This window comes from Phocoena phocoena, chromosome 11, assembly GCF_963924675.1.
Source record: "Phocoena phocoena chromosome 11, mPhoPho1.1, whole genome shotgun sequence".
In the NCBI taxonomy this organism is placed as follows: Eukaryota; Metazoa; Chordata; class Mammalia; order Artiodactyla; family Phocoenidae; genus Phocoena; species Phocoena phocoena.
This window is the reverse complement of record NC_089229.1, coordinates 59,621,536-59,724,981: the sequence shown is the minus strand read 5'-3', so window position 1 is coordinate 59,724,981 and position 103,446 is coordinate 59,621,536. Positions and strand designations below refer to the sequence as shown.

At 53.2% G+C, this 103,446-nt stretch overlaps 4 protein-coding genes across 6 annotated transcripts; 1 reads left to right on the top strand and 3 right to left on the bottom strand.

Moving 5' to 3' along the window:
- The first annotated feature begins 6,916 nt into the window (after nucleotides 1–6,916).
- COPZ1 (COPI coat complex subunit zeta 1) lies at nucleotides 6,917–26,154 on the top strand. Its single transcript, XM_065887168.1, has 9 exons — nucleotides 6,917–6,953; nucleotides 18,475–18,543; nucleotides 19,834–19,915; nucleotides 20,543–20,634; nucleotides 21,816–21,871; nucleotides 23,387–23,464; nucleotides 23,621–23,672; nucleotides 25,141–25,179; nucleotides 25,992–26,154. The coding sequence occupies exons 1-9, from the start codon at nucleotides 6,936–6,938 to the stop codon at nucleotides 26,037–26,039; spliced, it is 534 nt and encodes a 177-aa protein (XP_065743240.1). The 5' UTR covers nucleotides 6,917–6,935; the 3' UTR covers nucleotides 26,040–26,154.
- An 11,564-nt stretch (nucleotides 26,155–37,718) lies between these two features.
- Nucleotides 37,719–40,116, bottom strand: GPR84 (G protein-coupled receptor 84). Its single transcript, XM_065887562.1, has 2 exons — nucleotides 40,029–40,116; nucleotides 37,719–39,123 (listed from the first exon to the last, which is right to left on the bottom strand). Exon 2 carries the CDS (start codon nucleotides 39,113–39,115, stop codon nucleotides 37,925–37,927), a length of 1,191 nt encoding a protein of 396 aa, XP_065743634.1. The 5' UTR covers nucleotides 39,116–39,123; nucleotides 40,029–40,116; the 3' UTR covers nucleotides 37,719–37,924.
- Nucleotides 40,117–44,553: 4,437 nt separating this feature from the next.
- Nucleotides 44,554–63,845, bottom strand: ZNF385A (zinc finger protein 385A). 3 transcript variants are annotated; one of them, XM_065887525.1, is made up of 8 exons: nucleotides 63,794–63,845; nucleotides 57,267–57,403; nucleotides 49,863–49,973; nucleotides 48,058–48,220; nucleotides 45,921–46,163; nucleotides 45,386–45,555; nucleotides 45,082–45,177; nucleotides 44,554–44,939 (listed from the first exon to the last, which is right to left on the bottom strand). In XM_065887525.1, exons 1-8 carry the CDS (start codon nucleotides 63,801–63,803, stop codon nucleotides 44,709–44,711), a joined length of 1,161 nt encoding a protein of 386 aa, XP_065743597.1. In that variant the 5' UTR covers nucleotides 63,804–63,845; the 3' UTR covers nucleotides 44,554–44,708. The 3 variants fall into 3 exon arrangements, with proteins under 3 accessions (XP_065743597.1, XP_065743598.1, XP_065743599.1); XM_065887526.1 differs by lacking the exon at nucleotides 63,794–63,845 and adding an exon at nucleotides 58,455–58,542 and having other exon boundaries at nucleotides 44,709–44,939; XM_065887527.1 differs by lacking the exons at nucleotides 45,921–46,163; nucleotides 63,794–63,845 and having other exon boundaries at nucleotides 44,709–44,939; nucleotides 57,267–57,401.
- Nucleotides 63,846–67,508: 3,663 nt separating this feature from the next.
- On the bottom strand, nucleotides 67,509–88,534 carry ITGA5 (integrin subunit alpha 5). Its single transcript, XM_065887948.1, has 30 exons — nucleotides 88,072–88,534; nucleotides 81,504–81,634; nucleotides 80,047–80,162; nucleotides 79,791–79,911; nucleotides 79,522–79,583; nucleotides 79,387–79,432; nucleotides 78,998–79,123; nucleotides 78,715–78,759; nucleotides 78,529–78,572; nucleotides 76,754–76,810; nucleotides 76,524–76,576; nucleotides 76,038–76,246; nucleotides 75,565–75,756; nucleotides 75,298–75,343; nucleotides 75,025–75,126; nucleotides 74,771–74,826; nucleotides 74,481–74,635; nucleotides 74,040–74,177; nucleotides 73,841–73,908; nucleotides 73,342–73,492; nucleotides 73,167–73,259; nucleotides 72,942–73,021; nucleotides 72,723–72,803; nucleotides 72,505–72,610; nucleotides 71,817–71,969; nucleotides 70,822–70,908; nucleotides 70,598–70,711; nucleotides 69,900–70,001; nucleotides 69,224–69,346; nucleotides 67,509–68,596 (listed from the first exon to the last, which is right to left on the bottom strand). Exons 1-30 carry the CDS (start codon nucleotides 88,437–88,439, stop codon nucleotides 68,513–68,515), a joined length of 3,309 nt encoding a protein of 1,102 aa, XP_065744020.1. The 5' UTR covers nucleotides 88,440–88,534; the 3' UTR covers nucleotides 67,509–68,512.
- Between the last annotated feature and the right edge of the window lie 14,912 nt (nucleotides 88,535–103,446).

Below are 103,446 nucleotides of genomic sequence, written 5' to 3'. Positions count from 1 at the left end.
TAATTTATTTATTTTTGGCTGAATTGGGTCTTCATTGCTGCGCGCGGGCTTTCTCTAGTTGCAGCGAGTGGGAGCTACTCTTCGCTGCGGTGCGCGGGCTTCTCACTGCGGTGGCTTCTTTTGTTGTGGAGCACAGGCTCTAGGCGCACAGGCTTCAGTAGTTGTGACTCGCGGACTCAGTAGTTGTGGCGCACGGGCTTAGTTGCTCCGCGGCATGTGGGATCTTCCCAGACCAGGGATCGAACCCGTGTCCCCTGCACTGGCAGGCGGATTCTTAACCACTGCGCCACCAAGAAAGCCGAGGAGGGGAATTCTATGCAGACTATCTCCTTCTATGAAGACAAAGTATAATTCAAATGATTAGGTTTCAGCTTCAGTTAATCTTGTGAACTGCGTATGGCCCTAGGCAATTTGAGTCACTTTTCTGAGTCTCTGGTTCCATTCTAGAATGGAAAAACAGAACAACAAAAACTCCTCTCACTATCTCTCTCTGAGGACATGAAATATGGCTCCTTCCACACTTAGGTTTATGTTAGAGTGGCAAGAGATAGAAACATAGTTGTTTTTTGTTTTTGTTTTTTTCTTTAAGTGAATCCAAACCTCAGCGTGAACTCCCAGAAGCTGATTTTGGTCAATTAATTCATCTTGGGAGAGCCCACTTATGATGACTAAACTTAAAAGAGCATGATATATAAGCCATACAGTTCATTTACATAGTTCGACATAAAACTTACAGTAGCCTAGGCAATTCTATTGACTGATTGAAATAGTTGGCAATTTTGGAAGTCAAATATTATAATTAGAAGGTTGTTTAGTGAATAAGTGATTCAAATTAGCTGGATAATTTTAATGTCTAATAGAACTGCATCCCTCACCTTTGTAAATATATAAGATATTCACTTGGCCAAACGGAATGCTCTTCCCTAAACATCGCAGGAGACATAGTGACAAAAAAAAAATTTTTTTTTTTTGGTTGGAGAGGGAGAATTCTATGCAGATTATCTCTCCCATCTATGAAGACAAGGTACAATTCAATTGATTGGGTTTCAGCTCCAGCCAAGTTAATATAACTGATTCTGTTTGTGTTCACTTCAGCCATTTTATTATAATTGATCGGGTTAGAGTCTGATTGTGTTAGGGCTTCAGCCATTTTACTTTAAGTGATTAGGCTGCTAGAGCTTTAGATATGTTGATAGTATTATGCTTTCCTGGCCTTCCGTGGTGGTGCAGTGGTTAAGAATCCGCCTGCCAATGCAGGGAACACGGGTTCGAGCCCTGGTCCAGGAAGATCCCACATGCCGCGAGCAGCTGGGCCCATGTGCCACAATTACTGAGGCCCAGGCACCTAGAGCCCATGCTCCGCAACAAGAGAAGCCACCACAGTGAGAAGCTTGCGCACCACAACGAAGAGTAGCCCCTGCTCACTGCAGCTAGAGGAAGCCTGATGCAGGAACGAAGACCCAAAGCAGCCAAAAATAAATAAATTAAATAAATTAAAAAAAAAAAAAAAGGGCTTCCCTGGTGGCGCAGTGGTTGAGAGTCCGCCTGCCGATGCAGGGGACACGGCTTCGTGCCCCGGTCCGGGAGGATCCCACATGCCGCGGAGCGGCTGGGCCCGTGAGCCATGGCCGCTGAGCCTGCGCGTCTGGAGCCTGTGCTCCGCAAAGGGAGAGGCCGCAGCAGTGAGAGGACCGCGTACCCCCCCCAAAAAAACAAAAAAGTGAGGGCACTTCTCCACAATGTGAGTGGTAGCACTCCAAATTGTGCAACATAGTGGAATTGCCCCCAGCCTCCTTTTCAGTTTTCATTTTCTCCATGACACCCATCACTACCTAACCTTCTATAGAGTTTACTTATTTCTTTGGTTATTGTCTGCTTCTGCTACTCAACTAGAATGCAAATTTCACGATACTTGTTTGTTTTGTATCCCAGAATGAAAGGCTGGCCCACTGACCGCATTCAATAAATATTTGTTGAATGAATAGAAAGAAACATTTACTCATGATTAGAGTCTTACTTTTTTAATGAATAAAATGGAATCATACCACATAAATTCCTCTGCAACTTTTCTTTTTCTTTTTCTTTTTTTTTTTGACTCACTGCTAGGCATGTGGGATCCCCCAACCAGGGATTGAATCTGTGCCCCCTGTAGTGGAAGGGCAGGGTCTTAATCACTGGACCACCAGGGAAGTTCCCCTCTGCAACTTATTTTTGTCATTTAGAATGCCATTGCCATTTCTCCAGGTAAATGCAACAGCTCTAACATACATTTTTTATAAACTGCATATTATTCTACAGTCCGGGTGTACAATAATTTATTCAGCTATTCCCCTATTGATAGACAATAATTTTTTTTTTACCATTATAAACAATGTTGCAATATGTGTTCTTATGTATGTATCATTATGTGCTGGCTGTGTTTTTAATTCTCTAGGAGAGGATGTGTCCACGTTTAATTTTACAGGATATTGCCATAATACTTCCCAAGAGAGCATAACAGTTCCAACTCCCACAATCATCTGGTCCCACTACCGCAGCTACCTAAGTTTGCATTCAAGGTGTTTCACAATCTGGCTACCTTTCCAGTTTCCTCTCCAGCTTCTTTCCCATTTCTTTATTTGAATCCTCTGTCCCATGAAATCAATCCCTCAAAGATTTACACAACCATGAAGACATTATATTAAGTGAAATAAGCCGGACACACAAGGACAAATATTATATGATTTCACTTACGTAAGGTACTAGAATAGTCAAATTCGTAGAGACAGAAGTAGAATAGTGGTCACCAAAGTCTGGGGAAGGGGAGGGAGAATGAAGGGTCATTGCTTATGGGTTCAGAGCTTCAGTTTGTGATAATAAAAAGTTCTGGAGGGCTTCCCTGGTGGCGCAGTGGTTGAGAGTCCGCCTGCCGATGCAGGGGACACGGGTTCGTGCCCCGGTCCGGGAAGATCCCACATGCCGCGGAGCGGCTGGGTCCGTGAGCCATGGGCGCTGAGCCTGTGCGTCCGGAGCCTGTGCTCCGCAACGGGAGAGGCCACAAGAGTGAGAGGCCCGCGTACCACAAAAAAAAAAAAAAAAAAAAAAAAGTTCTGGAGATGGAGAGTGGTGATGGTTGTGTAACAATATGAATATACTTAATGCCACTGAACTTTACACTTAAAAATGGTTAAAATGGCAAATTTTATGTTATTAATAAAAAATAAATGAAAATATTTTAATTAATTTTACAATTTAAAAAGTGAAAAAAAATGTCTTACACATCCCAGCCTCTATCCCTTTGTTCATACCAAACCCTACCTATCATTCCATCAATGCGTGGATGAATCAAGTCCTAACTCAACACCTCCTTTTCTCCTGAACTTTGACATCTCCACCCCCAGATCCCCAGGGATCACTTCCTTCTCAATATCTGTGCCCCTTATCTGGCATTTAATCCTAAACTCCCCTTTGATTTGCTCATTCTTCTTTATATTTTGCATTTTCACAAATATTCATTCCATTCAGTAAACACTGTTTGAGTATTTACGAATTGAGGGCTAGGTGCTAAGGAAATAAAATGAATGGGACAAAGCACTGCCCCAGATGGCAAGTCTGATGACTTAGATTGATGTATTACAACATGACTATGACCAGAGCCATGGATGGCAGCAAGGAGGAAGTGTCCAACTCCACCTGGGGATATCATGGAAGGCTTCATGGGAGAGGATATTGATTGATTTTATCCTTTAAAAAAATAGCTTATTTTTCTCCTTTTGAAATAGCACCCACACATTTTTTTTTTTGCGGTACGCGGGCCTCTCACTGTTGTGGCCTCTCCCGTTGCGGGGCACAGGCTCCGGACGCACAGGCTCAGCAGCCATGGCTCACGGGCCCAGCCACTCCGCGGCATGTGCGATCTTCCCGGACCGGGGCACGAACCCGTGTCCCCTACATTGGCAGGCGGACGCTCAATCACTGCGCCACCAGGGAAGCCCTACCCACACATTTAAAAAATTTTATCTATTTATGTATTTATTTTTTGCTGCATTGGATCTTCATTGCTGCGCGCAGGCTTTCTCTAGTTGCGTCGAGCGGGGGCTGATCTTCATTGTGGTGCGAGGGCTTCCAGGGAATCCCCCAGCATCCACACATTTTAGGACACCTGTAAAACATGGAAACAGGCTCTCCTGGTGGCGCAGTGGTTAAGAATCTGCCTGCCAATGCAAGGGACATGGGTTCGAGTCCTGGTCCGGGAAGATCCCACATGCCACAGAGCAGCTAAGCCCGTGCACCACAACTACTGAGGCTGCGCTCTAGAGCCTGTGAGCCACAACTACTGAGCCCACACGCCACAACTACTGAAGCCCGTGAGCCTAGACCCAGTGCTCCGCAACAAGAGAAGCCACCAAAATGAGAAGCCCTTGCACCGCAACGAAGAGCAGCCCCCGCTTGCCGCAACTAGAGAAAGCCACTCACGGCAATGAAGAAATAAATAAATTAATTAATTAAAAAAAAAGAAAATATGGAAACATTGAAAAAAGTCCTAGCACTTCAAAACAGCCACTGGTTACATTTTGGTGTATTTACTTCCAGTCTTCTCCTCCACATATTTTTAATAAACTGCTTGTAACCATATATACATGATTTTATCCTATGTGGGTATATAGAGACAGTAGGGGGAGGGCAACATGCATTTTCCATTTGATTGGTTCTTAAAGGTTTTCCAGGTGAAGAGGAGAGGGAAGCAGGAACAGCAATGACCGTAGAGCTTTAACGCTAGGTAGGACCCGAAAAAACTGTCGTTTGGGGTTTCCCTGGTGGTGCAGTGGTTGAGAGTCCGTCTGCCGGTGCAGGGGACACGGGTTTGTGCCCCGGACTGGGAAGATCCCACATGCCGCGGAGCGGCTGGGCCCGTGAGCCATGGCTGCTGAGCACACGCGTCCGGAGCCTGTGCTCCGCAAGGGGAGAGGCCACAACAGTGAGAGGCCTGTGTACTGCAAAAAAATAACAAAAAAAAAAAAAAAAAAAAAAAAAACTCTGGTCTGAGCCTCTCCATTTTCCAAAAGTGGCAGCTGTAGTCCAGAGAGGGTACAAGGACTTTATTAAGGCAAAGTCACAACAAGAACTAATGTCTCTTATCCAGCCAGTTGTCTTCCCTCCACAGCACATTTACTCAAGAGGCTGGAGAGCTAAGAATCAGCCATCTTCTGGAACAATGTCTGACTGTTAAAATTTGTCAGTTACTCCACAAAGAAAGAGGAGCCAACCCCCTCCCCCAAACAAACCACATTACATATTTTTCCTCCTCGTGGTCCCTATAGAACATCTGGCACTGGTATAGGGTATTTAAGGTAGGACTGGGATACAGGGAGGCTGCATTACAGGTCAGAGGAGTGGATTGTGGGTTAGAGCATGGTTTTAGAACCAGACCTCCTATGCCCAAATGTATAGCTGTCAATTAATAGTTGTATGGCCTAAGTAAATTATTTAACTGCTCTGAGCTCCACTTTTCTCATTTGTAAAATGGGAGTAATAACCATCTACTTCATACGTTTTTAAAAAAATATATTAAATAATGTATTCAAAGATTTAGCATGTGCCTGGTACATAGTAAGTGGTCAATAAATGTTGGTATTATCATTAAACTGCCAAGCCAAGGACTATCTTGTGATTCCAGGCACAATGCTAAATGTTTGAATGACTCCACATGGGAATAGATAAAGGATATACCCTTGCTTGTTCCAGATTTGGGGCTTGTCACCTGGAACTTTACCAGAAAATCATATATCTTCCTTCATAGCGTATGTTAGCTCTGTAGTTTGTTTTGTATTGTTCTATACTTTTCTCTTAGGCACTCTGACTCTGCTCTGAAATTATTAGAAAGACTCCTGGGTTTGGATGCTCTTCTTGGAGAGTTCCTAAAGACATAATTTTTAGAGATGGAAGAAAAAAAAACCCACAAAAACCTTTGGGGGACAATATAACGCAATAGAAGGTGTCGCTGACCTAAGCGGGGGTCAGAGGCCAAAGAACTGAGGGGTGGGGGAAAGCTAAACTTCATCAAAATTCTTCCCTATTGTGAAATCTCTGCATTCAGTAAACTTCTCTTTTCTCATTTTGCAACGGTTTGTCCCTACTGGAAAACCGCAGGCCTTGTTCCCTATACCCTTCCTTATCCTGGACTCTTTATCCCTTTGTCCTTCCTACTCTCCCCTCTCTAGTCTCCAAGGCTCTAACATCCCGTTTCACGTCCGGCCAAAGAAAATCTGCTTTTAGAAACTCCCTGGGTCAAGCAAAGTCTAGGCCTCCACCTCAGGAAGATTGTTACTGTTAGCAATCAACCTCTAGAGGCCTTGGTTTATCTAAATAACACGCTGGGCATCTTGTGCCTTTACTCTATGGCTGTGCAGACTTTCTGCGAGTATGCTGAAGGGACCTGAGCGAGTCTGAAGGAAGAGCTAGCAGTGTTTCCCAAAGCAACCGTGGACATCAGGGACCTAATGGAGGCTCTGGAATGGGGATTAGGGTAGGATTCCGTCGAGAGCTGCCTGTGTTAAGGGCTAAAGAGACACAGCGCTCCCTAAAGGAAGTGCGAATTAAAGTTGCTAAATCCGGCCGACGATATCATGTGCCCTCAGCCCGGCCAATTGAAAATTAATAATCGCTTCCTCTGTTCCCCATGGAAACAACCCCGCCCCACTGACCCTCCCGCCCCATTTATTAGTGAGGTTTTGTTGTTTTATTGAGTGTTTAAACTGACAATCAAATATCTGCACCTTCTGGCTGGACACCTTGCTTCCGCTAAGTAAGCTAGTACACTGATTGGTTAATACAGTAATAGCTGACACCTGGGAGCCCAATAACCCTCATTGTGGGCGGGATCTAATGAGGATTTAGGGCCAATCAGCGGCGGCGTTGTCTCTGCGGCTCCACGTCGGCACCAGCTGCGGGGCAAGATGGAGGCGCTGATTTTGGTAGGAGCTGGAGGGGTGGCCGAGATGCTGCGAGTCCAGAGGGGCCGGGAGTCGGGGTTCAGCCTGAGTGGAAGGGGGGTAGAAGGGGAGTTCCGGGTAATCCTCGGGGTCCGAACGTTCTGCCGGTCCCTGGAATAAGCCTGTGGCCTAGTGCAGGAGCTAAAGCCTCGGTTTAGAGTAGGAAGCTCTGCCGGGGAGAGGGCCGAGTCAGTGGAAAGTTGAAGGGAGCACATGGAGTCCTTAGGACACATAGGATCATGAGCGTACTGGATTGGGGTCCTTCAGATTCCCTCTGATTATGATCATTGTGGATGATATCCTGATTTGAGTTCCCCCCAAACTCCAAACTCGCCTCAAATTGTCAGAGTAGGGTGCAGGTGTTTGTCATCACAGGCTCCTCCTGGCAGTTGTCACAGTGTGACTCTCCGTTGATAATTCCCTGTCATATTCCTTCAAAAAACACGATTTTCTTCTTCGGCTTCCTACTATGTAGATTTGGCATCATGAGGAATCAGTATTCCATCAGAGTTCTGGAATACCTGGTAGAGTCAGCATGGATTGTGGAATATTTTTCCTTATTCTCGACTCCTTATTCTGTTCTCCTTTCTCTCTTCATTTAAACTTTGGGAATTCTTATTGTAGGATCTGGGATGCCCACTATTCCTCTGGTTATATAAGAATTTTGGGGGCTAAAGGGCGCCTTTTCGCTCCCCTGTCCATGTGACCCTTTTCTCTTGTTCAAAAAAATAAAATACTATTACCCTTTCTTTAGAACTGAACCAGAGCGTTTCTCTCAAAACTGCGCCCCCCCCCCCCGCTTTTTCAATTTGGGGATTTTAACATATATATATGTGGGTGTAGGAGTTTTGCTCCCAGCTCCTTCCTTAATTGAGTTGAACTCTAGGCCTTTTTTTTTTTCCTTCAGCTCTTCACATGTACACACCCAGATCCTCATCAGGTAAAAGAGAATAACAGGTTTCAATTCCCCTCTTTCAAAATGGCAAAGATAGGGATAATTCCTTCCCATCATATGGGTTGGTTAAGTCTAGGTAGAAAGCTTTAAAATCTTATTAAAGACATTTTCTGTACCAAGCGGTTAACCAGTATTCTTTTTTTTTTTGCACATGAATATTTATAGTAGCTTTATCACAATAGCTAAGCAGTGGAAACAACTCAAATGTCCATCTCCTTCTGAATGGATAAACAAAGTGTGGCATATCCATACAATGGAATACAATTTGGCAATAAAAAGAAATAAAGCTCTGATACACGCTGCAACATGGATAACCTTGAAAACATGCTAAGTGAAAGAAGCCAGTTACAAAAGACCACACAGTATATGATTTCATTTATATCAAATGTCTAGAATAGGCAAATGTGTAGAGACAGAAAACAGATTAGTAATTGCCTAGCGCTAATGGGAGGAGAAGAGTGATGGGGAGTGATTGCTAGTGGGTATGGGGTTTCCTTGGGGTGATAAAAATGTTCTAAACTTAGATTATGGTGAGAGTTGCATAACTTTATGAATATACTAAATACAGTTGAATTGTACATTTTAATGAGTAAATGGTATGTGAATTATATCTTTTTTTAATTTTTGAATTTGATTTATTTTTTTATACAGCAGGTTCTTATTAGTTATCTATTTCATACATATTAGTGTATATATGTCAATCCCAGTCTCCCAATTCATCCCACCACCCCCCACACCCCCCTCCCCCGCCATTAACCAGTATTCTTTTTTTTTTTTTTTTTTTTTTTTTTTTTTTTGCTGTACGTGGGCCTCTCACTGTTGTGGCCTCTCCCATTGCGGAGCACAGGCTCCGGACAGGCAGGCTCAGCGGCCATGGCTCACAGGCCCAGCTGCTCCGTGGCATGTGGGATCTTCCTGGACCGGGGCATGAACCCATGTCCCCTGCATCAGCAGGCGGACTCTCAACCACTGCACCACCGGGGAAGCCCAACCAGTATTCTTAACCAGTTAACAGACTGGGATAAATTCTAGGGAATTAGTTTCTTTGGAAGTTTAAGAAATTTTTAGACTGCCCCCTAGATCTGTTTAGAAGGGAGCCTGCCTAGAGGTAAAGGAGTGAGGGCGATATTACTTGAGGAGCCCTTTTAAAAAGGGATTTGTGTGTAGTGCTGAACCGAGGGAGTTACATGTGAAAGTCTCTCTCACATTTTCTCTTACCTCAATTCTTGTCTCTGCTTCCTCAGCGAAGTCTGTTTCAACCTGCTTCTTCCTTATATCCATTTTAATCTATACCTAAGATGCTGCATTTACAGATCCTTGCTGACCTGGTCAGGTACCTCTGAAGTTTGCTCTAGAAACCTTACTGATTCTTTGTCATGAGGAACCTGTTCGATGGGGTAAGGGGAAACGAAGGTTTAGGGCAAAGGGCTTCCTCAAGGAAGCACAATCAAGACTAGGATTAGTTTTCGACTCCTAAGCCTCCCAGACCAAGTGTCTCTCTGATGTTATCTCATCATGGGCTTTCCACGTCTTCAATATGCCAAATTGTACTTTCAGCTATCAGTTATATAAAGCTTTTGTTGGGGACAAAGTACCAATAGGTATCATTTCTTGTGCTGGTCACCAGAGTTCTTAGGATATTAAATTAGTATTTTCCTTCCTCTGTGTCAGCCCTTCCCAACGTGTGTGTGTGTGTGTGTGTGTGTGTGCTGTTTACTATTTTCAGTATATTTTAGGCCCCCAATTAAGAATTTATGTACCTTTCTCACCATTCCAGCCCTTCTCAACTGGAGTTCCTGGGGAGAATTAAGCCCTAATGCCCTAAGGCATCATTGTATGTAATGGATCAGCTTCTCTGTTTACACAGTGACACTAGTTTTGTACTATCCTTGGGAGAAGTGACAAAATAGTATTTAAATAATTTTCAGTATTCAGTGGTTCAGATGAGGAACCGTGGTTGAGAATCAGGTGGTATTTCCTAAATTTTTATTTCTCTTCTCACTACTCTCACCTACTGGCCCACGAAATTTAGCTCCATCTGGTTCACAATCACCCTTCCTTACTGTTCCTTTTTTTTTTTTTTTTTTTTTTGCGGTACGTGGGCCTTTCACTGTTGTGGCCTCTCCCGTTGCGGAGCACAGGCTCCAGACGTGCAGGCTCAGCGGTCATGGCTCGCGGGCCCAGCCGTTCCGCGGCATGTGGGATCTTCCCGGACCGGGGCACGAACCCCTGTCCCCTGCATCGGCAGGCGGACTCTCAACCACTGCGCCACCAGGGAAGCCCCTTACTGTTCCTTTTTATCTCATCCGCTCTGTGTGCTCAGCGGCATCCCCTAATTCTTAGGTCTCCATCTTTGTTATGAAAAGTATAACGAATTCCCTGGATTTTACCTTAGCTCTCCGCTGAGCTAAAGAGTTTACTGTGCCTGGATAGTATTTAACAAAACACTCCTTAGAGAGGGCAGATACCTTCTAAAGTTCCTTTAGGCTTCCTCCTCTCACATTTCTGTTTCCTGGTTTGGCTGGCCCTCTGGGGAAACCTGATCAAAGCATGTTCTTGTCTCCTCACCTCTACAAGACACGTAGCCACAGGATGTTTAGAAGAAGGGAAGAGTAAGCTAGAGGGGGGCAAGAAGAGCCATCATTTGAAATTTGATCTGATTATGGGAATTTCTAAATGCCAATAGGTTCCCTTCATTTAGGTACTTTACAGTGGGTGGTGTTTCTTGCTTGAATTAGGTAATCCAGCCCTACCTTTCAAGCAGATTTGTCTGATCTTTCTCAGGTCTCTTTTCATCTCCTTCCATTCCCAGTGCTTGATAATAATGCCCCCAGCCCGCATCTTTGGACTCAGCTTTCCTGCTGTCTTCGTACTCTCTTAGTTGTGAATAGAGAGGGATCTCTGCAGGTCACATTCTCCATTAATAACCTATGGAATCTTAAAGATAATGACTTATCCCCTTCCTCCTTCCCCTCTTTACGCTTTTTTTCCTCAAAACTGAATTACTCTAGCAGTCTAGATCCTTACATCTTTCCTCATAGGTTTCACTTTTCCTAATCCTCTCTGGATTCACTTTCTGAGTGCTTTTCCAGTGCTTTCCGGACTAGACTTCTTAATTTTATTCTTACTCTCCCCTTAATAAATTTCTATCCTAAAACAATGACCAGATCCTGAATTCTAAGCCTCATTCAAAAATCAGGGCATCCAGAGTGCACAAGAGTATGTGTATGTATGGAGGAAGAAACTGCAGAATACATCAATGACTCTTAAAGGTTCGTATTGCTCTGTGGCCTTTGCTTCCTGAATCATCTTAATGGGGCTTTTGTTAAATTCTTTTGGCACTAACAGTAGAGGTACTTGGCCTAACTGCCCCCTCCCCCTGCTCTGGGCAAAGGTATCAATTACATTAAGCCCCCAAAGCACTCCCATCTCGTTCCTGGCAGTCCCCTGTGCCCCTCTCCCAGCTGCGTCCTTGCCGGTGCCTGGCCCGTCCATTTCGTTAGGAGAAGCAATCTCCTCGTTCCTGCACTGTGGAGATATATTTCTCAGCTAGGGCGCGAGCAGTGCCAGCACTGCCCCCGGTGAGGTCCCTGGCAACCATAAAAATTTTTATTGTGATTATGTTGGTGTCGGGGTGTCCATCTGGGTTATTGCACACCTAGTTTAATTGATTGAAGTTTAATTTATTGACACTTCAAATTAAATGATCAGAATAAACTGTGCTGTTACTCTGGCCGGCTTGTTTTAATGGTTGATTGCTGGAAGCAGACCTCGGCTTGAACTAAAACCCCTAAAGAGCAATTGACGCTGCTTCTAACTCTCCCCATGTTCTGCCCTCCAAGAAGACCTCGTTATAGATTTCCGACGTATTTATATATATTTTTTCCCTCTCCTTCACAGTGGTGGGAAAGAGTTGGTCCCCGGCAAGGTATAAATTATATCAGAGGTCTGGGGGAGCTGTCACACAGTCAAAAGAGGAGGAGGGGGCCTCCATGTGAAGAAAGCCAGACCCTTGAGAAGCCAGGTCTTCGCTGGGAGGCAGAGGATGAATGCAATTATCCAGATATTTGAGGGAGCCTAGCGGCAGATTTAGGGTCTTTTTCAGCTAGATACTTGCTACTGTTTTGTTTTTTTTTTTTTTGCGTTACGCGGGCCTCTCACTGCTGTGACCTCTCCCGTTGCGGAGCACGGGCTCCGGACGCGCAGGCTCAGCGGCCATGGCTCACGGGCCCAGCCGCTCCGCAGCATATGGGATCCTCCCGGACCGGGGCACGAACCCGTGTCCCCTGCATCGGCAGGCGGACTCTCAACCACTGCACCACCAGGGAAGCCCTACTGTTTTTTACTTTAGTCCATCACTGTGCCTTGGTTAGAGTCAGGATACTGACAAGAAAACTGGTTATGGAAAGGGGAGCTAGAGAAGCAAGTAAAGGTTGGAATGGGTAAAGAATTAGTGCCTACCTACCCACTTCTGCTAGAGTAATTAGGAAGATGGAAGGCAGAGCGCCCATGGGCATCTGATGAAGCTGGATGAGGAGGTTGGGTCCATGCACATTGTAAGAGATCCGTACTGGCAAGGGCCCTCTCACATTCTGCCTCAGCTGATTCTGCACAGAATAGGCTTTTCCTCAGATCAGATTATTAGAGGAGTTCTCCTGTCCTTAGATTCCCTGGCCTGTGTCACCTCTTCCGGTGTTTGACTACCCTCACCTCTTCAGGAAGTCTTTCCTGTTGTGTAACCTAAGTCTTACATGCTGCAGATGAAGCCTGCATCTCCTGTTTTGGCTTTTTAGTATTCCCACTATTAAGGCAGATATCCCCATCCACAGCCAGTTGGCCTGGACAGCTCTGTCTACCAATTTTCTCCAACTCCTTTTCTACTATTTGTGTAGTTTTTAGAGGGAGGCTGAAACTAGGGGAGAGGAGAGCAGTTCTGTCTCGGGGGTTGATTTGGGGGAGCAAGTAGACTGAAAGATGAACACAGAGGCTGTCAATTCAGTCTTTCAGAGACTACCTTTTTGTTTTCAGAAGCAGATGGAGGTTGGGGTGGGGAGTAAATTATGATACAGATCACGAGCAAGGACTCATCAGAAATAGATCTAGCCCCATTTGATTTTTCCCTTTGCTGCATGATATTTAAATGAGAGCTCTTGGATTATCGAACTGGGCGGGCAGGAAGTTCTAATGTTGCTCTCAGGCCTCAGGTGTGGAGTACTGTGATTTCCGCTTGTTCAGTTCATCTCTTCCCAGCAGTGCTCCTCGCTTTGTCCCCTCATTTTTGTAATTCTCTCATTTCCAGAATAGTTGAAGAATTAGGGACTGTGTGACCCCCTGGGCAAAAAATTCTCTAGCAGACAAGCTTTTGGAATTTTAAGAAAGGACCTGAGACTTTGCATTCCTGAAGAGCTTGGGGCCTGGTTATCTTTGTCCTGCCTATCCCACGGCCGCGAAATTTAATAGTGAAAGCTGGAGGGGTGTGGTGCTGACCTTAGCTCCCCCTGCTGGCTGTGTTAGTTTTCTCAATCATTTATTAATTTATGAAGGCCACACACATACTTCTTGAAGTCATTATTTGGTGCCTGGCAGAGGAGAGGGGGTGATTTACAAAAGTATCACTCATTTCCCCCTTTTCTCCTCCCCTCCCTGCACTGTGTTTTTGTCTTCAGAGAGAATCTCATTTAATTCTAAACCTAGGTCTATGAACTCCTTGAAATCATAAAAATTTGTGAATGTGTATTTTTTCTGGTAACAAGGTCCATAGATTTCGTCAGCTTATCAAAGGGGGTCTGCTGTAACTCAGAAAAGCTATTAACTTATCTAGCTCAGGCCTCTCATTTCACTGATGAGAAAGCTGAGTCCCAGAGAAAGGTGGAACTTGAGTTAATGGCTGATGCAGACTATAATACAGGATTTTAGGAATTTAGAGACATTTTTTCCTGTAGTGGCAGACTTCTGGTGACCGTGCTTTCATGGTTTGTATCTGTGTCAGATAGGAAGATTCTTTCTAGGTGGCTCTTCCTGCCAACAGTTCTTCCTTCCTAAGACTTGTGTTCAGTTTCCTCTTGACCAATATTTGGTCTCAGGTCAGATGGGTAATGTTCTGTGGTACCTGTGGCTCCTGTTCTTTCCTGAGCTGTGCTGCCTCAATCTAAGCAAACCCCTGGGTAGTATGTGAAAACTGTCCTCCTCTGGCGAAACCTTTGCCTAATTCTTCTTTTCTTTTCATCTGAAGTCCCCAGGCTTGTGGCTGGCAAATTGGAGCCCTCAATCGCAGAGGAGCTTTTCATTTTAAAGAAATTGGCACAGAATCAGGGAGCAAAATACCTGCTTAGCCATGTGGGGCTGGGAGTGGTATCTAGAAATTTCTCTTGGTTTTGGTTTTGTCTTGGTTTTACTTTATAAATCGGGTTGAGGGAAGAGCATCTTGTTTCTAGTTGATGGAGACCCATTGCCAAGCCAGGGTACTACTTTTTGGCATGGCCATAAAGATTTCTTTACAAGTGGGGAATGAACTTTCTAGGAATCTCAACCAGATTCTTACTTGTGTCCTTTCAGCTTTGTGGATAGCATCCTCTAACTCCACAAAGACTTTTTGGCTCCCTCCCTCCTCCTCCTCCATCCCCCACAAAGGATCAAATAAAATAATTAATCATAGGCCTCAAATATCCTGTCTACCTGCTCCAAACACTACCCTAGTCCTCTTCTGGTGGCGTATCATGATCTTACCCCAGAGTGTCCTCTTACTATATACATTGTGGATAGACTTAATTCAGTGCTTCTTCAGGGCCCATCTCTCCTAGATTGACTTACAAGACACACAAATAGAGAGCTTTTCTCCAGAGCTGCCTTTTTAATGTTTTTGCTAATGACTATAATCCTGAGGAAGCTGCAGGTCATCCGAAGGCCCACAGGGGGCAGCACGAGGAATGACTCTTCCCTTCTAGTCCTCTGTGTGCTGGGGTAGGGGATGCTGGGAGATGTTGATGTTTTTCACCAGGCTTCAGAAGCCCGTGATTGAGATAAAAGACTTGTTTGCAGCAGGCTCGTTGCTCATTCGGTGTTGTTTCAGCTCTCCTGAGGAGTCCAGTCTAGTTTTCTTGATAATAAAAATGGACATGAAAATCTATCCGAGCCACCCACCGTCCCAAACACCAGTCTGCCTGCACATCATTTCCAGGCACCATTAGCATTTGAGGTGAAGTTCTGTTATACACTCAGGCTGTGGCTCTCTGAAAGTCAGTGCATCACAGAACTTTGTCTCGAAAGCTTTCTAGCAGCTACCCATTTGGGAATGGGAGGGAAGAACAGACCTTTTAAATCCTTTGAACATGGTCCTGAGCTTGTGGTGTCTTTCTCAATAATCAGCATTTAATGTGTTACAAGGTTAAGCCTAGTCCATTGTCCAGGAAGCCCATTTCTCAAGAGCTGGGAGTTATTTATAAACTTGCCCTTTGTGAAAAACTTAAAATGAAATTACATTATCAGTAATGGCTTCTCGGCCCTTTAAACTGGCTGGTTATGATATGAGAGGAACTCCAGGCCCTCCCCACTCCTGAGAGGTAAAGGCCCCAGGCTGAAGTGGAACCAGCTGCAGTCAGGAGGTGGCAGGAGAAGTAAAGGAGAAGCTGCCAGTTCTGGCTGTAGCAGAGTGGAGAATTAAAGCAGCATTTAAGCTCTTGCCTAAGTTCTCAGCTTTATTTAGTGTGGTCATTTCTTTGGAAGTTTGAAATGACCAGCCTTTTCTCTAGTGCCATCTTACCCTTTTCATACTTACGGTCCCTTCTGGTCTTCTCCTTGCCTGCCTTTGCCTGTATTTTGTCCTTCCCAGGAAGATCCAGGTTTCTATTTTGGGGGTTTCCTTGATTGCGTCTTCTAGGAAGCCAGTGAAAAGAGCCAGGAGCAGGACCTAGGAATCTGTCTCTCTCTTTGCTGGCTGTTTTAGGCACTCTCTCACCCTGTTGGCCACAGAGGACTGTCTGACTGTCCTAGTTGGCTGGCGGCCATGAGGTTTTTTTTTTTTTTTTTAATTTTTTGGCTGTGTTGGGTCTTCATTGCTGCGCGCGGGCTTTCTCTAGTTGCAGTGAGCAGGGGCTACTCTTTGTTGCAGTACGCGTGCTTCTCATTGCGGTGGCTTCTTTTGTTGCAGAGCATGGGCTCTGGGCGCACGGGCTTCAGCAGTTGTGGCACACGGGCTCAGTAGTTGTGGCTCGCGGGCTCTGGAGCACAGGCTCAGTAGTTGTGGCGCACAGGCTTAGTTGCTCCGTGGCATGTGGGATCTTCCTGGACCAGGGCTCGAACCCATGTCCCCTGCATTGGCAGGTGGATTCTTAACCACTGCACCACCAGGGAAGTCCTGCCATAAGGGTTTTTCTTTGCTCTGGGATCCCATCCTTTCTAGAGATGCCAGACTTTGTGGCTGCAGGCACGAGTTACCTGCGCCAGATCAATGCCCGGCTTCAACCATTGGGAAGCTCTCTAAGGTTGCTGTGAATGCGGATAGCGAAACAGAGCCAAAGATTTCTAGGGAAAATGTTGTGGGAAAAATGATTTCTTCTAAATTTCCTTCCTTATGGACTGCTTTTCCTCTATTAAGAAAATTCATTCCCATGACTGTCTCCCTGTTGGTGAATCGAGGATCCAAGTTGCTATAGAACTGAGCCTGCTTTATGGGAAGATCTTTCTGTGGCGAATTAGGAGTTAGGAAAGCTGCTTTATTTGTGACTTTTCAGATGAGACTCTAGAGGACGTGCTTCTGCTAGACAGAGTCCCTTAGTTTGAGAGAGTGTTCCATAGAGGAATGCGTGTAGCATGGGCATCTTTAAGGAATGCCTGTCAGAGGATGACGACTTGGTAGTAATATCACCCAAAATGGCCACACCAAAAAACCTGCCTGTACGTGGATGTCTAATTATAAGAGAATCCCCTGCATGCTTACTGCATCAATAAATTTCTACTTTACTCTCAAACTTCATTTATTCTCATAATCATTCAATAAATATTGAGAGTTTAGTATATGTCAGGCATTGTTCTGGACGCTTGTAATAAATCAGTGAAAGAAACAAAAATTTCTGTCCTCAAGAATCCAAGTGGGGAAAGCTTACCTGCTTTATCACCCTGTTCTCAAAAGACTGGGTTCCCTTTACTCTCATTCTTAACTCCTTGAGCTAAGGTTGGTTCTTTGCATGGAACCATAAAGCTCCTGGAGCCTTATGGGTTAGTTTACCTTTGTAGAGGCTGCAGATCCTTGGCAGTGAATCTTTCCTGATCACCTTTGGGTCTTCGTTAAACATACGCTCGGAGAATATGTTTGGCCCTGTGAAGGCTGTGGGTTTCCTAAGTAGGGCCAGGAAACGGAGGTAGCAAAGCAACACTCTTGTCTCAAAGCACGGGAGAAGGATATCCACGGTAAGTAACGCTGATGAGAAAGTCAAGGGATGTGAGCCTGCAGACACCTTCCGTACACATCCCACGGGCTCCCTTCCCTCCCTCTTCTTCCTTTCCTGTTAGCTGGTTCCCTGGAAGTTGCCGGAGTGAAGGAGCTTTTGCAAAGTGATATGCTTTGAGTCTTAGTGTAACTGTTAAGGCTGAGACTCTGATTTCTTTTTCTTTTCTTTTTCTTTTTTTTTGTGGCTATGCCACACAGCATGCAGAGTCTTATTTCCCCGACCAAGGATCAAACCCGTGCCCCCTGCAGTGGAGGCACGGAGTCTTAACCACTGGACCGCCAGGGAAGCCCCTGATTTCTTTATGGAGCCAGTTTCCTCAAAGGTTGCTTTTTGGTTGTGAAAGAACACTCCACCCCTGCTTCCTTATCTCCAGGCTCCAGAGTGTTTCTTAGACGGAGCCTCTTCTTACTGCTTCTTAACTACCACAAATTCAGATTGCTTTTTGTCTTGGCAAGTTACGTGGTGGTCGTCAGGGTATAGTAGAGGAGTTGAGCTCCTAGGGGAAGTCTTGGAAGATGGATGTCTCGCTGGGCTGCATTCAGAACTGGTGTGTCTGTGTGTGAGTGTGTGCGTGCACGCGTGCTTGTTTCCTTCTGCTCAGTGTGTGGGTGGTTTAGGGAAGGCTTTCTTTATACCTCTGCATTGCTACTGCATCGGGACTGCAGGAACTTCCAAGTACACTAGGGCAGTCAACGCTATTTTCAAAAAGTCTCGTGCAGTGCCTATTAATTAATCTGGTTACATTCCACATTCCATACCCACCTGTGCCTGGGAGACCAGGGAGGGAGAGTAATTTGGAAAATAACTGTAGCATAATATTTGGAAATAACAAATATTAAGCCCTCTGTGAGTCTGGCTCATAGAAATTGTTTCTCTGGTGCTGCTTTGGGTCCTTTGTTGAAATGTCCCCTCCCTCAATTCAGTTCATTTACCACTTGGTCATTCTCAGCGGGAAATGTCTAACTCTAACCAGGTTGGGATAGGGGACCTACAGAGGCACCTCTGTATCCCCTTGCAGCCCCAGTGGGGCCAGGGGAAGGTATCTGGTTTGCTAATGGTGGCAAGAGCCTTCAGGACTGAAGGTATGTTCATATCTCTTCAGGAACCCTCCCTGTATACTGTCAAAGCCATCCTGATTCTGGACAATGACGGAGATCGACTTTTTGCCAAGGTGAGATTCCCTTTCAGATTAGTTTAGGAGCAAAGACAGACTTTTTCTGAGCTTTGGATCTTGGGACTGGCCCAATTAACTCATATTCACCCACACATAATTTTGAGAATTCTTCCATCTACCTCTGACTACTCCAGATAAAACCTAAACTGCTCCTGTCTCTTAGTTGCCCTGCTTCCCTACTTGCCATCCTTAGACTTTGTCATCAACATCAGAACAGGAAAAAACTTTGGAACCTTGGTTTCTGAACAAAGCAGTGTCTAGATGTGAGAAGCAGCCTGCCCATGCCCATCACTCCTGTCCCTTTCTCTTCTACCTCATCATCCTGCCTGGGTTTTTCCAGGGAATTCTCTTGCAGCTCCAGGGTTCCAGTCCTAGGTCTCCAGTCACCACCAAGCTTGTTACCTGCTGAGTTCCCCAGTGGGATGTTCCTAACTTTGGATCTATTGAAAGAGAGGAGAAAGGACACCCGTCTCCTCTCCCTCCATATTCTCCCCCTCCTGGAGAAATATTTTCTGTCCCTGGTGGATTAACTCCGGGCGAGCATAGCATAAATCAATCAGCAGGTAGAGATTAGTTCAGAATTCACCAGCTGTTCCTCCCTGTAATTGGATGTAACTATGCAGGACACCTTTTGAAACAGTTATCCAGTTACTAAATGCCAGGCCTGTTATAGGTCTTCAGCTGACTGCAGCGGATTAGCCCCTAAAGAGCAGAGCAAGTTAGCAGCCTGCATCTCCACCCCCTTGCCAGGGAGAGCTTGCGAGTGGGCTCCACAGTGTGTTAGCTTGCCTCCCACTTCTTTCAGTTTACTGGAAAGGAAGCTAAGATACAGGAGATCAGAGAGCACAGGCAGGGCTTGCCCTTCTTTAGAGGAGGCTTTTGCAGGCCTTCCCCATTCCTCAGCTCTGCACAGTGAGGGCCTGGTGCCTTTTGTGTTCTCTAGCAGTGTTCCCTGACCTGGGGTGGCACCTGGGAATGGCCTCGGGGTTGCTGCCCTAGAATGTAGATGGGGCAGAGCCTCATCACAGGGCTTCTAGGCCTCTTGCCCTTACAGTCTGAGAACCGTGAGGCGGGGTGGCTTGTAGCAGGGTCCTTAAAAACCTTGTTTTGTATCCGATTACTCACGGCCCATTCCCTGCCTCTGTAGTTCTCCCTTCTTCGTGTCAGTATTTCTCCCTCACCCCACGCCTTGAAGGAGAGAAATCCAAGATCCAGGGCAAAACAGTCGCTAGTCATTCTGGGCTCCCAGCTCTAATGACCCAACCCATCTCCTTTCCCTCTGACCAGTACTATGACGACACCTACCCCAGTGTCAAGGAGCAAAAGGCCTTTGAGAAGAACATTTTCAACAAGACCCACCGGACTGACAGTAGGTCGTCTTCCTTTCACTACTCCCTGCAGTGGGAGAGCCACAGCGGGAAGGGGGCGGCGGCGGGCGGCGGAGAAAGGGCGAAATGACTCTGCCTCTTCCTTCTCTTTCTTCCTCCTCCCCTCATGTAATAAACTCTTCAGAAATGTAATGGGGAGGTGAGCGTACCCCACGCGGGAATACCGTGCTAGAAGGTTGGCTGTTAGCTACCTGTCTAGTCCCCGGATTTATGAGCCTCACTTGACAAATTTAACTGCAGCTCTGCTTGTTGTACCGCGTCCATTAGGGCAGGGAAATGGAAGTCTGTAAAGGTGACCGCTCTGCATCTCCTCCTCCGAAGGATTGACTAGTATCCTGTCTCGTACACGAGGAGGGAAATAAGGCTACTGGTGGCTGGGGGGCAGGAGCAGTTAGAGGAGAAGATACTTAGACTCCCCCAAGTGTACCCTTGCCGCACTCTGCTACCACCCAAAAAGAAAAAGCAGGTCCGCTTCAGTCTTTGGGGGTCATTAAGACCTGCCTCACCTCAGCCCCACACAGCTGGGTACCAGGAGTTCATGGTAACGCCCTCTTTCCTACTTCTTTGTCTCAGGCCACCCACCGTTTCCACCTTTGTCCCCCCAACAGGTGAGATTGCCCTCTTGGAAGGCCTGACAGTGGTATACAAAAGCAGCATCGATCTCTATTTCTATGTGATCGGCAGCTCCTATGAAAATGAGGTGAGAATCCCCACCCCTCTTTGCTGTCTCTGCTCTCCCTTCCTGAACCTCCGGCAGGACCTCCTGACTGGTTCTGGGCCCTAGGACTGCCGCGTCCCTGTGTCCCTCTGGCGTCGACTGGCTAACGCAGTTGTCGGAGATCCCTGTCAGCCTCACAGACACGGCTGAGCACCGGAATCAACCTAGAGTGGAAGCTTTCCCAGATTCCTGTGTCCATGTAGGACACACCGTCTGTGTTTTGATCCATACTAACGTATAACGTCAGTGGCCTTCCCCGGATAGGGTTTTTGAGATGGATTTCTGAGGTGTGGTCAGGGCTCAGGGGATGCTTGCTCCTGCTGTGAAGGGTCCACACCTGACTGAGTTTGGGTCAGTTAGGCAACATTGTGGGTCACGTCAAAGCCATACGTTCTGAGTGGCTCTCTGAAGACTGTGGGTGTAGTCCTAACCTGCTTCCTAAACTCAGGAAAAGCTATTTACCTCAGGTCACAACTTCTAGGAGAGTAGATAGGTAAAAATAAGCCCCTGCATGATTGGAGGCAAAAGTCAAAGTTGGCGAGAACCAACTTCTCCTGAGTTCTTACTGCTGTCAGTGCTTCGTAGAATACATTACAGCACTTCTGTGAGTTTGGGGCATTAGTGCCCTTGTTTTATAGGTGAGGAAACTAAACCTTGAGGAACCATATGAAATTACTTACATCTGACCACTGTTGGACTACAAAAGTGGCAGTTTCATGTGGTTCAAACTGACAGCTTTCCCAGGGTCACACATCTAGAAATGGCTCGGCTGGGATTTAAGCCCAGATCTGCCTGACTCCAAAGTCCATTCTCTTTTGACAGCAGTCTGACCTCAGCTATTGCTTGGTTAATGATTTTTCTACCAAAGACATAGGGTAACACATATACAGTTGGTTAAGACATGAAGAAGACTGCGACAGGAAAGTTCTGTTTGAACAGTCTGGTCAGAGAGAGACCTAAAATTATGGGGTCATGAAGCAGAATTTACTTCTGTGGGAAGCCACGGGTCGTGTTCCTGTGTTGCTGTCACTTCCACCTTATGCTGTTGGTCCTTCGTGAAGGCCTGTGTCTTTTGATGCTTAATGAGTTCGAGGGCTTTGTTTTCAGGTAGCAGCTTTCAGGGCCTTAAACCTTATCCTCCTGCTTCTTCTGTCTCCAAACAGCTGATGCTCATGGCTGTTCTGAATTGCCTCTTCGACTCACTGAGCCAGATGCTGAGGTGAGCAGGCCGTTCTTGACATCTGTTTGCGACAGACAGTCACTGTTCTTCAGGTCCAGGGATTTGTGGGGGATGAGCAGAGGCTCTGGGGAGTTGATTTACCTTGAGAAGTCGGGCTTATTATTTCAGAGTAATTTGCACTGATGGGGAGGACTGGATGGGAGAGTGTATTACTCCTGTAGAATAGTTCTCCTGAGAAAAGGGACTGGGAGGGAGCAGAATCTTTGCCTCTGTGTCTACTCTCGCATCCCCCAGTGGCTCTGTCGGAGTTCCAAGCACGCTCAAGGTGCCTTCCCGGGCTTCATTCTTTACATTCGAGGTAGAGAAAGGGCAAGCATTGGGAAATGTCCCAGATGCAACACCAGCACCCTGGGAACGGAGGCAGCACTCACAGTTTTTCACGTCCGGCCCTTAGTTTTTCCTTCTAGAGAGCAGGAAGAATGTGCCTTTTACCGTCTCCTCCCCGTCCACCTCCCCTCCAGCCCTCTGTTCCCCATGCAGGTGGGCAATAGAAGAGAGACGAGATACTTTTCCTGAAAACATCCAGGGCTCCCAAGTGAACCCAGTACGGACAGCCATCCGGACAGAGCAGAACAGCAGGCACTCCCAGCCCCACAGAATCAGCAGGGTGAATGGCTCAGATTTCCTCAGGAAGGGGATGATTTATTTCTTAGCCAGGTGATAGAATAGACTTCATTTTGGTGATCTAGTGAAAGAGTCAAACTGACGGATGTGACTGGCCATATGCACCAACCACCAGATCTGAGGCTGGTGGATGCCGGGCCCTGGCAGTTCCCAGCCCCCTAGCTGGGCTTCTTTTCAAGGCCTGAGCAGAGCTGGGGGAGCTGGTGGTAGGAGCAGAGAGAAGCTTGGAAGGCTTATCAGAGCTTGAGTGCAAACAGTTTGCACTCAGCCCCTCCTCACCTCCCGCCACCTCCAGATTGAGTTTTAGCTCTGTGTGTTCCCTCTTTTCCACCCACTGATGTCAGTGTTCATGAGCAATGTCGTGAGCAGCGTCCTGGCAGGTAGGAAAGAAACAATAGCTCTGGAAATCAGCCCTTGAATAGTCAGAAGTTGACTGTATGTATATTTTGAATCTCTTTCCTGGCATCCCTGATCGTTACTCAGCAAATAAGAGTAGGAAGGGGGGATCTTCCCTGGTGGCGCAGTGGTTGAGAGTCCGCCTGCCGATGCAGGGGACACGGGTTCGTGCCCCGGTCCGGGAAGGTCCCACATGCCGCGGAGCGGCTGGGCCCGTGAGCCGTGGCCGCTGAGCCTGCGTGTCCGGAGCCTGTGCTCCGCAACGGGAGAGGCCACAACAGTGAGAGGCCCGCGTACTGCAAAAAAAAAAAGAGTAGAAAGGGAGTTAGAATGGGTTAGTCAGAAAGTGCTTATTTACTTCTTTGTGTGGTTCGTGGAGACACATGTTGGTCTAATTTAGGCTCCCCAGCTCAGACAATGTCCTAGGATCCCTTTCACACTCAGGCTGGGTTTTCTCTTCTCTCGGGGACTCAGGAAAAATGTAGAAAAGCGAGCTCTGCTGGAGAACATGGAGGGGCTCTTCTTGGCTGTGGATGAAATCGTAGACGGAGGGTGAGTGCTCTGACCTCCCTGGACCTCCCTGGATCTGGGATGAGGGGTGGGGCCCCTGCCCCTGTCCGAAGGCAAGGGGGCCGAGTGACCAGTTTCCCCACACTAAGTTGGTTCTTCAGGACAGAGTGAACAATGGTCTCTTCTTTGTCTTTTCAGGGTGATTCTGGAGAGCGATCCCCAGCAAGTGGTACACCGGGTGGCGTTAAGGGTAAGCAGGACTGTCTCCCCCCTACATCCCCCATCTACTCACCCTCCAGGGCCAGACCTGCTAAATGATCTAAGGGTTGGGGCTTGTAGAATACATACTTGTGGAATACTGTCTCCTTCCCTTTCAAATTCTCATTGTCTCAAAGAAGGGAAGCAGGAGGAATATATTTCTGCCCCTCGCCTGGTACCTAGCATCTCATACAGTCTGCACAGAGTGGACATTTAATACATACTTATTAAATCAAAGATGAAATAAAGGGAACTTTAATATTGATGGTTCTGAAACGATAAAGGAATTTGAGGTTGGCTTCTTCTTCCTGTGGGGATGAACCCCAATTATCTGAGGCAGAGGAATGTCTTCCTTGTCTTTTAAAGTCTTTTAGGACTGAGAACAGTACCTCTCCATCAGGAAGTACTTATTTGCCAGAACCTCTGTCCTCTTTGGTGCTAGTGATAGCAGAAAGAGGCCTCTGAGTTAACCAGAGAAAGTGGTTAACCAAGTCAGCTGGGTGCAGAGAGAGCCTGCCAGCAAATTGTAGGGGTGCAGAGATGCCTGAGCAAAGCCAGTCTCTCCATTCACAGAACGTCTCGGCTCTGACCTCCACAGAGTGAAGGCTGACAGTGCCGGGTAATGGGAAATCTTCTCCCTTAACTGCCGTGGGCTCCATTTGCATAGTTTAATCTTCTCCTCTAACATACGTCTCTATGTGGCAAGAGAGAAGGTTCCCCCCCCCCACCCCACCCCCGCCTTCACCAACTCCCTCCTTCCTCTTCTCAGGCTGCTGTTGCAGCAGTTTATTTCTTCAAATTAACATGCTGTCGTTACCCATCAGGCCTTGCGGGATCCATTAAACTACCCTGGGCTCCCCCTTATCCTCTCCCTAGCGATATTGATACTCGGGGAAGGTCTTCTCTGACTAGGGAATCTGGTCTCCCATCCCCAAGTTGAGGATCAGACAACCTGCTGATTACCTGGAATGGAAGAAATCTTTTAAGAAGTCCTCCTGCCTTAAAACAGAAGATGGATGAAATGACCCTTTTTTGCTCAACAGTCCCTCTGGCCAAGTAAAACTGTGGCTGTACTAACTAGTCCCTAGGAGGGACTGAGAAGGTTAGGGCATGTGCCCTTTGCTTCAGTTTAAAGGACCACCTCTGGGCTTCCCTGGTGGTGCAGTGGTTGAGAGTCTGCCTGCCGATGCAGGGGACACGTGTTTGTGCCCCGGTCCGGGAAGATCCCACATGCCGCGGAGCGGCTGGGCCCGTGAGCCATGGCCGCTGAGCCTGCGCGTCCGGAGCCTGTGCTCTGCAATGGGAGAGGCCACAACAGTGAGAGGCCTGCGTACCGCAAAAAATACGTAAATAAATAAAATGACATTAAAGGACCACCTCTTCCTTCTCCATTGTCCCACCTCAGTCAGGTCTTACTCCAGCTTTCTTCCACGCTGAATGCTTGTCTCTCTGTGCCGTAGGGAGAAGATGTCCCCCTTACGGAGCAGACCGTGTCTCAGGTATGACTTTCTTCCTTTGTCCTCTCCAGATGGACTGGGTCACTAAAGAGGCTAGCGTAGTATTCCACCCCAACCCACCAAGCCTGAATTCAGGAGACTAGAGACTGAAGACATATCTTCTCGGGCTCCCTCCTAGTCCAGAAAACTGGGGCTCATATAGCCCGCCGCTCCCTACCCCACTCCAACTCCTATCCATTTCCTGTGAGCAGTAGGCTGTCAGCCTTGCTCTGTGCCCTTCAAACCCTCCCTGCCTGATGCCTCATTCAGTGATTTATTCCCCAGCAGAGGCTTGCCTTAAGCAGACGATCTGTGTGCGTGCACACACACTCTCTGTCTTTCTCTTATTATTCAAATGAGGGCTAAGCTGGAAGTGCACATTCTAGAACATGCAGCTTTTGCAGATCGATCTTGCTACTTTGCAGAGAGATTGTCTACCTGATGCGGAGGGGGGCCAGGGAGGGATTCTGTTTTCTACCCACTTGGAATTCTTACCAAGAGGTCCATCTGGATGTGGTAAAACTCTCCCCCTACTACCCCGCTTCAGCATATGTCCGGTAACCCCCAGTTTTTTTTCTCTCCTCCCAGGTATACCTCTTCTCTCTTCATCCCCCCAGTGGACTTGAATTTTTTTGGAATTTCCCAAACTGATAGTCCTCTAGGGCCTTAGAGAGCTTCTTCCCATCCCTCTACCCTTGGGGATTTTCTATTTGCCAGTCTTCTAAGGACAGGGAAGGCAAGTGAGGGGAAGGAGAGCCCCGTCCCCCCACCCCCACCCCCCAGCAAGCCCCTCAATGCCACCCTTGTCCCTGCAGGTGCTGCAGTCAGCCAAAGAACAGATCAAGTGGTCACTCCTTCGGTGAAGACCCCACTGTTCCTGGCTCCTCACCCCCTCAAAAACTCCACATGTCTGCTGTGACTTCTCATCCAGCCCCCCAACTGATGCTCTCAGGGTCATCTCGGGGATAACAGGGATCCTTAAATCTCCATCCTGTCTGTGGTTGCCCCCTCGCAAACCCGTATACGCTTCCTGTTCCTTCTCACTCCTTTTTGCAGTCCTGGGAGTAAAGCTCTCAGCAGATTTGGACACAGGGCAGGGGGAGCACCCTCTTCCTTGCTCGACTGGATTATGCTCCCATGCTCTCCTATCCCCCATATTTTCTCCTCTGCTTCTGTGCCCTTTGCTGCAGCTACACTTCAGATCAAAGCAGGAGAAAGAATGTGCTGAGTGTTTTCCTCCCTTTGCCTTTACCCGGCCTTCATCCCAACAGTCCATATGTCCAGCAAGGGGAGGGAGAGAGAATTCTTTTCTATAGAAGGAGTGCGGGTGGGGAGAGGCAGATTAAGTCTCAGCCACAGCCCCGCTTGCTGGATTCGGTATTTTCTCCCATTCCTTCTTACTGCCCAGGCCCCCAGCCTTGGAAAAAAGATTGGGAACAGCTCGTAGTCAGGGGACAGAGTGGAAGGAGCAGTGATTAAATTTTATTGGACAGGGCTTATAAAATTCTGTATTTCAGACACAGCTGCATTTTTTACCCTGATCCTGGCTTATAGCTTCAAAACTGCTGTGGTCTGTGAGTGTTCGGTGTGGGAGTGTCTGTCTCTCAGTTTGATACCTTAACTTTCCACCTTCACTACCCCTGCGAGCTCTGCCTGGCTTGCCCTGTGTGTGCCCTGGAGCAAAGCCAGTCCGTGATCTAAAACGCCATTCCAGTCTTGGGAAGAAGAGTTTCTGCTCAGAACTGGGGACAGGGTGGAATTTATGACTTGGGCCTCTGGGCTCTCGCAGCCCCCTTCTCTCTCCCACGTGCACCTCACTCCTCTGCCTCAGCCTTACATCCGGGCAGCAGGTCTGGGCGCCTCCCTTCCCTAGGTCGCCGAGAGAGGTGCCTTTCTTCAGAAGACCTTTGGGATTTGGCTTTCCCCAGGAAGACGGAGGATGGGACACCCACTGTTGGGTCATCTCTCCCCTTGACCCAAAACTTCCCACAAAAATGTCTCAAGAAACCTTCCTGAGACTTAGCGTCCTGCCCGCACCCACTAAGTGCCCGTTCTCCAAGTGGGCGGGTAACTGGGCATCCTGGACCTGGAGGGGGCATTTTTGTGTAAGAGATGTGCGGAGTCAGCATAATAGCCACCTTCATATGCCGCTCTGTGCAGAGAGGAATAAAACATTTCTTTTTCCAAACTGCCTTTGTGTGATGTTTCCATTCCTCTTCCTCTCTTCTTGGCAGCTGCTCCGATTCCTCTAAACAGCTCCCCCCACGCCGGCTCCCCCTCTTGTAATATTCCTTCCCTCCCACCTCAGAGAATCCCCAGCATTCTGCCCCCCGCCCCCATCCCTAATTTACGGGGCTCTTTGCCTCCTTGGCATCTCCCCGGCCACTCGCCTGGAAATCGGCGCCAGGGGTGGGGTAGGGATGGTATTTTCTCAGTGGGAGTCCCAGGGAACTGAGTGCTACCCCACCACCCCCAAAGCCAGCTGCCTGCGCCGGCCTCAGCCATTAGTAACCTGGAGACGCGCACCTGCGTGGGGGCCGCCTGCAGCCCCGGCGCCCTCCCTGCACCTCCCTCTCCCGCTCCGAAATGGCGCTGAGCGGGTTATATATCGGAGCCAGTGGTGCTCCAGAAGGTCAGGACAGTGGTGTAAATAACCTCTCCTCGCCATTTCCCCGTCCTTCCAGAGCCTGCTCCCCTCCCCCTCCTCCACCTTTCTTCGCACAAATGAATGTGGCTGGGCTGGCGCGGAGCCTGGCCCTGCATCTTAATGGGGCGGTGAGCTCACAAGATGGATTTAGCTGGGGGTTTTATGGTTGCCGCGGCGACAGGAGAATGCTTTGGTTTTCTTTACCCCTTCCCCTGCAGGATTTGAAGCAGAGGGGGAGCGTGGGGAGCCCTTCTCTGCACTGCAATCTGAAGGGTCTCTGTCACCTCTACTGCTCGTGAGGTAGGCCTGTTAATTCTGGGGTTAGGCAAGAGGGACTGCATTAGGACCTTAGATAGGAAAGGATGAGGGAAGAAAGGCAACCAGAGGGGGAAGCCTCTCCAGCATCAAGGCATGAAACCTACAGTTGTCCAGTCTTGCCTGCCCTTTGAGAACCTAGCAATTCAGTTCAGCAACTGTGGGGCAACTGGGCCCAGGGTCACCCTCAGTAGGTAGAAGAAGAAAAATGCTTGGGTATAGCACCCTGCAGTGCTGCATTGAGAGTTAGGGTACAGAGGGCTGGATGAGGGCTAGGGATTTTTGTCTTTGCCCCCCTGAGGTGGGGGGAAAGCAGTGTTCAGTAATTAAGATCGCTGTCCTAACCTTCCTACTCATCACCCAGCATTGGCCCTGCTGGGGGTTGGGCCGTGTCAGTTTGAGAGGTGAGGGCTGCTGATCAGTGACGGGTGTGGAGAATGGTGTTCTATCCAGTTCTCACACTTGGAATTCTCTGAGCTTGTTTCCCCAGCCTGGCCTGGTTTGAACTTTTCCTGCCTTCTCCGTTTCCCACTAGGAATGGAACTCTAGTTCCCCGGCTTACCCAGTCCTCTGGCCAACAATTTCCTTTCAGGACTGTGAGCAAAGCCATTCCCAGCCCTGACTGAAGCAGAGACTGGGGAGTAGGGTCGGACTGTCTCCCTCCTTTGGTCTCTTTCTGTCTGGTTCTGGGCCTCTGTCTCTGTTTGTGAGCCTTTCCCTCTTCCCCAGGGGATCCTGGGAACCCCTCCTCCCCCATCCCCCTCCCTCCCCTTTGGCTGGGAAAGTGACTACAGCCTGAATAGTGCCAGACACCTGCCTGCCAGATGTGGCGATTTCCCATTCTTCTCTCCCTCCTCCCCAAACGTCTATCCTCTCCCCACCCCACTGAGCAGAGGGAGCCCCCTCAACAGAATGATTTAGTGCTGCAGCCCCTCTTCCTCAGTACCCCTCTCCAGTTCCTCTCCCTGGTGCCCATGCCCCCCCTTTTTTCCCGGTACAGCCTCCTCCCACCCCGGGGTGCTGGCTTGTGTAAGCCCCAGCTCCTGGACTGGAGAATGAATGGGTGGGGCAGAGGTGATTGGCCTCTGTTTCGCCCATGGGAGAGTACGTCAGCAGGGCTGAGGACAGTGGCAGCCAGAGCTCATGTCATTCCCACTGGTGGGGCAGGGAGCGGGTAGGCGAGGAGGAGGTGAGTGGAGAGGGAACTGGCTCTCCAGGACTGTCTGCAGAGGAGAAAGGTCTGTGAGACCTTCCCAGGTAGGTGAGAGAGCTCGAATTGTTTGGCTGCCTGGTGGACATCGCATCTGTGTTCCTCTGGCTGGGCCTCCAGATCTTGTCTCTGGATCTGTGTCTCAGTATGACTCAGTAGATGCCCCTCAGCTCCTACCCTTCAGACTGACCCAAAACACACACTTAAATGGAACCCTTAGTCCTTACCCATCTCTCTTTAGTGTTTGCCCTTCTGTGTCTTCTCTCTATCAACCTCTCTTCCCTCCCATTTTACCCTCCTCAATTTGTTGAACTTGTCTCGCAGTCACCTGGCCTCCCCCACCTCCATCCATCCCATGTCATAACACAGTATGATCCCAGACCTCCCATCAAAGCAGAGACTCTGATTCAGAGTCACTCATTTCTCCTTGCCATACCTCTTTGCAATCTGACTGTCCCCCCGGGCCAGACAGAGGGCTCTGGGGTGGCAGTGGGCTAGAGGATGGCTGGGCTGAAGAGCAGCAGAGGCTGGACAGGCCGATGGAGAGTCCAAGGAAGTAGGAGAGGTGGGAGGAGTGGGACAGGAAGATGGAAAGAGAAAAACTGACTGAGAGACGAGGAGGGCAGGGGCTGAGGGTTAGCAGAAAGCCAGCATAGCAAACTGGAAGAGTGAGCGAAACCCACACAAAGAGAGCAAGGCTGGAAGCAGAGAGAAAGAATGGAGGTGGAGACAGGAAAGTCAAAGCAAGAGAAGGCAGTTGGAGAGGGGCCGGGCAAGGGGCAGGCTAGCCCTCCTGGGCCCCCTCGTGCTGCTGGGCCAGAAATCTTGCGTGTATGCACATGTGTGTGTCAGTCTGTCCGTCTATACACGTGCATGCAGGGCACAGGCGTGGAGGGGTGTCTGGTGGGGATAGAGATGATCCCCACAATATTCTCATTCTCCCATTTCTTTCAGCAGCCTCCTTCCTTGAGGCACCCCATACCAACCCTCCCCCACCCCAGTATTCCTGATGCTCCAGGGGCCATCCCCAAGGTATTTCCAAGATTCCAAGGAATCCTGGCTTTTTCACTTGGAATGCAGGCCTGCTGGAATGTGCAGTCAGGATCTGCAGCATCAAGAGGCCCCATCCCCTCACTGCCCACCCCCATGCCTGCTCACCAGCTGCTCTTGTCCGTCTTCTCCTCCCACTCTCCTTGTATCTCTCCCCTCTCCACACTGACCCCTCCCCCAGCCTCTGACCCCCAGCCGCCTGGGGCCTGGGTTGGAGGGAAGACAAAGACAGGATTTATCACCAGGATTGAGAAGCATCCACGAGACTAGGGCTTGAGGGCAATGGCTGACCTCCCTGGTTGGGAGGGAGTGCTTGGCCAGATGCTGGGAGGCAGGAAGCCTGGGTTCCAATGGCTCCTGCTCACAAACCTCACCCCCCGCCCCTTCCCACTATACCCTTGCTCTCTCCTTTGTCCCTGAAGACTGAGGAAACAGAGACGATGGCCTCGACGTGGCTTTAGGCCTCTGAAGGAAAACCTGGGCGGAGGGAAGAGATGAGATTAGTGTTTTAGGGTCGTTCTCTTATGGATACTGGGGAGGATTTGGAAACCAGGTAGAATCAGGTGCCAGTTATTTCCAGGACTAGAAAGGAGTTCAGGTTTAGCCCTGCAACAGGCGAAACGAGATGAACTTCCCCTAATCTAGAAGGACTTCTCCAGAACAGGCCCTGATTGCCAATAAAGAGGGAGATAAAGGTGATTATGGGTCCTGAAAGATGGAAGATACCGTCTCACCTGGAAGCGGAGAAAGAAATGGAATTCCCCAAGGGTTACTAGCTCCAGGCCCCGTGAGAAGGCCTTCCTCGGGCTTCCCTGGTGGCGAAGTGGTTAAGAATCCGCCTGCCAACCCGGGAGACCCGGGTTCGAGCCCGGGTCCAGGAAGATCCCACATGCTGCGAAGCAACTAAGCCCGTGCACCACAACTAGTGAGCCTGCGCTCTAGAGCCCACAAGCCACAGCTACGGAGCCCAAGTGCCACAAATACTGAAGCCTGCGTGCCTAGAGCCCGTGCTCTGCAACAAGAGAAGCCACGACAATGAGAAGCCTGCGCACAGCGACGAAAAGTAGCCCCCGCTCATCACAACTAGAGAAAGCCTGCGCACAGCAACAAAGACCTAACAGAGCCATAAATAAATAAATACATTTATTTATTTATTTATTTATTTATAAAGGGCGGTGGCGCAGTGGTTGAGAGTCTGCCTGCCGATGCAGGGGACACGGGTTCGTGCCCCGGTCCGGGAAGATCCCACACGCCGCAGAGCGGCTGGGCCCGTGATCCATGGCCGCTGAGCATGCGTGTCCGGAGCCTGTGCTCCGCAACGGGAGAGGCCACAACAGTGAGAGGCCCGCGTACCGCAAAAAACAAAACAAAAAAACCTTCAGATTGGATTTTTAAAAAAAAAAGTAGGTCTTCCTCCCTGAGACCTCCAACTGCCTCCTGAGAAGATGAGAAGCAGCTGGACCCTGCCTTTACAGTAAATAGATTATTGGCCCGAAATTGTCTCTACTCAGCAGGCAGGGTGTGTGCTCAAGGAGAGGGAACGGTATGATCCAGGAATTTCCGAGAAACCAGACCATATATCTTTCAGTGGACAGCTCCTGCAGTTTCCCGAGCCACCCCTGGAGGCCCACTAGCCCCTCCAGAATCTCAGTGTGTCAGGGGCCTCTGCAAACCCAACTCTGAAGCTGCACCCCTTCCTGCTCCTGGCACCCAACATCCTGCTTGCCGCCTTCCCCCTACTGTCCCAGGAGAAGGCTGCTCAAGTTATCTCCAAGTGAAAAGAGGATGGAGGGAAGAGAAACTGAGGCAAGTGGGAGCTTCCTGTCTATCAGCTTCTCACCACAATCCCACCAACCCATTCCCATCCAGGGGCTGATGAGGGAGACCTTCTCATGGTTCCTTTTTAGGCTCTTCTGCAAGCTGAAACCATTCCCTCAATTCTTGATGGAAAGCCAAAAATTGGAAATTTCAGTGGGAAGCATTCACGGGTTGGGAGGAGAGACTGGGAGAGGACAAAAGAACTGGGGGTGGGGTGGGGGTTTGCACAGGGTAAGGAAAAAAACAGGAAAAGGGAGAAGTGAGCATCTCGTTTTTCCTCGCTCCCTCTTCCCCCAATTGAGAAGGCAGATTTACAGCACTGGTTTGGGGAGGGGGTGAGCATGAGGAAGACAGATCTGCAGTTCTGCCCTCTGCGTGTCTGGGTACTTAGCTTTAACTCCCCCATTAGCATCAATCCCCATCTTGCTGCCCATCCGTCTTCTGACATCAGCTCCTTCCCCTCTCTGTAGCCCAGGCTCTCTGACCCTAAGTGGCTCTTAAAGCGCCAGTCTAGACCTTTCTCTCCCTCCCTTCTCCCACTCCAGGAAGCACAGTCCGGCGTGTGTGCTGTGGCCATCGTTGCTGAGGCCACAGTGGATGGGAGGCACAGTGTGCGTGTGGACGGAGGGGGCAGCTCTTCCCCACCTCCCTCTGTTCTCTTTAGGTCCCCCTATATCATGGACCCCCTCTTTGTTCACTACCTCCCCAAGCCAGAGCAAGCCCTCTGGTTGGGCTGGGAGTCACAGACACGGCTCCTGGAGCTGAAGGCTGGAGAAGTCATGTGGACTCACAGGACAGATCCTCTCTCCCTCCCTCATTTCCTGGAGGCCCAGGGGTATCCTGAACTACTGGCTGTTTTTAATTCCCAGCCAGCAGTGGGGGTGGACAGGTTGGGGGCTTAGACTCCTAGGAGATGCCCTGAGCCCTGCATTCCCAGCCTCCTTTCCCAGGGACCCAGGCTGTGGTCTGTGGGGCGGTGGAGGATTTCAAATCTTCCTCTCCCCGTGAGCAAGGTGACAAGCCAGAGAAACCTGCCTCTGAATTTCCTGGCTCCTCTCCCTTATTCCTCAGCAACTGAGTTTAGGGGGGCAGAGGGGAAACTGGCTTCTCCCCATTTCTCTCCATGTTCTGCAGAAATGCTGTAACTGCACTCAAGGAGGGGTGATAAGAATGCCAGGATGATTGGAAAGTTCCTCCCCCATCTGCCTTCAATCCTTTCTGCTGCAAAGCTCTGCAGTCCTCTGAGGGGCTCTCCAGGATAGTCAAAGGCCCTTTCTGATATCTGAAAGCCATTTGCCACCTCACTCAGTGCTCCTTTCTCTGGCTCAGAATGAGAGGGAACTGGTGGGTGGGGGCCTTGGGAAAGCGTCCGTGCTAAAAATAGGAGCCCAGCGCTGCAGCCCCTCCATGGCCCCTTATTTATATCACCTTCCAAACCTCACTCTCAAAGAAGCATAAATATTCCTAATTCCTGAAGGCCAGCCCTGAACTCATAAATTTAAGCGGGAGGAGTGAGGTGTAGGAAGGGGAGCCTACTGCAGCCTTGAGGAAGTAGAACATCTCCTGGGGGTGGTGTCTGACTTGTCCCCGGGCAGACGCCTATGGGTCCTCACTGAGAGGAGGAGTTGTGGCTCTCAATCGTTCCTCTAGGGATTAGCCTTTTCTCACGCCCCCAAATAAAAACCAAACTTAGTTCTGTCTTCTCCATTAGTTTCCATCCTTCTCCCTCTCTCTTTTCTTGCTATTACCTTCTAGTTCTTTCCTGCGCCCCTCTCCCCTCTCTGCTGCGCTTTTCTCTACGTGTTTGCTCCTCCAAGTCTCCCCCTTTTCAGAACCGTTGTCTGAAGAGGAAATTTCCATCTCGTTCGGTCTGGATAGTGAGGTTTGAAAAGAAAGGTCTCTCTCGGTGCCCGGAGCTCCCCGCTTCTGCCCATTTGCGCCCCTCATACACGCCCTTTCTTTTCAGTCTCTCCCGTCTTCTCCTCAGAGCCCCCCACCCTTTCTCTCCCTCAGTCTTCCTTTTCTCCTCAGCCTTCCTATTCCTCGGTCACCCCCTTCGCCCCCTCAGTTTCCCCTTCGCTCTTCAGCTCAGGATTCTCTCTCCCTCTCCAATCTCCTCTTCTCTCCCTACTCTACCCCATCCTACCCCTCAGATTCCTCAGCTCCTGTTTACCCCTTCAGACCTCCTCGTTTGCTTCAGTTCCTACCACCACCACGCCCCATTTTCCCGTCCCAATGGATGAAAGAGGAGGAGAGGTCTTGAGGAACAGGTAGAGGGAGTGCGGTTCCTTGAGGGGAGGGAGAGCAAGGGGAGAAAAAGCAGGGGATAGGAAGACGGAAGCGGTGCAGAGGGGAGGGGCAACCTCATTCCCCAGCGGCGCCCCACCCTCCTCCGCCACCGAGCCATAAATCAGGGCCAAGGCGTTTTGGCCAATGACAGAGTGACTCGTAAATCGGCCTGTCAAGCTCAGCCAATGAGAGGCAGCGTTAAATCAAGTCCTGTCAGCGCTTGGCCAATGAAAGGCCCTGGGCTGACCATAAATCTGCCTGTAAGAGACAGCGAAAGAGAGAGAGTGTGCGGACGAGCGACAGCGGGGTGAGGGACCGGGGAGGGGGCGCGGGGAGAGCGGGCGGGGGGCAGGCGGGAGAGAACAAGCTCGGGAGAAAAAAGGCGATAACGGAGGTACAAACGATGAAGACAACCTACAGGAGAGACGGACAGATGGAGAGAGACAAAGAGAAGCCTCGAGAGATAGCGTCAGAAAGTCCGCGATAGAGCCCGAGACTGACACAGATAAAGAGAAAAGAGAGACAGACACTGACACCCTCAGGAGGGCCCCCGTGACCCACTTCCCCAAGACAAATGCATACACTTCCCCGAGACACGCGTGAGCTCCGCACCACGAGGGACACGCGCGCAGTGCAGCCTGAGAGATCATCTTCCTCTTCTTTAACCTCACTCAGCGCCTATCGAGATTAGGGGTGGGGTATGGGTGTGTGGGCTGTGGAGGGTGAGAGAGGAGGGCGCATCTTTCTCGCTATGATCTGTCCTCTCTGGTCTCAGACTCCAGGGTTTCCTTCCGTGTTCCCTGAGTCAATTTTTCCCAGCGACTGATGATCGGGAAGTCCCTCCTGAGGTCTAACCTCAATCCCTATTGCTGCTCCTTTCTACTTGCCAAAGCTTTTGAATCGCCTTCAAGGAATATGAAAAGTGAAGCTTTTTACAACCCTTCAGAGAACTCTCAACTTTCAGAATCTTAGGTCTGAGCAGGAAGGATTTTTAGGGATCATCTGGTCACTTGATTCTAGTTATAAAAAGGCTGCTGTGGGCTTCCCTGGTGGCGGAGTGGTTGAGAGTCCGCCTGCCGATGCAGGGGACACGGGTTCGTGCCCCGGTCCGGGAAGATCCCACATGCAGCGGAGCGGCTGGGCCCGTGAGCCCTGGCCGCTGAGCCTGCGCATACGGAGCCTGTGCTCCGCAACGGGAGAGGCCACAACAGTAAGAGGCCCGCGTACCGCAAAAAAAAAAAAAAAAAAGGCTGCTGTCCTATAGTGGTTAGACATGTGGGCTGGTACTAAGGTCAGACTTTCGGCCCTCAAGTCATGATCATATCACTAGCTCTTGGACTTCAGACAAATTGCTTACCCTATTTGTGCTTCATTTTTTTCATTTGTAAGCAAGAGATTATAATAGATACTTTTTGGTAAATTTTGTAAGGATTACACAGAATAATATATTTATAGGATTTAGGACAGCACAAGGCACATGATAAGGGTGCACCCCACCCCCATCTTTGTACAGATTATAAAACCTGAGGTCCAGAATGATCCAGGGTCCTGCTCAGGTTCACAGAACTAATTATCAGAGAGCCTTGTTTGGAGCCCTGGTCCCTACACTCCCAGGCTGATGTTCTTTATCGGTTCTGCTGTTCACCCCACCTGTCTGGACCCCTGCCTTAGTCACCTGAATTTGACTCAGTATAGGCTGCTGTGATTTTTGCGGGAGGAGGACACTCCGAAGCACACGTTCCTCATTAGGAGGCAGGATTCCTGGGCCCTGGAAGTGTGCTGAATGTGAGGGTATCAATCTGTCCATCCTGACTATGGTTCTTTCTGCCCTTGTCTTAATCTCTCTGGACTTTGTTCGCTCAAACCATGGACCTGGGGGCAGGGAAGGGACGGCACGCAGCAGTGTCAACCGGCAACATGACCCTCACATTCTATCCCCAGTGCCCACCCTGCTCCCCCCAGCCCAACCAGGTAGACAATAAATATCTCATGAAAAATAAGTGTCTAATTCTTCACTTTTCTTCCTAAGCTTTGGGGAAAAGGGAGGGGTGCGGATTCCTGGGTCTCCACCCCTGCTGGCCATGAGGGTGGTGATATCTCTGGACTCCCAGTCTTGCTGACACCTTCTGTCCTCAACAGGGAAGCCAGAAAGGAAACACAGAGAACCAGCGTCACCTGGTGGCCACAGGTGCTTTAAATTCGTGCGTGTGCATTCGTGAGCACATGGGTGACAGGATGTCAGTTACACTGGAGGAAGGGAATGATAGGCTCTCCCCTCAGCTTGGCTCCTGAGCTTTCTTTTTTTTTTTTTAATTATTTATTATTTATTTTTGGCTGCATTGGGTCTTCGTTGCTGCACGCAGCTTTCTCTAGTTGCAGTGAGCGGGGGCTATTCTTTGTTGCGGTGAACGGGCTTCTTATTGAGGTGGCTTCTCTTGCTGTGGAGCATGAGCTCTAGACGTACGAGCTTCAGTAGTTGTGGCACACGGGCTCAGTATTTGTGGCTCGCGGGCTCTAGAGCGCAGGCTCAGTAGTTGTGGCACACGGGCTTAGTTGCTCCGCAGCATGTGGGATCTTCCCGGACCAGGGCTCAAACCCATGTCCCCTGCACTGGAAGGTGGATTCTTAACCACTGCACCACCAGGGAAGCCCCCTGAGCCCTCTTAACTAGAGTCTCTGTTCGGCTTTCGTAATCCAGGATGACAAGAGCAAGTCTGGGGGAAGGGAGGGGCCAGGACCCAGGTGAATTAGCTCCAACAAGCGTGACCTTGCTAGGGCAGCTAGAACACCCTTCTGCCATTGCCTCAGCTAAGCTCAGCTCCATTTCCACAGAGCGAGTAGTTCTTCCCCGTGATCATTCTCTTTGGATAGGGCAAGGGCCAGGAGGCTGGACTCACTGGAGGGGCTATCAAAGCTGGATTTCAAAACATTTTTGAGCTGAAAAAACCTGTTTGCAGTGATGGGGGATCCTGGCAGCAGCAGTTAGAGGCGGGGGCCATTTCTGGGAAGTTAAGCGAAAGGCAGGTTAATCCTCTTAAACCAACTCACATGTTTTATACCTGCAAACCCCTCAGCTGAAGGCTGTGTCCCAGGTCTTCTGCTTCCTGCCCCTCCCTGCTCTGACCTAGGTCCCCCCAAACCCTTAACTATTAAGTTCCAGCTGCAAACCAACCCTGGCCTATTTCCTTCTTCCCCAAAGATCACACCTGAATGTGAAAAGGACAGATTTTGTTTATTAATAATGCACCTTGAGCAGCCTAGGGCTGAAATGTTGAGCGAGGGATGGAGAGGCCTGGTTTGGGGCTTGGGGAGAGGTTGTCTGTGGAAATTCCCAAAGGCCTTTCATCTCCTCTCATACCAGCTGACCACCTTAGTTCTGGAGGAGACATCTCCAGATTCTGGTGACCGGGGACATAGTTCTAATGGAACCTACGAAAATTCTGGGGCCCTCGTTTTAGGAGGGAGCCATAGGCTTGGCGGAATTGGCGGTTCATGGCTGCATAGAGCACAGGGTTGATACAACCATTGAGCCAGGTGAGGTTGGCAGCAAGCATGTGGACAACCCGGGGAGCCCGGACCTTGGCATCCAGGATGTTGAGCAGCAGGAAAGGGATGTAGCTCAGGGAGAAGCAGAGGAACACAGCAAAACACATCCGAGTCACCTTCCCAAACTCTGATGGAGAGTCCTGAGCTCTCTGGGCTCTTTTAGTTGTCCTGGCTTTGGCAGGCTCTCCTGGAGGACTTTTCTCTGCCATTTGCTTAGCCGCCTTGCTGTTGCTCTTGTCCCCCACTGTTGATGAGTCCCCTTCCAGGGTCTGGGTGGTGGCAGCACTGACTGGCTCAGGTGAAATCCCCTCGCTGTGCCCTCCTGATGCCAGCCCACTGTCCAGCTCCTGGAAACGACCAGGCATGGCCTCATCTGTCCCAGCCACGTTGTTGGAGTGGGTGCTCGCCTGGCGCAGCTTGTACTGATCCAGCGCCTGTGCTGCTCGCTTCACCTGGCGGTGGATGAGGCAATAGAAGACGCCGACACTGCTGAGCCCAACCACAAAGTAGATGCCCATGAGGATGGTGGTATAGGGCCGGCCTCGAATGCGATCAAAGCTGCAGGTGCAGACTACGGGCACCAAGACATAGATTGGCCAGAGGGGAGCAAAGCTGGCCACACCCACCACCCAGGTGCTCACCAGGGCTAGCACGATGCCCTTGGCACTGAAAATATGGGGAAAGAGCTTCGGGTGGGCAATGAGGAGGTAGCGTCCCAGGGCGATGAGGCAGAGGGTGAGGATGGAGACAGAGTTGGACGCAAAAAGGAGGAGCCCAAAGACCCTGCAGAAGGTGGCACCAGTGCGCCAGTGCAGGTGGAGGTAGGTGTCCACAGAGAAGGGCTGGAGAAGGGTGCAGTAGAGCAGATCGGCTGCTGTGAGGTTGGCGATGAGCAGGTTGAAGCGGGTACGGAGCCTGGGCTGGATGGCCAAGGCCAGCAGGGTGAGCACGTTGCCCACAGTGCCTGTCACGGCCACCACCACGCCCCAGCTAACTGCCACATAACGATAGCCCAGCACCGACTCATGGTAGCAGGAGAAGTTGGCATCAGAGGTGTTCCACATGATGGAGGCTGAAAGGGGTGGGGTGGGGGGAAGAGGACGAGGGAGTCAGAACCTGACCTTGAACTTAGATCTTTCTCTTTTTTGAAAGAAATTTTATTTATTTATTTATTTGGCTGCTCTGGGTCTTAGTTGCAGCACGCAGGAAACCTTGTTGTGGCGTGTGGGATCTTTAGTTGCGGCATGCGAAATCTTAAGTCTCAGCATGTGGGATCTAGTTCCCTGACCAGGGATCGAACCCGGGCCCGCTGCATTGGGAGCGTTGAGTCTTAGCCACTGGACCACCAGGGAAGTCCCTAGATCTCTTGAATAACTCTGGGCTCCTGAACATCTGAACCACTCCAGGATCTCACCAGCCTCCTGAGCCATTCACAGGCCTCTTCATCCCAAGATCCCCAACCCCTTCCTTTCCCATTTTCAAAGATTTTCCCAAAGTTTTATCTAACTTTAATTCCTGTCCACTCCGAACTCCCAGCCTTTTCAATATCCATCCAGATACTCCCAGTAACCCCAGCACCCTCCGACCGTTCTAACTCTTTCCCTGTCCCTTAAGACCACCCAGGAGTCCCCTCTCCTCTGTATCCAGGAGAATAGTCCCCTCTGTCTGTAGTCCCAGGCCTCAGGTTTTTTTTTTTTTTGCAGTACGCGGGGCTCTCACCGTTGCGGCCTCTCCCACCGCAGAGCACAGGATCCGGACGCGCAGGCCCAGCGGCCACCGCTCACGGGCCCAGCCGCTCCGCGGCATGCGGGATTCCTCTGGACCGGGGCACGAACCCGCGTCCCCCGCATCAGCAGGCGGACTCCCAACCACTGCGCCACCGGGGAAGCCCCCAGGCCTCAGTTTTTTTCTGTTTTTACCACCTGGGAGATGAGGAGACAGAGAACGTAAAAGTACACCCACCACCAAAGTACTCACCTGAGTCTCCCAGCCTTCAAACCTCTCTCTGGTGGAAGATGTCCAACTCATTCAAAGAGCAGTCCTTTCTGGTGGGCAGTCAGGCTTCAGACAGGAGGTGCTCTGCTCTCCTGTCTCCTATTATACTAGACGGAAAGAACAAGTAACTCCCCAGTTACACAACCTCAGCCACTTCCTCCCTTGCTTCCTTCCTTGCCTCTCTGGTCCTACTCACTTTGTTAGCTAGTGAAATCTGGGCTTCTCTGTTGAAATTTCCCTGTTACTCACCCCAAAGCCTTATCACTCCTTCAGTTCTCCTTCCTGAAACCCAAGCTCTGTTTCCTTCCTCTCTTTGCACGGCAGGACACCTATAAGATCATTGCTGAGAATTGCTGGGACAGGGAGACAGAGCATCAGAGTATCTGGGCCACTTCTCAAGGGGCCAAAGGACAAGACCAAGTTCTAGGAGCAACTCTAGGCACCCCAGAAGCCTTGAGTTTGTTTTGGGAGAACACTGCCTTCCCTCTCTCCAGAACTTGGAGATGGTTCACATCTGAAAAAGGATTCAGACGAAGAAAGGTGGGAAATGAAGCATCTAGGATTCTGGCTTCCCGCCCCACAGGGCCTCAGGCTCCCAAACATTAGTTCATTCATCCATTCACTCACCAAAAACGTATTGAGCGTCTACTATGCATTGGACTCTGAGCTGGACCCTGGGGATGGTGCATGGCCTTGTGAGTAGTCTAGGGGAGGAGACAGATATGTAAATATATAAAGGCCTAATTGGTCCTCTGAAGCAGCTGTCAGCAAAGTTTGGCCTTTGGGCTAAATCTGGCCCACTATGTATTTTCATATGGGCCATGGGCCAAGAATGTTTTCTTTCATTTTAAAATGGTTACCCGGGGCTTCCCTGGTGGCGCAGTGGTTGGGAGTCCGCCTGCCGATGCAGGGGACAAGGGTTCGTGCCCTGGACCGGGAAGATCCCACATGCCACCGAGCAGCTGGGCCCGTGAGCCATGGCCACTGAGCCTGCGCGTCTGGAGCCTGTGCTCCGCAACAGGAGAGGCCACAACAGTGAGAGGCCTGCGTACTGCAAAAAAAAAAAAAGGTTACCTATGTAGGTACCTACATAATACCCTCAATTTTACCTCTTGGCCAATACAACCTGAAATATTTGCTATCTGGCCCTTTAAGAAAAAGTTTGCCGACCCTCTGTGAAGTACATCAGAGACTTGGAGAAAAGGAGCAAATTGCCAAGGAGGAGATCAGGAAAGGGTTCACAGAGAGACACCTGAACTGGATTGTGAGTGATGAACAGGAGTTTTTTGGGCGGATAAGTAGAAGGACATTCTAGATAAAGGGAACAGGATGCACAGAGTCACGGAGGTTTAGGTAGAGGCGAACAAAGGATGTGAAGGAGGGGCCAAGAGGGAAGATCCTGGAGAGGTGAGTGGGGTCAGAATCAAGGAAGGCCTTGTGCGCCATGCTGAGGAGCTGGGGTTATATCCTGGAGGAGATTTACACTTGGAGAGCCGTGAGTAAGGAGTGAAAGCCTGCAGGCCAAAGGGAGAGAGACCAGTAAAGAGGCGCCTGTTCAGACAAGGGGTGGGCAGGCCTGAGTTAGGGCCAGGGCTGGTTTGGTGGGCATGCTACCTGCGCGTGTAATCGCACAGGGCCTTGTGCTGAGAAGGGTCCAGTGCTTGAGTTAATGCTCTGCAGTCAGCCTTGAGATCCTTTTTGAACATTTTGCTTTTTCATTTTACACTGGCCCCCACAAACGATGTAGCCGGTCCTGGTTAGAGCGGCGGTTGTGGGAATAGAGAACAATGATCGGGATCCATAGGTCCTTAAGAGGTCAAATAGGATTTATTATTTTTATTTATTTTTTTTGCGGTACGTGGGCCTCTCACTGTCGTGGCCTCTCCCGTTACGGAGCACAGGCTCCAGACGCGCAGGCTCAGCGGCCATGGCTCACGGGCCCAGCCGCTCCGCGGCATGTGGGATCCTCCCGGACCGGGGCACGAACCCGTGTCCCCTGCATCGGCAGGCGGACTCTCAACCACTGCGCCACCAGGGAAGCCCAAATAGGATTTATTTAATGACTCATTAGATAAAGGGTTAGGAAGAGGGAAGGCTAGGAAGACTCCCAGTTTTCCAGGTGGATGGTGGTTCTCTTAATCAATGAGATATGGAATGTGGGAAGCATAGCAGGCTTGGGGAAGGAGGTAAATTATGAATTCAGTTTTATACCAGATTTGAAGTACCTGTGAGACATGCTAATATCTCAGCCCCTCTAACCCCGATTTCTTCCAGCCCCCCCCACCTTGCCACATGTGATCGAGCCCCGGCTTTTCTCATTCCACTCTCCTATTCAGCCACTCCTGCCCCTCAGACTTCTAGATCTCCAGTCTCTTTTTTTGAGCTAGATCAACCTGAAACAAAACAAAACAAAACACACACGCACAAAAACCCCCCAAACTCCTTGTTGGGTTCCATTTCTGAGCCTACAGCAAACTCCCCCCAACAACTTCATAATTGACTAGCTCAGGAGGTCCCTCTTCCCCCTCTCCTTCCTCTTTGACAGTCGTCATGTCATCCCATCTTCCCTCCCCCTTTCTTCAGCAAGACTGGGAAGTGGGTAGAGAGGTGGAAGTGAGCAAAGAGAATGCAACTCAGGATGGGCCCATGTAGAGACTGGGTTCTGGTCTGGCCTTTCTTGTTGACCTTCTGCTGCCCAGCTGGACTAGAGCAAGGGGGGGGGGGTCACAGAATCACTGGCTGCTCTTGTGAGTGTGTGGTCGAGTCAAATTCTGAAGACAGAGAAGAGACCCCTTCCCCCAGCATCACGTGGGAGGCAGTGAGCGATGTGTGCTCTCTTGTCCCATAGACCATTTAGGGAACCAGCTGAGAAGGCACTCCAGCATATCTGTAAATGGCACGGTCCCAACACTTTAGTCATGGATCCATGAAGTCTCAATGAACTTTTAAGAGACCCAAACCTGCTTATTTTGCAGATGGGGAAGTTGAGGTCTCGAGAGGGTAAGGACTAACCCTAAGGTCACTGTTTACATTGGGGCCGAGTAGAGCCTACAGCTCAGATTCCCAAGTCCCTGCCCCTACTTATTCCCATGCCTTGAGTGTTGCTGGCGTGCGTTTCCCACCAGAGGTACAAAAACCTGGATTCTTCCTTTGTCTGAGACCGGGTCTAGACCTGTCTGCCTAGAATCTAGAGACACGCACTGGAGCCTAGCGGTCTCCTTTTCCATGTCGTTGGCGCCGCCTGGTGGAGTTGCGGCGAATTCTCAACAGCCGTGGCTGCAATCCGAGACCTGGACTCGAAATGATTCCCCAGGGCCAAGTTGACACTTGAGCTGGGCCGGAGTAGGCGTGAGTGGGATGGGGAGCTCTGCTCACTTTGCGCAAGCCTCGGATCTTGCCTCCTCCCAGCCCCGTTTTCCCGTCCCCCTCCTTCTTCTGGCCCTCTTTCCTGTGTGCCGGCCCCCCCCCCCCCCCCACGTCACCATACACATACACTTCTTGATGGAATTGCTCCCAAGTCAGCGGGCAAAGATAGAGAGTCTGAGTCTGGGGACGGAGGGCAACGAATCCAGATTTTATTGTCAGGGAGGGGGAAAAGGGAAAGACGTGGGCTGGGGGCCGGGGTTGCTACATCGTCAAGCAGAAAGAGTTGATGGGGAGGGGAAGGCCAGTGGGGGCCTGTCCCCCTCCCGGGTCTGTGCTGGAAGGACTGACGATACGGAAACCACAAGGTGGGGTGGGGAGGTCACGACCCCGCCCGAGTTGTGCAGTGGAGGTGTCTGGTGAGAGGGGACAGCCATGAGGTCTAGGAGCTGGGATGGGGTAGGCTACAGACTGCAAATCCTGCGGAAAGGGGCGGGGCGGGGCGGGGGCGAGGCTTCTATTGCTTTTTGCTCACAGTTTTGCGGAAGGCGAGGCGGGGGTGGGCTTGGACTGGACACCCCTTGCCCCCCTTGGTACCCCTTGGGCGATGGGTGCTGGTGAAAAGAATGGAATCCGGACTGGGAAGGAAGAAGGTGAGGGAAGGGTCTATAGGGGCATCTACTTGGTCCCACCCAAGTGCCAGAGATGCCACCAAGTGCTGCCCATGGGCCCGGCTAGACCTGGGCTGGGGCGTGATGCGGGGCGGGCACAGTGAGGTTGCAGGCGGTAAAACCAAAGTGCTTATGAGGGACCCAGGATCCCGCCTGCTCCCCTCCCCCTGCGGAGGACGGGGGTGTTCACGGAAGCGCTTCAGTTTGGGGGTAGGGGGCCGGAGTCCCAGAGTCCGCTTATTGCCAAGAAAATCCATTTCTGCCCCCTGGACCCCGATCATGGCTTGTGAACCCCGTTTTGTGCTAGGTTTGGGGGGGAAGGGCTGGATGCACATGGCTTTTGGGAGGGGGTGTCTCCAAGGGGGCCCGGGGGTAAGACAGCCCCCCCTTTTCTAGGGGAGAGGGAAGGGCAGGGGGCGGGGTTCCCTGAGATCTGGGGTGTTCCCCCCCTTCTGAAGCCCCCCTCCCCCGCTACCCCTCCCCTTTCCTGGAACCCCGTACCTCGGGGTGGGGGGGAAGGAGAGAGATCATTCAGGGAGTGCCGGGAGGAGGGACGGACTGGGAGCCCGGAGGCCTGGGTCCCGGCTGGAGGTGGGGGGTTTGAATGGGAGGGGGTTCAGGGTTCAGGTCAGTAGGGGGAGAAGAGGATGGGTCCGTGCGCAGTTCGGATGGGCCCGGGGGCCGGGTGGAGCAGGGGGTGGGTGATCGGCGGTCCCTGGAGAAGAGGTGCGGCGGGAGCCGGGCGCAGAGACAGCGGGGAGCCTGCTGCCGCTGCCATCACCGCAGCCACCGCGAGGGGGCTGGGGAGCAGGCCTCCGGCCAAGGACTTGGGCAGCTCCTTGGAGAAAGTCAGAGTGCCCTGCAGGGGGGAGAGGGGCGGGGAGAGGGAAGTCATTCTGTGGCACCGCAAACTCCACCTCTCCCAGGGCCGGCCGGCATCCCCTCTCCTCCCCGCTCCGGTCCCCGCCCCTAGGACGAATTCTCCATCGCCCGGGCCTCACCGCCAGCTCCCCGGCGCCCCTGGGCTTCTTGTGACGGCTCAGTAGGGGGTTGGGCTTCCCGGCCACGCCATCTCGGTGCCGCCGGCTGGAAATGTGCTGCAGGGACCAGTGGGTGGGGGGCTGTGAACCACGGGGAAAGGAGCAACCGCCAGGGAGCGGAGTGATCGCACCTCAGCACCTGGCCCCGCCCCTTCTGTGGCACCAAAGGACGAGCCTGAAGAGTCGTCTCACCCAAGCTCCCTGTCCCCCCTCCTCCCTCAGCAGGTGCGCTCTCCAGAGTCCTCGGAAAGGGCCTTGGACCCACCTGTTTCAGTTGGACCTCCGAGTTGACCTTGACATTGCAGATCTCACAGTGGAAGGTTCGGTCCTGGGCAGGGGCCTCTGGTTCCCCGGGAGTGGGAGGCCCCAGCCGAGGGTAAGCTTTGATGGGGCCCAGTCCACTTCGGGCCTCCAGAATCGTCTTGTGCTTAGTACCTGGAGCCCCCAGAGGGCGGGAGGTAAGAGGTGGAAAAAAATTCTCCAGGCTTACTACGCCTCAAATACCCACATTTCCAATTACTATATTGGGGGGGGCATCAAGTGTGGGGGCTTTCCAAGGCCCTTGGGACCCTTCCAGACACAAGGTGGGTCAGAGGAGAGTCACAGTTACCAGAAATAGGGCGGGGGCGGGGAGGGAACTGAGAAGGTCAGGGGCTAAGGAATGAGGGAGATGATTAGGGAGGGAGATAGGCTGGTGAGTCTTCGAGGGTCCAGGGATGCTGGAAGCCAGGAGGGTTAGGACATAGCGAGGAGGAGGGGATGGGGACAGGGGAGTGGGCGTGGTGGAGGGGAGCCCATACCTTTGTTATGTGCCTCAAGCTGGGACAGGGAGTTCACTGCCACCTTGCACAGAGCACAGTAGAGCAGCCGCTTGGCCTTCTCCTCCTCTTCCTTGCTTCCCCCAGGCAGGGAAGCTGGGGCTGGAGTCCCCCCTTCACCCTTGGTCACACCCTGACCAGTCTCCGGAACACTGGGAGGGGATGGGGAGCCAGGCTGTTTCTCTGGGGATCCTGGGGCTGGACCCAGTCCATTTTCCATGGAAACTGTCACTGGGGGAGAAACATAGGGATCATCCCAGATGGCTTTCGGAGAAGATTCTTTATGTGGAGGAGACCTAGCCCTGTTTCCCGGAGGGCAAGGGCCCAGGAGTCCCCACCCTGTGACAACATGCATGCTCTCATGCCCTGGACCAGAGCCAGATGTGGTCCAGCTGCCACAGGCTGGGTGTGAGACTCCAGTGCCTGGCTCATTCTCCATAAGCTGGGAATGGCTGAGGGGTCCAGCCCCACCAGCCTCCCCTTCAGCCAGGGTGAAGCTGGCAGCCAGCCTGGTGAGGGGGAGAGGGGCATGGAACAAGGAACCTCCCCTCCGAGGCCTGCCAGCCAGCCTGGGCTTCCCGCCCGGCCAGCCCCTTCTCAAGAGGCCTGCCCTGTCCCCAGGGAGGCATGCCAAAGAACTCTAGGAAGGGGCAGAAGCGAGGTGAGGAGAGGTTGGGAGAGACAGGCACAGACATGGCAAAAGGGAAACAGAAACAACAGAACCAGAGAGGGAAGAAACAGGGATGTGGGCTGCTCTATAATTCATGGCTTGATTAAAGATGCACAGGCCCCAGGCCTCAGCGCTGGGTTCTGGCCTCTGCACAGGGGAAACTCTAGCGCTCCCATTCTTGCTCCAGCAGCTGATCCAGTTTCCGGGTCAGGGGGAGGCCGGGGGTGGGGCTGGGGAGCTGGTGGGAGGGGACCTCCTGAGCCCTGCCAGTGTCCATTTTGCTGGTCCATCCTGTGATCTTTCCTTTTCTTTTCTCTTCCTCATTCCTGACATCATTTGTCTCCATCCCAATCCAGACAGCACACTCACATCTCTATCTGGACAGAAGCTCCTGGCTTTCAAAAGCAGGGCAGGTCTCCTTACCTCCTTAGGGAGATACCCTAGGAACTAAGTGAGGTAATATGCAGCGAGCACCTAGAACAGGGCTAGACAGAAAACGCTAGCTACACCGCCACCATCATCATCCCCCTTCGACAGAGACATTACCAAGTTAACCTGAGATGTTCAGGCTAAGAAGCGGCCAGAACACAGTTAGAACGCAGCTCACCCACTCACCCTATCTGTGCATCCCTGAGGGACGGTGTGTGTTTGTGTGTGTATGTGTGGTGAGAGTGGGGCCTGCTTCCCAAGCTGGTGGTGCAGCTCCTTGGTTTTCATTCTCCTTAGGGTAGGGCAGGAAGGACAGGCAAGGACAAGGAGGACATGGGGATGTCAGGTCTCTCTGGAGTTGCCATGACTGACATCTGATGTAATCCCAGGATGGGGGTGGGAGTTAAGGTTGTTTGGCTGGGTTTCTTGGCTGTGAGTTAAGGTTGAGGATGGCCACCAGCCACGAGGGAGAAAGAATCTCAGAGTTGCTTTTTGTAAACCCGGAAAAGACCTCACGGATCTTCAAGTCTCACTCCCTCATTTCCGCGGGACAAAAAACTCTGGCCCAGAGAGGTCAAAAGATCTACCCAAGATCACCCAGGGAGTTGCCTGGGTTTCCTGGGCTCAGTCCTCCCTGGGGGGAGCCCCCATGGGCAGACCCTCAGATATCCTGATTCTCTCCCCTGCCCCTCTCCCCAAGATGAAATGGTCTCTCCCTGGATTTGGTGGTTCCCTTTTTCTTGAGGAAGTTTGCCAGGTAGCCTCACCCTAGCCCCTGTCTGAGTCACTGGGAGGTGGGGAGGACAGACAGCGGGGACTCTGCTGAGAGGAGCTGGGGCAGCAGTGGGGGTGACAGGATGGAAATTTCGCGTCACTGGGTTTGGCTGGGACTCACCTTGGGTGGGGCTGGGGTGGGAGCTGAGGAAGAGAGAGATGAAAGCAGAGGGGAGTTCTGGGAACTGGGGACAGAATGGAGGAGACAAGTTCAGTTGAAGGATGCTGGGGGGGAGTCAGACATACCTGGACGGGGGGCTACACCCTCTCCATTTGGGGGCGTGCCGCCTGGGGGAGCTGGATCTCCTGTTTCCCGGACGCTGGGCTCCCTGCCTCGAGTCTTGGCAGCCTCGATGCCTTTGACTCTTCGGGCATGGCGATTACCCTTGTAGTGTGCCTCAGCCTGGCTCTGTAGGGATGGAGGAAGAAAAGGGAATCTGAGATCGTCTTTCATCTGAACATTCTCCCCATGGAGCTCCTTCAGGTGCTGGGGCGGCCTCAGCAGCCTGCACTTAACCTCTCCCTACACCAGGGAGAGGCAAAGCCCCATGTCGAGGACCCTGGTTACTCAGTCGCTGGGAACCTGGGTCCCCACCTAGCCCAGGCTCTACCCCACCACCACACCCAGGGCCTGCCTGCTGACTCAGGCTTCCCACCTTGTCCAGGGGTGAGGGAAGGGGACCCCACAACTACAGGAGAACCCTAAATGGGAGGGGCCGAGCAATCTAGCCAGTCCGCATCCTCTTCGACCCCCGGCCTTCTCTGCCTGTGTCCCCTGGCCCCAGGATCCAGCCTTTGCTGCTCCTGGGATTCCCACCCTCACGCTGGGAGTCCCAGGAGCTCTGCAGCCTGGGCTGTACCCTGACTACTCCCCTCTGGGTCTCATTTTCCCTGAAGCCTCTGCGGACACCCTGGAGGACCCTGGCCCCAAGCCCAGCTCTGGAGACGGAGAGAGCAGCAGAGACAGCTGTCAAAACAGAGGCCCTTGGTGGGGGAGGGGAGGGGAGGGCAAAAAGAGGAGAGGGCTGTTTACTATTGGCCCCTGGCCCCTCCAGTCTCCCACCCTCCAGCAGTGAGCAGAGCCAGGGTTGGGAAAGGGGATGCCTGGGGTCGAGGTCAAGGGGAGGTCTAAATCTGGGTTGGTCCTGGAGCCACCCCACACAGTGTGCACCCCCTGCTAAGAACACACAATCCTGGAACCACAAGGTCACCCAGACAGGCGTAAAGTAGAAATAAAAGGTGTGGAGTGGGCCAGGGGTGTGCAGAGCCTGGAGGCATGGTGTGGCGTGCGCGCGCGCGTGCGTGCGTGTGTGTGTGTGTGTGTGTGTGTGTGTGTGTGTGTACTGGGTAGAGAAACAGAACATGCTTTCTTTTTCCTACTCAGCAGAATGAGGCTCTGCTGTTTTTCTCCAAAACTTCTCAGAACCTGCACGCCACAAAGGCCCCTCTAGACCCACACAAAAGTCCCAAGGGAGCCTCCGAGGGAGAAAATCTGGGAGGCCAGACACCAAGGTTCTGAGTTTGGGGTGGCTTCTCCCATGCGAGAGGCTTTCCCTTGGGAGAGCAGTGGAGGGCCAGGCCTTGTGTGTAATTTGGAGGGAGGATGGTGGAGAGAGGAGGAAGCCAGGAGGTTAGAGGGAAATGGGTGAGCCGGGGAGGAGTTTAGCAGAGGCCAAGGAGGGCACGGGCTCTGCGGGGAGCCAATGACGTAACTCAGCCCTGCACCCAAGACCAGAGGGCCAGAGGCCACACTCCCACCCAGACACAGATGGCCACCTGTGTTCCAAGAAGTTCTGAGCCAGGGATGCCTCAGTCCCCAAGGGAGGGAGGGGTCAGCCTTAGAGGACTGGGCTATATACTTCAGGTCAAAATATACAGCCATCTCTTGTCCCTCCCGAGTGCTTTCCATCAGCCCTGCCTCTCCTGCAGTATCCCCTCATATCCCCTTAATCCCTGCCCCTCACCCAGAGCTCCCAGACTCTGCCCTCCCCTAAGATCCCCTGGTCATCCCTGCCCCAGCCAGTGGATGGGTGAGCAGCTGGGTTTCTTACCTGAGAATTGAAGCGGATCTGACAGACATTACAGGAAATGATGGGCCGCTTGGTCTTGAGTAAGGGTCCCCCAAAAGTGTGGGACAGTACAGCCTTCTGCACAGGGTCCATCTGTGGAGGCAGGCTGGGGTGAGCCAGGAACCCCAGCACAAGCTCATGTCCATCACAACCCCACTGGCAGCAGCTGGGTTGAACCAAAGTCCCCAGAGCCTCCTCCCAATCCCCCAGCATGCCAGAGGGCTCTGAGCCTCAGCTCCCTGACTCCCTCCCAGCCCAATCTTCATAGCACTGGAAGGGACCTGAGAGATCCCCCCGCCCAGTGCTGCCATTTGACAGAAAGTAGAAGTGGTTTGCCCAAGGTCAGAGCATGACTTAATAGCAGAGCTGGGACTTGAACCTGGACTCGTCTCCATCCGTTATACCATGAAGATCAAGCTCTGTCACCTTGACCTTCCTCCTGGGCTGATCCACCAGAGGCCCACTCAGGAAGTCTCAAAGCATCCCAGACCCTAGGGCTCTCAGCTGCAGCCTTTTTCGGCCTCCTCTCTGGGGCAAGACCATCAACCAAGCCAAGCTTCTGGTCCCAGGAGACAGATGTTCCTAGCTTCCCATCTCTGCGCCCCAGGTTGCCCTAACACACTCATTCCCTGGACCTCGTAAAGCAGTAGCTTCTAGAGGGAGCAAAAGAACTCAGGAGAGAGTAGGTGGCTCCAGCGGGAATAAGCCGGAGAACGTAAGAAGCTGGGCTGGCCTGAGGCAGCCCGGGGATCTTCTGAACTCCCTCCCCTTGGTCACAGGGCTATGGGGCTGGGCTATGGGGTTGGGAGGGATCAGGAACGGCCTCTGCCCCCACCCTGGGTCAGCAGATGTCTTTGCAGTCTCCTGCCAAGAGTTCACATGAGGCGGGAAGAGGATGGGAGTTTCTGTCTGAGGCTTTCTGCTATGAGGATAAAGCCAGGGGCCTAGAGGCATGAAAACTGCCTCCCTGCCCTGTCCTCCTCCCTTCTGGCCCCCAGGCGGCCAGGGAGAGGCAAGCCTGGAATGCAGCTGAGGCTGAGTAGAACTGGGTGGTGGCTGGGATCTCTCATAAGCATGGAACCAGATTAGAGCTGAAACCTTATCTTCTAGGTGGAAGGATCAAGTGAAAAAAAAGTTGCTGGGGGTACCCAGCTCCTCAGCTGAGGCCCTCCCTGCACCCAGGTCTTCATGATTCCCCATGAGACACTGGTGAGAGACAGGAACACGGAGCAGGGGGAAGAAGGTGGTCTGGAAAGGGGCTTTAGCATCCCTGTGAAATGCGCCATCCCATTTGGCAGTGGCAGAGGCAGGAGCCAGGTTCAGATAACCAGTCTGACAGACCAGTGTCAATTTCCTGGCCTGCCGTTGGCTGGAAGCAGCCCCTCTCAGTGGCTTACTCTTCACCTCCTGGAAGCCCAGGTCCTTTTCAGGGAAAAGCCAAACAGGGGAAGACTGGGTATGTCTGTGTGTGTCTAGGCAGTCTATGATCAATCTGTGCAGGGGTGGAGTGCGAAGGCGTGTCACGTGCTGTGTGTACATCATTTCTGTATCAACAGTTCTGTGTCAGGGGCTCTGCCGAAGCCATGAATGGTCAGGTTGTGCAATCTTCAGCTGTGTGTTTATCGGTGTGAATGTATGATGTGTCTGGCAGAAGACAGACCGAGTTGGAGACAGGCTTTAATCAGAAAGGGGAGACAGATGTTGCACTCAGCTCCCAGCCTCCGGGCGACAGTCCTCCCTAACCAGGGACCCCCCCAACTCTGCCCCAGGGTTCTCCATAGCCCCTGGATGTCCTCACATGCTGGGTGGGGAATGGAATTCAGCCCAAACAGAAACCCAATCTGGGCCAGGAAACCTAAGTCGATGAAAATGGTAGGGAGAGAGGAGTGGGATGGAGAGGGGAAGGCAGAGGTCCCTGGCTCTGTCTGTGTCCCACCCCAGGACCCCAGCCTGCTCCCCAGAGTGGCTGAGGACCCAGTGCCCTGAGGATGACCTGTGAGCTGACTGTCCCAACATCCATTCCCTGCAAATTGGTCCCTGTCCCGCTTGGGTCCTTCCTCCAGGTGAGAGCCTTTTCCTTTGCACAGCCCTCTCCTCAGGCTTAAGTCCATAAACACCAACTAGGAGTGGGAGGTGGGCAGAGAGGAGGGCCGCAACCCAGTCAGGTAGGTCCTTCCCACCCTCTCCTCCGGGAACCGAGGAGACACCAGGCTGAAGGTGAGGGTTCCTGGGCCCAATCCCTGCGCAGGTGGAATATGAGCCACTGAAGTGCAGCTCCAGGCCAAGGTCAAGAGGCCCTGGTGACCTAGATGAGGGCTCTCTGGGGAGGGGTGAAGGCCAGCATCTCCCAGAGCCCTCTCACTCCAGAGCCCCTTCCCTAGGATTTTGGCCTAGACACTGTCTGGAAAGGTCCACAAAACAGTCTCCTCCCACCTGCCCTCCAATAGCAGACATGAAAGGGAATCGCTCTCCTAAGCTGGGGCAAAATGAATCAGGAAGGGCAAGGGGGAGGGAAGGGGGAAACCAGATCAGGAACACCAGGAGGGGCTATGATTATATTTCCTTCCATTGCCCTTTATCTGATGGCACCGCTGCCCCTGTCTGACCACCACACCACCTCCCCGCCCCAAATAAAGGCAAAAAGGGAAGGGGGATGGAATCTCAGGGATGGGAAGACCTGAGGGACAGGAAGGATTGAAACAGGAAAGAGAGGGAGCTAGAGGGTGTCTAAAGAGCAGGTGGAAGCTGGTGGGGGAGGGATGCTAGGAAGGGGACTAAGGCTGAGATGGGGTCAGGGCTGCATAAGGGATCTGACCGGCGGCGTGGCAATTTGAGGGTAGGTGTAGGACCTGATGGGAAGTCTGAAAATTTGGGGGACTTCAAGGATCTGAGAAACAGAGGCCGGGGTATCCAGTATGGTGGCAGCAGTCTGGGGGGCGCCAGATGGGATCCGGAGATTGGTTGGGGCCGCGCCGGTCGTGGGGGATGGGCCGGATAACCCGAGGACCAGGCGAAGGGAGAGGTAGGGAGCCGGGCAGGGGCGGGCGGGGATGGGGTGGGGGGGGCGCTGCGGCAGCGGCGGGAGCCAGGGAGAGAGGAGGGGCCGGGTGGCTTACCCTGCGGGACCCCGGGGGACGCGGCTCCATGGCCCGGGGTGGCGGACCCGGGAGGGGAGGCCGAGCCTGGCCGGGCCGGGCAGGCCGGGGACGCGGCGTTCGTTGCCCGGGTGGCTCGGGGCTGTGCGGCCGGGCCGGCCCGGAGAAGGGGAGGCGGCGCCGGCCCGGCCCGGAGCCCGCCCCAGAGGCGGGGCCGAGGACGGGGGCGGGGATAGGGAGCTCGGGAGGCTTGAAGGGGCGCTAGGGCGAAAAGAAGAGAGGACGGGGCGTCCATGTACAGACACTCGTTCCAGAAAGACCTGGTCCTGGCGAAGGGCCCCTCGGCCTGGCGACGGGGCATTGACCAGATGCTCCACTGGGCTTCCTCCAATGGGGACCCTTGCTGGGTCCAGTATCCCTACCAATGGCCGACCCTGTTTCTCTAGCTTGGACCTTTCTCCTTTCTTTCACCCCTTCCACCCTCGCTCTTCTGCTGACAGCTTCTCTTTCGAGTCCGCAGACGACCCTTTCCCTGCTCCCTCTGCACACGACCCCTGTGCCCCTTACACATGTCACTTCCCCTACTAGGAATGCAAGACCGAGCCCAGGTACCCAGGTGTCAGGCACTGCTCTCTTAGTGACTCCTCTGAACGGTGGAGCTGGGGTCGCCCAGGGCAGAAGCGACCTCAAACTGGGGGACATCATCCCTAACCTCTTCCCACCTCCTCCTCTCGCCCGCCACCTGCTGGAGAACCAGGTTCCCGAAGGGCTTATGCTTCGTGCACTTGCTGCCCTCTGGCGGTAGACTGGGGGCAGCACTGGGGGACGAGGGACAGGAGGGCAGAACAGCCCACTGCCCCAGACACTTCCTTATCCTCTCTGGATAGGTCCTGGGATTCCGGCTCTCTCATCTCCGGATCTCATCCCCTCCGTTCCACCTAGGGCCGAGAGATGAGCGAAGCAGGGGCCTGGATGTTGAGAGAGGCTGTCTTTGGGAGACAGTGAGGGATGTCCAAGGGCAGAGGGACGCATAGTTCAAGGAGGGGTCTAAGGGGTAGGAATTACCCGAGTAGGAGACATCTGGAAGTATTAGTGCAGGGAAGGAGAGACTCTTCCGTGAATAATAATACCATCATCACCACCTAATGTTGACTGAGCCCTTGGGATGTGCCAGCGTCTGGACTGAGCTCTTTGCGTGGATTATCTAATTTAATCTTTACAACCACTATTATAATAGTAAATACTATTATTATCTTCATTTTATAGATGAGGGAACTGAGGTTTAGAGAAGCTAAATAATTTGTCCAAGGTCATAAGCTAGTAAGTGGCTGAACTGGGATTTGAATTTAAACCCGGGCGTTCTGACTCCAAAGCCCTGTACTTAACTGCTGCATAGTACTGCCAAGGCATGTCTGCAGCTTTTCTGCAGTCCTCATTCCCCTGCAGAATTTGGCACTATTGATGCAGCCTGCCACACTCTCTCCCTTGGCTTCTCCAACTCTATAGGCACCTGGTTCTGTCCCCACCCCCTCCTGTGGCTCCTTCATTTCCTTTGCAGGGGCCTGCCTCCTCCTGTTCCTACTGCCTAATCCTGCTTATTCCCCAAGGCTTGGGCCTTGGAAACTACCTTTCTCTCTCTGATCCTCTATTAAATAAAAACAATGAAATAACGTAATAATCACAGCAGCTTACACTGATTGAAAACTTACTTTGTGCTAGGAGCTAGGCATTATGATTATGTAATACGATTCTCACAACAACCTTGCGAGTTGGTACTATTACTGTCTTCTTTTACAGCTGATAAAATTGAGGTTCAGAGTGGTTAAGTAATTTGCCTAAAGTCACACAGTCAGTACTTTTGGAAAATCAATTCAAATCCTGCCAGTCTGATGCCAAAGCTGGTATCACTCAACACCTGGCCACACTCTCTCCAAGCTTATCCACTCTCATGGCTTTAAATAGCTCCTCCCCACTAGAGGCCGTGGAGCCACGAACCTGGGGAGTCAGAAACTTGGGATTATCCACGTGAATCAACTAAGTAGCTTTGTGATCTTGGGAAAGTCACTTAACCTCTCTGGGTCAGTGTTTCCTCATCTATAAAATGGGGACAAAGATAGGAGACCCAAGGTTAAGTGTAAATCAGGTATGTAGACTGGGGGGAAACTATTCCCAGCACCTTCTGCTCCAGTCACACCCAGTCAACTGCAGTTTCTCAAGTGCTCTTTTTTAGCCCTTGTTTCAGTCTGGAGTGTTCTCTGAAATCCCTTTTAAAATCCTACTAATAGTTCTTCAAAGCCCAAATCATAATGTCATCTGCTCCAGCTTCAATCCCTTTTTCCTCTGCTGTTTCTTTTTTTTTTTTTCCTGCTCAGCTCTGGTTGGTCCCTCACCACATCCAACAAGTCTTTCCTGACACCCCCTTGGGCTCCCCTACAAGCTACCTGCCTCCAGCACAGCTCTTCTCACACTATAGGGTAAATGCTAACTTGCTGTCTTTCCTACTACACCGAGAGCTCTCCAAGCACAGACTGAGTCCTGTGTCCCTGATACCAGTGCCTTGCACATAGTAGGTGCTCAAATTTTTTTTTGTTCAATTGAATTTTTGTTAGTGTCTCTGTCACAAAATTTATAACCCTTCCTCTGTTTTGCATTGTAGATCACTGCATACACATCTATACTTCTTTCCTGAATATAGCGCCTTTAGCATGGGAGCATGTCATATTTACCCTCATGTCTCCATTTTATCTAGGACAGCGCCTTCCTGATCGTCATTACTCAATTTTCTCGTCTGTAAAATGAGGATAAAACGACAGCTACCCCATAGAGTTGCTATAAAAACTGACATATGAAAAATGCTTTGTAAACCTCAAAGCGCATTGCAAATGTTGGTTTGGATTCTCTGGGAGGAGTTTGGAGGAAGCAGCAGGTATAAAGAACTGTATTTGGAGTCAGATGCTCTGGGTTCAAATCACACCTTAGGCACGTACTGCGTCAACTTAGATAAATTCCTAAACCCTTCTGGGCTTTAGTTTCTGTCTTCCAGTACGTCAAACTGGAATAATAATGTCTACTTTGTTGGGTTGTGGTGAGGATTAAATGAGATCAAGTATAGAAACATCTACTGCAGGGAATTCCCTGGCAGTCCAGTGATTGGGACTCCACATTTTCACTGCTGAGGGCCTAGGTTCAATTTCCTGGTTGGGGAACTAAGATCCCACAAGTCGCACAGTGTAGGCAAACAAACAAAAACCACACGCACACACAAAAACACATCTACTGCAGTGCCTGGTGCATAGTTGATGCTCAGTACGTGTTTGTAACTGAGTATGGTTTGATGGTGGGTTACTTGAATTGAATAAAGCTGACTTCCCCCAAGCCTTTAGCTCCAGCCCACTCTCCGGGACCCAGATTCCGACTGTCTGCTGGACATTTTTGGCTCAACGTCCCGCTGGTCCACCAACTCGCCATGTCCTAAAGTGCGTTTAGCAGCCTCACCCCAGGCCAGCCTCCTCCTCTAACTCCCTGCCCCTGGCAAGGTGATTTCTTTCTCCCGGTCACAGAGGCCTGAACCCTGGAGTCATCCTTGACTCATCTTCTCTCCCCCACCCCCAAACCCTGGTTGGTCACCGTGGCCTGTCAAGATTTCCTTGGAAAAACCTCACCCACCCCCCTTCCTTCACGCACTCTGCCGATGCCACGGGCCCAGTCTGGCTCTCCAGGTTCCCCTGCAGGCCCTTATTGCTGGGACAGCCTCCTAACTGGCCACCATCCTCCAGTCTCTGCTCCCTTCCATCCAGCTGCCCCACTCACCTGCCTCAAACACTGCCCCTTCCCACTCACTCTCCTGCTCAAGAATGGATAATGCCTCCCTATTTCATAGTGATTAAATCGAGACGACTTTGCCAGCCCTCCAAGCCCTACCCCACTGACCCTACCCTACCCACCCAACGGTGGGCTCCAGAGAGCTGGAGCTTACAAACAGGCTGCTTGTGCCCTTGAAGAGTCTCTCTTTCCACCTCCCTGTACTCACTACCCCCAGTCTAGGTCTTGTGACTTCCCTCGATGGTGGACACTAGCACAGTGTCTGGCCCATAGCCGGATTTCAGCGAACATTAGTTGTTATTGCTATCACTAGTATACCAGAGAGCCAATGACACTTGTAACTGACTAGAAGTAAAGGAGATGGGGCCCTAAGAAGACATAAGGAATTGGATACAAGAGGAGAAGAGGGCAGGGAGGGAAGCAGCTGGGATGGCAGAAGGGTGGGGAAGGCAGGCAGGCTGCTACTCACAGTGCTGTAGTTGCTAAAGAGGCCCAGGGTGGGTGCCGGCTCCAGTGGGAAGGGCAGGATCTGCTTGAGGTCCAGTGGGGGCTGCATGATGGGGGGCTGCCGTAGCAGAGGGAGGGGCCCTGCCCGGCTCAAGCTGCCTAGAGACCAGAGAAAACATTATGTGGGGCAGGAAGGCTGCAGCTCGGGAGCCCAGCCCAAGCCTGGCAGTCCCCCTTCCCAGCTGGGGGCCCACACTCAGAAGTGTGACCCCCATCACACACACTTCCCCTGCCGGTTGGCTCCGGAGCAATGGAGCACGGTGCCCTGTGGGCCTGGGGGAGGGCGCAGACCTGTTGTTCTTCCCTTCTGGGTGATTTTCACTTCCCCCTTCTCCAGCCTCCCTCCCCCAAGACCTTTAGGCATTTTACAGACCCAGGAAAATCACAGGCCTTCTCTGCAGGCCGCCTGCTGGACCACAAGGAGTCCCATGCCCCTGGCTACTCCCTTCTTCTGGTTTTGCTTTCCCCCAGGGAATCCCAACGGCTAAGTCTTACCCCAGGGAGAACTGTCAGGTGAGTGATTCATCCCACTGCTTAGAGAGGAATATTGAGGCCTGTATTTGGAGGAGGGCTGCTGGATCTTTCAGGGTCCCCAAAGTTATGATTTTGTCCCAGTCGTAATTCTTAATTAACTGTCGATGTCTCGGGGTAGGAAAGTGGCATTCGATCTGGGAGGTGGACTGCCTGTGGTCATTCTCAGAGCCCCTTCTCCCCACCTTCCTGTCCTCCCCAGGTTCCTCTGTCAGCCGCGGGAATGTTCAGCTCAGGCTCTGCGGGAGGAACTGCGACCAGTCCCTGGGAGGGGAATGCCTGGGTCTGACCCCAAGGGGAACTGAAACTCCACTACCGTCCCCGAAAGCTTCTCCTCCTGCCCCAGAGCCATGGGAGGAGCCCTGCCAGGCTCCACACGGCTGGCCCCTCTGGGCTTCTGCTGGCCCAGCTCCCTTCTGCGACTTCTCTGTCAACCAGTCAGGGAACTCTGGCTGCCCTTCATGGCTCTGGCAACCCCCGGCCAGCAACAGGGGTCCCCAGGAACAAAGGCAAACCCAGGAGGCTGCAAGCTTAGCCCCGTCCTCCCATGACCTTACTGGGGCAGAGGGTCCCCCTGGGATCCTTTCCTACTCCCTCCAGAGACGGCCCCTTTTCATACCTTCAGTGTCTGGTGCCTGCTGCCCCCAGGCAGTGGCCTGGCCCTGGCCCCCCAGGGGCCTGGGCCTGACAGCGTCCCCTTCCCTTGGTTCTGCCCCCTGCCCCCTCCCTTGCCAGCCTCCCCCCCAGTCCAGTCAGTAGAATCAGCCAATCAGAGTCCTGGAAAAGTGGGGCAGAGGGGAGGGCGGGGGAGCAGGGATTAGGGGAATCGGATGCGAGAGGGTGGGGGTGGGGAGGGCTCAGGCACAGCTGGGGGCAGGGAGCTGGTCCAGGAAGGTCTGGAGGGGTCTGTCTTTTCCACCCACTGCTCCGACTGGGCAGCTAGGGTGCCTGAGGCAGAGAGGGGTCAAGGCTGCTGGGAGCTTGGGCTGCAGACATCTAAGGGTTGAAGGAGAAGGGCAGGATGCTTGGCTTTGGCCCTTGGACAGCTGGGGGTCTGTATGTCATGTCCGTTCCCTCCTCTGCCACCTCGGGGTTGAGATGGGGTAGGGGGAGAGGAGAGAGAGAGACAGACAGACAAAAGTGAGTGAGATAGAATGGGAAAGACTGACAGAAGCAGCAATAGGCGACTGAGAAAAGGGACATAGACACTGAGAGAGAAGAGGACAGGGGACAGTGGAGAGATGAAGAGAGTGAAATGAGAGAGAAACAGGGACACCGCTGAGAAACTGGGCACAGAGCTAGAGACGAGGGCAGAAAGACCAGAGGACAGAGAACAGAGAGAACGAGAGAGGGAGAGAGGAGACAGAGGGACCGACAGACTGACGGGGCAGGGCGACCATCTCCCCTTCCCCTCTGTCCGCCCATGGCTTCTCCCCTCTGTGCCCGCCTCCTCCTGTCTGGCACACAAGGCCAGGGCAGCCTTAACGAGCCCCAGGCGGCATCAGGAATGGTGAGAGAAACCTGAGCACTCCCAGAGTCCCAGGCACCCAGCACCCACCCCAGGCAGCTGGTCCGGGGCTGGTACTTGCTCCGGCCCCAGAGAGGGAGGCAGCTCAGCTCCTTGACCCTTTCCTGGCTCTGAACTCTCCAGTCCCCCACCCCTCAAACAACCACCTCAGAGGAGAGAGGTGAGTTCCACAAAAGGCAACAGAAGAAAAGAATGTTTTCAGGTAAAGCACTCTGAGTAGTAGCACATTTAATCTCTGAGGTGACTGTTCTATGGCGTAGCTGATACTAGTTTTTAACCATCTGACACTTGAAGAAACTGAGGCTCAGAGAATTGATAAAGGCTCGGCTGACGTTACACAGCCTGTACGTATCAGAGCCGGGATTTCCGTCGAGATCTGCCACCCTCTTTCTCTGCTACGCAACCCCAAAGGGCTCCCATTTAACCCTGAATTCAGCAGAGATCTGAGAAAGGCTTCCATCTTGTCCAAGGAGAGGAAGGGGAGAACAAGTTCCATGTACTTCCTGGGGTTGGAGGAAAACAGGTAGCAGCCAGTCAGTTCCCTCTAGCCAGCAACTCATCTTTTCCACTGACAGGAGCCCTGGGGTCCGGGGAGGGAAGGGGAAGTGGGAGGAAGGAAGGAAGGATGCAGTGAGGCAGGGAAGCAAAGTGGGCAACTGGAGATTCATGTGTCTCTTTCCCAGATTCCTGGGTCCACTCCACTGAGATCAGAGGTGGGAGGGGGCAGATGGCAACTTACGGACCACGTGGGGAGAAACTGGGCCCTTGGTGTCAGGTAGCCCACGCCTCAGTCCCCTCTCGGCCATCCTGAGAATAATATGTATGCCTGGCGCTTTACATATATGCCCCCCTGCGGACGGCTCTACTGCTCACTAGCTGGGTGACTAGCTCGTTTCCGAAGCCTCTCTGTCTCATTTCTCCTTTGTCAAATGAGAGCAACGGTACCTGCGTTGTGGAGTTGTTGAAAGGATTGAACAAATCCATGTAAAGTGCTGGCCTGCCACAAAGAAAGCTCAATAAATGTTTGCTAAATGAACAAATCCTCATCTTATAGATGACTGTCAGCTCAGAGAGGGGGAGTTAATTGAGCAAAGTCACACAGCTAGTGAGGGATTTGAACCTGTCTGGCTGGCTCTAGACAGGGCTTTCAGGCACCGCACTTTCCTAGGGATGGAGGGGGGAAAAGGCAGGAATATAATAAGGGCTGTGAAGGAGGAAATCCAGGGCTTCATATGGCTGGTTAGGTGAGGGCTTCAGGTGGGTTTGGAGGAGGAGGTGGAGAGCAAACCGGAGTGTGTGTGTGTGCGTGTGTGTGTGCGCGCGCACGTGTGTGGGTCTGCACACCATGTCAGGCATGGCAGGGAGGAGCTGAGGCCTGGCTGGGACAGGCCACTCCAGAGGGAAGCTCATTAGCTCCAGCAGATAGAGCCCCACCCAGCTCCGTGGGGAGCTGCCAAATGCTTTATTAAAGACAGTTCCCAACCACTTTGGGGGGTGGGGGTGAAGTCTCAGTCCATTGGATGGATGGCCATCTGTCCATTTCTGCACCCCACCTGGACCTAGGCACTTTGATCCTGCTCCAGTATCCCCCCAGCACCAGGCCACAACCAAGCCAGGTCTGACTCCTTACTCCTTCCATCCCACTCAGAGCTGGTCTTTTCCTTCCTCTCTTCCCCAGAAATTCTGGCCAGGTGGGAGTCCCAGTGCCTTGGCTGTCTCTGGTCGGGCCTAGGGCCTGAAGCCCCTGTGGCAAAGAATGGGAGTGTCTGCCAGTGAGCTGGCTCTGGGAGCAGCAGCGTGCGGGTAGGAACAGGAGCCAGGAAGGATGTGAGGGTAAGGCTGCAGGTTAGCGTTTGTCTGGAGATTGGGCCGCAATGAGATTCAGATCTCAGAGAGGTATTGGGGATAAGGTTGCACGTAGCGTTAGGGCCCAAGGTGGTGAAAAACATGGGGTCAGCACTGGGTTAAAACGGGCATTACGCTCTGGGGCCAAAGGAGAAATGAGATTTGCATCTGGACTGGAATCTCATCTCTAATCCATCCCCTTTTCACTTTAGGCCTTTTGGCCTCTTCTAACCCCAGAAATGCCTAAAACTGGGGGATTAAGGGGAGAGCCTGGAACCCCTAGATCTTGCCTTCTCGACCAAGTCTCAGGTATTTGAGGTATTTGTCCCCTTCTGCTGCAATTTCCCCCTTCTTGGCAGGAGGCCGGCTGAGTGCTGGAAAGGCTTTGAAGTCAAAGATGAAAGCAACAAGGGGATGATTATGAACAACCGCTCAAAACATCATCCCTAATAACCCCGGGGGAGACGTGGGCGGGGGCAGGGCCTAAAGGGGGGAGGTGGCCAGGAAAGGCAGAAGGAAGACCCCTGGGGAATTTTCCTCGGCCTGATGGGAAAAGCCTCCCTCAATGCCCCCGTCCCACACACCATACCAAGGGCCCAGTTGGAGAGGAGGGTAAGCAGAGTTCAGAATGGTGAACCTGAGCCCAGAGCCACCAGCTTAAACCTGGGCCCACAGTCTAGCTCTTGAGCAGACAGGCTGGGCCTCACCTGCCGGGCAGAGCACCTGCACACAGATTCAGTGGACCTCAGCGTTCAGAACCTGAAAACCTTAGAATGGGCCTCAGGCCTGGCCGGCAGCTGCCTCCCTCTCACCTTCCTTCGTCAAAGAGGGTTAAGGTATGTGGCCCGCCAGGCTTCCCACCCCTCTGTGGGCTGGGCACAAGGAGGGAGTTAATCGCAGTGTCCTCAGGGAGGTGTGGTGGGCGTCCAGTTGGTGGCCCCTGGCATTCCTCCTGTGGTGGGATCTTGGGCTGGTTCGAGCGGGTTCCCGAGGTCTTCTCCAAGGCCTACTGACCAGGAGAAGCACGGCTCAGACTGGCCTGTCCTGGACAAGCGTGATGTTGCCTCTGGGGCCCGTGCCCAGGCTGGGGCCAGGGTGCAGGGACTGCACAGGTTGGAGGAATGGGGAGCCTGTGCTCTGGGAACCTGAGTCCAAGTGTGCCGGTGGGGGTCACGCCAGGGTCGGGACAGTCTTCATAGATGGGCCTGGAGTCTCTTTCCAGCTAGAGACACTCTTGGGAAGAAGGCAGGCAACCAGTCATTCGTGCCTCTGTTGGCTCATTCATTTAATGGATTTGATGGGGTGCCAGGTGGAGAGGGGCAGATGTAGAGTGGTGAGAGCAAGGAGCTACAGGAGTGGGGGGGCGAGAAAGAGGTGGAGGAAGGAGGGCAGAAGGGGAGAGAGCCACCTAGTGGGAGGCAATAGGGGTCAAAGGAAAGAAGAAAAGCAAGAGTCAAGGGGGCCCCGGCAGAGGGCTGAGGTGGGAGCCAGGTGAGCCCTGGGGTGCCAGCATGCAGCCAGGTGTCCCCGGTGGGGGGGGCAGGGAGACCACAGGTGTCTGGGCCCGGTGGGGGGGTCTCCCACCACAAACAAGGCCCAGGAACTGGCCTAGCCAGGACAGAGGGCAGAGGTCAGAGGGCAGAGGACAGAGCAGGCCTGTGGACTATCGTGGAGGCAGGGGCCTGGAGCCCGACGGATGACGAGTCCTTTCCTCCCCCTCCCGGGGCTCCCTTCCCATGTAGGTCATGAGGCTGGGGTGGCTGTGGCTGAAGGGATGTCAGAGCCCCACGGGAGTCTCCCTCTGCCATCCTTGTACTCCCCGGGGCCCCTTCCTCTGCTGGTGCCCCCGGCCCAAGGCAGGGGTGGGGGTGGGGTGGGGGAGGAAGGAAGAAGAAGGCAGCCGGGAAGGAAGGGCCCAGGCAGCCAGAGCAGGGAGACAGAGGGGCAGGTCCCGGCGTGTTGGGGCAGGATGGCTGCGGAGACAGGATCCGAGCCGCAGGGGCCCTGGGATGGACAGTTTCCCACCCCTTTTTCTCCCCAGACCCCTTATCTTCAGCCCTCAGGTTCCCACCTCCCACCACACACCTCGAAGCTACACCCACCATCTTCTCCCCCCGCCCGCCCCTCACTTCCTCCTTTTCCTCTTATCCTGGGCCCAGAAGGATGTCGGAGTGTTTGAGCTAAGGGTGGGGGAAGGCCCCGGGGCGGGCGGGGGGGGGGGGAGAGGGGGGGACGGGTCAGAACCTTTCGCTCAACTCCGCCAGGCCAGGACCAGCCCCTCCCCCAGCCTCTCGTAGACTGTCATATAATATTCATGAGCCTCATGAATACGCAATGTTCTCATTACGGGGCGGGGGTCTCACTCGGCTCTGTCTCCCCCTTTACCACTCCCTGGATCACCGGGAGAAGAAGCGGCAGTTTGGGGAAGAGGGAAAGAGGGGGCCCCAGATGTGGAGCCAGAAGAAGGGGGAGGGGGAACCGGTGGCTGACGGGCGGCCGCAGTCACCGCGGTGCGGGAGGTTGGGGGGTGACCTACTGAGAGGGACCCAGGAGCCTGGAGCCGCGGAGCCGCAGAGCCCACTCACCGAGGATCATGCTGGGGACCCAGGCGTCCGCGGTTCCGCGTCGCTCTGTCCCGGGGGCCGTTCTGGCCGGGCTGGGGGTACGGGGGGTGGAGTCGGGGGAGGAGCAGAGGCCGGCCGAGGCGGAGCGGGGGCGGAGCCCGCAGCAGGTGAAGACGGGAGGAGGGGGGACCCGGGCACCCAGGGCTCCAGGAGAGGGCGTCCTGGCGGCTCCTAGTTTCCTCCCGCTTTCTCTTCTACTTGCTGCCCTGGGTCTTCTGGATTTACGGTGTCACTGCAGCCAGGGCTGGGGGAACAAGACATCTAGAGGACGGTGTGTGTTGATACAGGAAGCTGGAAACGAAGATGCCTGGGATCCCGGGAAGGGCTGAGTCTGAGGGCGGGAAGTCTGGTCACAGGCTGATATGGGGTGGGGAATGCCTAAGTACTCTGGCGAGGGATGGGGCCTGGCTGGATGGGACACCTGAGTCCTCTCCAGAGTGATGGGCTGGGCAGGAGCAGAGGGTGGGGCAGAGAACGTTTAGGTACTAGTTTGTTTCCCTGGCTCTGGAGCAGAATGCCTGGGGGCTGGGTCTCAGACGTGAAACGTGGGGTTGAAGATGGACCCCGGCTTGATCTCTGGCTGGGGTCCGAATGCCTAGGTCCTTAGGGAAGGTCTGAGGGAAGAGATTGCAATCAGTGGGCCCAAAGAGGTGGAAATAGAAGCTTGCAACTGAGATCATTAGGGCAACCAGAGATGACAGAAGATCAAGAACTGAGGCTCAGCCTTGTAGAGATGACCTGGATTGGTGGGGATGGGAGCATCTATCCAGGGCATTCCCCATTAAGGTGAACTTGGACTGAAGAGGCCTGATAGGGGGTCTTTGATGAGGCGGAGGGGAGGATGGAGGATAGGACAGAATGTATGGGCTGGGGAGAACGTCAGGGGAGAGGCAGAGTACAGGACACCGGATGTATTCTAAGGACCAACAGGATGTATTCCAAGGCAAGCAACTGGGACCGCAGCGTGAGGCTGGAGTCTGGGAGTCTACGAGGTGTCTGGGGAAGATGCAGCTGCTGCAACCTGGACCTGCCTGTACCTGCCCCAAGAGGGAGGGCAGCAGGAGGATTTCCCAGAATGCCAAGCAGCCAGCTTCAGGCCAACCCCAGCCAGAGGGAAAGGAGGTGTGAGTAGGAACTAGAACACTTGGGATTTAGGGACAGTGGAGGCAGGGAGGAAGAGGTCGGTAGAAGGGCAGGGGGACTGGAGTCTTGGAACAGTCTAGGAAAGAGCAAGGGGACTGAAGACTGGCATTCCTGGGTTCTGCAGGGAATTTAGGACCATACGGCTAATTAAGGTACAGGAAGTTCAAGTTCCTGTTTCTGGGCCTCAGCAGTCTCTTGTCCTCACTCCACTGATCTGGTTTGAAAAAAAGATCTGTTTCTGCACCTGCCAAGATGCTCCAGCTCAAGGGCAAGTGAATTCTGGGGGTGCTAACGCCTTGGCATTGTTCTGATCCAGAGACCCAGAGATCTCAGGGGACTGTGGCCTTGCTGCCCGAATCTGGCCTTGGGGGGAGAAGGTAGGGTCCCCGAGCCCATCAGAGGAGGTCCTCTTGCTCCAGAACCGACCTACCACCATGCTGTTCGAGCCTAGTATCACAAAGCCTGCTTCTCCCAGACCTTGATATCTACCCCCCCTTGCCTCTTCCCGTTCTTTCTCCTGGGTGGACTCAGAGAACAAACCAGAGTCAGCATCAGGAGTGGCTGATCAGTGAGTGATAGAGACCCCTTTGCCCTCATCCTCGTCCATCCTCCCACTCTACCCCCAGGGACCCTGTGTTAGGGAGGTCTTAGAAGAGGGGTTCCTTAGCTCACCAAGGGGAGGCAGCTGGCTGGAGGGCGGGGTGACCTTGCAGGCAGCTGGAGGGGGACAATGTGTGGGATGAATTCATTATTGATGAGCCCTGCACCCTGGGCTACTAATGAGCCCAGGCCGGCTGCTCTAATTGATGTCAAGAAACTTGAGACCCCCAGATCAGCTTCCCGCCTGCCAGCTGCCTCTCCTGAGCCCCCTCCCCCTTCTGTGCCCCCAGCTGCTCTGTTCCCTTCCCAGGGCCTCCTTTCCATCTCCACTGACACAGACGAGGCTAGGACTCAGGACTTCCCCTTCCCCTCTTGTCCTTTTGCATCACTCAAGTCTCAAGATGGGAGGCAGACAGGCTCTGGAGGGGCTGGGAGATTGGGAAGGGGGAAACAGACCAGAGCCTGAGAATTACAGTTCAGGGACAGAGAGGCTGGTGCTGGGTTACATCTGCAGCATTGCTGAGCCCAAGGAATTCTCATCTTGTTTTGTGCATCCTCGGGAGAGACCTTGTCACTCTCTGAGACTCAGAGGTACAGGCACTGTACAGACACACCCATGATACTAGCCCAGTACTCACAGCCCACTTCCCCTCCTCATTTCCTCCTCATAAACGTATAAGAAATCTCAGATTTGGCCCCTGGAGTTCGGCTGATGCCATTCCCACCCATCCCCCGAGAGGGCGAGTATGGGATTTCCTTCCTGGAGAATTCCCAGTGCTTTGTTATGCCACAGCTGTCACCCTTGGAAATACCGCGTGTCTCTTTGCCTCGTCAGGTCTCACCCTGCCTGTCAGTCCCTCTTCATTTATGGGTTCTGGGAAGAAGTTCCCAAGTTACAGAATTATCAAGAAGTCACAGATTGGAGTGTGGAGCGGGCTTGGCCTCCTAGGAGAGATATTTTTGAGATCACGTGGGTACTGATAGACAGGAGCCTAAGTTAATAAGAATAGCCCTGCTGATGGGGGAAGAACGTGAGGAGGACCTCATTTCCTCCCCTCTCCAAATTCCCATGAATTTGTGGCTATGCTGCCCTCTGGTGGCTGAACTCTGGTTTAGCAGGACATGAACATCTTCGCCTCTAAAAATCCCGCTAGCATTTCAGCACCCCTCTCTGTCCTCTTCCTGGATATTAGGACAGTCCTAGAGGAGACAGAGGATCCTGAGGGGTTCCCTCACTCTGGTTTCTCTTCAAAGACCTCAAGGTCATGTTGGTTAAGCATGAGGGCTTTCACAGTCAGGCAAGGCTGAATTTGAGTCTGTGACCTTGGGCAAGTTACATAACTTCTCGGGACCTCAATTTCCCCTTGTGTAAATGGGGTTAATTGTACCTACTTCACACATGTAATTTCTATCAAATTAAATGAGATACTGTATGTAAACTATTTAACACTCCCTCTATGCACCAGAATACAATGGGCAATGAAAACAAAACAAAAACCCAACTGGCTTTCTTCTGATTTAGTTCTGCGGCCTTTTCTCGCAACCCATTTCATTATTCTGATTTAGGAAAGCCCAGGTGAGTCTCTGGACCATGTTCCCCCACCTTCAACTTGGACCTCCCCCTTTGTATTCTTCCCTAACCCTCAAACCCAAAGAGAAGGGATTCCGCTTCCTTCTCTCCTGGAGGTGTGGGGGCCGGATCTGGCGGGGCTGGGTGATGAGCAGAAGAGTCAAGCCTTTCTTTCACCCCTTCCATCATCTCTTTCACTTAAGAAAAGGGAACCCCCAAACTAGTTCCACAGTTGCTGGGGGTCATACTCTTGGCTCCCAGTGGAAAGAAGCTGCAAGAAACACAAACATTTCCTACCCACCAAGTGGTCTGGTTCCAGGAAAGTTCTGGAAAGAGTGGGGATAGGACAGATTCCAGCTCTGGTCAGTGGGGGCACCGGGCCGGGTTTATTGCACTTGCAACAGAGTTTAAATAAGTCCCGGGTGTCCGGAGCCAAGGTGAAGGGAGGGTTGGGCAGGGAGAGGAGGGGCAGCGTCAGTGCAGCTGGCGGGCAGAACCCAGATCCTGCAGGCCGGGGGCAGCGGGCTCCCCCTTTCTCCAGGGGACTAGTAGGGCCTGTGTCCGGCCAGTGTTAAGGTTCCAGATCTGTTGCCATCGTGGCCCCTTCAGGGTCCTGGGCAATTCCTGACTTCTCCTGAGTCAGAGGTGGATTGGGCCTCCAGGCCCAGGTCTGGAGCAGGCTCAAATGTAGTCCTGGATCTGCCTAGTTAGGTCACCAATGTCTGAGTCTGGGTCCCAGATCAACCCCAGACCCCAGGTTCGATCTGGCCCTGTTAGAGTTCTGATTCCCCTTGCAGCTGGTTCTGGGCCAGCGTGGATCCTGGTGTGGGATCTGTCCTGAGCGGGGCCTGGGGCACCATCCACGGTTATTGTTCCTTGTTGGCCCACCGGGGTGGGGGCTGTCCAGAGCTGCCATGTCTCGCTCCCCAGGTTCCAGGTTCTTAGCTGGGGGCTTCTGGCAGGGCTGAGGACAGATCCTTGCAGGCTGGAGCTGGACAGGAAGTCCTGGTGGCACGTCTGAGCCGGAGAACTGGGATTGGATCCCCCAGTTCTGGTTCCAAGTTGTTTTCAGGAAACTCTCCAAAATGCAAAGGCTGCAGGGAGGCTGGGGCCTCTGTCCCTGGATCTGAGTTCCCCCATCCATGAGGAGGGCATGTGTAAACGAGGGTCCTTCACAGTGCATGGGGGGAGGGGATCCCCAGCTCCGCACCTCCCGGCTCTGACCCTTCAAGTATGTCTCTGGGCTGGGGAGAGGAGCTTCTCCCTGGCCCTCAGCACCTTCAGGAAGCACCCAGCCCCCTCCCTGTCAGTAGACTGAGGGTGGGGGGACTGGACCTTCAGGATTGGGAGTCTGGGATCGGGAGAAGTCAGGCATCAGAGGTGGCTGGAGGCTTGAGCTGAGCTTTTTCCATGGCGGTGCCGTATGGGAGGGAGCGTTTGAAGAATCCGAGCTAATGAGGGGAAAAGGAGGGAGAGTTGAGTTACTCTGGTTCCCATTTCTCCGCAGATCTTATCCCAAGGCGGGATGAAGGTGACTCTAGTGCTTCCAATCTCCCCATCTTGCAAAAGTGGCCCAAATTCAGGCTGTTAAGACCACCTCTCCAAGAGGTCCAGTGGGTTAAGAGGGCTAAGGTTGAGGGTGCTTTGGTGCCATAAAAATGCCCCCAGTTGAGCCAGAGATGGCACATAGGTTTGAAGTCAAGTTCTAAGTCTCATTGCCTAGTAGTGGCTGCCTCTTGAGAAGGATTCTGAGGCTACTTCTAGGGTATGAACAATTAGTGATGGCTGCCATGGGTTTCTGGAGGAAGTGACAGCACAAATGCCACACACTGGCCACTTGTGAGTAACACTGATTTTGAAAGTATAAATAAACTTATCAGCTTGAGTCAAGAGAACTTTTTCTAAGCTAGGGGCTGTAGAATGAAGGAAAGGATCCTATAGGCAGTGTCCAGATGGGATGCCCGTGGCCAGGGAGAGGTGGGGACATGTGGCTGGAGAACTGGTCTGGAGGCAGATGCTTGGGACTGTAGGGCAGAACCTGGTGAGAGAGAGGCCAGGTCAGGTAGGATGTGGCTGACCTTGTAGAGGATATAGATGAGCAGACCTAGGAGCAGGAGGCCAATGAGGACGGCTAGGATAATGATCCACAGTGGGACGCTGTGGCTGCCTTCTGCCTTGATCCACTGCACGGCTGTGGCCACCTGGGGAGCAGGTCAGGAGAGGTCACTGAAAAGCCATTAGTTCCTCCCACCCTACGCTTGGCTCCCACTTGCCACTGGACCTAGACCCACCTTTCGCCTTCCGTCTTGGGCTAACAGAATTCTGATCTTCAAAATTCAAATTCCTAAAATGTGCATTATTGTCTCTGACTTTTGGGCTTTCACACCTGCTAGTTCCCTCTCCCCAGAGAATACTCCTTTCCTGACTGGTTAGCCTGGTAGATCCTATTTATCCTTCAGGTTTTGCTTAAACACCACTTCTTCCAGGAAGCCTTTCCCGACTCTGCAAGCCTGTGTTCAAGTGTCCCTATGATGTGTTCCCATAAACATGCTGGCGCTTGTCACACTGTCTTCTCACTGCCCTGTCCATCTTGCTTATCACTGTATTCCCAGGACCTAGCACAGTGCCTGGCACACCGTAGATGCTCAATCAATATTTGTCACCATAATCAGGCCAGCCCCCGTCGCATCCCAGTGCTAGCGCCAGGCCCAGCACTCTATCTTCCTTGGCCCAGACCTCTGGCCCGGGACTCACCTGCAGTTCCTTTCGGGGAAGCTGCCGAGGCAGGATTCGGTAGGGCATCTTCAGGGCTTCATACACAGCTTCACACTGCAGACTAAATGGCTGGTGTTCCCGCTGTGGGTGGTGGAAAGGTGTTCAGGGTGGCCTCTTATGGTATCTAGGAGGTCACTGGGCTCCCCATGGTCTGGCTCTGGTTATGATCTTTCCCTATTTTGGACTCATTCTCTTCTGAATCTCTCTCTGTGTTCCTTATATGAGATAATAAATGTGTAACTGAAGAGTTACAATTAGATGACAGCATGTTCAGTAGAAAAAGCATTGTTCTGGAAACATGAATACGGGTGAAGCACCCAGGATGATGCCTGGCCTATAGGATGCACTCAATAAATGACTGCTCTCTACTGTTCCTACATCTGCTTGCCTCTCTGTGATGGATATGTCTTCCGTCTCTGTTTTCTATCATTCTCTGCCACCGGTCTCCCTCCCGCCCTCCCTCCTCCGAATGGGCCAGGAAAGGGAAGCTGTCGGTCCCAATGTGGCCACTAGGTGGCGCCAAGGACACACAGCCCTGTCCAAACAAGGGTGAGGGAGGGGAGCGCGGCTGCCTGGGTCCCAGTCACCAAAGCGGGTGGCTAGGGCAGTGGGGAAAGGAGCGTCAGTCCAGGCAGGCCCGAAGGTCGGGGATCAGGACTGAGGTGAGGCTCCCTCACCTGGAGGAAGGTCTTGGCCCAGACGCGGAAATGCAGTAGCAGACTTCGGCTCTCTTGCCGGTGCAGTGGCCCCAGCTCGCAGCGCAGCCTGAAACACTCGGCCTCCGGGCATTTCTGGGAAGAAAGCGGAGGCTTGAATGCGGCGTTCCGCCCTGCTGGTGGCTCTGAGGATGCAAACAGATACTCAACGCTTCGACCCAGACCTCATTCCCAGGAGGACTTACCAGGATCTGAGGCCCCGAGGAGGCAGGGCTCCGGCCTGGAGCATCCCGTCTTTGCAGCCGGTGGTGCTGGGAACCCTCGGGATCCAACTGGAAGAGGAAAGGGACCATTAGCTGCCTCTCTCACCTCATTACAGCCTCTAAGTCAGCCTGCCTCTGGGGTCCAGAGCAGCTTCGACCTGGTCTTCCACCCATACAACTGACCACCTCCTGTGGCAAGGCACCGACCTCAGCACTGAAATACCGAAACGGGTGAGACTTGATCCTTGGAGTTTACAAGGAGGAGATGTCAATAGATAATTAGGGCCCCGTGCCTGCTTTGGGGCCTTTGCCCTGGCTGTCCCCTCTGCTTGGAATGCTTTCTCGAGTCTTCACACACAGGTTCACCCTTGCCTTTCATGCCTCAATTCACCTGTTCTCTCCTCAAGAGGTTTTCCCTGATGACCCAAACAGGCTCCCAGCCGGGCCCTGCCCCGCCCCAGCGTTTTAGCACTGCACTCTCAACACTTCTCAATACCTGTTTCTCTCTCTCTCTCTCTTTTTAATTTTTATTGTCTCTTACCCTCCACTAAAACATAAACTCCATGAGAGTGGGGGCCTTGTGAGTTTTGTTTGGTGCGATCTCTCCTGAGCCTGTAACATGGCTCAGTGCATTGTAGTTTATGTGTAAACGAGCTTTAAAACAGGCACTGGGGCCCAGGCGAGCGGCTCTGAGGAAGGCTTTCCGGAGGTGGTGGTGCCGAGCTGGGCCCTAGGAGTACGCCAGGGCAAGACGTCAGGGAAGGATACTTCAGGCAGAGAGACAGAAGGGCAGTGCATAAAACAGTCTTTTCCTCTCCCAGGGTCTCAAGGTGTCTGTGGGCCTTCGGACCCCCTTCCAGTGGCCTAAGTCCTAGCTCCAGGCACACCCCACTTGGCTCTTCTAGTTTCCCGGCGACCTTCCCCAACTACCCTCGGCTTGGTCCCCTCACCCCCAGGCCAGTCCCCAGACCCCTCACCTCTAGGCCCTGTGGGTTGGGGGGGTGACTGGTGGTGCAGTTGCTGAGTCCTGTGACCCTGGTCACGTAGAGGAGCTGCTGACCTTCCAGAGCCTGGGGACAGCTGAGCTCCAGCACGCCCCGGCTAATGGAGCTGGGGCCCAGGTTGATGAGCTGAGGAGAGGAGGGCACAGTGATCATGGGAAGGGAGGGAGTGATTCTGCCCTGTTGAAACCCAGGTCCTGGTGGCCCGCTCATGCCTGCTGCCAGTCTCCCATCTCAGGAGCGAGGGAGGAAATCAACGGGCAGAGGCGAAATCCTCTCCAGCCAACCCTCCTGGAGGAGGTGGCTCCATCCTTCCCCCCCCCACTTTTTTTTTTTTCTTTTTTTGCAGGAACTTAGCTCCCCAACTAGGGATTGAACCTGTGCCCCCTGCAGTGGAAGCGCGGAGTCCTAATCACTGGACCGCCAGGTAAGTCCCCATCCTTCCCTTCTAAGTTGCTCAACTGGCCAGCCTCTCACACTGATCCTGCCCAGGACTTTACCTCTCACTCCCCACTCCCCGTCTCTTGCTCTCAATCCCTCAGGCTGGTCCCAGCCATCTGTCACTCATACAGCTCCTCCTTCCCTGTCATTCATTCTAGTCCGGCCCTCCACTCCCAGTAGCCCACCTGGGGACCAGGGCCTCCCCGCCTCTGTCCCTCCTCACCTCATACACATGGTGGACAGCAGGGCCCACGTCCCCCTCCTCCTGCGGCTGGTCTCGGGGATGCCAGTCGGTCACTGGGAATAGCACTGCCTCGGGCTTGGAGACACTAAAGAGGAGGGTGGTTTAGAGGACAGTGGAAGGTACCCCATCCCATATGCATCCTTTCCTAGAAGTCCATCTTGCCTCCCAGAGAGCCCCATTTTGCCCGGGGAACTGACCCGTTAAGGGAGACCTGGGCCTGAGCTTCCACAGAGAGCTGGAAGGAAACCACTTCGCTTTGAGAATTGTTGAGATTCTTGCTGTGGGATGGAGGAGAGACTCAGGTGGTGCTGGAGCCCAGCCAGGAAGAATTTCACCTGCACCAGACTCCGCCCCTGCCCCACCCTCCTCGGCCCCGCCCCCAACTCAGCCTCAGCCTGGCCCCACCCACTCCCTACCTGAGGATCTGGAAGTCAAACTGGATGGTTTTCTTCGTGTCCCTGAGGTGCGGGACTGTGAACCGAAGGCCACCCCAGAGCTGGAGGACAGGGAGGGAGGACAAGGGGGCTGTTAGATTGGGCGTCTGCCAAATCCCAACTGCAGCGCTCCTTCCCTATCCCACAGCTCTGCTCAGGATGAGCCGGTCACTTTCCCTTGGGTCCTCTCTCCTGCCCCAGACTTACACTGGCTCCCGCCTTCATGGGGTTGCCCAGGTCACACACCAGCAGGCGGCTCTGGTTCACAGCAAAGTAGTCACAGCTCAGGCTGGAGAAGTTCTGGAGGTGGGGTGGGTGCAGGTAAGGCTCTGGTGTCCCTGTGGCAGGATCTCCCAAGCCCTGCCTAAGAGTCCCCTCTCACCCCTGGGTGTCTGACGAGTCCTGAGTACTCAGCCTCCGGAGGGGCCGTGACGCGAAGCTCTGCCTCGTAGGCGCCGCCCTCACCCACATTCTGGGCATGGAAAGTGAGGTTCAGAGAGTTCTTGTCGCCCAGGTACACGTGGTTCTGCTCCCTGGAGGGGACACACGGGGTCAGGGACACTGGGGAATTAATCCGCAAACCAAGACAATGGGCCATAACAATAACAGACACCGTTTACTGAGTTCCAACTCTATGGCAGGCACTAGGCTAGATGCTTTATGTAGATTATTTCATTTAATCCTTCCCCAAAGCCAGAGAAATAGATGCTCTTATTCTCACTGTACAGATGAGGAAGTTGCATAATTTCCCAGGGTCACACAGCCAGCTAATACGTTCCCTATTCTACTTTTTCACATGCCAGGTGCTTCCAAGCTCCATGTGTTCTGCTAGGAGACCTTGGCATCTGGAACCCCCCAGCTTGACGTCAGCCTTCACTTACCCAAACACTTCCAGCTGTAGGTCTGGCACACAGATATTGTCTTCTCCACAGTCCAGCAAGATCTGAGCCTGGGGAGCAGGGCAGCCTTGAGAGGGGGAGTTGCGACCTCCTCCTAAGCTGTCGGCTCCCCCCTCCAGGGCCCCACCCCTAGCGGCCCAAGCCCCTCTCCTCCCGGCCCGTCTCCCCACCCTGCCCTCACCTTGTCCTCTATGCGGCTCTTGCTCTGGTAGTGTAGGACTGGCCGAAGGCCGTGGCTGTCCACAGGGGCTTGGGGGTCCAGGGAGAAGTTGAGGGCGATGTGAATCGGGGAGAGTTTGTCTCGAAACTCTGACTCGTTCTGGGGCCGGGGGAGAGGGTTCACAGATTCAGGGGACACAGGGGACTTGGTCCTCATCCTTCTCACATCTCCCTCTGTCCACTCAGGACCCTCAAGAATTCGGGTGTCCAAACTTGACCATGCTCATTGCTTCAGAGGCAGCCTGGTTCCCAGCTCCTCCAACAGAAGGGCCCCCTTCCCCAGCCTCCCAAAGTCCCAGGTCCTTCACTGGAATCTCCCTGTCTCTTTCCCTTCATGAGGGGCACCCAGTTCTACGCGGCCACTCTTCCCAGGCCAGTCCCTACCCTGCCCTCGGGCCCATACCCTGAGGTAGATCTTCATCTCTCTGCAATCCTCCCGAGCCCCGTTCTGGATGAGCAGGGTCTGGGTCAGGGTGGCCTGTCGGGAGGCCAGGAACAGTGCCCGCCGCGCTCCACCCTTCTGCTTCTGCCAGTCCAACTGGAGCTCCACCGTGAAGCCTGCAGCCGGTCACATATGTTAATGAGCATCTGCCCCTCCCTTCTAATCTATCCAGAGAGATAAGAGGTCCCCGAGTCCCCAGCCCCTCCATCCCCATCCCAGCGCCTGAAAGGTTCAGGCAGTCTCTCCCTCACCGATGGAGTCAGGAACGTGTTTTCCAGAAGCATTGAGGCAGAAGCTGAGATTGATGCTGGAGGAAGGGACCAAAGGGAAAGCTGGTGTATCCCACTGGAACACGCATCCTATTCCCTACCTGCCTCCCAGACAGACCCAGACTGGGACAGTCCCATTTGTCCACTTTCAAAGACCTGGTCTCCCTCCCCACTTCCAGGCACAGATGAGGCACCCCCAGACTCCATCCCCGCAGTCTCCTGGGCACCCCACTCACCAAGCCGCAGGGTTCCCCCCCAAGCTGCAGCTATGCTCCTCTGGGTTGAACATGGCGGGAAAGATGGTGAGGGAGGCACTGGCAGACACGATGGGGCGACCCCTGCCAAGAGTGGGTGTGGGGTCAAAGAACTAAGACTCCTCAGGAACCTGAGCACAGGAAGCTGACGCCCAAGCCCCAGGATCCCAGTTTGTACACTTCCCCAAACTCGGCCCTGTTGAGAAATCCCCCAGTTCCCACGTCTCCCAGGCTGCCCCCTGCCCAAGTTCATACCTGTACACCACAGCCTTGTCTACACCAAAGGACCCCACAATCAGATCTGCAAGAAGTCAAGAAACTACCCCTTACAGCAAGCCCCAAATCAGAATCCTTCCCAACCCCTTCCAGTTGCATTGTTCAAGGAGGCCGAAGTGAGGGGACACCGCCATCTGGTGGCATCATCCGAGAACTGCACCCAGGAGCTTAGGAAAGCGCATTAGAGGGGCCGGGGTTCTGAGACCAGGGAATTCTCAGGTGAAAGGGGCCGCTGGCACAACTCACCAGGGTATCCGTTGCCATCCAGATCTCGGCCTCCTCGAAGGGCAGAGCCAAAGAAGTCCGGCGCGTGGCCAGCTGCCCACAGGGGCAGCAGGACCTGGGAAGGCTTAGAGGCCAGGCCCCCTGCGCCCCCAGGGAATACAAACACCACTCCCTGCTGGTTCTCCCCACCAAAGGCAGCCCCAACGGCTACATCTGCAAGACACACAACACACAGCAGTCAGCAGGCCAGGAATCCAGGAGTTCAAATCTCTACCATCAGACCCCAGGACCCGGGATCCTATTTTCCCCATCTGTCATTCCCAGTATTCTAACCTCTTCAAGCCCCAAGATCCAGACATTGGGATTAAAATCTACACACCTCCTGGAGGAGCCACTGGGGGTCTTGGGTATCTTATCTGACAGCCATCTCTCCCCAGATCCCTTCTGACTCAGGCCCCCACTCCTCCTCAGCAACTTGAGCCCACGGTGCTTACCATTGTAGCCATCCTGGTCCAGGTCCCCCAGGGGGGTCAGGGAACTGCCGAATCGACCAAACTCATCATGGCCAGTGAGGGTAAGGGTGGGCACGGGCTCCATGCCGGCCGGCCGCTGCAGGTAGATGTAGACCCTGCCCACCTCCTGCGGCCGCCCGTCGGCTGTCCGCTCCATGAGCAGGGGCGCCCCTACCAGCAAGTCGTCCAGCCTGAGGGTACGGGAAACCCAGTCATCCTGAGACCCTGCCTTGCCATGTCCCCTCCTCAGTCCCAGAGCCAGGAAATCCCAGGCATCTTGGATCCGGGCTCCTTCCCACCCAAGTGAGAGACCTGAGGTCTTCTGGTCTTTGGTTCTCAGCTCTCTCTTTGCCCCTGAGCCTAGGGAATGCAGGCAGGAGGAGGAGAATGCAGAGAAAAACTCTCCTTGCATTTTTCTGTCCCATCCCTACTCCTCGTCCTGTGCTGTGCCCCTTTCCCACTACTCACCCGTCCCCATTGATGTCTGTGGCAGCCACTGCATAGCCAAAGTAGGAGGCCATCTGGGAGGGACAGAAGGGCAGCAGTGGGTCAGAACTAGGGGGTCAATCAACAAGGGCTATGAGGGGAAATCAGGGAGCCTGAGAAGCTGGGCTGAGCTTATGGGCTCAGGGCGGGGGCTTGGTTGGCAGAGGGCCAAGCTGGGTTGTGTGTGTGTTGGGGGGGAAAGGTGTCCTCACCTGTTCCCCTGAGAAGTTGTAGAGGGACCGGATGTCTGAGCCATTAAGGATGGTGACCTGGGGACAAGGAGATATGCTCATTGGTCCCAGACCCCCAGACCACCCCATGGGTACAGGATACCCAGGGGCAGGCATTCCTTGGAGACATAGACCACTTGTCTCCTAGTTCCCTCCTTTGCTTTGCCTCACATTCCCATCTCTATATTGGGTAGCTCCATCTCAGGGAGACTTCATTATGTTCCTCCATATCACTTACCAACTACTACTGACAGATTTTGTACTTATCTGTCTGTTGTGCCTCTCTACCTACTAGAGTGTCAGATAAGTGAGGGCAGGAGCCTTGTTTTGTGTTTTGCTTTCTCCCCAGAGCCTAAAGGGGGAGCAGCTGGCACTCAATACTTATTAGCTGAAGGACATCCACCAGCCCTCCTGAGTCACAAACACTCATGGCTCCCCCAACGTGCCCCCTTAGTGATGGGCCCTTCCGGTCCCCTGAGGCTCTCGACTCCCTGTTCTCTTCCCCAGTCTTGCAGCTGTTCCTCTGGTGTGAGCCCTCCCCCAGGACCGCTGGAGAGCCCCCTGGCCTCCCCCTGCCTCGGGCTCTCCCTTCCCCTCAGCACCCTTCCTCCATGGCAGCGGGAGCCGGTCTAGGAGGGATACGGCTGGCTTGGAAATCCGTGGTGGTTCCCTGAAGCCATGGCCCAGTCTCAGCTTCTTGGCTGGTCCTCTGACGCCCTGGAGAATCTGGCCCCAACCTATCTGTTTTTGCCCAACCTCTCTTTAGTCTCCTCATGCCCAATCAGCCCATGCTGAACTGGCCTGAGTTTTTTTCCTTTCCTTCCCTGCCTTTTCTCATGCTCCCGCCCAGGATGCTCTCTTTCCTCATCTCCACTGATCTTTCATAGGACATTTTCTGATCCATCCCTGCCCTAGAAAAGAGGTTATTCTTCCCTCTAAACTGCTATATCATCTTGACCACTTTTCTGAAATTTATCCTAGTGCAGAAAGAATGCTGACTTTGGAATAAGACAGGTCTGGTTTTAAATCTCTATCCAGCCACTTACTAACTGGGTGATCTTAAACAACTTACTTGGTCTCTTTGAGCCTCAGCTTTCTCATGTGTAAAATGTGAATGGTAATATCTCCCCTGACAAGCTTGTTGCGAAGAATAGAAATCATGAGCGGACAGTGCCTGACGCACTGAGGGGCTCGTGAATGGGAGCTGCACCTTCGATTGCAATCACTTGTGTGTCTTATCTTACGTGCTTGATTAGAAGCGCCTTACAAGATGGGGTATGATGTCTTATTCATCTTCTTATCTCTTACCTTGCCCTAATAACTGTTGGTAATTGAATGGACTCCTATAGCGTTCTTATCTATATCCTTTTTAAAGCACTCGCCATGGTCTAATAATAACAGCTACAGTTGTACACTGCCTCACAGTTCGCTAAGTACTTTCACGTGCATTATCTCACTTCATCCTTACAAGAGCCTTGTGAGGTCAGAACTATTATTACACCATTATAAAGAGAAGAATGAGGCTCAAGGTTTTTTTTTTTTTTTAGACTCAAGGTTTTTATGGAGTGAAGTGGGGTAGGAATAAATCACAGATTGATTCATCCAGAGTGAGCACCAAAACTCAAACACTGGTCTGACCCAAGAGCCCGTGTTCTGATCCACTTTTTTCACCCTCCCAAACTGCCATGCATGGTTCTTTGTGATTAGCCAGGGGACGGGAGAGCAGAGGAGGGAGGGAGAGTCAGGCTGGGCCTTACGTAACCATAGGTGAGGTTCCCTTTGGGCACGCCAGCAATGAAGTCTGTAGAGGGAAGAGAAAGTTGTAGGCTAAGTGCAGGGAAAGGGGAGTCAGACAAAAATGGTAAGTGTCTCAGTCCCTGTGGCTCCGGGTCCTGGGTCTCCATCTGCCCCCTCCCTTGGCCCCAGCCTGGGGACACACTCACCTTCTGTGTCATCACCACTGAATTCACCTACAGCCACAGAGTATCCTAGGAGACAGGGTGGGCGGATATTAGGATTTCTGCTTTGGGGACCCCTCTGTCCTGGCCCATCCTCAATCCCTTCCCCACCCCTACTGGGCCTTTGTAGTCAGCCTCCACATGACACATAGGGCAGGAGGCTGGGGATGCCTGGGTGGGAGAAGGGAGGCGGGGTGGGGGGGGGTGAGCGAGGACAGGGGCCCCTGAGGTACTCCCCCTGCAGCTCCCACCCCGTTTGCTCCCTCACCCAGGTAGCTGTCATCGTAAATGGAACTGGCCTGGCGAGTCTGCAGCTGCCCCCGAACTGGGTTGATCAGGTACCCGGGGTAATAGGATTCTGCAATCTGCTCCTGGGTGGCGGACAGGATCTGGCCTGGGGAAGGGGATAAGGAGGGGATGGCTGGAGGAGGAGGTGGCAGGGATGGGGGCACTGGGGGCTGACTGGGTAGGATTTCAGAAGTCTGGTACAAGGAGGGGAAGCTTGTGGAGGGTGGTGGGAGAGGATGGGTAAGTCTCAGGAAACGGAGAGGAGAATTGGGACGGGGGGCAGAGGAGGGAAGGATGGTGATCTCGGGCTGGGAGAGGGATAAGAGGCCAGGTGCAGGAGACAGACGCAGGGATAGAGGAAGGGCTTACCTTGCCAGAAATAGCTCCCTGGTCCGCCCAGGACCACACGCCCAGTCTGTGGGGGGAAGGAGGTGAGTCCACATCTGGTCCTGATTCCCCTGCATCCAGCACCCACAGCCACTCCCCTCCCAAATCCCTCCTCACCTTGGTGAACTCGGCACTGAAGCCCCCTTGGCAGTAACCCTGCCCTGCTGCCCGGCTGAAATCTGCAAGGGGAGAAGGTGGTGGGAAGGAGCTCCACACAGATGGGTCAGGCAGGAAAGAGCAGGAAGCTTGGGGAAGGAGAGGGGAGAGGGGGCCAGAGAAAGGACCTCTCTGGACCAGACAGTGAGCATCAAGGCTGATGGGGGGTGGGGGACCGTGGGGATTCACGGAGAAGGCAGACTCAGGGCTCGTGCCCCCTCTTGCCCTACCTGAGCGGCACGGCGCATACTCCAGAATCCGGGTGAAGTTGTTTGTGGAGAGGTAGCAGGTGCCCACGGGATCGCTCAGCGGCTCCTTCTCAGTGCGCCAGCTGTAGAGGGGAGCACAGGCCTGGGAGGGCCCAGGAGGAGGGGGGTCCAGGTTTAGTCCAACAGGACCTCTCTTCCCCGCCTCCCCCACTGTGCTCCGCTAACCGCAACCATTGCCCCTCCTGCCCACCACGCCACTCAGCCTGCTGGCACTCACCAAGATGGAGGAGCCATGGGCTCGCACCGTCGCTCCGAACCACTGCAGGGACTTGTACTCCACAGGCTCCTCTCCCTCGAGGCTAGACGGCGGCGAGGACTCCAGGATCCGAGAGCCTTGGGGGAGTGAGAAAGGGGAGTCATGCCAGCTGCGGGCAGCTGAGCCCTAGAGCAGCCCGTGCCCTCAGCCTGGGGGCACCCAAGCACTTGCAAGCCCTGAGCCCATGACTCGTGGGAGGGGGAGTGGGGAAGGTCCTTACAGTCTGCCTGTTGTAGCCTGACTCAGCTTCCCCTGCACACGTGCACACAAGCCCATGTGCACATGCAAACACACAGAACCTGGGGTTTCTAGAGGTGCATTCAATTCCCCTGGTCCGCCTGCCTCCTCACCCAGCTGGGACAAGGATGCTTGTGGTGAGGTGGGGAAGAACGGCTAGTTCCTGAGAGGGCTACCCTCTGGCTGCACTTCTCTGTCTGTACCTGGGCCTGTGTCTCTAGCAGCACGTGTTCTATGTCCTTGACCTTTCTCACGTCACTGAATCTCTGCCCCTTGTGTCTGCGTGTGTGCGTGCGCGCATCTGTCTGTCTGCCTGTCTCTCTCCTTCCAAACCCTCTCTGCCTCTATGGGGCAGCCTTTTTTATTCCTCCGCTTCTCATCTGTCTTCCAGGTTTTAAAAAGAAATCGGTCGGTTTTGTGCTCTTACACCACCCCTCCCCCACTGTCTCCATCTTTTGACGCTCTCCTCTTTTGTCCCCTCACCCCAGTTTATCTCTGGAGCCGCACTGCTCAAGTTCATGTCCTCGCTCCACCTTCTACTAGCCGTGTGACCTTAGTCAAGTTACTTAACCCGTTTCCTCACCTATAAAAAAGGGATAATAACACCTCGCGCCATCGTTGAAAGGATTAAGTGCGTTAATATATGTAAAGTGCTTACAACAGTGCCCAGCATATAGCAAGTGCTCTTGAAGCGTTGGCTGCCGTTATTATTCTTTCTCAGCCTGTCTCCTTCCATCCCTCTCTGCATCTACTCCGGACCTTAAGCTCCTTGAGGGCGGGGCCTTAATCATGTTTCAATCCCCTGCAGTACCAGCACAGAGCCTGGCACGCATTATCACTTAGTCAGTGCTTAGTTAAATGAATCGAAGAGGCTCTGTGACTCTCCCTCTCTTTGTCTGTGTTACTGCCCTGGCCTCCCTGAGTTGTGGGTGATTCAAGGAAAATGAGAGCCACATGTTTCTGAATCATGCCCGCCCTCCTTGGGCTGGGCTGGATTGGGAACGTGGTGTGAGTGCCACGGGGAGCCGCTGCACCGCTGCACGGAGCTGGAGCCCCAGAGCCTCAGAGCACGTGGCGCTGGAACTGGTCAGGCTCCGCCCCTCGCTCCAGACCCCGCCCCCTAGCCTCAGTCCCACCCCTTAGTCCCTCCCTGAACCTCCCCGACCAACGAAGGGGGTTACCTTTGCTGTCAAATTCAATGGGGGTGCACTGTGCTGGGCTGGTGCCCCAGGGGCAGAGGTAGACGGCACCGCCCTGCAGCACTCCCGGCTGGCTGGTGTTAGCCTTGGGCGCTCCCACCAGCACGCTGACCCTGCGGAGGGGAAAGGGGAGGCAGCTCAGGGGGGCTCCTAGCTCTTCTCCAGTCTCCCCAGGCGGGAAGGACCCAGGCCTCTGGGCCAGGGTCTGGGTGGGCGTGGCAAGATGCCCCCCGGGTTGTATTTATATCTCAGAAGATGCCACAGATACCAGAGGCCCAGGCCGGAGTCAGGCGGTCCCCATGTGCCGCTGTCACTAACACAGCGTCTCCCGCCTCCCCCACTCTCTCCCCTCCTACCTTCCCCTGTCATTAGAAGGAGGAACCAGAGTCAGTTCTGGCAAGAGGCCGGGGCCAGAGCTTCTCTATCTCCTCTATGGACCTGCCAAGACTGGAGGCGCAGCCCCTAGAACCCCAGGGTCCTCTTAGCTAGCCTATACCCTCTCCTCCCAAGCCAAAGCCCTTCTCTGGGCAAAACCCAGGCGTCCAGCTGCCCAGCCCTGGGGCACGTCGGAGGAAAATGTGAGTCTTGGAAACCAGGCAGTAGAAGTGGAGAGAGGAACTGGAGAATGGTGAAGGCAGATTGTTCCCCTGGGCCTGGGCGTGGACCTGCCCTCACCCTGGGCTCTGGTGGGACCTCCCCATCCTGGCTGGGTCTCTGTCTCAGCCTCTGAACCCCTTTCCCATACACCATTGCTCAGAGTCTGAATTCAGATCCGGGTGGTCTACTGGGGTCTTAGTTTTGGACACAGTGCCTCATTCCCTCTGAGACGACGAGGAGAAGGTCGCCTTTGCTGGGGGTCCTATGTAATGGGGTGGTGACAGCTAAGGTCCTGGATAATTTTGCTGCCTCTGGCTCTGCCTCTATCATTCCTGGGTCCATGGCCTCCAAGACCTCTGTGCAGTCGTCAGCCTTCTGGGCTTTCTCCTCCAGCGTCTCCCGTGAGGATGCATCTGGCAGCCGGGGCAGCTGAACCAGTGTCCCTGCCAGCCGCCAGCCTTGGCCTCTGCTCTCCTCCCATAACTGACTCCGGCACTGCTTCTCCATCTGTCCCTCTGCCCCTAGGACTGCTTGCTCTCTTGGTTTTGGTTTTAGGGACCCCCCCCCCCGGTCTCATCTCAGATCTTGGGCTTCTCCATCTCTGTTGGTTTCTGGCCCCTTTCAGCTTTCAGCACTCCCAACACCCACCCTTTTCCCGATATTTGGATCCCTTCATTAGCCTTTCTTACCAGGAGTCCCCAAGTCGGGGATTACCGTAGAGGTCACAAAAGCGGGTGTGTGTGTGATGGGATGGGAGACAAGAGATACATCGAGTAGGGGAGGGGTGGGGTAGGGGTTCCAAGAGGAATAGGAATGGGAACACCAGAGAGAGCATCTCCAAGGGGCTGAAGCAGAGTGAGGGTGGTCTAGCAGGGCCAGAGGGTGAGGATGGGAGAAGAAAGGGTCCAGAGGGATAGGAGGGGAGGCCTGGAGTGAGAGTTCCTGGAGTGGTGGGGGGTGGGGTGCCAGCCTCGGTTACCCTGGGGACAGGAAATGTTTACTGCCTGCGGCTTCCTGTCTGTTTCCAACCTCTCACTTCGCCGTTTGTCTCCCACCCGCTGGCCTGCTGGGCCCCACCCCTCTCACTCAGGCAGTACATTCAGTAGGGGGGTGGGAGCTGGCTACTCGGAGGCACAGTGACCTGGTTGGCTGCCAGGCCTAGTAGGTGAGGTTGGTGGTGGGGAGAGATTGCATTGCCCCAGGGCTGGGGGAGGAGAGAGGGGTGCAAGCCTCTGTAGCAGAGGCAGCCGCAGAAAACAGCAGTGGTGCAGGGGTTCTGGGTCAGGCACTAGCTCAGTATGGACTTGGGAATACACTCTCCCTCTTCCTCTGGGTGAAGAGGTTGAACAGGTTATATCAAAGTCTTCCAGAGCTCCCATACTCTTCCAGGAGAGCATAGGGGCTTGGCCAAGGGACCCTGCTCCCACCCCCAATTTTCCCACCGCTCCGTGGAGGGGAGCTGAGCCTGGGTGCTCCTGGGATGGCCTGAGGAAGAAGCTTGGAGTTTGGCAGGGCGGGCAGGTGAGAGAGAGGCCTTACAAGGCTTAGAAAGCCCACAGACTTGTGGGCCAGGGGCATATGCCAAGGCTGCGTGAAGGTTCAGGAGATCTGGGGTACAGGCAAGGGACACAGATCCCAACCCAGACTTGCCCCATGCCGCCCATGGCTTATACCTGAGGATGCAGTGGCCCTTCTTTCCCAGCTCCTCCAAGTCAGTGCAGTAACTAGTGCCCTCCCCTATGTGCCAAGAGAGGCGCCCAGTGTCAGGGGTGGCACGTCACATACCTTATCCTTATTCTCCCACTCCTGGTTCCTGCCTCCTAAATCCTGCAGCAGTTGGGTCCTACTAGGGGTCCAAGAAGGTAACAATGGAGGGTCCTTGGGCTCTTTTCAGTATTTCAGAGAGCCTAACGGAAATCATGCATTTACCTGATAAGGAAGCCCAGGCTAATTAAAACCTCAAGTGTATTTGCTTTGGGCCGGAATTATATCAACTCCTGTGGGGAACCTAGTTATCTCATATTGGTCAGAAGCTCTGATTGGCAGCTATAGACGTCTTCTTGTTCTAATTTTTGGTGGATAAAAAAAAAAACAGGAAAAAGGAATGAATTATTCCTTCCTAAATGCAGCTTGGCAGATAAACTCTTCCAAAATATAGAGACCAAGGGAAGAAATAAATTGCCGTAATTTATTTTGAAGCCTCGGAACTCTGATGTTCTAGAGCTGCTTCTTGGAGACACAGGCTGCCTCAGCACCATGGTTTGAAGACTTTCTTGTAGACGCCTCAGGGCTGCCACATGGAGTGAGCGGAGGCCAGTTTGGTCCTGACACTCCTCTCCATCTTCTTTCAGAGCAACCTCTTTTCTCTGTTTTTTTTTTTTTTTTTTCTTTTTTGCTGTATGCGGGCCTCTCACTGTTGTGGCCTCTCCCGTTGCGGAGCACAGGCTCCAGACACGCAGGCTCAGCGGCCATGGCTCACGGGCCCAGCCACTCCGCGGCACGTGGGATCTTCCCCGACCGGGGCACGAACCCGTGTCCCCTGCATCGGCAGGCAGACTCTCAACCACTGCGCCACCAGGGAAGCCCGGTGCTCTGTTTTATATAGAATGCCCTGATAAGATATCATTTGAATTGAAAGAAAGAAAGGAAGGAAGGAAGGAAGGAAGAAGGAAAGGAAGAAGGGAAGGAAGAAAATAAAAAACTGTAACAAAAAATACTGCTGACCTAGTCCCATGTCCTCATTGTACAGATGGGGAAACTAAGTCCCAGAGAAATTAAGTCACATGTCCTGGGGTCACTCAGAATCCTTCTCAACCTAAGAACAGAAGCCAGGAATCCTGATACCTAGGCCACTGTTCTGGTCTACCCCGTTGCCAATTTGTTCCCTCCTCTCCTCGCCACTATCTCCCCAGCCAGGCTTCTGATTAACCAAGTTCCTGTTCAATACATGGTTACTGTTTGACTCTATTGGCCTGACAAGGTCGGGGGTGGAGAGTAGCAAGTGGATCGGACCCAGCTCCTGCAGGTCCTACGGCAGCCCTGGCCGGGCCAGAGGAGACACCTGGTTCTGGGTCGCCCAGTGTAGTCTCAAGGGAAATGCCTGGCTGGCTGGGAAGGAAGAGTTGCCTCCACTTGTGGCAGCTCCACATGGGGAAGGAGCTGGGCTAAGGCTGGTGCAGCTTTCAAGCTCATGTCTTGGGTCAAGTCACTTCCCCTCTCCAAGACTTGAATTCTCTACCCATGAAATGATGGGTTGCCCTTGAATGGTCCCTAAACAAACTTCTAGTCCTAAACTTCTATGATTCCTGAGGCTTCAGTTCATATACACGCATAAAATGGGAGCAGTAATGCTTCGTCTGTCTAAGGCAAGGATTTTTGTAATGATCCAACAGAAAAATTGATATGAAAGTGCTAAGGAATGTGAGGCACTATTATTACGATCACTACCATAAGCAAGTATTAAAAGTGAGTAAGAAATAGTGAAAATCTTAGACAAAGAACTAGGTGATGTCCAGGGAAGAGAGAACCAGAAACAGAAAATAGCTACCTCATAAAAGTCATACCTCCACGCACTGATCACCCTCCATGGACCAGGTGCTTTTTATATATATTGTCTCGTTTAGTCCTCAGAACAGCCTCATAAGTGAGGTGTCTAATTTTCATGAGAAGACCAGGCTCCAGTATTTAAGTCTTAAGTAACTCAGCCCAGGTCCCACAAAGAACAAGTAAGTGGTGAGGCCTGCATGCACACCCAGCTTGGCCTGACTTAAAGCCTGCCCCTTTCCTACTGTGTAACCTCTCTAGTGCTTACCCTGCCCTCTGATGCTGTTTCGGTTTCCACAGTGAGAGGTGATAAAGGGGGCCAAGAACACTGAGGCCCTCCCTCTCCAGAAAAGGCCCCAGGTGAGGGGCTACATTTGTCCCCCGCAGGTAGGAGGGGTTGAAGTCCCAGATGTGGTGGGGAGGGAGGTCACTGGGGAGGTGGAATGTTCCGAGTCCTATTCTGAGAGTGCTTTGTAGAGAGAAAATGAGAGGGGGAGGTGCACAAGCTGGACACCTGGGTTCTCTTGGGAGAAGAGATGAGCAGAGGGGAGGGGGAGGGGAAGAGACTGCTGGGTCCTGCTTTAGAAAAGGGCTTTTGGGACTTTAGGATCAGGCCAGGGGCCAGACAGACACCTAGGGAACCAACTGGGAGTGTGTGAAAGTCCAGATGTTTCAGAGGAGTGTTTTAAAAGGGAGATGACACTCTTGTTAGGTGGGAGTGGGGGTGGGATAAGAGGAAGGTTAAGATACAGATAACTGGACACCCTATTGTGGGGGAGGATCCCTTCCCCTCCCTCCCTCCCCCTTCTCTACCCCGTTAGGTTTGTGGTAAGGAGTTGCAAGGGGCCTGGGGGAGGCCGGGCCTGGCAGAAGCTCCAGGCCAGGGTGATGCAATGGGGTTTGGGCAGGAGGCCAGGGGGGTGGGGTGGGGGCTGGGTGGGGACCTTGAATAGCCCAGAACCAACAGCTGGGGCCTAACCATCCTCCAGACAAAGGAGAAATATGCCCCATACCCCAAGTGAATTACCTAGATTAACCCCTTTTCTCCAAAAATTAAAGGAAATGAGTAGAGCTCAGTTAACTGTATCATGTGTAGGAACAGCTCACCTCTGACAGAGGTCCTATCAAAGCTGGATACCAGGGGTTGTTGTGCTGGTGGCGATGGTGGGGAGCAGTGACAATCTCAGAGCCCAGAGATGCGGAAAGAGGATTATTCCAGACATCGTGCAGGATCAGGCATCTGGCACCTGGGAGTCCCCGTCCCACCCCAGGAGCAGCTTCCTTCCCCTCTTACTCCCCCCCCCCACATTTAAACAAACACCCTTGTTCTAATGTTGCCTAGCTCGTTTCCCCAAGCCCGTGGGCTCCCCATTTTCCTGGCACACAGGGTCCGCTCTGCTTGTCACCCTGCTGAGCTGGGAATGGGGAGCCTCCTTTGAGACTTCCCCGGTCTCTGAGATCCTGTGTTCTGACGCTCTTGGGCCCTGCAAGCCCGCGTCTCCCCAGCTTCCGACCCCAACCCCAGAAGTCCCGGTCTCAGCTCAGCTCCAGCCGACAAGCTACAGGAAATCAGTTTTTCTCTTCCTCCCAAGAGCTAGAAGAAGAGGGAAACCGCCCACCCCCCTTCACGGGCGCACACCCCTACCGACACATCCGAGCCCCCGCCCTTGGCTGAGCCAGCCCCCAACCCCGGCGCCCCCCAGGACCAGGGTCCCGGGACTCTCCCCAACTTCCCGGATCCCCTCTTCTGAACAGAGATTGGGGGTGGCGGGCGGAGTAGAAGACCGAGGAGAAAGGGGAGGGAGCCGCGTCCCCCTCCCGAGTCTTTCCCAGCCTGAGTTGAGGGGGGAGGGGAGGGTAAGGCTGGCCCCCATTTAACCTCCGGACCCCTTCAGCCTCCGACTCCCTTCTTACTACACACAGCTCATTCTGCTTCGACCCGTTCTCTCTCCGCACAATGGCCCTCAGGGGTCCCGGGGTTCCCCAGTGCTCCAAAATGCCCACCCTGGCCTCCGCGCCCCCTCTCCGTCCCCATCCGCCTCCGGTCCCGGCAGCTCTCGGATCTCAGCCAGAGACCCTCTGCTCTCCATTCCCGCGCCCTCCTCTCTCTTGGCCCCAAGACCCCGGCCCAGACTCCTCCAGCTTGCAGCTTCGTGTCCTCTCCCCACCCCACACGTCTCCCTGCTGATCGCTCTCAAACTCCTGGCCACCCTCCACGCCGGCCACTGTCCCCTCCCTACTCCAGCGCGGGCCCCCAACTCCGGCGAGGGCCCCCAACTCCAACCCTAGTCCTTCCAAACTCCGCCTCCCAAACTCAAGCCTTGGTCCCCTCCAGACTCCAGCCGCGCCCCCTGTCTCCAGGCGCGCACCCCCGACCCCGCCAGCCCGCCGCCAACCCTCCTCAACTCACCCGTCTGTCCCCGGCCGGTAAAACTCCACCGAGAAGCCGAAGAAAGAGCCCGGGGGCCCAGAGAGCACTGCTGGGGCCTCCGCGTCTAAGTTGAAGCCCCCGACCCTGGGCGGCGGCGGCAGCAGCAGCAGCAGCAGCAGCGGCAGCAGCCGGGATCGGCGCCGGGGGCCCCAGCGCAGCTGCACGGCGAGGAGAGGGGACCCTGGCGTCCGGCTCCCCATAGCACCCGCTCTTCCCTGTCCTGGGGCCACCGACCCGGAGCCGCTTCCTAAACCTCCCAGAGGCGAATGACTCAACGCGGGGAGGAGTTTGCCAAACTCCCGGCTGAGCCCTCCCCCCGCCTGCCGGGGGGGCGGGCGGGGGGGCATTCCTGGGTCCCTGGAACGCTGAGCCCGCGCCCCCCACCCCGAAGGGGCGTGGGGGGGGGACGCACCTCTCCACTTCCCTCGCCCCAGCCCCAGCTGGAGGCCGGTTGTCTGGACTGGGTCAGACTGGGCTGCTTTGGGCTCTTCCCCCTCCTTCTCGCTGCTTCCCCCTACTTCCTCCCGCCTCCTTTCCAGATGTACAACGTAAACGCTCGGAAAAGGAGTCGGAAAAAGGGAGCGGAGAATTTCCTAATGAGGAAAGGAATCACCTCCGGAGGGCGGAGGGAGTCTGAATATGTGTGTGGGGTCTCCCTCACCAATTCAGGGAGGAGGCTTTGGGGTCTAAAGGCAGAGGAGACACCTCTGGCATCTGGCCAACTGGGATTCCCCCTTTGCCTTCCGGGGCCATGGGGTGCCTGGGTTCCAGCCAGCTGGATTTGGGACTCAGGAGTTGAGGTACAGGGTGCTCCCAGTCAGGCCGATCCGATGGAGGACCTACACCGGCTCTCCGCTCCCTGCCCCCCCCCCCCAAATTGCTAGAATTGAAAACCCAGGAGTCCAGAAATTTGGGGTTACTTCACCAGGAGGATTCCGGTCCAGGCCTCCCCCTTTCTTGGTTGTAGGATATGGAAACCTCTGCTGAGTCCCTTCCTAGAACCTGGCAGTTGACCAAGGGCCTGGTAGTGGGAGGGGGAAAGGGTTGCTTTGGCCCTTCAGTGTCTTCTTGATCAAACTGGCCTGATTCCTACAGACCTGGAGAATTGTAGGATGGGGGGGGTGGTGTCTTGCAAAGGGGCCCAACCTTTAGCTTCTGTTGTCTTTAGGCTCTGGGAGCTGGAACCCAGCACCCCATTCTCCCAAGATGCCCTGTGGATGTAGAGGAAGGGACTGTAGCAGGAGAAGGCAGTGACCCCCTGCCCATCCCTTCCCCCAGCCCTGGCTCTGTGTGATGAGATCACCTTTCAGGATTCTAGTCTTTATCTTAGTCTGGGGGAGGGGGACCAAGGGGCCTAGATTCTCTCCTAACCTCTCCTTTCCAGCCCTCCTCCTGTCTTTTTCCTCCAGGACTCCTCCCCTTCCAGAATAATAATCCCCCCGAATCAGAACCCTGCCCCTTCTCTTCTCCAGTCCCCTGCCACTCTGGCTTGGGGGACTCAGAATCAATGCTTTTTCCTTCACCACGAGTCTCCTCCTCATTCTACTACTCTACTTCCTGTCCCAAATCACCCAGCTGTTTTTTTAAAAGCCCCTCTCCAGAGCCAGCTGCAGCCCAAGGGAGAAGGCAGCTGGTCAGACCGTGGAGTGATGCTGGCTCCCATCCCACTCTCACATCTGCAGGTCCTGACCCCCTCTTAGGCGAGGAACCCAAAGAATCTCTGGGTCAGGATCTTAAGCACAGCACTGCCGTGAAGGTAACCTCTAGGTGAAAACTACTCAAGCCAAGGGCTGAGACCCTCTCTGGGAGGAAAGAGGTTGAGGGCTGACTGCTGTATAACCCAGCAGAGCATGTGTGTGTGAACCCAAATCTCTCCTGTTTCAGCCCAGGCACAAGCTCTTTAGATTTTCCCAGGATTTGGGAGCTTGGGGTGGGGGTGGGGAGGGATACAGGGAGGGAGGTGTGTGATTCAGCTCCTCCCAGGAGCCTTGGTGAGGGACAAGGGACATAGTGTCCTGCCCCAGTTCTCCTCCCCACTCCACCCCCCTGCTTGGCCAAGTCAAACAGGCCCCCTCCCTGTCCATTCCCTGCTCCTGTTTACACCGGGAGCCCCTTAGTCATTCTCTGGCTGGCTTTTCTACTCTCCCCAATATCCCTCCTCTCTTGGCTCTCTCTGCCCTTATAAGTCCTCTCCCAGTGGCCCCAACACCTCCTGCCTTCCATCTCACCATGCCTGCCTCTGCCTGGCCCTCCCTTCCTCTGCTCCGGGTCAGGCCTGCACTTGGGGTTCCCTCCCAGTTGGAGCTGCTTCAGGCAGCCCTCCAGGTCTGGAAGCTGGCCTAGAAAGGTCAGCCAGGAAGGGGTTCCTAGGGATCATCAGCCCAACCCTCTCCTTCAGAAGAGGAAACGGGTGTAGAGAAGTGAATTGACTTGTCCAAGGTCACATGGCTGCTAGTTAGTGGTGAGTCTGGAACCTAAGTGTTTTGACTCTAAACCCAATACCCTCTCCTCTCAGCCCACTGCCCACTAAATGCTCTGTCTCCTGTCAGCTTTTTCTCAGTGTATCTCTCAGCTTGTCTCTGGCCAGTCTGTGTGTCTCTGTTTTCTCTCTCGGCTCTGACCTCTCTGCTACCCTCTGTCCCTTCATTGCTCAGTAAGAATTATTTGCTGTGATGACTGATTATTATTAATCACGGTCTGCTTGACAGAGGGGCAGAAGGGGTGAAGGGCAAGGGCAGGACACTCACCAGACTCCTGCTGTCACCAGCCTGCCCGCCCTGAAGGCTGGAGCTTAGAACTAGGAGACGGAATTTCCGCAGAGGAGTTCAGGGTAGAGGTGCAAGTTTTAAAGCCAGGAGCCACGCTGAGTGTCAGTGGCATGGGAGAGGGGTGAGGAATATTAATAATAGTTTATTTAGCACATGCTATATGCCTGGCCTTGGGCTTGACCATTAACCTGCCTTTATCGCATTTCATCTTCCGAATATCTCCAGCACTGCAGGTATTGTGATTCTCATTTTACTGTCAGGAAACTGAGGCCCAGAGAGTGAAGTGACTAAGACAGGATCAGCAGAAAGAAAGGGGCAGAGGTAGAATCCAAATTTCATCCCAACTGATCCCAAAGTCCTTGCTTTTCCCACTGCACTGTTAGTTTAGTCCTCTAAACTGGGCTGGGTTTCTACAGGGGGAAGATTCTGGAGCAGAGATATTTAACATAGGACCATTGTTCCTAGGGTGGGGGTGGGGAAGATTGGGTGCACAATTCATTAATCCTCGGAAACAGGATGGAAGTGTGTGTGTGTGTGTGTGTGTGTGTGTGTGTGTGTGTTTTCTCTGGGGTTGCTTCTTCCAGATTCTCAAATGCCTGGAAACTCTGAGAGCACTGAGGCTGGATATCCTGATTTCGGGGTATAGACTTGAGCCTTGTGGGGCCTGTAAGAAGCCTGGTGGGGTGGCATAGGCTGGGTGAGGTCTTCCTGAAATAACACTTCCCAACTGGTGTGTGTTCACACACACAGATGGGCTGTGGGTGTGCTGAAGCAGGTATCAATCCCCTCAACCTTCGCAGCCTGGTAAGACCTGGGAGCACCAGAGACCCCAGGCTAGTGGCTTCTGGCCAGAGCGACTTCTCTCACTACCTCTGGGGATGGTCCAAATCTAATGTTCTCAATGTGATATGATGCAAAAAAGAGTGGGAAGATTTCGCTGGACAAAGGGATCAGAGGAGCTTATTGGTTTGCGGCTCCTGGGACCCCCTCCTCCTGCCCTGTGGTGGGGTGATGAGTGGGAGTGTGGTCTCCCAGAGGGAAGGACGGAGGGATAGGTATACAGATTATGGAGCTGCAAGGGTTGGGGGGGAGGATTCTGGAAGTAGAGTAGGATCCTGGTTATCCCAGGAGTCTGGGTCTGGAGCCTGCTAAAGTTGGAGCATTGAAATGTATGTGTGTCCAAGAGAGAGAAATCGGAAAGTACAGGAGTGGGCCATATGAACCCTAAAGCTCTTTCGCCACCCTGACTCAGGTCTCTGCTTAGGGGAACTGATGGCTCCATCATCTGTGACTCACCCACCACCATCCCCACTCCCTGTCTGACGGGGCGGGGGGGGGGGGGGCGGACCCCTCCCCCATGTCCTGACCTAAAATAAATGCAGACTCCCCTCCCCTTTCTACCCCCACTTTGCTCACAGCACAGGAGGGGTGGATGAAGGATGTTTGCTAGACATCATGGGGACAAGACCAGTCCTGGGAGATGAGATGCTTTTGTTCTCTTGTTCTAGGGCTCTGAACCTAAGGCTTGAGACTGTGCTCAGGTATCTCTGTAGGGAAGAAACTGGGACTTTTTCCAGGCTGGACTAGGTTTGGGAGGGGCAGAGGGACAGGGATTAGGGGAAGGGCCCTGGTGGGAGAGGGGCAGGGCTAAGGGAACACTGGGGTAAAAGAATACAAGGCCCAGGGGTCCAGAGCAATCAGATTAATGGGAAGGAATTTCCACCATCCAAGCTAGTGTCTTCTTTTCCAAACCCTCTTCAGTTTTCCTATTCTACTTTTTGGCATTTTTTTGAGGCAACAGAATTCTGCAGGAAAATGTAACAACTTCACATAGGAAGTTAAAAGGGAAATAAGATTCTCTGGGGTGTCCTAAGCATTGACCTCATTTTATTTGCTCACCCACCCCACCCCCATTGCTTTCCATCCTTTTTCTCTCCTTTGTTGCCTTGTACCTACCTCTAGAGAAGAAAGGAGTGCCTGAAGCTTCTGGGCTCAAGGGCCTGGAAGCTGAAGGAGAGATCCATCCGGGGTGGGAGCTGTGGGCGGGAGCGTCGTTTCCTGGGATGGCCTTCCCAGATGTAAGCACATCTGGAGCCCATCAGGGAGGGACCTGAAGCACCAGGATTCCCAGTGCACACCCAGCTGGGGCTGTGAGGAGCTGAGGATGAGCCAGGCGTTCCCTCCCACCCCCACGACGCTTGCCATTTCTAGCCTGCTCTTGGGAAAAGATTACCAATGCCAGACAGAAAGTTAGGGCATTGGAAGGGGCCGGGAGGAGGGCAAGAGGGCCAGAGATTGCACCCAAAACACAGACATACTATTTCACTAGCTTCAGCTTTTTCTGGCTCTATAAAGAGGACAGTGGGGATTCCCTGGTGGTCCAGTGGTTAGGACTCCTCGCTTTCACTGCTGAGGGCCCGGGTTGGGGAGCGAAGATCCCACAGGCCATGTGATGCAGCCAAAAAAAATAAAAAATAAAAATAAAGACAGCATCTCTGATCAGTTTGGAATCAGGACGTGCGTGTGCACACATGCGTGCACGCGCGTGTGTGTACAGCATAGGTATGCTATTTGCCCTTAAACACACAATAAATTGGCTTTGGCATCAGGTTGGGGATGGGGGCTAGCATGTTCCCCTTCTTGCTTTTCATGAAAAGGTATAAGTCTTCCCATGAGCTCTCTGGACTTCTGGCACTTCTCACCCCTCCACCCCCAAACAAACACACACTCCTTCCTTGGCTGCCAATTCCTTCCTGTCCATCGTCACCTCGTAATGAGCACACTTGTTTGCCCAGGCATCACGTACAGGGCTAAGAATAGGTCCCTCCCCTTGCCCTTCCCTTCAGGGAGATATAAGATGTTGGGGTAATGAATTAGTGGGTAAATGGGGGTATACAGTGATCCCTGCAAAGGATCCAGGTGTTCCCAGCACCCAACCCCCAAGGGTAAAATGAGAAGTCTCTGGGGCTGAGATTCAGGAACGCAGTGAGAGGGAGAGCTCCTCTGCACAGCCCTCTCTTCCATAGCTATAGCTGGAGGGGGAACCAAGCCCTAAAAGATTTTTAAACAACCTCTGGACTTCGAGTTTGTGGCTTTACTGAGTTGAGATATTAATATAATAGAAGGTAGTGGTGGATACAATTTACAAGTCTGATGTATAGAAATATATTGGGCTCCCTGTCTTACCTGCAGCAAAGGTCGAATGGACTACTCCCTTTCAGCCTCCATCTCTTCTCACCTCTGGCCTCAACCCTAGATTGGACTTCAAAGCCCCAGGGGAGAAGCCAAGGAGAGGAGCTCCCTGACCTTTTGGCTTAGATCCCTTTCAATAGCTGTCCAGTAGTTCAGAGGCTGGGCACTGGGACACCTCTCTGATCTAGGTTTGACTAGAGCGTTCCAGATGACGGAATTGTGGGGTTAGGGGCAGGGCTAGGGCCTTCAGGCCTCAAAGATAGAGGAGGGGTGTGTGGTAGAGATTGATAGGGGAAGAAGGAAAGTTTGGGGTTTGGGTAGAGAGCTGAGTGGCTGGGGGAGGGGAAGGTGGGATGGAGCTCTAAGTTTTCACCTCCTGGAGATCAGCCCTTCCTTTAGGCCACACCCTCCACAGCTGGCTGGGAAGAGCTCTCAACCCTACCCCCCCTCCACAAGCCGATTGCTTACAGATGTTCTAGGAAAGGGGGGGGTTGAGAGAAGGGAGGGTGGAAAGGGGATGCAGAGAAGGAAAACTGAAGGAAGGAGAGGGAGATCCGTGGAAGGGAGAGAGGGAGAAGCTGTGGTCAGGTGGGGAAGCCTGTGAGGATGAGGAAGAGCCAGAGGGAAACAGCTGGAGGGGGAGAGAAAGGACATGAAAAAGGGTCTCGTCTCCCCGCAACTCGCCCTACTCACTGCAGGCAGACAAATCAATCTTCTTCACCAAGGCTCTAAGGATGTTCCTTGTCAGCTCAAAACCTTCCCTGGCTTCAACTTTTTAATCAGTAAAGATCTGTCTACTCTAAAGTGTCTAGAACTGGGACTTCCCTGGTGGCACAGTGGTTGAGAATCCGCCTGCCAATGCAGGGAACACGGGTTCGAGCCCTGGTCCGCGAAGACCCCACATGCCGCGGAGCAACTAAGCCCGTGTGCCACAACTACTGAGCCTGTGCTCTAGAGCCCACAGGCCACAACCACTGAGCCTGTGAGTCACAACTACTGAGCCCGCACGCCTAGAGCCCGTGCTCCACAACAAGAAAAGCCACTGCAATGAGAAGGCTGCGCACCACAACAAAGTAGCCCCCGCTCGCTGCAACTAGAGAAAGCCAGCGTGCAGCAACAAAGACCCAACGCAGCCAAAAATAAATAAATAAATTTATAAAAAAGAAAATAAAGTGTCTAGAACTGTGCAAGTCACATAGTAAGTGTAGTCATCCAACTCAATATACATCTTTGGGTGCTAATTATGTACAAAGCTCAGGGGGCCATGCTGGGAGGCATAAAGAGGGGGAATTGGGCTGAGGTGGAGACACAAATAAGAGCAAAGAGGTAGAGAGAGGCTTCCAAAGAGACAAAAGGCAGAGGGACCAAGGAGGGTGAGCCACGAGTGATGAGTGGGGAGTGAAATGAAGGTGGTGGAGGAAGTAGGAAGGAGGGCCCCCGAAAGATGGTAGGAGGGAGGGAAGGGGAAAGGAAAGGAGAAGGAAAGAAGAGGGAGGGGAATGGAGGGAGAGGACCGGCAGAGAGAGAGAGGCCGGTGCAGAGCCATGGGGAGTGGGAGATGGGTAGAAAAGGGGAACACTCCCCTCTGGCCTCTTGGCGGCAGTTTCGACGGTCAGACAGCCGGCAGGCCACCTGTCTGCTCCCCACCCCCTTCCCATTTAGGACTTTCTATGTCCTTTGTCATTTGGGGGTCCTTGAATTGACTCTTCCTCCTCTGGTTCCATTCCCTCCCCACCCTCATCTCTTGGGCACAGATTTCTGAAGTCAGCGTCCTTCCCGCTCGTCACATTGCGGGGCAGTCTCCCGTGGCCCTCTTTTCTGGGTTTCTGTCTTTGAAGTGGGTGGGCAGGGATGAAACAGACCAGAGGTGCATCCAGGTCTGGTCTAGTCCGCACTCAGTGGTCCCCCTCCTTCTCCAAACCAGTGCAGGGCTGAGAATGTGTATCAGAAGTCCCTCTGGCCCCCTTCCTGCTCCAGAGCCCCTGGGGTGGTATTTGCGGGTGGGGGGAGGGGAAACGTCTGAGGTGGAAAGTCTGACGCTGAGTCCAGGCCCCCAGCCCCACTCAGACTGGCTGAGCTCATCTCTCCAAGCAACCACAGCTGGACATTTTCCATGTGATCACCTCAGGGAGGGGGGCTGGGTTCCAGAAACCCAGACAGTGCTGACCGAGTCTCACAAGCGGGCTTGGGGATGGGGCACCCTCAGGTGGCCCCAACCCACCTCTGCTGTGCTCAGCGGGGAAAGCCCTGGGGGAGGAGGAAGGAGAAACTGGCCTTGAGAAGCGCCAAGTCTAAGATAGATTTTGGGCCACGTTGGCCCAGGTTTTTTTATCCCTACACGTGAATGTTGACCATTTGCACTGGCAGGACTGGGAAGATGTGTGTGATGTGAATGTTTATGTGAGGTGAAAACCTGTGTGTGCGTGCGTGCGTGCGTGCGTGTGTGTGCGCGTGTGCGCGCGCGCGCGTGTGTGTGTGTGTGTGTGTGTGTGTGTGTGTGTGTGTGAGACCACCCTGCTCCCTTCCCAGTGCAGTGCGAGGTGAGGCAGCTGCCTGCCCTCCCCGTCACCCCATCCCTTCCCTAACCCAGGGCCTTCTCTTTCAACCACAGACAATGGGAAGGCTAGAGAAAGTAAGCCAGGGAACAGAGAGAGGAATGGGTCACTCTTGTCCCCAAGTGGAAGAAACTGGGGCAAGGGGTTTCCGAGCTGGCTGGGGGACGGATGATCACCCAGCAGCGGGTGCAGGGGCTGCTGTGAGAGTAGCCCCTGGCACCCTGCCGTGAAGGCTTCGGAGCTGGAAGCATTACTGGGTGTCCGGTGTGGGTCTCTGCACCCCTCTTCTCCCTCTCCCCAGCCCCAAGATGCTGGGATAGGCTGAAGGAGGTTGGTGGGGCGTGTGAGGGGGAGGCAGGGATGAGGGGGGGCAGGAAGCCTTTGGCTGTTTGTTCCCTCTCTTTCCTGACTCCTCGGTGGCGGCAGACTGGCTTCCTTCCTCCCCACGGCACCTTGGCTCCCAGCTCATTTCCGCTCTTATGCCCTTAGCGCAGCCCTCGACCTGGCACCGTAGAGCTTTTCCAAGCTGGATTTCTGGGCATGGGGACCCCTAGATGAGTGGGAATGGGGGCTGAGGAATGCAAATGAGATGCCAGTGAGTCCCTCCCTCAACCCATTCAAGGTCTGTAAGCTGACCTGAGCGATCTCAGGAGGGGCTCATTGGCCAGCAAGTGGGAAGCTCTCTGAGCAAAGCAGGGGCCCAGGTGTTTGGTTACCTGGGGCCTGCCTCTCCTTCAGCCTGGGGTGTGCAGAGATCAGGGCTGGAGAGACACCCCACCCCCACCCCAGCCTGGCTTCCATCTCTGCGTCCCTACTTGGCTGTCCTTGCCTCTGTCTGCCCCTGCCCCACCTCCCACCTCCATCCACTGCCCTACAAGTCAAGGAATGTAAGTTTCCTCCCTCACTCTCCCATTGATTAGTCATGGGCGCCCCGATCCCCACGGGAACAGTTACTCACCCTTGAGCCCCCCCTCACCGGCAGTCATCTCCCCAGAACTGGCTGAATTCCTGTAGGAGGAGCTCTGGTGTTGGACGTGGAGGGGAGGTAGCAGTAGCAGGGGTTGTGTCTGGTGGGCAGTGTCCCAGAGAGAGCCAAAGCAGGAGCCCCCTGCTTCCAACACACACACACACACACACACACACACACACACACACACACACACACACACGGAGGTGGTACTCCTGAGTCCAGCCATCTTAAGGGCCACGGAGGTTTAGGCAGAAGGGGTGGGGTTGGCGTAGGGGACAGTGCTGTGACTGCGGAGAAGGGCCCAAAGCAACCGAGCATCTAGTCCCTTCACCGGTGCTGCCTTCGGGGCCAGGATGAGGGCCTGGGGCCCGCTCTTTGCACTTGGCTGAGTGCCCAGGCCTGGCCTCTGTCTCGAAGAATCAGACAGGGGCCTTTCCCAATAAGGAGCCTCGAACTCCGGGTCCACTCCCCTAACTCCCTCTCCCCTCGAACAGCTCCTCTGCCCTAAAATGGCCACGTTTTCCCTCCTTTCCTCCTTCCCTCCCCAACACCCCGGTTTGGGCCCCAGGGGAGAGAAGGGGGCTGGGTAAGGGTAAGACTGCACAGGGGCCAGATGGGCAGGTTTGGAGAAGGGTAACAGGATCCTGGGAAGAAAGGGGAACTGGGCCGTATGACCCAGGTATGTATGGGGGCGGGGGTGAGGGCACAGCTTCCCGGAGTTATTGTTTTTCCTACAATAATAATAATAGCATAAGCTATTATTATACATACTATATAATATATACTATTATAAATATTATCATAGATAGTATAACACATGCTATGTATTCTGAGAGCTTTACATGTATTAACTCATTTAATTGGCACTGCTGCCCTATGAGGGAGGTACCATTGACCTATGTGGTAAGATGAGGACACCGAGGAACAGAGAGGTTAAGTAACTTGCCCAGAGTAAGTGGAAGAGCTGGGATTCAAACCCAAGCAATCACGTTTCTCTTTAAGAGAAACTAACCCACTCGCTTTGCCTATGGAATACTTGAGACTCACTGGAGGAGGCATAAAGAATGCCCAAGTGGCTTGTGGGTGATGCTTCACAGAAGCTGCCGGTCACATGGGCCCTACTATGGCCCCTTGGGTGTTTGCATGGATTCAGATTATGTACTCCCAGAGAGCCACTGATGCATTAAAAAAACAACAACAACTAAAACCAAAATCTATTGTTAAGTGACAGGCAAACGATATGCAGGTTAGCACGGAAGTTAAATAAGTGTGACTGGGGAGCAGGGAGGAGATGGGGGAGTGGGGGAGTGCAAGAAGGGGTGAGAAATGAGAGTTAGGGCCGAGCTGAGAGAATGAAGGAGAAGCCACAGGGAGTGTGTGGAGGGACTTCCTTGAGCCCTTCCCCAGACTTTGCTTCTGTTCTAGGCAGTTAAAAATAGTGATTTATTCTCCCCACTGAGGGGGAGAAAGGAGGAAAGGGATGAGAATTCTTCCAGCCCTGACAGCAGCCAGCAACCCCCTGGGATGGATCCAGGTATGTGACTTGGAAGTACCAGTTTAAGCGAGACTCTCCCCTTTTCTGGCTCTCCATTTTGTCTTTCCTAAGCCAAAGGAATTGAACTAGATGATCCCTGAGGTTCCATCCCCAACACATTCAGATTCCTCTATGGGAACTCAGTGGGGAAAACCAGCGTGGAGGCTGGAGTCCTTGTGTGGGGCTATGACTAAACAAACATTTGGTAACTAGGATGAGCTCAGGGCTCTGGGGGAAAGGCTCTGCAGTGGGTGATGGGAAGGAAGCCAGGCCACGCAAGGCCAGACCCCAGAACAGTGAATGGAGGATGGACTCATTCATTCACTCAACTGTGTCCCTTCAGAAATTAAAACCTAGAGAGCTGAGCTTCCCATCTGAGGAGGCTGTGTGAGAGTCTGAGCTCTAGATGTCTAGGAAGGGCGAACTCTCAGGTCCCTCCTCAATTTTTGAGGTATTATGGGAAAAATTAGCTAAGAGTTACCAAGTACCAGGTACACATCTAAGCATTTTACATGTATTACCTCATTTAACCCCCCCAAAAAAATCTTTCAAATCATATCTTTCAAATCGATGTCCCTATTTCATCTTCCTAACAACCCTCTAAAGTTACCAAGGCCATTTGGTTGATGAGGGATCTGAAAAAGCCAGAAAAAGGGAAATTAGATTTCTAGTAGGATTTTCTAACTGGTAAAGGTGGGAGACCCTGGAGTTAGGGGACTCTCACTTCTCACTTGCTGGCTCTGGATTTCTAGATTGGTTTAGCTGGAGGGAGGGTGGGGTGTGCTTTCCAGCCCTTGACAAATAGGGAGATGAAGATACGCACCAAGGCCACATGACATGTTACTGAGTAGGAGGGGGAAAATGACACTGATATCTTGGAGAATGCGCTTTAGAAGTCTTTAGCGATAGAAACACTCCCATAGGGTTGGGGGTTACCTTAAATCTGCAAAAGGAGCTTGAGAAGCTAGAGGGAGAATTCTGAGTGAGCTAGCTGCTCTTTGTTTTCACTAACTACGGGCCCAACAGCAGGAGAGAAGGCAATTAGATATATAGAGGGACTTCCCTATTGTTTGGGGCTGATAGGGGAATCTCGCCTGCTACGGTGATTGTAAAGTCAATGCACTCCTCCATTACCAGTCTGTGGGAGGTGGAGGGGTAGTGGTAGTGGTGGTAGAGAAGGGGGATGATAGAGAGGGGGATGGTAGTGGACACGTGGACACGGGGTGGTTCGCCCGCATGACCTCTGACCAGCTAGAAGAGCCTGAGATTTCTAGGAGGAGGAGGGGGAAATTTGCCAGAAGGGTACTCGAGGGGAGGGTCCATGTGTTTGGGCTCCAGCCTGGGGTGAAGTCAGAGACACAAATCACACCTCCCAAACTGCCCGTTTCCGCTTTGAGCTCAGTTCTCAGCCAAGAGCCAGCTCTCCTGCCAGAGGAGTGAGTGTGGCGATGGGGGAGGGACCAAGGAGCTGGAAGCCGGTGGCTGGGAATGGGAATCAGCTGGGACCGGGAATATGGTCTCATCAGGGTCATGAAATGGGCTCAGGGTCAGGGCTGGTAGGACAGGGAGGCTGGAGATCTTAACTGAGTAATGATGAGAAATGCCTGCGAGGGTTGTCACCCTCATCCCATTCAGGACACACCCACTGCCACACCCAGTCTGCCATATTCTCTCCCACAGATAAACCCGCTATGACATGCCTAGAGGCACAGATACCTATGTAGACGTAACCCCCATCCACCTCTTCCCCCATCCAGCTGTTGCTCACTTTTGCCAGAAAACCCCAGATCTTCCTGTGAGCTGCAAGTGAGGTTGAAAGAGATACGAGTATCCTGGATCTCCTTTAAGATCTGGAAACAGCCTCCTCTCGTGATCTCAAAGGCCTGCACCATGTCATGTCTTTTGCCCCTCCCCACTGGGGACAGGTCTGGATGATGTCCCCTCTCACTTTAGGAGAACCTTGGTGGTCTGTTGTCCTCTTGGTCTGTGGTACCTGGCAACCACAGTGACGGAGCGGGAGGCCTGAGATGCAGTATGCACGTTGGGAGGGGGTCAGGAAGTTGAGAAAGCAACTCAGACAATGGTGGTTTCCGCTGGCTTGGGTCCAGGTTGCTGGGTCTTGTCTGACCCTCACAGCACCTCCTACCTCTTCCTTTGGTCAGCTTCCTACTCAGTGCTCATGTGAGGGGGGGAGAGAGAGGAGAGGCAGGGTTCCTTTGGAGGAAAGGTACCCCTTCTGTCAGCCCCTTTCCAGGTGACCGTCCTGGATTAATTGCAGGGATTTGGGGGCATAAGTAACCCCATCCAGCCTGGAACCGACCCAGGCCTAGTGTTCTGTTCCATGTAAAGGAATTTGTCATGGCCCGTCTGTGGGGTAGCTATAAGCACTTTGACATTTAAGGGGAATCATGGTGCTTTTATTCTGGACTAAGTTTACCCCAGTCTTTTCTCTGAATTGTCTGTTTGTAGCCCCATTAGTCTGGAAACTTTAATGGAACAAAGATTGTGTGCCTGTCAGTTGGTACAGGCCCCAGACCAGCATTAGGAAAATAATATACTATACATCTTTTTTTTTTTCTTCTTCTTTTTTGCATTATGCGGGCCTCTCACTGTCGTGGCCTCTCCCGTTGCGGAGCACAGGCTCCGGACGCGCAGGCTCAGCGACCAGGGCTCACGGGCCCAGCCGCTCCGCGGCATGTGGGATCTTCCCGGACTGGGGCACGAACCCGTGTCCCCTGCATCGGCAGGCGGACTCTCAACCACTGCGTCACCAGGGAAGCCCTATACTATACTCCTTGATACGCAAAGTGACAATATGATAATAGAGGAGCAGGGGAGAGCTTGGGAATGCTGGGATATATCTTTTCCTAGAAAAGGGGAGGGGTTAGGGCCACAGCTACCAGGACCACTTAAATGAGGGTAAACTGACATCGAGGCCTCACTCTTCCCCCACCTGTGAGGACCATAAAAAGCCTCTTTCCAATACAACCTCTATTCCAGTCACTTGAGTCTCTGTGTCTCCATATTGTCTCACTATTGTGCCCAGTTTACCTTTAGTTTTGCTCCTGTGATTCCCACGTTTGGAATGCACTGACCTCTGTATCATTCATCAAGGCCCACCCAAGCCCTGCATAAGTTTCTCCAGCTCGTTATAATTCTCAGTAATGTCCCACTCTTCTGAATTTAGAAACGGAATACATTTGGATGCACATACGACAGAAGCAACTATAAATACTTTATGAAAGCGTATTCCATAGAATTTTTAATGCTAACGTTTGCTTTTTTTTTTTTTTTTAAAGAAGATGTTGGGGGTAGGAGTTTATTAACTTATTATTTATTTTTGCTGTGTTGGGTCTTCGTTTCTGTGTGAGGGCTTTCTCTAGTTGTGGCAAGCGGGGGCCACTCTTCATCGCGGTGCGCAGGCCTCTCACTATCGCGGCTTCTCTTGTTGCAGAGCACAGGCTCCAGACACGCAGGCTCAGTAGCCGTGGCTCACGGGCCCAGTCGCTCCTCGGCATGTGGGATCCTCCCAGACCAGGGCTCGAACCCGTGTCCCCTGCATTAGCAGGCAGATTCCCAACCACTGCGCCACCAGGGAAGCCCTAACGTTTGCTTTTAATTGAAGTACTTTTAATTTGCAAAGGAAAGGTGTATACTATACTGGAAAGAAGACCTGGGTTTGAATGCTTCCCCCCCTCACTTGATAGATATGTAACCTTGGGAAGCTACTTAACTTTCCTGGGTCTCAGCGTCTTCCTCTGTAAAATGGAGATAACAACTTCCTCATAGATTTATTGGGAGAATTAACTAATCTGAAAACTATTCAGTCTGGTGCACTCTCTGAATGGAATGGAATGTATTTTATAGGTCAGTTCTCAGCACAGATATTACTTCCCCCAAGAAGCCTTCGTTAATCCCCTACCCAGTACCCCAGATTTCACTAGTCATAGCCCTTTCCCCACTGTATTGTATCTCATTGTTTAATTGCGTCCCCCACTAGACTCAATTCTGTGAGGATCTTGTTTACTTCTGTTTCCCTATCATTGCCTAGATCAGTAAACATTACGTGAATAAACTGAGTCTTTTTAAAAAAAGTAACGGTAAACATAACAGTGATATTATAAAACTAATTTCTGAACTCTATGACAAATAAGTTAAGGTTTTTATTTATTTATTTTAACAAGATAGTCTTCTAGGGACTTCCCTGGTTAAGGCTCTGCGCTTCCACTGCAGTGGGTGTGGGTTCCATCCTTGGTCAGGGAACTAAGACCCCACATGCTGTGTGGTGTGGCCAAAACAACACAAAAACCAAAATACCAAGAAAGTCTTCCATCA

Excerpts from the sequence above, each read along its gene's own strand:
- COPZ1 (XM_065887168.1), top strand. Across the intron at positions 20,635-21,815 it reads GCAGCTCCTATGAAAATGAG|CTGATGCTCATGGCTGTTCT; the intron begins GTGAGAATCCCC and ends GTCTCCAAACAG. Across the intron at positions 23,465-23,620 it reads GATGAAATCGTAGACGGAGG|GGTGATTCTGGAGAGCGATC; the intron begins GTGAGTGCTCTG and ends TTGTCTTTTCAG.
- GPR84 (XM_065887562.1), bottom strand. The coding sequence starts at position 39,115 with ATGTGGAACACCTCTGATGCCAACTTCTCCTGCTACCATGAGTCGGTG.
- ZNF385A (XM_065887525.1), bottom strand. Across the intron at positions 48,221-49,862 it reads AGATCCGCTTCAATTCTCAG|AGCCAGGCTGAGGCACACTA; the intron begins GTAAGAAACCCA and ends CCATCCCTACAG. Across the intron at positions 44,940-45,081 it reads GGGGCGCCGGGGAGCTGGCG|GGCACTCTGACTTTCTCCAA; the intron begins GTGAGGCCCGGG and ends TCCCCCCTGCAG.
- ITGA5 (XM_065887948.1), bottom strand. The coding sequence starts at position 88,439 with ATGCCCCCCCGCCCGCCCCCCCGGCAGGCGGGGGGAGGGCTCAGCCGG. Across the intron at positions 79,433-79,521 it reads TCAGTGCCGAGTTCACCAAG|ACTGGGCGTGTGGTCCTGGG; the intron begins GTGAGGAGGGAT and ends TTCCCCCCACAG. Across the intron at positions 74,178-74,480 it reads AGATGAAGATCTACCTCAGG|AACGAGTCAGAGTTTCGAGA; the intron begins GTATGGGCCCGA and ends CCCCGGCCCCAG.